The sequence below is a fragment of the Danio rerio genome, chromosome 3 (genome assembly GCF_049306965.1).
Source record: "Danio rerio strain Tuebingen ecotype United States chromosome 3, GRCz12tu, whole genome shotgun sequence".
NCBI classification, from domain to species: Eukaryota; Metazoa; Chordata; class Actinopteri; order Cypriniformes; family Danionidae; genus Danio; species Danio rerio.
In genome coordinates this window covers 34,126,973-34,271,151 of record NC_133178.1, presented here as the reverse complement: position 1 = coordinate 34,271,151, position 144,179 = coordinate 34,126,973, and the positions used below count along the sequence as shown (strand labels likewise).

Below are 144,179 nucleotides of genomic sequence, written 5' to 3'. Positions count from 1 at the left end.
ATAAATATGAGTTAATTAGTTTTGAAAAAACAATAAGTATAGCTTCATAGTCATTAGGCTAATTACTTGTGACCAAGAAAGGAATTGATCAAAAAACCCTAAGGAAAGTGAACAGACTGGGCCTTAAAAAAGATTTGAAGGAATTAAACATTGAAGTTTTATTGCAAAGCCTTGCAGGTAAATCAAATAGAAAAGCAATTGAATCAGATATAAAAAGTAACTATAATACAACAGGCCATATAGAATATGAAATGTGCATTTAAAACTTCACTGGAATGAGATACTTTTTTCAAACTGTCCTACATAAAAGTTCCCCTTTGAAGGTCACTGCTTTTATAGGCAGTTTCAGTCTCAACATCACATATGTACATTGAAAAACTACAAGTTTGATCAAAGCAATAATAAACATAAAATAGTACAGCATAATAGAAGCTGTCACAGGAAAACTCAGAAGCTGTTTTGCATACAATCGGAAAAAACACATCAAAAATGTAAAACAGGTACAAACAGTGACATGATTCAAATATGAAAGATTTGTCTGGCATTAAAGTACAAAAAAAGTTTAAACAAATTCACATTTAAGCTCAATCGGTAATCAGAATGACAATGTCTGAAAGTTCATTAAATATGTTGCAAACTGTAAATATGTTGTACTCAAGTATCACTCATATTAAAAAGACAACCTCATGAATAATAATAAAAAAAAACAGTTTGAACCAAAATACGTCCTTTATCATACACTGGACTAAAATTTTACAAAAACTAATTTCACAAATTTTAAAATAACAAACCTGCCACGATTTTAATTAGCTCAAATAGATTCATATTAGATATAGGGAGAGGGGGTGTTCTCTCATCAAATATTATTTTATCTTATCTCTGTGGTAAAATGTTGTGTCAATGTCTAGTCAAATGTAAAAAGTTTTTAGTGTAAGCATAAAAATGTCTGTATCAGCCTTAACTACAGCGATGATTAGCACTTTCAAAAGGAAAATTAAATAAATGGGTTATATGCACAGACTTTTCATTTCAGCAAGCCAGCCAGCCCCAGCGCTTCTGGTGAACTATTCTTCCACTATAAAATTGCCACATTTAAGTTCTGATTTCTTCTTCTTAAAAAAAATCTGTGATCTTTACTGCCTGATAAATACAATATAAAGTAGGTCCTCAGACTAGACAAGAAACACTGCATTAAGTTCTATATTCCCCCACCATGTCTTTAAAATATGAGTTTACCCCAGTATTTTCAACTAGTTTCTGCGCCGTCTGCTGATCCTGACGGCGCTAGTGGCTACACAATATTTTATCTCGTTTTATGCTTGAACAACTAAATGAATGCTTAAGTCTGTTTAACTGAATGTATTGTAATTATATTACAACAGCGATGCTGTAAAAGGAACCTTGCGGTGAGTTCAGACTGCACAATTTTCAAAATAGTTGTGTCATAGATGTTTTCACACTACATGACTATCTGGGATAATGTTTCATCACTGCTGTTTACACTGTAGGATGGATAGGTGACAAAGGGTTTCACACTGCATGACTTTAGAATAGGGGAAATTAAATAAAATAAGCAGACATCAGTGTCAGTCCACTCAACCAAACACATGCGAGAAGTGACATGGAAACAACAGTCACGTAGTATATCTTTTGTTATTAACTACATAATGAGAAAGAAGTCTTTAGCGGGTTAGACAATATACTTATTTTGCTCACCTGGCTTTTGAAAGGAATTAGCAATTACTCCTCAACTTTTTTTTTTTTTCCCGAGCGAGTTGTGATATTGCTCAGATGAAACGTCAAACAGACACAAACAGCTGCAAAATATTCACTAGTTTTTTCTTCAATTCTTGAGTCCATATAGACTGAAAAGAAGCACTTAACTTCTCCCTCAACCTCTCGCTCGGCTTGGACGGTATTACGGTATGCCGCGGGATCTAAAAATAGCAACGTGTGTCAATTTCAATACCGTTATACCGTCATAAAATATTAAATATCCTTTATTTAATGCCTACAAAAACGTATGCGTGATTGTCATCACAGGACAGTGAGGAAGAGATAGAGAGGGAGGGGGAGAGGTGAGGTGACGAGTCGCGCTCCAAAGTGACGTGCAGTTTGGCAGTATCTCCGGATGAGAAAGGAGACGTGGTGAATATGAACTAGAGGTCTGCATCAGAGCTGAAGATTTTTGCCCGAACCTGACGGGACCCGAAAAAATCTAAATGCCTGCATTAAAATCCATCCTTGCAAAGGTGAAACAAATGATGAAGTTAAAAAAAGCTAATTTTGACGGCAGTCAAGCCAGTCACTAGCTCGGAAGGAACGGTAATTCTAGCCACCAAGGTATTTCGGCGGTCGCTCATACACTGTGTATTACGGTAGAGCACAAACCACAAGCTAATAGGTAAAAAGATGGGGTGACTCGCTTCATTGAAACTCCTGTCATGGAAAATTAAATGGATGTTCCTGGCTGGTAGAAGATGAGCAAACAATCCTACCAAAAACTTGCAAAATTAGCCAGATCAGAACTCTGCATCTCGGCCTGTAGCAGCAGGAAAGGTGTTCGGTGCTGCAAGGACGCACCATCGGTCCTGAGAGCAGGACTGCGCTATAGCCAGTGGATTTAATAATGTTCCTCCACAAAAACACGTAGCCTAATCTTGGTGAGTAAAGGGTTTTTCAATTATAAATTAATATTAATTAAAAAATATAATCATAATGTAGACAGAGTATACAGGCTAATGCTGGCATTATTCTTTTAATATTCAGCTTCACCGTCGCCTTAATGCCAGATTGTGAAGAGAAGTGGCGAAACAAATCTTGCAGAGTCTTCATCTAAATTTCTTATTGCCAAAATACCTGTCATCATTTAGATTTCATTTTAATTTGATTTGTTAAGCAAGACTTCTTTTCATTGGTGTGTTAGCTAATTTAAAGGCGAAGTGCATGTACCTAGACCTATTTAGAGTGCTGAGATGTTACAGAGGACTTATTTTATTTCTTTTTTCCAACTTCCAAGTGGCATATAGTTTATGCTTGTTACGAATAAATTATGTTAAAACATATAAATGACTCATTCTTGAAAAAATGCAAAAGAGCTGTGCGCATGAGCACATTTGTATAATATCGGGCTGTAAACAGGTTCGGGCTTTAAAAAGCAGTCTATCAAAATGTACCTGTCGGTCTCGGGCCCCATCGGGTATAAATATTATGGCCTGATTACAGCTCTCTGCATTCCCGCTGCTATACCGCAGGAGCCGACCAGATTTCTTACGGTGTGGGAGTAAATTTCAGAATAAATCGCGGGAGCGATATGTGTGTGCGTAAGAGAGAGAGAGGTGCTGTACGTCGTTAGGCGCAATTTCCCTCTCTGTGTGTGTGTCTGCCTGTGTGCGAATGAGAGGAGTGTCCCGCACAGAAAAACACACACAAGACAAACAGATGACCGCGAGCCTAAGTATTATGTAGGTAATCGGCAATGTTTTTTTCAAATCAAAACTCATTTCACACGGCATGGTTTAAATTGCCAACAGCTCCAGATACTTATGCCAAATATCTGACTGATGTCTGAGACTCAACTGCTTTTCTCTTGGATAACATTTTCAATACTGTTTGATTACTGTGTGATAAAGGAGCACTGACTTGCCTGTGATTTCAGGCATTTGTCTGCGATTTCTTAAAACCTGTCTGCGAGTTCAAATCAGGGCTAAAATCAAACAGTCTGAACTCTGCATTATGAAGTTGAAAATGGTCACATTTAGTTTTCACTGAAAGTCTATTATTGGCTGAAAAACACTAGCTGTGCATATAGCTCATTAAAATGTAAAACCTAGTTAAGGTTAATGAAAACCTAATGAATTTCTAAGTATGAAAATACCGTGAAGGTTAATGGCTACCACCAACTGGTAACAACATTAATCGAAATATCTATAAACTCATATGGATTTGGAATAACTAGAAGGTGAGTAAATTGACATTGTTAATTTTGAATGATTTATCCCTTTAACTAAGCAGTCAACTTCAGGTATTACTAGAGTAACGAATGAAAATTAAGTTGTAGTAAAAGTAATTTGTTTACTGGACAGCTTTCCGTAGACTATTCTTAATGCCAAAAGCCAGTTTCCTTAATGCAAACTAGGCTAGGTCAAGCACATCTTAGGTTAAAAAACAAAAACAAAATTGACATACAGTTAGTCCAAAGCTAGGCTCATTGTTTTAGGAAATACGCTTTTACAAAAAATAAATGTTAAAAAAATCCTCTCTTCCTCTCACACACACATACACCCAACTAAATATGTTGTGCCTTATAACAGCAATAGAGCAAACATGAGTAGTAAGACACTGAAGCTGTATGATACAAGGTGAAATTAATAAATAACAATGCAGTTTTTTATTAAAAAACAAAACAGACAACTGTTTACAGATGTGTCACTTTAAGGACAAACAAACTGAACATTGGCCATGTTCAAAAATTAGGTGGATCAATATGATCTTACACTAAACTGTACAACAGAATTCATATTTGTAGAGGACTTATTCAATGTGAAAACAGTGTATTAGCATGCGCAGAGACTTCTGTACACACTGGATATTGTGGAAAAACATTAATATCAAATGCAACAAATTTTGCAAATCACAAAATATAAACATTCAGCTCAACACACTTTGTTATCTTCAAACAGGTTTCAAAGACAACATTGAGGAGCATGAGAAACGTTCCCTAAATGATTTCAAGACAAAGCCGCTGCTGAGGAGTTTGAAAATGTGTGTAATGAGACAAGGAAATGAGTTGGTTTTACATACTGCTTTTGAAGATCCACTTGGTTCAGAACGATCGCTGCAAAACAAAACAAGGAAAGAGGTTAACCTCTAATAACGACTTCATTTACTGCAAGACATTTTAACAGCTCAAGTAAAAATGCATTTCAGTATTACACTTAATCACTTTTAAGAAGTTTTAATAAAAACTGGATGTTTTTAACCTGTCAGCCTAAAAAAAAAATTTACATGCCAATTGGGCTACTATTCCTCATTTATATGGAGACATTTATTTTAAATTTACAATCATAATACACCATTGGGGAAGGTGAGACTAAATATGACATTTTACCCTTCATGCCTCACATCAAATCACAACATATTAATGTTGAACATGCAGAACTGTAAATGAGATACAGCAGTTTCCACATTACAATGTTCCTAGCTAATATCTACTGAAACATCTAACACTTTTAGATGTTTTTGTCGTACAAATATTTATAAAAGACAACTGCAGGTTAAAAGTAGTAATGTACTTACATGACATATGTTTTGCTTGTCGACTTAAGCCCTCCAATAGGGATTCGTCTAATGATGACAGACGAGTTTTTAGGAATGAGGGCTTCATCGTCAGTGTATTCTGTAATCAAAAATAAGAATGGCAAAACCATTAATTAACACCTCTCACATTCCTTTGTCTATGTAATGAGCACACATAAACGCTGGCACACAAAATGGAGTCTTCACTACACAAATGTACAGTTAAAAACAATACTTTAAATTAATTAATCGCAATAAAACAAATCATTTACAAGCTTATAATTAAAAGACATAAAATCCCATTTAAAAGTTATATAATAACGAAGCTGGTGACAGGTTAGCAAACATTAGCTATAAGCTAACAGTTAACCAAGGCAATAATTCAAACCCCTTTTCCAACAAACCTTACGCGTTTACTTATGTTAACATTGGTTAGTATCAATTACTCGAACAAACTTTGAACAAACAAACACATTTTGTCCAGCTTACCTTCTTTAGTCTGAGCGTTGGTGATTTGCAGGTCGCAGTCCGCGGCCTTCAGCTTCTCTCGCCCCATGATCTGGCGTTTCAAATCACTGAGCGTGATGTGAAGGCCATCGAAGGTGACCGTGTCGTAGTTAAGTTTAGAAGAAAACTTGTAATGGACACAAGACATGTTTAAACACTCCTTGTGGTCAGACACCACCACCACACACAACCAAACTCAACTACAACTCGCCCGATCGCGTGGGCTCTCCCAGCGATCAACCTTACTCAATATCAGTTTATCAGCTTAACAGTTTAAGAATAATAGCCATATTTGCTCATCATCTCAACACTCTTTTGTTAAATCAAAAGGTCTCCACTAAGGAGGTCGTGTGGATTCTGCCTCACGTGAATAGCAACTGCGATTTGAAAATAGCAAGTGTTCAGAAAGACCGTGATCAAATGCAACACGCAATCTTTATGACGCAAGTGATTTAAGTCCACGGAATTTCCCAGCAAGAAGCCAGAAACTCTCCTGCCGGGTTTCAATGTCCAAGACCATATGGCGGTTAGCCGTGAGCTGTCCGTAAGGTCCAACTCTGATCAAGAAATATACAGTTCAAACGGTGTCCGTATGGGTGAACGTGTAGAGTCCAGTCAATAACGTCGCCTCGGTGTCCGAAATGAGTTCCTCCGAAATGTTTGTTCGGCGCAGTCCAAATTTCAACAACAACAAAAAACACAAACCGACGTAGTTTGAAGCAAGGCCTGAACAATGTGGCTATGAGCTAGTGTGACCAACCTAAAATGGCGTCCATCACACATACAAAAACACAACAGACTACAGCAAAACGGATACAAAACACTAAAAACAAAAAAAAAAAACGTTCCTCCTTTTATCAAAATACTGTCGCGGTAACCCAGTCTCCCCGTCGTCAACCTCGATGGCCACAGTGATGTTGTTTAAATCACAGTTTTGTCGTACTGACTCACGTCCGTGATCGAAAACAACCCGTTGACTTTACGCACACTAGGGGTTTCCGCAGAAAACGCAGGGGCAAAGAATAAAGCTGTTACTAGGAGGGGCCAAGAGTGCGCATGCGCAAAGCGCTACAAGTTGCGGGAGTTTATTAACAGCACACCCTTTTGTTTTAGTCGCTTTATTAATCGGGTTCACTTCAGCGGAATGAACCACCAACTTAACTAGCATATGCTTTACGCAGCGAATGCCCTTCCAGCCGCAACCCATCACTGGAAAACACCCATACACTCTCGCATTCACACACAAAGGCTACACACTATACAAAAAGCAAATCTGACAGCACATCTTTATTCATAAATGCAAACAGTCAAGGAAAATTATAATTTTACTCATTTAAAATATAAATTAGTCATACTAGTGTACATAGCAAAAAAAATAAAAAATCTATAAACTACTAAACTCTTTTGCATGCATAAAATGAATAATGTTGATGTTTTTATTCATGTTTATTTCTATTTTATTTTTTCTCAATGTTACTGATACTACTCTATGTTCTGACTTGCAACTTAATTTAATGTTCATTAATATAATGTAAAACAGTCTGAGTTTTTTTTACATCGCATACGATTCTAAATAAAATAAAACGTATGCCCATAATTAACATTATCTTCTGTGTGACTTTAGCTAAAATATTTTGTGCAAGAAAATGCACAATCTGACACAAGAGAATCTTTTGCAACTTGTATTTAAATAGCGAAAACATTTTAAAAGTGACTTTTATTCTAAATCGTAGACACTGTTCTTGAAACACAAAAACTACCAATAAAAAGGTGTGAGGCACCAAAAGCAACCCATATTAAAATTAATTTGAATACTATTTTGGCCATTGTTGTTATACATTAATTTTCAAATGTACTTTCTTATACAAGAGAGGCTAGATAATTTGTTTGTTTGAATTGCTCTACACTATGTTATTATTATTAATAATATTTTTTAAATATATTTTTTATTCAAATTGCTAGATTCTGACTGTGGAAAGAATATGCTGGGCAGGTAGTTCTTTGCAAAATAAACAACAATAGACAGGTATTGATGTAAAACATCATTGATGTTTCTTTTTTCTAATGATAAATGATGTAATAAATTTGAATTTTAGAAATAAGTATTAATTTTGACATTTCTTTATTCTAAATATTTAGGAAACATTTTTGGTGCATCATAAAGTGTGGTTATGATGACCGTCCAACAAGCTAATACAGCTAATGCTGCTTAAAATGTCACTAAAATGCACTATTTAGATCTCATAATTCAACAGAAAAATAAGGCAAATAACTGCAAAAAGGTCCACTTTTTGAGAAAAAAAAGAACAACCCCTTTCACCAGACTGGCTAATGTAAAAATAAATTCTCCCTTTAGTGTGGGCTTATGACTTTTGAGCACTAGATGGCAGTCTTTAATTGTTTACAAATTCTATTGCTTGTCATTGTGGAGATGTGCTCCTAGCAGCATTAAACGTACAGATATGCTAGACATGCTAAAATGTGTTTTACCCAAATCTGTCCCAAAATTCCCAATATGTTCAGCCTGAAAGTAACAGATGAAAACTAATTATGTAGTTCTTTTACAAATTGATTTGAACTGAATTGAATTTGTGAAGCTGTTTGATAGGCTAAATTAACATGATCAAAATGCTAATCTAAAAACTGTTGCGTTTAAAGAAACTCGGCTATATAATTCAAATGATTGTTTAGCTGAGAGTATTTTTACTTTCACATTGAATCACTGATATGTTTAAAACATATAATAGTCAACCAGTGCCAGCAATTGTTCATTTTCAGAAGATTCTGTGCTTATTTTATTCATCTGCATGTTTCACAGGATGGATATTTGCTCAGGCTTAAGCTTATGCCCACGTTAAATATAGAAGTAGTTGTATTTGCCTTTTGTTTGTCATGATCTAATAAATGGCAAATGTGTGCGACTAACACTTGAGTAATTCAGTCCAAATTAAAGCTACTTATGCAGCAAGTGATTATGTGTGTGCGTAAATCCATTCAAGCATTTGGAAAACACATTTAAAGTACCATTATTAGTAAGTTTCCATTGGATGCTCCCAATTTAGTGTCCTAAATTAGTAGTCCAATTTAGTTAGCTATAACACAAGCACATGGGGAAAATTTTGCTTGACTTTTGCAGCCAAAACAGCTCTGTCCACATTAAAAATTATCATCATTTAGACAATTTCTTTCATTAAATCTTTCATTAACTTGATAGAAGATGAAAATTCTTATATTTTCTTTCCATTCCCCTCTTACTTGAAAGGTCGATATTATATGCCTGGGGCAGTCTTGACCGCCAGTATAACTCATGAATTCATAATCTACCTGATTCAACTGCATAATGGCAGGAATTCTCCACCCACTCTCTGGGTTCAGTCATTGGGCAAACTCCAAACGCTTTTTGAGAGACACCCTTAGGTGCCCTTTGTAGGGATATTTCAAACAAGAGTAAACATCTCAATCTCTTCTTAAAGGGTTCTTTTAAAAGTCAAAAGGTAACATTCAGTGTTCTTGCTCTATACACCTCTTAAAGAACTGACTTGAAGGTTTCTGCCATTCGTATGAGTATTGTTAAAGACCATGCAGAGACAGTCCATTATTACTATAACAGAGCAATCCACAATATGGCTGCCCAGGTGAAGGAAGTCCTTCCTTCAAGTCAAAATAGCCAAAAATCTATCTTTGCAGATTGGTGGTCTTTGAGGAAGACACTTTACAACAATTCCTGTCATTTGGTGACTATTGTGTGGCTGCTCTACTTTTGACAGGAAAATACCAGACTGCATTCGACATCACCTTCCATTACATATTGTGTTTTTTTTAGTGTCATCCTACAGTTTTTGCTCTGGGTTCTATCTCTGTTTTTGTAACCACATCCTATCCCATTCATTTAGGTAAGAAAGATGTTGTAAAGCTCATTGAAAGGGACTTAAATAGGGCATAAGGATATTCAATCTTGTTTGGAATTCACTCATGATGGTCACACTAGACTAGAGACACCAGTGAAGTAAGTTTTTTATTTATGCATATAACTATATTAAACATGCTTTCTTATTGATGCATCCTTTGTTTGGATATGATAATCTATAATCAAATAAAAAAAATGAAATCCTGGTTCCAAATTAAGCTCTTAGCAATGCAAATTACTAATAAAAATCGACCCTGGCATTTTGGGCCAGAGCGGCCCTCTACATACAGTCAAAATGCTACCCATCTGTGCATGCCCTTGAATATGTTTACCAACTCCTATTTTATAAAAGCACAAAAGCTATATAAGTAAATAAACACAGTCATTAATCTTAATTTCTGTATACTGTCCATAAAGTATTTTGTTAGGTTCTAAAAAATACATTATTTATTCATTCATTTTCTTTCTTGTTAGTCAATTTATTTATCAGGGGTCGCCACAGCAGAATGAACCGCTAACTATTCCAGCAAATGTTTTATGCAACACATGCCCTTCCAGCCGCAACCCAGTAATGGGAAACACCCATATACATTCATTCACACACTCACACACCAATTTAAGCAAATGTAGTTTATTCAATACACTATTTACTCAGCCTATATTAACTAATAAAGATAACAAAAACTGCCTACTGACTGACGCACGTGTAAATCTTCAAAGAGAACAGTATAGGCTACTTTATAACTTCATTCACTTCACCCTGCAGGTTGTTTCACTATCTTAACAAAAAAATATAACATTATATGAGGACATGCTTATTTACATTTTGATCTTATAAAACAGACACTATAAATGTAAAGGCCTCACTGCATCCATATTTCTAACAGAACAGATAACATAACATATAACATAACATAACATAACATAACATAACATAACATAACATAACATAACATAACATAACATAACATAACATAACATAACAGCCTCTATTCAATTTCATTGAAAAATACAAATCATACCCTGTCTCTTTTGCTGAATATATGTTTAAATAATCAATAATGGCCATTATAAAGGTGTAGTGATGTTTACTTCTCCATGGAACATAATCTTTACTTAATATTCAAATGATATTTGGCATTAAAGAAAAATGAATAATTTTTACATGTTGCCGATTTATTTTTTTACTTTTGCCAAATTTAATAGCTTAGGCCTATTAAACATATATTTTTACAGTTTTATTTTACATAATATCTTGCAAACCTAAATGTTCAAGTTTCAGTGGTAAAAAGTAAATGCTACTGTTAGAATATCTAATCAATTCCATGCGTGTTCAATAAAAAAGGTCAGGAGAGGTTTTTCTTCAATGTAAAAAATCTTTGTAATTTATTGTATACGAATGAATTCGAATCACAGATTTCCGTTATTCTTAATGCAATGCAAAAGTTACAAAAAATGTTCATTTTCTGATTCGTGCTTTTATATGCAGCTTATATTAACAGGAATATTAAATATTAACTTTGTCACTTGTCAATCATTCTCCAGTCCTCCATTGGCCGCACCCATACATACATCCTCTTTTTCTACTAATTCTCTGCACAACGTCAAAAGCACAAGACTTCTGAACAGCAAATTCTGCATTCATTTTCAACCCTTCTTAGCTGCAGAGCTCAAGTTAATTTGAGACAATATTGGCCTTTGCATTTCAATCAGCTTCATCTACTTCTTGCAAAAAATTAGTATACAAAACATATCACACTCGAGAAGTTTAGTTAATAAATCACCTTTAAGCAATACAAATATGATTGTTTAATGAAAAGAAAAAGAGACAAAAATAATAAAAAAATATATTACTTTTCCCCAACACTACAAAAACAAAACAAAACTATTAGGCTGAGAGCATATATAAATGTGTACTCTCTTAAAATTAAGATCCAAGAAACAGAAATGTGCGCACATCTAGGATTCTTAAAGGCAGGTGTTCGATCAAAAGCAAACACATTGGTAAAAGATCAAAAGAAAGTGGGCACATTGCCACTTTAGCTCTCAAAAAAAATTTTATGTAACAAAGCATTTTAATGTTTTTAATGTTACATACATTTTTTGAGAGCTAAAGTAGCAGTGTGATATTTTGATATTGCAGAGTGGCTTTTGATATTATCAGTATACCTCTAAATTCACTTGTAATATTTGTGTACAAATTGAATGAATCGTTGCATTGACAGAAATAAACTGTATTTAAAATATGTTTTAAATAGAATAAATTTTTATTATTATTATCATGAATATTATTATTATTATTATTATTATTATTATAAATACAGCTGTGGTTAGACTTTTTGAATCAAAAACACACAAAATTACTGACCACATAAATTTAAATGACCATGAACATAAAACATTATCATTAAAACAAAAATAATTTTGCTTTTGTGTTGAGTCCCTTTCTTACTCACAAACATCTTATGCAACACTTCAGCTAATCCACGTCATCCCACCATTGCAAGATTTCCTTCAATTTGCGTGTGTTCATACAGTATGTGCAGTGCTTGTCGAGGGGAAGGGTCTGGATTGCAACCCCCTCACAGTCTTTTGTGATGGGCAACCATGTCTTACAATGATCCAAGCAGGACCTCATCATGCTTGCTAATTTGAGCAGGTGTTTACACAGAAAGAGAAGATGAGTTTTGTCTTACATAACACACTGGCAGATAACTGTAATTATCCTTATAAGCACATAAATACCTTTGCAGTTTTGGTTTCACCGGAACTCTTCTTGCATTCAGACTTCAGGGACATTAAGTATTGCTTAAAGGAGATGACCAAACACATCTGTCTGAAAAGAAAGAGAGAGCGAAAGCAGTGCAGGTGTTTCCAGAGATAAATCCAAAAGATCCTCCCCGCTGTGCATCAGGCAGCCACAACCTCGGCAGTCATGAGAGGTAATTAAAATCAGCGCTATCATTGCATGTTTGGAGAGGTGCACTTTGGGGAGGAAGGATGCTCTGGCACTTCAGCGGAGGAGGGAACAGAGCAAAATCATCAGCCATTGTGTACAGAGGCTGCCTCCCACTCAACTGCCTCACAAACACTCTGCTTTACTCCCATGTCGACCAGAATGCCAATGCAAACACAAACGCATGGAAATGAACGCACACAACGTGGACATCTGACATTGTCCTGGAGCGTAATTTACATGTCCAGAATTGGAAAGGAGAGACGAGGAGACGAGAGGAGGGGGGTTGCGCTCAAGGAGAGGGAGTTTTTGGGTCACTGGCTCTCTCTTGGTTCCCCACTTGGTAGTGACAGCTGGCAGCTGGGAGCCAGCTTTGCCCCTTGGTGAACACCTGGGTAAAATCCCCCTCGGCCTGCCATACAATCCCAGAAGTTGCTTCCTTCTCACCTCCTGAGGGAGGACAATTTTCTCTCCCTTGCTTTTTGCCTGTGGGTTTTATCTTGAGTGGAGGTTTCAACTTGTAGTTTAAAAGAGATGATTTCTAGAATGCAATCTTGGGAGTAGTGGCATTAATAAAGTAAAAATTCTGCTAAAATTAAGGTCTGTTTGAAATCTAGTGTTATTATTTAGGCCAACAATTATGTGGAAGTTAATCCACTGAAAAAAACCTTTTGGTAATCTTAAATCTTTGGGTCCATCTCTGTTGATGTCAGTTTTGAATGCTTCAGCCACAATATTCTTAACCACACATCCTTACCTTTAGTTTGCTACTAGTGTGGATAAAGAAAGCCCCGCCACCTACTCAGTTGCATTTTAGATAGAAGTACATGAACGTACTAAAATAATAGTCTCAGAAACTTTAGCCTTTAGCTGATTATTATTTTCATTTAGATAAATGTGAATAAAATAATATTTTGTTTAAATAAACTTCAATTGTTTATATTTTAAATTATTAATACCCTGTTTGTGAAAGTTACAAGCTATTTTTATGTGCAATCTTTCTTTCAGTTTAAAATTTAAATAAATTTTTTTTTACAACATTAGAATATTAATTCTGCAAAAATGGAAATTTATTTTAAGTTTTAGTAAATCAACAGAACAAAAGAAACTCATAAAGGATTAAAACCACACAAGGGAGAGTAAGTGACAATTTTCATTTTTGAGTGAACTCTTTAAGAAAATGTTAATTACATCTGCTTTCTATCTCAGATGCTAGTTCATTTTTTTTATGACTGCTAGTTTTAATTACTGTAATGCTCTGTTTGCTGGTTGCCCAGCATCCTCTATTAATAAACTTCAGTTACTTCAAAATGCAGCTGTGAGAGTTCTTACCAGGTCAAGAAAATAAAATGAAATCACCCCAATTTTATCTTCCTTACACCAGCTGCCTGTTAAGTTCTGTATTGATTACAGAATATAGCACCTCACCTATACAGGTTTAAATAGTTTAGCTCCTGTTTATCTGACCAACTTCTGACCTGCTTAAAACTTAGAGCTTCTACCCTGAATAGCAAAGTACACTAAAGGTGGTCTAGCGTTTTCATATATGGCTTCTAAACTCTGGAATAAACTTCTAGATAATATCCGAGGCTCAGACCCACTCTCTCACTTCAAAAAAAGATTAAAGACTTATCTTTTTAGTAAGGAATACACACAATGCATCACATAACTCTAGAATTCTTGAGTGTGCTCCGTGCAGGTGAGTAGACTTGACAAACCACCTGTAGGACACACTCTTTCTGTCTTAAGGTACCAGGCACTTTGTTAGAAATACTTTGCAAATAATTTCTAACAATTTGATTGCAAAACAAATAATGTTTTATGTGTTTGTTTATATCACCTAGTTTCATTTATGGCTCTTAATTTTCACATTGACTAATATTTCTCGTTCAAATACATTATGAACAGCAGCCATGCTAATTATTTTCTTTGCTCAATAGTTCCATGTTGGGATGCCCATCCTGAGGTCTCTAGAGAGTGCAGCACCACTTGATCAGATCCAAGACCTGTAAAGAGATGATGCTAATCATCTGAGAACTTTAAGGACAACACATAAACTTAATACACATTATATTTCATTGAACATCTACACACAGACATCACCTATATACTTTATATAACTGCAGCTTAATTAGGCTTATACAGTTGAAGCCCCTCACTTTTTATTTTCCCCCCCAATTTCTGTTTAATGGAGAGAAGATTTTTTTTCCAACACATTTCTAAACATAATAGTGTTAATAACTAATTTCTAATAATTTCTTTATTTTATCTTTGTCACGATGAGAGAAAATATATATATATTTCAGGACGCTTCTATACAGCTTAAAGTGACATTTAAAGGCTTAACTTGGTTAATTAGGTTAACTAGATAGGTTAGTGTAATTAGGCAAGTTAATGTATAACGATGGTTTGATCTGTAGACTATCGAGAAAAAAATAGCTTAAAAGGGCTAATAATTTTGACCTTAAAATGGTTTATAAAAAATAAAAAACTTCCTTCATTTGAGCTGAAATAAAGAAAATAAGACATTTTCTAGAAGAAAAATATTATCAGACATATTATGAAAAATTTCTTGCTCTGTTAAACATAATTTGGGAAATATTTAAAAAAGAAAAAAAAAATCAAAGGGGGCTAATAATTCTGACTTCAACTGTATATGTCAAATTTAACTGATAAAGTTATTATTAATTAGATATTAATTATTGTTATTAGTAGCTGATAAAGTAACTAATAACCTTAACTTATCTCATTTTGAACTTGATAGTAATGCTCCAATGTACATCTTTTGTAAAGCTGCTTTGAATAGTTATTGTGAAAAGCACTATACAAATAAACTTGAATTTAATTGAAAAACTGTGACATGGCTGTCATCATTTAACATCAGACAGGCAGAAATAAATAGCTGAATCAATAATATTCCTGAAAACTTGAACATTTTATCACCCAGATTCACATAGTCAGAAATATGCAGGTGCAGGAAAACTCCCAGACATGATGCACAAATCCTCCACTTTATCACACCTTGATAAATATATCTTTGACAAACTTGACAAGAGGAGCCATGAGGGGTCTCATATATATTCATACGCAGCCCAGCGAGAGTGGAGATGCCTTCAAGCTCTTCATAGCTGAGTGGGATGAAATATAGCTCTGATTCATGGCGGTGCGCGATGTGTGTTGGCAGCTGACATTAACCCATACAGTGAATCATGTGTGTCAGTGTCACACTCCTAAGGGCTTGCGGAGGCCCACAAAAGAGGGGCAGATTAGTGATGGAGGGGTCTGGCTCTCTGTGTCCCGCACAGTGTCAAAAGGCCACAGTGTTTTCAACACACATTAGAAGTGACAGGGCGACACTTTGCCATGACCTGATTTATTGTGACCTTTAGTCCACATATGCTACCTTTTGCTCTGTATAGGTGACTTCGTTTGTGGTGAATAAATCCAGTGCATTTTGAAGTAAATCTGCTGTTGGTGTTTGTTGTGAAAGTAAATTATTTTTTGGCTCATGTTCATTGACATATTTGGAGTCCAGCTCTTGTCATCTTGCTCTTGAGATTTTGCTAATAGCTTTGGATGAGGCTAGCGTCTCATAAGTCTGATGAATTTTAACTGTAATTATAATAATTTTACTGTCTGACTAGCCAGGACATTGGGTGTTAATTTGATTTAGTTCGCATGCAAATGATGACTGTTTGACTGTTTATCTTCATTAATAATCAAGGGCACTTTTTCTATATTATCATGTTCCACGAGCAACTCAGGCTCATTCTGAAAACGTAGCTCTATATACGTTTCTTGAGATCTGCAGAATTATGTAGCCAGAGCTACATATGTGGCTGCATTTTATTTGTAAAACAAACGCTACAGGGCGGTATGATGCAATTCCTTTTTGCGCTTACCAGCTGACCGCTTACTTCCGTATGGATGGCTTTCCTGCTGCTACAAGTTTGTCCAGTTGGCTCGCCATGTATGTCTGTGGACTTGAGATGCAGAGAGGAGTTGACCTCAACAACAGGATTTGAGTCCAGTGAAAAACAATTCCAGAAAGTGGTTAAGACAAAAACAGAATCCAAAAAAAATAAAATAAACATGTAAACAACAGGGTGAGAATGTGGTAAAATGTGAAAACGTAGTAAAAAATCAGGCGTGGACTTTTCTTTTTCTGGCTTTTTAAAACTATCGGTTGGGTTTAGGGAAGTGGGTGGGTGGTTCTATTTGTGTGTGGCGCGAGCAGGGTTTAAGAAAGAAAGCAAAGAGAGCACACACAGGATCAAAGTGCGTTTCTATAAAGAATTGTAGTGACTACGTCCCCCCAACTTAATGGCGAACACGTCCAAACAAGGACAGGTTCGTTCCCTTTAAAATGAGTGCAGGCAGAAATGTGGAAAACAATTAATAAAAATACAAAATGTATTAAAGTTCAAGCAATAGTGTACATTCTCATAAAATCAACAATTAAAAGCACATTTCCTCACTATGAGCAACAGTAATCAAATAATAATAATAATAATAATAATAATAATAATAATAATAATAATAATAATAATAATAAAACCACCACATTTAACCCATGAGCTGGACTCTCACCAGGAGAAGTAAACTGCAAAGAATAAATCCACAGCACTCTATAGACACACCACCACTGATTCAACAAATCAACATTACATCACACAAAGAAGTGTCCCACACCAGTTTATACCGAAGGGCCCCTCCACCTGTGATGTCCAGACTCCTGAAAAACAAAAAAGGTGCAAAAAATACAAACAAAAACTATACTAAAATTAACACTAAATCAAATAGAAAAGTTAATGTTGCTCACAGAAAAATGACACGTCAGGCTCTCAATTTGACAATACTTAAAATACATTAAACTAAAATCACAATTGAGAAATCACACAATTAGACAATACAACCAAAATTAAATACTAAAACAACAACAAAATGTGGGGTGTTACTATAACTTACAGTAGTAGCACTAGCAACACCACAAAATCAATATCCAAAACACATAAATAAAAGAAACTTTAATTAAAAGCAAAACGAAAGTGAAATAAATAAAACTTAACTAAACCCAACCCCTCTACTAGAGGCGATATCCACAACTGGTCGTTTGCTGTAATGGCAGAGCTCCTGATTGCCGCTGGAATGGTGTGGATACTACTTCAACAGATGCCCAGTGCAGGAAGCAGGAAGAAAGACTTCAGATCTGAAAAAGCATACACAGTGACCTCTGGTGGAAAAAACTGCAAAAAAAAAAAAGAAAAGAACGTAGCTTCTGGGACGTGTTTGGCACTCTCTAGAAATGTATATAGAGGTACATTTCGGAATGAGCATGGGTTGTCCACGAGGCGGTTTAATTAGAATCCTTCACACTGAGATTTTTCAATAGTTAAACATGTCTTTAGTGACATTTCATGCATGACACAGTGTTCTGAAAAACACACCGCTTAAGTTGAAACAGGCCTAAGTTCAACTTTTAGAAAATAGAATTTCAAGATCTTGCACTTGTTTCTCATTCATCTCAAGCTTTTTAAATCTCTGGGCTCATGGTGTCTCGTCACCAATATTTTAATGGTTCATAAAATATTAATCACTGTCTGGCCAGCTGAGATTTTGAAATGGAGATAAATGCTAGGATAATGAATTTTTTTCCTTCAGTTTTCAGCACACAGTGGGTGTACATCAGACTTTCAATCCCTTTTTGCTGTTACTTTTGGGATCTCAAAATGATTGCATAATACTCACTTTTTCCCATGGCCATTTATTTAGAAGTTGATATTTAGCCGCACCATGTTGGTGTTTCATAAAATCTCATTTTAACAAGGTGGGTTTTTAGCCCAATAATCAACCCCCGATCTGAAGGACCAGGACATACACACATACACTACAGACAATTTTAGCTTACCCAGTTCACCTAGAGCGCATGTCTTTGGACTTGTGGGGGAAACTGGAGCACGTGGAGGAAACACAGGGAGAACATGCAAACTCCACACAGAAATGCCAACTGACCGAGCGAGTGACCTTCTTGCTGTGAATCGACAGCACTACCCACTGCGCCACCATGCTGCCCAAAATGTTTGCATAATGCTAGACTTAAATACCCACACTTGCTGTCTTTGCACTAGATTGGTTTCCGATTTGTGCAAAATTTTGAATTGTTCATGAGCAGCAAAACTGAGTATGGAATGTTAGATTCACTTTGGGATTGCTTAATAAACAATGTTTGTAATACGCAAGGCAATAGTGACATGGTAAATGCAGTGCTAGTCAAATATATTAGCACTTCATCACCTTTGAGATTCAGTCCATGGAAGAAACTCAGAAATAAATACATCTTTTAACTGCGAAAACCCTCTTTTTGAACTCTCTCTTTTTAAAGTGCAGAAGGTCATGTGATTCTCAAAAGAATCTCTATTATTTTGTTGCATGAGTAATCTTGAGTTCGCATCTCACTCATGTAGACTCACCTCAATGCATGATTTGGGCAGTGAAATAGAAATAGGTGTTGATCTTCTGTAAAGCTGGTCTTTCATCACACCTGATGTTTAACACACATACACAAAATATGAAACAAGTTGTTTTTGGCAGCATGGTTTGAAGTTGTGTTTGGACTAATAAGGACAATTAGAGTTTCTATAAGGTGGGCGTACGCGGTGCAAATTCTGATGGTCAGAAGATTGTATGTCCACACATGTAATGAGTGAGTTTATCTGAGAATTGTTCACACACTGTGATGTACGACACAATTTTATGATCTGGTGAATTCCGAAGAAATTGCATGAAATTACGTGCCAAAAAACAGACAGAAGAAGACATGCTTCATTGATTTCAGACCCTCTCTTTCTCTCTCCCATAAGAGCTTAACAATGATGTGAGCTGAAAATGTTCGCAACTCATACATGTTCATTTTCAGCCTCAACAAACCAGGATGAAATATAATTTCGGATCTTGCACAATACATATTGTCCAGCGAAGTTGTGCACCTGATTGGTATGTTTGACAGCAAATCACATTGTACATGCCTGCTTTTAGCCTCAAATACATTTCTGAAGCACCATTGGAGATGGTGTGCACATTGATGTCTAGTACATCAATTTTTATGTCATGTGCACATGGTTTCAAATGGCCTAGTCAAAAGGTTCACAAACTTTTTAAAATAACAATGCCAGTTAGTTAGTCGCAACCCCTATTATCTTCGGAGGTGGTTATAAACATACAAACGTGAAACACTACGATGCAAACACACCAATAGGCCTATATGAACATAAGCATATTGACAAAAAGTGCAACAGTCTAACAACCAAACAATTATTTTTGTCAGATATTCATTCATTCATTTTCCTTCGGCTTGGTCCATTATTTATCAGGGGTCACCACAGCGGAATGAACCACCAACTAATTCCATCACATGTTTTGTGCAGTGGATGCCCCTCCTGCCATAATCCAGAACTGGGAAACACCCATATACTCTCGCATTCACAGACATACACTATGGCCACCAATGCGGCGCCTGTCATTAATTCATTTGATTAATTTATTATTAACCTCACCTAAATAGACTGGTGGGCACACTATTCTTGGTTTAATTTTGGAGACCACAACTGGGAGATCATTCTCCATGTTCAGTTGTAAATGATTAAAAACAAACAAACAAACAAAAAACATTTATGTGCAACGTACATGAGTCCATAATGGTGTCAAAGTTTACCATGGTGCTGTAAAAATCAATTTGCTGCAACTGACGCTATGCTGTGTCTTTAATATAACGTAATTACCCCAGGGGTTGTAATTTAATGAAAAAAATTGATTTGCATGTTATTGTTTTTTAATCCATTCATTTTCTTTTCGGCTTAGTCCCTTTATTAATCAGGGGTTGCCACAGCGGACTGAACCACCAACTCATCCAGCAAATGTTTTACGCAGCGGATGCCCTACAGCTGCATCCCAGCACTGGGAAACACCCATACAGTCCTGCATTGACACACATATGCAACAGCCAATTTAGCTTATTTAATTCACCTATTGCGCATGTCTTTGGACTATGGGGGAAACCGGCACGGCAGCCCAGTGGCTAGCACTGTTGCCTCACAGCAAAAGCGGCACTGGTTCAAGTCCTTAATGGGCCAGTCGATGTTTCTGTGTGTTTACATGTTCTCCCCATGCTCAGGTGGGTTTCCCCCAGGTTCTCAGGTTTCCTCCCACAGTCCAAAAAACATGCGCCACAAGTTAAATGACCAATCCAAATAGACACTATAGTCAACCAACAGCATATCTCTATATACAGCAATCCTTAATTTATCATTAGCCCTATAAAAAGGATGAGTTCTTGAGACCTACCTGAGCTCAAACTCCCCTCTCGCCACCTGCAAACAGGAGGGAGCCCCGGGCTCGAGGCTCTTGAGCTCAGGGCTCTCTCTCGGGACAGCATGCCAAACACACTTTATAATCAATCATCGGCTAAGTGGGAACTCTTGATTTACTATTTTTATCTTCTGTAGGTTGTGGATAATGGGTAATTCTAATAGTTTTTAAAAAATGTATTTGATTTTTGGAAATCATCAAGCGACCCTCCTACGTTTTCCTGCGACCCCCGAGAGGGTCCCGACTCCCACTTTGGGAACCACTGGCCTAGACAACAAATGTAGGCAAGCAAGCACAACCCATTTAGAAGGCACTGTGTTCATTTAAAGTTGCTTTCTTTGCAAGGCATTGCAAGCTTTTATTCACACATTCTATGTGCGTTAGTTTCCTCAGATTTGCTCTCAGTCTTCAGGGATCTGGGTCTTCAGGGTACCATCCCTGCGGTTTTGGTCAATTTTAAAATTTTTTTTTGTATGGACACTTATTAGTTGTTTGCAACAGTTTCTCTGACGTTTGTTAAATATTCAGTTTGCAAGTGAGCAGTTTGACAGCATTTCACTCGGTTCACAGAACTTAAAAAGGGCTTGAAAAGATGCTAATTGGGATATCAAAGTGAATGGGTTGTCCCCTGGCGTTCGGGAAAGAGCCAGCCAGATGTTAGTCTAGTCTCTTTTTTTCAGTGAGAGAGACCTTCGCTTGTTTATGCAGCCCAATAAACCTTGTTAAATGGGTTCACTGATTGCAGTGGGAACATGATGAGTGAGTGTGTGTGTGTTTTTCTAGACTGGAAGAATCAGAAACCCTCAGTGTACCTATGGATTCATGTCCTCACACATCTAGACAGTACTTCTCAACATAGCAATCCACTCTCATACTGTGTTTAACCTCGGAGGTATATGAGTCTTGCACACGCAGCAGGGATTCGGGCCCAGGTGTCTCAGTCATCTGTCACGGTTTGGTGACAGCTTGCTTGAGACTGCTGGGTGGAGGCAGATGCAAACCCCACCTTGTTTTCCCTCATCCAGCTGCTCTGTCAACCTCTCTAATTCTCATTGACTTGGAAATACTATGAAGTTTTGGGGTCATGGGGTTTGTGTACCTGAGTGATCTGCTTATCTAATTAGAATTTTAGATGACATCTGTGGAATTAATTATTCGCTGTAGCAGTTTCAAAGGTTTCAGTCAATTTACACTCAACAGACGTGATGGGAGTAATTTAAAAGTTTGCAATTTTTTCCGTAAAAGATGTTTACATGTAGTTCACAAGACAAAAAAAGCTACAGTTATGAAAATACCCCCCTGCAAATGTTTGTGAACCCTCAGTTTTAATAATACATATGGTTTTCTGGATTATCTATTTTTTTTTATTTTGCTTTGTGATGATTGTTCATAAGTTATATACACACACCAGGACTGACTCTGTACAATAATGCAAGTAAAACCTGATTTTGTTTTATTCTGTAAACTATGAATGACATTTATATCAAACTTAAAATTATTGTTGCAATTCAGAGAGTTTGTTTTGCATTAAATTTGCATTTTATTTTAAATTCTGAACAAATGTATGCATGTATATGTATGTTAGTCATTACTTATTTATATATTGCTCAGAAATATAAATGTTTTGATGCCTGAAAACTCCTTTTCATCTTTGACCTGCATGCATAAACTATTGCAGAATTTTGCATTTTAATTTGGCCTATATATAACGTTCTGTAACATTACATGTAAGCACATACCATCTGAATTGTATGCACAAAGGCTAAGGCAGAAATGCTTTGGTCATTTTTACACAATATGTAATTTTTCACAGCAATGACCAAGGCATTTATTGCCAAAAAAGGTTAAAGAGCCTGATGTACAGTTGCAATCAGAATTATTAAACCCCTTTTTTTTTTCAATATTTCCAAAATTTTCCAAAATAAGTTTTATCAGAGCAAGAAAATTTTCATAGTATGTCTGATGATATTTTTTTTCTTCAAGAGAAATAAGAAAGTCTTATTTGTTTTGTTTCGACTAGAATGACCTTTTCTAGGTCAAAATTATTATCCCCTTTAAGCTATTTTTTCCCATAGTCTACAGAACAAACCATCGTTATACAATAACTTGCCTAATTACCCCATCCTACCTAGTCAACCTTATTAACCTAGTTAAGCCTTTAAATGTCACTTTAAGCTGTGAAATATCTAGTAAAATATTATGTCCTGTAATCATGGCAAAGATAAAATAAATCAGTTATTAGAAATGAGTTAATAAAACTATTATGTTTAGAAATGTGTTGAGAAAATCTTCTCTCCGTTAAACAGAAATTGGGGTAAGCATAAAGAGAGGGGCTAATAATTCAGGAGGTTTAATAACTCTGATTGCAACTGTACATTGATGCATTTTTAAGAGGCACTTTAGTTCATTTTAAGTACAAAACAAAAAGTAAAAGGGCAGTTTTTGGGTAAATAATTCCCCCTTTCACACAGGGGGGCTTTCCAGCTACCACACGAAACACAGCAGATGCACTGCACAAACAAAATCAGCCAGTTTGTCTCTCCTGGTAAGTCACTCCTATCGTTTTTATTCTGGCTTTAACCATGAACACATGCTTAAGGAGGTCTTTACGCTCAATCACTTTTATCTCTAGCAGGGACCATTACGAGGAAGAACAATTTCACCCTGATTAAACACTTACACTCTAAATTAACTGCAGCTAACCATCGAGCACTTACGCTAGGAGTGAAAGCGTTTGTAGAAAACAGTTCTGAGAGAAACATCTAGATGCTTTTAAAGATCAAAAATCCCCCGAATTCTGCTGTTCTACACGATCCTTTCAACCGTTTTACATTTCCAATGAGGCAATTAAGAAATCAAGATCTGATTGTACAATTAGCATGCCCACAAACCGGTGTAAATAATTAGATCTAAACCTTATAGTGCGCACTAGTGAGAAAGAATGGAATTAGTTCTAAACTAATTGGACGAATTAGTCATTCGCAAGGAGAATCATGCATTTCAAATTGACCACCCAGCGAGATGTTCTGTAATTTGGTGTTTTGTTGCTACGTCATCTTTTATAAATATGTATGCGCCTTTTCCCGACGCTTTGCCCAGCTCTCAGCAATTAGTTTTGTTTTCCTTCAATGCATGCGATTGTGTGTCTTACATGTGTGTCTTTGTTCCTCGCCGACTGTTTGCGAAAGCAGACACTTTGCCATTAGTCTTCAAACACGAGTGAGTTCTTGTCTCTGCGCGAGAAATTTGACAACGGCAACACGTGGGTGATTAATCTGAGTGCCACATCTCGTCTGTTATTTTTTTATTATCCCTGTAAGAGTGCTGTCAGTGCATGCGCTACATCGCTCCTACGTCTATACGGTAAGCGGCTCTCGAGCCAGTGGCTCAGTCATTATCTGTTTACACCAATTGACTCTGCCATTTCCTCAGCCCCTTATCTCCCTCCGTAGCAATTCAAGCCGAGTGTGAATAAAATTATTCTGGTAGTTATGAATAGCTGCTCTGAATGTTGCCTTCGTACCAGAGGAAGCCTATTTAAATGAAGTCGTGTTCAGCTGCTCCCCGCATTGCTGTCGCTGTAGAAAATGAATAAATAAATAAAAGTCTAGAAATGAGGAAATAACCGCAGTGTTACTCAACAAAAAGGAGAAGAGAGAGAAGGATGTTCAGCGCAGCCACTGAAAGCCTGAATGAAGAGTCACGGTAAAGTCAACAAAGAGTCAAAGATTCAGCCTTCGGCCATGATGAGATCAATCTGAAATAATGGGTTTCTACCACCAAAAAATCATTCCTACGCCGTTTCCCATTTTCAGTTAAGACAGCGCCACGGAGGGCTGCTTTTATTCATAGACTGACTGCTGTTACAATGGGGGAGTTCACTGGCCTCCGTCTGCTTGGTCTTACAGGAGGAAGTTGAAGATGTGATTGAGAAGGTCACGCTAAATCTGTTGGGTCTCGATGAAATAGTCTTGGGGGATTTGAGCCCGAGACAAGGCTCAATCCCTGCACGTTAATATATTTGGGCAGGGTGGAGAGATAAGGTGTGTTTTATTGCTAGAAGAGGGTAATTTAAAAATGTTGACACAGCAGCTCAGATTAGAATCTCGCCAGGCTGGATGAGGCCTGCATTGTCTCTGCTTTGCGATAAAAGCTGCTCTAATTTGTAGTATGATAAAGACCTCAAAAATACTTGAATTATGGGCAGCTCTTCAAATGTTGGAATTGCTTAAGGTGGGACATTTTTCAGATTTTGAGAGAGATGCATTTACTAAAGAAGTTCCAATGTATAGGCTAGTAATCAATAGTTTCCACACGATCAGCCAACACACAATTGTTTAAAAAAGCAACCCAGTACACCGATATACTGTACATTTCTGGAGATTGCAAAACACATCCCAGGAGTTACGTTTTTTTGCAAATTTTTTTTTTTTTCGCAAATTCACCAGAGGCCCCTGTGTATGCTTTGTTCGCACCTGCTGTTCTCACATAAATCCACCAGCGGCTGCTGTCGACTGACTGACTGACTGACCAATCCTCTCACCAACCCACTTTCCTATCCCAAACCAATAGTGTTTTCAAAAGCACTGAATGACCTGATCACCCCCGTCCCTAAACCCAACCGACAGTGTTTTCAAAAGTAATCCAAAAAAATAAAAAGCCCTCTCCTGGTTTTTACCACATTTTCAGATCTTACCATATTCTCTCCTTGTTATTTACTTATTTGTTTTATTTTTTTTACCTTCTGTTTTTGTTTTACTTGCTTTCTAAAAAACCTTTCTTCACCAGACTCAATCCCACTGTTGTGGTCAACTCCTCTCTGCATAAGTCTGTCAATGTACATGGTGAGCTACTGGGAAAACTGGTAACAGCTAAAAAGCCATCCACATGGTGGTGGTCAGCTGGTAGTGTGAAAACAAGCAGAAGCCGAAGGTGGTGTCATACCACCCCATATCATTTCTTGTAAAGATGAAATGCAGCCATACGTAGCTCAGGACACAAAATGTGCGCTCTCCAGAAATGTACAGTATACGGGGGTACGTTTTTACAATAAGGTCGTGTTGAAAAAAAAAAGCCAATAATCTCGGAGCCAACAGCCTGGTGGTTAGTGCATCGACATGTAGCATTGAAGTGCTCACGGTGACCCAAGTTTGATTCCCAGTTCTTATGTCAATCCTAACCCGCTCTCTACTCCCCATGCATTCCTGTCTCCACTACCTTATGAAATAAGGGTTAAACCACACACACAAAGATGTATATAACCAGCCGGGGCTCATGTTGCTGACCGATTCAAAGACATCAAGTAAACCATGACACATCACCTCCATCTTTCACTGACTTTTTCACACACTTTGGGTTTTGTCTAATCCAGTAGGGTTGGGTCGGTAGACGATACCATCGTTCAATGATTCCCACTGGACCAAAATACTTTATCTAACTCAATCTAAACTGAACTTTGGACAATTTCTGTCACACAACAGGCTCCTCATCAAAGGTTAGTCTAGCCTTTTGATTCTTTCTGCTAATGAGAGGTTTGGTTGTTGCAGAGTGAGCTTTGGTTTTCATCCTAACAAGCTGCTATCAGAGAGGCTGGGTATACAGTACACTGCATTTCAGCAAGGTACCAACTCACGCTGTACATGAAGATCACGTCATGTAAAGCCAAAGCTCACAATTCACGTGCACACACAAAACAATTGATCTGTAGCTATTCATGTGAAATCAACACATCACATCCCCTACTTCTTCTTTTTCATTAATGGAGGTTGACAACATTCATTCAATCATTTTCTTTTCGGCGTAGTCTCTTTATTAATCCGGGGTCCCTACAGCAGAATGAACCATCAACTTATACAGCACATTTTTACGCAGCGGATGCCCTTCCAGCCGCAACCCATCTCTGGGAAACATCCACATACACTCTCATCCACACGCATACATTACGGACAATTTTGCCTACCCAATTCACCTGTGGGGGAAACCGGAGCACCCGGAGGAAACAAACGCGAACGCAGGGAGAACATGCAAACTCCACACAGAAACGCCAACTGACCCAGTCGAGGCTCTAACCAGCGACCTTCTTGCTGTGAGGCGACAGCACTACCTACTGCGCTACTGCGTCGGGATAGTAACATGGATATGGTTTATCTACGCCACCTAATGGGAAGGAGTGTGGAAAAGAAGAAATTAAAACCGCTACAATTTCTCACTGATAAAAGAATATCATACACTTAATTGATTCTGTATGTTCTGTGCTTTAATATTGCACTGTTTGCTTGTGTTCGTACCTCTAATTCAACTTTGTGATTCCCTGATGAAGGCAGACCAAAATTTCTAATTGTATATGATTAAATTCTCTTTAAATATTACATGCATATATACAGTACTTGTCAGATTTTCCTGATTCGCAAATTGGTTACTCTTCTAAAGTAGCAGGTTATCTGTGCACTGCCTCTAATGCTTCATATATAGACAACTTTAGAGTTGAGCAGAAGCAGAGTTAGTAAGAGTTCAGATGGAGAGAGTGGAATTGACAGGCAGAGATTAAAACATTGTTATGGTGAGGATGGCTGACTATCTCCAGACTCAGGCATAGAGGAGCCAATCTGCAGCCTGCACTTGCTCCTGTAGATAACTCACCCAGTGAATCATCAAAGCCTGTTTAGAAAGCACACATCCAAAATTCCCTTCATCCTTTTCAGCACAGAAATGAGGTTTTCATAAATCCTCTTGTTTTAATTTTCATCCATCAGTCTTGCCGCTGCTTAACAGACATGCTCAGGGAGCAAAACAGTCGCTTTTTCAGACAACACAAAATTATGCTGTTTCCAAGTTGCCAAGCAGTCATTTTCTGTCAACCTAGGGTTACTGAAAAAATGTGCCTCTTTCTTCCTTTTTGCAAAACTCCAACTACAGTTGCAAACTGCTGTTTCCAATTGAAATGTCTGCTTTTGGCAGTAATACAATACAGTAGTAATACAATACAATAGTAATACATCTTGTGTTACTGTTTTTTTAAAACTGTGATTATAATAATAGCATATTATTAGTTAATAAATACTTGATTCTATACACAGTACTAATAATCTTAAATATATATTTTCAATAATATTTAAATAAACAAATCGTCACCTTATAATTATAAGGTTCTATCTGACATTTTTGAAAAAAAATTGTTATTTACATATTCTTATTAAATGACAACCTATTTACATTATGGGATGTTGTTTAAATTTCAAGACTTTTTATTTAAAAAAAAAAAATGTTACACACATACTGTTTGCTATATGGAATGCAAAAACTTTGAAGGTCAATATCTCAAAATCATTCAGAACGCAGATAGAAGCTTATAATTCCAAGGTGACGAAATATTGACATTTACATTTGTGTTGGTGAATACAGTTGGCAAAAAAAGCTAAGTATAATTTAAATAATTAACATCTAAAAACTCATTTATATTCTCTTTGCCATAATGACATACTAGATGACAGTAATATTTCTTCAGGTTGTTTTTACAAGATACTAGTATTCAGCTTAAAGTGCATTTAAAGGCTTAACTAGGTTATGAGGTTGTGGTGGGGAAGGCATGATCGAACGCCCAAAACGAGGGGAAAGCAGGTGGAGACATCTGTATTTTCTAGTGATTGGGCTGAAGAGACACCCTATAAGGGGAGAAGGAGCAACTGAGAGTAGAAAGGAGAGCCTGGCAACACAGACTCTACACGCACGCACACATGCACACACACAGTGAGCAGCACATACCTGAAAGAATAAACAGTTGTGCCTACCTGATATCGCCAACCCTGTCTTCTTCACTTCACAACACGAACAAACTTCACTTCTAAACAAGGGATGTTAGGTTAATAAGAAAAAGCATTGTATAAAGGAGGATTATTCTTTGGCCAATCAAAACAAATGTTTATAATAGAGCTAATTCTTTTGATTTTTTTTTTTTAAATGCTTCATTCTTGCCAAAAGAAGAAAAAATATAATATGAATTACTGTGAAAATTCGCTTGCTTCATTAAACATCACTTGAGAAATGTAAATGTAACCAGTTTTTTGGATCATGTTGGAAAAGCTTCACGCCAGTTAAAATAAAGAGAACATAATGGTTCCAGAAGATAAGACCCAAATGATACAGTAACAGCAGACTTTCTGGCTTTAAACTATGTTTCCTCTTTACGACTGAGTGGTATTGAAACCAATGTTCCACAGGGAAATTGTAACATACGTTTATTTTTACAGAGATGTGAGTTGTTCTAGATTATCACCCTTCAAAATATTTCATAAATTGGTATGAATGTCAAAGCACTAATGCCACATGACGTTGATAAATTTAGGTCCAATCCCAATTCTAGACCTTAGACCTTTCCCTTACCCCTTGTTTTGCGCGTTCACGTGAAGGTATAGGGTTGTCCCAATTCTCTTTAGCTTGAAGGTGTAGGTCAAAGGGAAAGGCTAGATCACAGCTTTTTCAGGAGCACACTTGAAACCAAAGGGTACAAAAATTTCTATACACCATCTACAACAACAGCATGGCTGCACACAGAAGTAAGGGGATGCACAAATGAATATTGTTTGTCATTATTTTGAATTTTTACAACAAACAAGCATGCATGTTTTAATACATTCATAACAACGTTCGTGTTTTATGAAGTATTTGAAGCAATTCCTATTCACACTCTGTGTCAAGAGCCAAGGGAAAGGGGTAGTGGGAAGTATTTAGAGGTAAAAAAAAATATATATATAATTTGAATTGGAATGGTCCTTAATCTGCCGTTGGTTGATATTCCACCACTTTTTCTTTTGTTTCTCTTTTCTAAAAGGTCATATACATATTAGGTTTATAAAAGGTCAAATAAATGATTAATGACATCATTGATTTGATTGGTAAGGGTTGGTCTATGTTTTACATAGATTGGATGAGTTTTTTATTTTATTTTATTTGATCGAGTTATTCTTTGCATAGGCCTGATGAAAACCGTGTGACCAAAATATTGCTTTAAAATATTTCTTTGCAGGTGATAGCATTGTGTAGGATTTTTTAGTTCTCAGAGTTGCATTCAGTGGAATGTGAGCAAGTGTAGAATGATTTTGCTGAAATGTCTCCACACACACATTATTCCAGTGAGGTGGAGGGCTGAATGAGAATGTAGACAGTGTCAGGTTAAAGGGCTCAAAAGGGCCAAACAGGTGAAGAGGGAGGGAAAAGGAAAGCGCTGTCTGAAAAACATGACCTTTGTGTGATAGTTATCTGGCTATACTGCTGGGTGGGAGTGAGCTGGTGGGCGTCCAGGAGGAATAGCAATGCTTTTGTTGGTAATCTTTGCACGATCAACCTGTCCTGTTCTATGTCTATGACTCAGATCTCCCTGATCTCCAAAAGACACTCACTCAATGCTGCCTGCATGGATGCCCTCACTCAACCCCAATGGTGGACCAAGTACACAAATAAGGCATTTGAGAAAAAGTCATTGTACTCCAGTAGAAGTACAGAGTCCTTCTTGTCAATATTACTTGAGTCAAAGTACAAAAACACTTGAATTTCTATTGACTAAAGTAATAAAAGTAAAAGTATGCACAGATGAATGCTAATTTTGATTGAAAGATGAATTACAAAAAGGTTTCATATAATAACCACACTGATTATTCATGATCATTCAAGTAAAACCACATTCACACGCTGAACCCTTATTCTAATCACTTTGCGAAATGGTTAAGCCGAAGAGACTCACTCTGAATGGATCATTTAAATTAGTGAGTTGTTTTCTTGAGACTCACTCTGAACAGATCATTTGATTAAGTTGTTTGCTGTAGAAACACTCGTAACAGATAGTTTGAATCAGTGAGTTGTTTACTGGTGCCTCATTCTGAATGGATCTTTTGAATCAGCGAGTTGTTGAAGACTCACTCTGAACAGATCATTTCAACTAGTATGCTGTTTAGAGGAGACTCACTCTGAACAGATCTTTTGAATCAGTGAGCTGTCTACTGAAGAGACACTCTGAACAGATCATCTCAACCAGTACATTGTTTGTGTCGTTACAAACATAATTTGTTGTTTTGGCATTTGCAGCTGCAACTCTAAAGCTGCAGTTAGAAACATAGTTTCTGTCTGTTTTCTATTCCCAGTTATCCACCCTATGCCAAATTCTCTTATAGCATTCTAACATTTAAACTAAAAAAAAAAAAAACATTAAAGTCTCTTCTCTTGGGTGTATTTTGCTTTCAAAGTATTTTTACAGTTCACATTTAGCTATCTTCATGTTTACAATTGCGCTCCCTTCGCAGTGCACTTTGGTGTCACATTGGTGTCATTTTGAACACAGCCGTAGCTCATGACGAAATCTATAGGTGACCTATTATTTAAAAGCGGTATTTATTTTATGTCTATGTTTATTAAGTATCAAATGACTTAAGATTAAGTCATTTGGTGGCAGGGCTTTTAGTTGTACAGCACTAAAGTTATGGAATTTCCATTGTCCTTTGCACATTGACCAGATGGACTCTATTTCCAATTTTAAGTCACAGTCTTTTTTGTTTAGGATAGCTTTTGATGATTTTGCTGGTTTAAAATTAAGTTAAGTTAAGTTTAAAATTAAGTTAATTGTTCATTTTACTGCTTGTACTTTTTATGATTTTTAAGGTGTTCTTTGGTGCTTTGAAAGGCGCTTAAAAATAAAAGGTATTATTATTATTATTATATTATTATTATTATTATTATCATTATTACTGTATATGATTTGGGCCTTTTGGTTAGCATATTTCTGCAGTGGTTTACATGTGTCAAATAGTAAAAGTAAACTTTTCAAAAAACAAACAAACAAAAAAAAAAACACAATATCCTACTTAAATAATAATAATAATAATCATCATCATCATCATCAATATTTTTTTTTCCATTTCTAATAAATTCTAAATATTAAATTTAATTTCTTAACAAATAGCCTCATTATTTATTTATATGATTTATATATGATATTAGAATATGTATTAGCTTTTGTAGGTAATTTTATGTTTTATGATAGAATATGAAATGTTCTCAATAATATTTGTTAAAAAAAGAAACACAGGTCATACATTTGTCTTTTACATATATTTCAATTAATATGGAAAACGAGTGCATGTTTTTACCAAAACTAATATTGGATTTTTTTTAAATAAATGTGTGTGTAAAACAATATACTGTAATTTGCACACAGAAATGATGGGGTTCTTCTCTAAAGAAGTTGTTACCACCCCGTTTAGAGTATCATTATGGGCGTTTTACGTTATAACTAATGTGGTTCAAACGATGGATCTGTGACAAAGACGAAGGTTTTGGGAAACACTCGTCACTACATCGTTTTTTTCCCAAACGATGCACCGTATTATGATAGTTCAGCCACAAGTTACGTCGTTGTGTGGGAAACGTACCCCTGAACAGATCATTTGAATCAGTGAGTTGTTTACTGGAAATTCATTCTAAATGGATCTAACATTACAGATGTAGTCCAATTCACAAATTTAATAGTTTAGTTTTTAAACTGAATAATCAAATCAACTGATGAAATTCAGCTTGTTCATGAAATAAACACTGCTGTCTTAACCCTAAGCATGTGATGAGTTCTCCTCTTCAAAATAACTTTACTCAGGTTCATTGAACCTGAAAGTAAAAAGTACAATACAACAAAGTCAAAAGTAAAAAGTACAATATTTTGTATCGGAACGTAGTGAAGTAAAAGTTTCCTAAAACAATTATTCTCCTATAAAGTACAGATACTTAAGTCCTATAGAGAAGTAAAACATTACTGCACAACCGCTTAACCCTATGAAGAACCAACCCCGGGGCAGCAGACTCTCATTCTTCCTTAAAACAACCTCTTAAAGAGACTCGCCTCAGGTAATGTCACTGACCAAAAATCCCACCTGCATATTCGTATTCACAGTCACGCGGCTGAGCTTTTTTTCCCCACATCCAGATGATGATTTTCGTCACAGACGTGCAGCTTTCTAGCAGTCTGAAGGTCCTATGTGCTTCACAGTCTGTGAGTCTTCAGCCTGATGTCTGAGCTCTGTCTCACTCTGGCCCAAATCAAGCACCGCTGCCCTATTGAAGATGAAGAGGTGCAGCCTGAAGCTCATACGCCACAGACAGGGCTCCTATTGATTTTATAGCACAAGCTGCTGGTAAGCTGTGCTCTCTCTGGCATACTAAATTCCCTGGCCTTCTGGGGGGGCTTGATGAACTGCCCAGATAGCTCTCACTCATTCCTCTTGTCAGAAGCACTTGAGTTAGATGAATGTCTTACCTGTGCCTTGTGTGCATGCGAGTCACTTAAACGTTTCCTGCCGAACTCTTGAAGCTTTTTTACCGTTGTCTCTGATGATAAATGACATTTATTGAGAAAGGGCTTTAAATGTTTTTCCTGGTTCCTCCTGAAGATTTATCTTCTCATGTGTGTGGCAAGGGCATTTTTAGTTGGCACACATAAACTACCTGACAAAAGTTTTGTTGTCGATCCCTGTTATAAGAGAAACAAATAATAGCTTGACTTCTAGTTGATCATTTGGAAAAGTGGCAGAAGGTAGATTTTCTGATGAATCATCTGTTGAACTGCATCCCAAACATCACTAATACTCCAGAAGACCTATTTGAACCTGCATGGACCCAAGATTCTCACTGTCAAATTTGGTGAAGGAAAAATCCTGGTTCGGGGTTACATTCAGTATGGGCGTGGATGGCCACATCAACAGCCTGTGATATCAAGACATTTGTGCTTCCCATTACATTACAAACCACAGAGAGAGCAAATTCTTCAGCAGGATCGCGCTCCTTCGCATACTTCAGCCTCCACATCAAAGTTCCTGAAAGCAAAGAAGGTCAAGATGCTCCAGGATTGGCCAGCCCAGACACCAGAAATAAACATTATTGAGCTAAAGGAGGAGGAATTGAAGATGAATCCAAAGAATCTTGATGAACTCTGGGAATCCTGCAAGAACTCTTTCTTTGCCATTCCAGATGACTTTATTATTAAGTTATAAGTCATTGCCGAGTTGTATGGATGCAGTCCTTCAAGCTCATGGGAGTCATACATGAAATTAATTCTTTTTCCATAGCACCATGACTTTATATTCTATACTGGACATTATTTCTGTTACATGACAAGACTTTTGTCTAAGCAAAGTCAGACCTTACTGTCCTAATTCAATAATTAAAAATGAAGACATGATCATATTTTATTTTGGTTAAATAAGCGTAATCCAGAGGCCTTTGCCTTTCATATAAGCCACTTCTACTACCAAATGATTAACTAGAAGTCAAGTTATTATCTGTTGTTCCTAAAACTTGGATAGGAGACACGACTTTTGTCAGGTAGTGTACTATGGTGATAGTTACACATCATGACATTGCTGTTTTGCAGATATACTTAGAGCTGTCGGTTACTGTTAACATGAAATTGCATCAACAATCTATTTTACATGATAGGTACGTTCACACCAGAGGAACTAGAAGTATCCACTTTTCCAAATGCAGTGCAGGTAGGGTACTGTAATGTTTTTAATTTTGAGAATGCCATTTGGGGGAACTAAATTAGCTCCTACTTCAGAGTAAAGTAGTAAGAGACATTCTTTCCCTCTCCGTATGCACCAGCCACTTTCTTATAAACACTTTATGATTCTGAAAAACATTGTGTAATTCATGTAGTGTGTGTAGTAGACACACTCATTATAGGGGACACTTGCTGTAATAGGAATTACAGTGATGTAAGTTTATGCTGATTGCTGATTGAATGAAAAGCATATGTCAATATGTCAAAGTTCATATACCTGGACAAGAGTTGGCACTGACCACAATGCATTTTTTGGCAGCTAGCCCACCACATCTTTTTTTTCAGTGTATTTGTATCTAGCCATTTTCTCCATTTGGTTTAAACATAATCTACTGCACAACAGTAAAAAAAAAAAAATGATACTACACAAAATATCTATCATGCTTACAACTTTTTTTGGGCAACAATTTTCACCCCTAGTTTAATATCAGTTGAATGCTCAACACTTAGCAGAGATTATACCCGTTTATATCAGCTGTCAAATGGCTAATTATATTCCTTCCTGCAATATTGATCAGGGGTATCAGATTATTACAGTGACTACATTTACATGGACATCAGAAATCGAATTATTTGCATTTAACTGAAAAAGGCAATAACATAATTATGGTGTTTACATGAGTTGCATTTTGAATGTTTCTTTCATGATCCCGCTTTACATGTTATAGAGCACATCATTCGATTAAGGTCAATGCATGGCCACGCTAACCACATTTCCTCTGGAATTTGATGTAGTTTTGGGTGTTTCATTTTTATTTTGTCAACTTTAACTGCAGTTTGGCACTTTCAATTTCACTCAGGAAAAGTTCATGCATGCCCTCTGTGACAAGTGAGATACTGGATGCGAGTATGAACGGCTGAAAGAGTGTTCTTTTAATGGAATTTGATATTGCACGCCGTATGGGGAAAAAAAACTTTGGATTTCAAGAAGCAGGTTTCAGTAGTCCTTCACATGGTTGGTGCAGAAAATAGTATCAAAAAGCTGTGTGTGTGTATAGACGATCCTTTCGCAAATTGTGGCAAAAATCCTACATGACTGTATTAGTTTGATTGCATGTTTACATGTCTGTATTCCATTTTAATAATGCGACTAAAATCGGCATACTCCACATGTCGTAATTCGATTTCTGTTCAGTTCGATTATGACCTTAATTACTGTATAATTGCTGTTTACATGGTAGACTTTAATCCGCTTTTTCACTGCACACGACAAACGACAAGCAACAGACCGGAAGTCATTTCGGAAGTCTTCCTATGGAGAGTAGTCGGGGAGCTGCGTGGAGTTCCGATCATCTCTGTATGTGGAAAATTCCTATTTGAGCTGCGGATACGTTACCATTTTTGACCTCATGCGACTATACTGCATGTGACACTATTCCAGTGTTGTCCAAGCAGGTCCGTGTGCGCCAGATGAGAATTAGTAGTTTTTTCTTTTGTTATTTTTTTAATCAGAAAAAAAAATGTTTAAAACCTCATTTCTATTCATAAAAGAGTAATAAAAACATTTATATATTAATATATAATTTTTTTTATCAATAAAAATAATATATAATTCTTTAATGTTGTCTCCACATTCCCTCAAAAACTTTTAGTTTCTAGTAATCGTTCATTCATTTAACCATGGAGAACGCACAGAGAATAAAGGCTCCTTTATTTTGGACAGCACGAAAATCATCTTCTCTCTCATGGTGCATGACAAAACTGAAAATTCTGTGTGACTGCCACACGGGGGCATATTCCGACAGTCATGTCCAAATGTCGTGTGCATTGGAAAGGTGATTTTAATCAGAGTATTGTCCTAATCGTATTGAGATTATTGGATTATTAGTGTCCACTTAAACATAGTGTTTCTCAACCACGTTCCTGGAGGACCACCAACAATTCATGTTTTGGATGTCTCCTTTGTCTGTCACACCCAATACAGGTCTTTCAGTCTCTGCTAAACAGCCAATGATCTGAGTCAGGTGTGTTTGGTTAAGGAGACCTGGAGAAAGTGCAGAGCTGGCGGTCCTCCAAGAATGTGGTTGAGAAACGTGATTTATTCATTCATTCATTTTCTTTTTGGATGAGTCCCTTTAATTATCAGGGGTTGCCACTGCAGAATGAACTGCCCACTGGTTTATTACACTATGAAAATGTTGGAAACAGCATTGGTCACTGGTAGCTGGGTAAAATTGTAATGTCATTTGATTAGTTTTGTGTCCTGTTGTTGACATTAGCTGAAAGGAAAAGAAATCTGCCACAGACATAACCTTTTGATGGATTAGACATTTCTTTTGAATAACGTGCACCCATATGACCTGAAAATGTGGGTTTATCAAGTAAATTGTGATCATTTTGATTTCATGTGGACTTTAATATCCTTCCATTCCTGACTTCGAACCAAAACACTGCAGTTGTGATCAATCATTTCCTTTATTACTGCTTTATTTCAAATCTGCCGATCGGCTTGCACAATCATTTTGTGAAGAAGACAAAGAGTGCATCGTTGGCATTCTTAAAACGGACTTTATTTGTCTAAATCTTTAAATACTCTCCGACTATTATCTTTATTGATGTAAACTACTGTATTTAAAAGGTGTGCTTTTTTTCTACAGCATGTATCAAGCTGAGACTGCTGTTTTCATTGAGAGGTCACGTACACAATGTTGCAGGCCTAAGTGGTGAGTGACGGGGCCTAAAACTCAATGGATGTGATCTGCTGAGCAATAACAGTCCTGGTAAAGAGGAGCTGATGCGAGGCAGTGATGGAGATGAAGGAGCAAAAGCGAGCGAAAGTGAGAGACCCGGCGACGGGCGCTCGGAGTAGGCAGAAGAGACAGGCACTAGGTGCTCTGAGAGAGACTTGAAGGGTTGAACTGTTCAGCTGTGCCAAAAGCACTCCGGCGGACGCCTTCAAATATGAAACACTTAAGTTTTGGACCCAGAACAGCACAATTTCACAACAAAAAGTGGATCCAAACAAAAGGCAACATTTACAGTAATATTCCCAGTGAGGCTAGCATGACTTCGATAAGCAGAATGAAATAAAACTGGAGATGAGCATCTGGCTTGCATGAATCTGGAGGCTAAAGTACATGCACGTCAGCTCTTGGGGGATTCTGAAATGAGGTGAAACCTACATTATTATAGATGTTCCAGGATCTACTTCCGTTTCTAGCTAACCGACACAGGGATTAATAATCGTGACAATGCAAAGGAAAACTTGTATACATTATATCATCACGTTTGAATATGTTTTGCATAAATTAATATCGTAAGGTAAAGAAATGCTTTTCGGTTCAGCTATTTTAAGGGCAAATTAGTTGTTTTCTCGGTTGGCTGAAATTCTTTAAAGCCCTTGTATGCTTTTTATCTGAAAACCAAAAGCCCTTGGAGTTTATATTCATATTAACTAAGCAACTAAAGTACAGTATACGTTTATATTTTGTAGTCCAGTATAGCGTGGATGTAGCATTAATGTAGATAGTAGATGAGTAGTATATATTTTGAAAGAGATGCTGCATGTTCGTAAGCATTCGTAGCGTTTGTTGTTGTGTTGTTTGTGTGTTTGGACTGGAACCTGAATATCAGTCCATTTCAAGGCTTGTCTTTTCATGATATGCGAATGGTTCAAATACACTGGGCAGTTCCTTTTGTTTTCATAATGTTCAAACATTTTTTTTAATATATATATATATATATCTATAAACTCTTGATGGTAAATGTATGAACAATATTTTCTCTAAAAATACTTCAACTATACACAATTAAGAAATTTACATTTGGCAGCCAACTGCTTTTCTTTTGATAACAGATGAACAAAAATATGAACACAATATCCATATTAATATGCGTAAGGGCCTCCGATAAACCTAATATTAAGGTGTTTTAATATATATTAATAGTATCTCATTGTAAATCACAAAAAAACCCTCTCAGTACATTTAAAACGAAACAAATGTAATACCAAAAACCTTTGGTGGGCTAAAAGATCATTTTAATAACAAGCATTTTAACCCTGTTATAAAACTTAATGCAGGGGAATCTGGGGCTGTTTGCAATGGAAACAATGGGAGTAAACAAAAAAATAAATAAATAAAGGATCTGTGTGAATGGCATGCAAGGCCCGGCCAAGTGGGCAGCGTGTAGGTGGGATGAGTGGGGTGATCAGCATGAGAAGGTGGCACAAGTTTCCAACCCGGGGAGAAAAACCAACAATGTATACAATCTTGTGAGCGTGAGGCGCCACTCACCAGCTATGGGCTACTGAGCTGTGCATAAGGCGAGTATTGGGACAGCCTTTCGGTTCGTCTGTCAGATGCGTTACAATCCTCCCCCTCAGAGGGCTTCATCACAGTTTCGCTGGGCTACCTTGAGGATCTCCATTGGACACTGAGGAGAGGACTAGCATTCTACTCCAGTAGCCCTTAGGGGGAGGGATCTGTGTGTGTGTGTGAGTCAAGTGGAACGACAGAAAAAACAGTGACTGAAAAATGAGGATTAAAAGGAAGCACCAATGATCTAACAATTACCATCTATATTTATATATACTGTTATAGAAAGAGGGTTATAGCCCTGCAGGCCTCGAGTGAATTCTTCTTCCAGCTCAAGTCTGTGGTCTTGGCACTTTCTCTGTGCTTATACTCTCTTTCAGACTGGAGTGGTCCTCCTGTTGGCCGCATCTTTGAAGTCCTTAGCGTTGGAGTTGTGCGCCTGCAAAAACTCCCTCTCGGAGTTAAGCAAGGCACCCATTGCCGCCTTGGAGGGATCCCTGGATAGGGTGTACATGGAGATGTCTGCTGCGGCAGGGCCTGTGTAGCCACTTTTCCCCATGGGCGAAGCGTCACGAGAGGCAGGTTCACTGGAGCGGCAGCTGGAGCGCCGGCGGAATCGGTAGCGGTAGCTGGGGATGCGACTGAACGCCGACTTCTTGATCAGCTCGGTGCGAGACTTGGCGCGCAGCTTTCGGTGTTTTTCGATGAACATGTGCACGGCGAGCACACCCACCATCTCGGCCATTATGAATGACAGGGCGCCGAAGTAGAAAGACCATCCGTATGAGTAGCTCTTCTTGGAGTCACTCTGCCCGGGGTCGCCCGAATTGGCGGATATATACACGATAATACCGATGATGTTACTTAGGCCTGCGTGAAGAGAAGAGGGCGAGAGAGAAAGAGAGAAAGTTATGGCTCAGCACGCAGCTGTGGCTCATCATTCCGTATCATTACACAAGAATGCATCGCTTATCAGCCATGCGGAAAACAAAGAACAATTGAAACATTTTAATTAGCTTTTTTATCATCGCCATCATATTGAAGGGTAAATAATTACCCGTTTGCCATCGAACATTTAGATCATAACCAATAGGAAGAGGCGGTTGTTGTGTACAAAAGCGACGCTCAGTCATCAGCGGTGCCTGCGCAGCAATCATGAGGATTGATTCATCATGATTCATTTGCAACAGAGGGAGTCGGGCTCATTTGTGTGCTCGTGATGGCCTAATGGGCTCTTCTCTAAATATTTGACCAATGCCGTTCTGTTTGAGGATCCCCCGTCTGTTTCCCTTTTTCCAGGCCAGAGCTACAGCAGTGGGTCAATATGCTGGCCTGCTGTTTGTTTACACAGTTCTTGCCGGCCCATTCATTTCCTTTGTCAATAATCAGAGTTAATCTGGGAAGTCAACACAAATCTGCAGGGTCTACAGGGAGGACGACACCCTAAACTGTCTGTGAAACAATCCATTCTCATGCTGTAACCCGATCAGGGGCAGACTTATTAATTTGGGGGCCCTAAGCAATACCATGTATGGGGCCCTATACTGTAGCATTAAAACTCTTTTTCTCTATAGATATTTCTTTTCTCTGTAGGTTTATTTATTTATTTATTTATTTATTGTAAATAAACTGCATGTTATAAATATAAATTTTAAGTAGAACCTTTATCTTCTTAAGGCAAAATTAAATACAATTAAATTAATTAAATACATCTCACTAAGGAAACAATTAAAAAAACTTCTCAAACTAACTATATGTAGTTAATCAGCCATATTTGTGATCAGATTTTAATATTTGCATGTGCAGTATGAAAGAAACGTTCACTATTCATGGGGGCGCCAGGTTTTAAAAAGAAGTAATACCATTAAAATATTATGGTTATAGACAGATTTTACCATATATGATGGAAAATTAATCAGACCCCCTTTTTTGCAATTACGCGATCACAGATTACAACGCAAAATCAACAAAAAAGTCCCAAATGTTTGTGCGATCTTGCAAAATTCTTAATTAAACACAAGATAATCGCAAAAAAACATGTAAATAATTTCATGAAACATCCAATTCCAAACCATACAATCAGGCCTGGATTAATAATTCAGAGGCCCCTGTGCACATTGTCTTGTAGAGCTCCTTACCTGGCCGCAACCTAATAGTTAAATTAAAAATATGAATAATATAATATAAATAATTATATAGTGCATATATAATTATAGATCTTATTTGTCTTTAAAGCATCTAAAGCACACTTTGATAAAAAATACTAATAAAACTATAAGGAAAATTAATATTTTTAGTATACTTGTTTAAGTTCACTGAAGCAGTACTAAAATATATAAAATAAAGGGTATTCATTGTAAATACAATTTAGTTATATTAAGAGGTCGCTAACATTTAACACCAGGTGGAAAATAACTAGAGATTTTAAATAGAATATTAAAAAAAAAACTATTTAGATGCTATTTATACACATGGAATTATTAAATACCCACAAGCCACTCGTGATATTATTTTACAATTTAATTTTTAAACAAAAATATTTCCTTTCTATTAAAAATAAACGTATTTCTAATCTGTATGTATATACAGATCTAATCTGTATGTATATACAGAATCTGTATGTATATACGATATGTAATGGGGAAAAAAAAAGGATTCGAACCAGGTTGATGATCAATCGCATCAAAACATGAAGCCATGCGCTTTATGAGCTACACCACTCATGCTGCCGTCAGGTGCCCTCTACAGTTATGTTGTCTCCGTTGATCAAACGTGATAGACTGAAATTGCTCAAATAGCTTATTCCAACGAAGTGCGCTTTTTGCACTTATTAGCCAAAATAGTCCCTCCAAAATCGGCATTTCCCCTTCTCGCACCTGAGGTGATCATTGGCATAGTTCTGTTGTTCACCTGAGAAATAGAAGCCGTTTCTAATATATCAATTTGAGGTGTTGGTTGGCACAAAAACTTTTATATGTGGAAAATTGTCCTTCTATCAGGTGCAAGATGACTTAAATCACTCGCTCCTGCCCTCAATCTGGCAACCTGGGTGTCAAACTTATATACTGCACCTTAAAAAAGGGGGAATTAATCAGTTAAAGGTGATGAATTTCTGTTTCTTTCCGATGAATCATCCAGCCCTACTCTTTCCTACAACTGAACAATTGACTGTGGTTCAGAAACAGCCACAAACATAAACAAACGGAGCTTGCTAGCAGTGATGCAGTGGTTTTAATCTCTTACCAGCAGAGACAAAGAAGATTCCGGCACTGAGGATGACATTGTGTCTGCTCCTGTAAAATTCGCTAGCAGCCACACACAAACCTCCCATGAACAGGAGCCCGACGCTCATGATGGGGAAGATGCTGGACGCTCTCACTGCTCCTGAGGGACATACAAGCAAACCCAAACACATTAGTAACACTGCAAACAGCACTGAGAAAACTAGCTGTACACGGGGTCAGAAAACAGTTTTATGTGAATTACATCTTACATAAGGGTTCATTTATGTTTAAATAGATAAAAATAAATAAAAAAAACCCTGTGCAATGGTGTGTCAGGAACTATATTTTACCCACGTCATACTCTTCCTGAACTCTCTCCACTCACTCACTGTTCTGGCCAGAATCAAATTTTCTTTTGTAAGTCACTTAGGATAAAACAATAAATATTTCATGTCTAGCAGAATGGTGCCACTCAAAGAATTGGCTTGAAATTAAATTAACATTTGTTCCTTTACCATATTTATTATCAGTGCTGGGTACATGCAATCTGGTTTACATAAACTAAAATTGTCCATGTAATTAGGCTACATTTTAAAATCAGATTGCAGTTATAGATTGCAAATTGTATGCAATGAAAGCAGATTATTTATTGATTCCTTTTTGACTTTCCTTTCTAAACAATTTTAACATGCGTCATTACATTTAGCTCTGAAAGTTTATAATAGAATAGGCATTTAAAGGTTTTGAGTGCAAATTTCTAAAAAGAGCTATCTTTGAAGCTATATGAAATTTATTTCTGATTTAATTTAGTTTTGCTACGGTTAAACCATCTGTCCACACTACGCCGGAGTTTACGAGCGTCCAAAATGGAGCGTCCATTTTGTCGTGCTCCGTCTCAGTGTGGATGGTTTAAAACGGAGACATCTAAAAATGGAGGCGGTGCTGCAGACATTCGCCTCTCTGATTGGGGTTTTTCCTCAATATTAGCCTACACACAGTTCAGTCCTGCATCCTCTCCTTGTAATTTCAGACTTTGCAAGTTTGATATGGAAAGTCTGATATGGAAAACAAACTCCCGAGGATACGTCTGGTAAATTTTCAAAGGAAACAGTGTATTTTATAACCTCATTCGCATCACCCTGGCTACATTGTTTCACTATCTTAACAATAAAATGAAAACATGATATGAGGGACTGCTATTTTCATTTTGATATTAACAACTTAACAGACAGCAGAAATGTTGAGGCATCATGCTGCATATTTATTTAAGCTTCATCTTTACTGTATCATATTTATAACAAAATGGAGCCTATAACACTACCTTCTTTCATCTTCATTGAAAATACGAAGAAAAAAAAACATACCCTCTCTTTTGCTGAATATCAGTTTTGATAATCAATAATGGCCATTATAAAAGTATAACGTACAATAAATGTATACATTATAGGAAACAAAGGCAAGCAATCAGTCAATATACGGAATGTACATGGTTATATTAATTATTAACTTATCTTTGCGCTCAGCCAAAACACGTTACCTTAGAACAAGTAATAGATTCAAAAGACTAAATTCGGGGAATATGTCGTTAGATATAGACAGCAAGATGAATTAAATATCTCGTTTAGCAAATATAGTGAGATTGGATCCAGGGGTAGATCCTTGATGAACACTCAGACGAGCACAGCTCTCATCTGGCTGGATAGGCTGCAGCGCATGCCAGTGTCTGTGTGTGGTCATGTGATGTGCGATTTCAGTGGTTTGGTGTGGACGGAGGGCCGTGCAGGTTGAAACGCTAGTGTAGACGCGGATTGTTTTCATTATAAAACACCGTTTTAAACGTAGTGTAAACGGGGCCTCAATGTCAGAGTCAGATTACATTACAGACTAAATTTTAATTATGGCACTTGTAATCAGTAATAGAATACTACTTTTAATAAACCATGGTTTAGATGGTGAGAGAGTCCCTGATACTATTGTTGCTTTTATGAATTCTAACCACAAGAAAACTATAAACAGTATCATTCAAATTTGAAATAACTTTTTTTGAATAATGGCAAAACTGCATTTTCAGCATCATTTTAATTCATTCATTAATTTCCCTTTAGCTTAGTCCCTTTATTCATCAGGGGTCTACACAGCACAATGAACTTCCAACTTATCCAGCATTTGCTTTACTCAGTGGATGCTCTTCCAGCTGCAACCCAGTACTGGAAACATTCATATGCACTCATTCACACACATACCCTTTGGCCAAGTTAGTCTATTCAATTCACCTATAGCGCATGTTTTTGGACTGTAGGGGAAACTGGAGCACCCGGAGGAAACCCACACAAACATGAAGAGAACATGCAGCCTCCACACAGAAATGCCAACAGTGTTAACCACTGACCAACCGTGTCGCCCTTCAGCATCATTTTAGTGTAACATAATGATTCAGGTATGTTTATAATATTCTGGTTTGCTGCTCAAGACATATTATAATAAAATTAAGAGATAGTTCACCCCAAAATTTAAATGTACTCACTATTTAATCCCCCTGAACCGGTTATAAACTTTCATGACAAGTTTCATTCTGCTGTAGAACCCAAAACAAGATCATTCGAAGACCATTGACATCCATAGTAGGAAAAACAAACACTATACAGGAGTCAATGGTTATAGGTTTATTTCTTTCAAATATTTCTCTTGTGTTCAACAGAAGAAAAATATACAAATATGATTGGAGCAAGTAAGGGGAGAGTAAATTATGACACAATTGCTTGCTTTCATGTGACACTTTCAACAAAAATACACTAACAAATATATGCACAGCTAGCAAATGATAAACTTCCAGTGAAAGCTTAATGTGACTATTTTCAAATTTATAAAGTTTCTTTTACAGCATCGATGTTGTAATGTAATGACAATAGATTCAGTTATATGGACGCATCCATTTAATTGTTCAAGCATAAAAAGAGATGAAAGACTGTGTAACCGATAGTGCTGTCAGGATCAGCTGGCGGTGGCAAAAACGTCAATAAAAATACTGGGGTAAAATAAACTGTTCTATTTTAAAGACATTGTGGGGTAAATGGAATTTAATGCAGGGCTTCTTGTCTGTACTAAGGATCCACTTTATTTCATATATCTATCAGACAGTGAATATCACTGATTTGTAAAGAAATCAGATCTTAAACTCAACTCTATAATGGAAAGAGTTCACTGGAAGCGCTGAAGCTGGCTGGCTAAAATTGAAAGTCTGTGTGCAATTACCCCATTAGACTAATTCATACAAAAAGAGTGCAAACATCATCAGTTCAGCAACTCACCACAACAAGATCTTCAACTTCAACCATAAAACAACCATTTTAATTTTTTTAAATAAAATCTTTGGGTGAACTTTGTCCTTAATGTTGAAGTATTTCCATTTAAAACAGTCTCTCATATTGTATTTCTCAAATAAACAATGAAAGAAAATAAATGTGTGAAATTGAACTCAAAAGTTGAATATGTATATCTGAATATATTTCCTCTGCTTAATTACTGCACTTGCGTTATTTTCCAAAAATAGATATAGTACCTTTCCCTAATTACATGAAAACATGAAAAAAAGAGGCTGTGATCTGAAAGATGTGCCGGTGAATCGATATAATGACAAACTTAGTGAAGCCTCCTAAGATTTACTAACATAATAACTTTTTATGGTACACACAGGTTGGTATTTTTTTGGATTTATGGCATAATCAGACTCTTTCTCATCCACTTTTGTCCTCTCTTGGATATCAAAAGAATGAAAAACGAAAGAGAGGAATTTGGTTTAATAACCCGGCATTTGAAGGCTCCATCCCAAGTGAGTCATCTGATGGCGCTCTGCAGAACGAATGTCTCCTCGAGGCGCTGTGTTTAGTTAAGTCTTCACAGATTTGAGCACTGCAACAGACAGCATCTGTCCAAAATGCCTCGTACTTCCTTCCAATTATTTGCGGACAGTTCTGGATCAGAAAATGCAGCACACACGGGGCTTCACAGACCGGCTGAACTCCTCGCTCGTTCGCTCTGCCTCAGATCAAGCTTGATCAGCCTCTTCAGAAACAGGATAAAAGCTAAAGGAGGGGCGTCTGAGAGTGTCAGGATCAATGTCAATAGCCTAGTTGACTGCCCTTATCAGTACGCTATTGCTATGCATACCGCAGCGCTGCAGCATTTGCCCTTCCTGACGCTTCTCCTCTAAGAAATAAATATTTTGGGACAAGAGGGGCAATAAGAAATAACCAGTGAATGTGAATATATCAGCCTTTTACATTCTGCTCTGATAGTGGTATACAATACATCACTAACAGATATCTAAATCAAATCTTAATTAAAACAATGCGAATCACTAAAGCACTCATGCAAAAACATCATGTCACGTATTGGCGGCCTCGGGTCTCAGGTAATTTAAAATAAATGAGCTTTTTCTAAACAGACCTGATAAGACCAGGAAAGTTATAGAACATAATGAGGTTACACTGATCTTCTCTAAATGATGAGTGATTGACATTTTAACATATTAGCATGTGTGTATGTGTGTGTAAAAGGGATATTCATTCATTCATTAACTTTCTTGTCGGCTCATTCCCTTTATTAATCTAGGGTCACCACAGCAGAATGAACCGCCAACTTATGCAGCACGTTTTTACACAGCGGATGCCCTTTCAGCCGCAACCCATCTCTGGGAAACATCCATACACACTTATTCACACTCATACACTACAGACTATTTTAGCATACCCAATTCACCTTTACCAGATGTCTTGGGACTGTGGGGGAAACCGGAGCACCTGGAGGAAACCCACGCGAACGCAGAGAGAACATGCAAACTCCAAACAGAAACGCCAACTGACCCAGCCAAGGCTCGAACCAGCGACCTTCTGGCTGTGAGGCGATAGCATTACCTACAGTGCTATTGCGTCGCTGTGTTAAAAATCCAACATTCCTGACCAATCAGGATCAGCTTTCTTTGTCGTTTCGCCGGACTACTCCATTGACAGCGGGAAAAACCAGAAAGAAACACAAAAACAGAGTCAACTAAATAATGCAGCGCCACACAAAAAAGTAAAAAAAAAAAAAATCTCAAACTGAAAAGATGTGTGCAAATGTGATGATTTAGAAGCATTTTTGACATTGATATGAAATGCTAAATTTGGCATTGTTAAAAAATAAACAGCTATTTAAAAAATGTAATATAATAAATGTGAAATATTTTTATTTGTGTATTCATAGTCAGTGAAACATTTTTCAGTTTTGATTAAACTCATTTGCTCATTGATTTCTTTGAAAGTTTTTAAATTTGATATTAAGCTTTGAGGGGCAAATAATTATTTCAATTAATTGTGCATAAACCAATAAATATAATTCAATAGTTCATATAAAGCATACAATTCATTAAAAGTTACCATATTAAATACATAAAATGAACATCTGCACTAGACAAAATATTTAGCCTTGTATGCTTAATTTATACCAAAAAAAAAAAAACATGAAATAAATGTTATAAAAAGCTAAATTTTAACTTTCTCAAGCATCAACATATTGTTACAACACCAATTTATATTTTTGTGATTGTATTTCTTAAAAAATAATGCTTCACCTTAATGATGTCAAATAAAACCTTATAATTTCAAGTGGAAAATTACTTTTAGAATTAAAAGGTTCAATCTGCATTTGCCCTGTTTTTTAAATTTTTTATATTATTTTTTTTTCTGTAGTATGCAGATAGAACCTTAAAATCCCAAGGCAATGTTATGCAGTGCTCAGCAAATATAACCCCTCACAAATCCATTTTTTTTAAATTGATATTTTTAATAGGAAGCTTCAAAACATTATATTTGTGCATAAATGATTAGTCAGTACTAAAGCCAAATCTGGAGCTTATCTAACAAAATAATCTACAATAAAGGTTCAAAAACTAGGACACCCACATTTATTAATTATTAATTTATAAATTTATTTTGCAATATTTTGCTTGAATTTAATTGTATTATCTTTCAATTTCTAAATGTCTTATATTATGTGACTATTATTTTATTATAATTTAATAATATATCTGTTTAATGAATCTGTTTTGTTTAAATGCACCAAAATACATTGTCTATATTCACTGAGAAATGGATACAAATATTCATTTTCAAAATGGGGTGTACTCAATTATGCTGAGCATTGTACATATAAAATTCATCAGGAAAAATTGTATTATGCAACTTAAGCTGAGCATTTGTTTTGTATGCAAAAGCACTTTGTAAAAGATGAGGTAAATATAGTACAGCACTAGTGAATCCATAATTATTAGGCTATTGTTTTTATTTTTATCAAGCTATCATGTTTATTTTTTTCAATCTGGTCTCAATTGAAAGCAGAGCTCAAAAACAGCTTGTACCCATCAGGCAGGCAATAATAACATCAAGTAACAGTTCATAAAAAATGAAAGGAATAGAACTGTGGCCAAATCAGTCAGCAGGACTTTTCCTCGTGGACGGTGGGGCTTCAGGCTGTGCACACGTCAATGCTGTTTACATTGGGGTCTAGTTGGGTTCGAAAATAAATGCTGTTGGCTTAGGTCTGCCATGGGGCTTATTTTATCAGGTTTTTCTCAGGTCAGTTTTTTGCTTTTAAATATGTTATAAAGATCAGTCGTGGGTATGAAGTGATTACGGTTGATTTAGATACAGATGTTAAAGGGTTAGTTCACCCAAAAACGAACATTCTGTCCTCATTTAGTCACCCTAAACTTGTTTCTTTGTTCCATTAAACACAAAATAAGTAATTTAGAACAATGTTGGAAACCTGTAACCACTGATTTCCACAGAATTTGTTTTGGTCACACTTTATTTTGATGATCCATTTGTTGAATTTAAGTTACATACCAACTATTTCTCATTAGATATAAGTAGATTGTTAGGTTGGGGTTAGGGTTAGTGTAAGTTAACAAGTACTTGCAACGTTTCTTATAGTCAGTTAAATGTCTGTTGAAGGAGCAGTATCAACAAGTATTAAGCAGACAATCTACTAAAACGAACCATCAAAATAAAGTGTTACCTTTATTTTTTCTACTATGGAAGTCAACAGGTTTTCATCTTTCAAAAAAAGTCTTATTTTTAACCTCATAAAGGTTTGGAACCTATTGAGGGTACATATACAGAGAGTAAATTTGTTGGTTAGAACTTAGTGATGTTACGCAGTTGGTGGAGTGATAACTTCTGCTAATTAAACAATGCAAGATAAAAATAGTTGTAGATCATTGCAGTAAATTGTGGCATGAAGTACTGCTTTGCTATTTTTGTTCACTGTTATTTTTCTGATTACCATAAGTCATGTGAAAACACATGAACACTTCAGAAAATGTGTTTTAATATTCCTAGCGAACTGAATGATTTTTTTTTTTAATGTGTGAGATGAAAGCTGTAGATTGTATTGCATGTAAGCTTGTTGTTTTGCTCTTGTGCATGTTCTATTTAAGTGCATTAGTCATTCTAAGCAGAAATTATGCTTCTAATTTCAAGTCAAGGGCTATAATTAAAAGTTTGCAATAGTTTGTTGGAATTATAGATTCAGGAAACAGCACTTGCAAGCGTATAGTTGCAATATACACTCATCGGCCACTTTATTAAGCATATAGTACCAGGTTGGACCCCTTTTTGCCTTGACAACTGTTTTAATCCTTTGTGGCATAAATTCAACAAGATACTGGAAATATTCCTCAGAGATTTTTGGTCCATAATGACATGATAGCATCACACAGTTGCTGCAGATTTGTCAGGTGCACATCCATAGTGTGAATCTCCCATTCCACCACATCCCAAAGGTGCTCTATTGGATTGAGATCTGGTGACTGTGGAGGTCATTTGAGTACAATGAACTCATTATCATGCTCAGGTAACCAGTCTGAGAAGATTCAAGCTTAATGACATGGCGTGTTATCCCGCTGGAAGTAGCCATGAGAAGATGGGTCCACTGTGATCATAAAGAATGGTCAGCCACAATATTTCGGTAGGTTGTGGCATTGATGACACTCAATTGGTACTAATGAGCCCAAAGTATTCCAAGAAAATATTCCCGACACCATTACACCACCAGCCTGAACTATTGATACAAGGCAGGATGGATCCATGCTTTCATGGTGTTGATGCCAACAATTCTGATTCTGTCATCCGAATTTCGCAGCAGAAAGTGAGACTCATCGAACCATGCAACGTTTTTCCAATCTTCTATTGTCCAATTTTGGTGAGCCTGTGCAAATTGTAGCCTCAGTTTTCTGTTCTTAGTTGACAGGAGTGACACCTGCTGAGGTCTTCTGCTGCTGAAGCCCATCCGCCTCAAGGTTGGATGTGTTGTGCGTTCAGAGATGCTCTTCTGCATACCTTGGTTGTCTCAAGTGGTTATTTAAGTTACTGTTGCCCTTCTATCAGCTCAAACCAATCTGGCCATTCTCCTCTGACCACTGGCATCAACATGGCATTTGCACCAACAGAAATGGATATTTTCTTTTTTCGTACCATTCTCTGTAAACCCTAGAGATGGTTGTGCATGAAAATTCCAGAAGATCAGCGGCTTCTGAAATACTTAGACCAGCAAGTCTGGCACCAACAACCATGTCACGTTCAAAACCACTTAAATCACCTTTCTTCCCCATTCTGATGTTTGGTTCGAACAACAGCAGACCGTCTTGTCCAACCAATTAAACTAGCAACACAAATTATATATATAAATAAAGAGTTCAGATGCCATCTGTAAACTTCCTGTAAAAAGATCAACCTCTTGTGTCAAAGAATAATTTTTTTTTCATTGCCTTTAAAGTGAAATAACTAATCATAATCTTAAGAGTCTGAGAAAATTAAAACTCTATAGAAGACGTTTGGCCAGAGGAGAAATGACTGTGCCTAACAGAGCCTGGTTTCTCCCTCTTCTAAAAATGCTATAAAATTAAACATGAATTGAACTGAAGAAAATTTCAGGTTGCACTCCTCATATATACACAGTTGAAGACAAATTATGTTTTAATAATTGTTATGATTATTATTATGATTATTATGCATTAATTAAGCAACATGATTAGCCCTAATGTGAGTTTCTAATTCCTTTTTCCCAAATAATGTTTACAGAAGCAAGGGCATTTTCACAGTATTTCCAAATATATTTGTTTTCTGGTGAAAGCCTTAATTATTTTAATTTGGCTGGAATAAACAATCAACAATTACAAAATGATCATTAGAAAGGTCAGTACTATTAGCACAAACAACTGTTTCCTAATGACTAAATTAATATGTTTTGCCTGCTTAACCCAAATAAGCCTTTCAATTGCACTTTAAGCTGAATAATGTTTTGTAAAATAACTAGTAAAATACTAGTCATCAAGGCAAATAGAAGAAAGAAATGAGTTATTAAAATTATTATGTTTAAAATGTGTTGAAAATTCTTCGGATTTTACTTTCTGATCTGTCTGGCTTTACTCTGTGAAAACATCTGGCTAGATGTACATTATCCCTTACTTGTATATTATATTCAAATATATGACAGTTTAAAACAAGAGTGCCCAATCGTGCTCTTGGAAAGCCATCATCTTCACACGATTTTAGCTCCATCCAGCTCCTCAACACATTTGCCTGGAAGTTTCTGGTGAGTTTGTTATGTCTTGAGGCAACTGTAATACAGCTTCATTGTCTTTTCAAAACAAATGCCACTCTCCTTCCCTCTCCTTCATTTCTCTCTCTCTCAGTGGATCAGCAGTCTCCCTTGGCACACCTCATTAATATATTGGTGCCCAAGGGAAGACAAAATACTCCTCCATCATCCAATTTTCCTGCCATCCTTGAAAAATGGATCAGTGGACGAGCCGTGTTTAATTACAGCTGGAAACGAGAGATATTTATTGAGGAGGATTGTGCAAAGCATTAGCATTCAACAAAGAGGACGACATGTGCGTCCTTGATGGGTCCATCGTCTCGCTGACAGGTAAGATCTACTTAGGGTAAGACCTCAATGGGACGACTGAAACATTTATTTAGGTTTGGCTCAGACTTGCAGCTTAAAACTTGAATAAATGGGCCTTTCTAAATAAATTTTGGATATATATATGGTGTAAAGTAACACATTACAAATATTAAAATTACGAATCAAACAGCAGGACAAAAACCAGGCAAAAATCCACTGAAAGAGTTGAGTGGAAGAACCATATATGTGATGTTATCGCACAGAGGAGAGCTAAACAGCCCAAAAACAGATAACACATCAAAATAAAGCACTAACCACATATAATAAAGCTGTATCAATGCATATTTCCCTGTGTAAATTATATGGCAAGCAGATTTTATCTGTTTATATATTTATTTATATCGTGAGATAGTGGAGCGCAAGAGCAGTTGAAAGTAGTATATATACAGGTGTGCTGTGCCAGCTTTTCTAAATAAACCTCAAGGTGCACTATATTAGCTATCTAAACATGCAGGAAATGTTTAAAAGTTTAGAGACTATGCCTATCATGATGCCCAAGATAAATTTTTTTATTTAATGTTTATATTAATAATGGATTGTTATTGCCAGGGCGGCGTGGTGATGCAGTAGGTAGTTCTGTCGCCTCACAGCAAGAAGGCTGGGGGTTCGAGCCTAGGCTGGGTCAGTTGGCATTTTTGTGTAGAGTTTGCATGTTCTCCCCACTTTCATGTGGGTTTCCCCCGGGTGCTTTGATTTCCCCCATAAGTCCAAAGACATGTGGTATAGGTGAATAGGGTAAGCAAAATTGTCCATAGTGTATGTATGTGAATGAGAGTGTGTGGGTGGTTCTCAGTGATGGGTTGCAGCTGAATGGGCATCCTCTGCGTAAAACATATGCTGGATAGGTTGGTGGTGATGGAGACTAAGCCGAAGAGAAAATGAATGAATGAATGTATTAGTTAAATTTTCTATATTTAGTTTTTGTATTATTAATGCTTTGTTTGGTGGTTATTGCCAAGTTTGGTGGTTATTAACATGCCATTGCAGGAGAAAAAAAAATTCATTAAAGAATATGACACGCATTTATTTGAATTAGAATTTATTTATTGAATGGGATAGCCCCTTGAGACGAATCATCTCATTTTCGAGGGGGTCCCTAAAATGTTCATAAATCAAACAGAATACAACACATCATAATGTACATACACCTAACAAGACATACAAACAAACAAACAAGCAGCACACTCCACCTGAAACACTTCCCACAATCTAAAACCTAAATAGACAAAAACATATAATCAAAAGTACAAACATTTTGATATACAAATAAATAATTACCATTTAATTTATCATTTATATTACAAGTGCAATAGGAAGTTGTCTTCAGAATTTTTTTTTATTATGCTGGATGAACGTCTCTACATGCTGATAGTAAAGTAAGAGGTTCAAATGTATCCATATGCATTTTAATATTCTTTGGAAGGTGTAAGACCAAGAAAAGTTTATCTAATCAAAACATTTGGTCCGAACATTATGACAGGCTGTCCTATCTACTTTTCAGAATATGTAATCGCATACCCCTTCGCACACTGTTTACTCGACTAATGGCAGGCGGCAAACATCAACAACCTACCTTCTTTTTAAAGTTTGGTATTGTAATTAGTAACTGTAGTATAAAGTTTTGTGAATGTTATGTGATGTATTGTAGCACTGTTGTCTAGTGTACATATTTCAGGCGTTCAGCACTATCAGGATAACGTTAGCATTTTACAATATCATCTATTGCAATATTAAATGCTACAATATTCATTGTCAATTGTGATTTCATGCTGACTTCAACAAGTCAAGGTCATCAGCTCCACAATTCCCCTGAAGTCTGTGTGGTGGGCATTTTGTACACAAAGATGAGCAGGGCAGAATGTGAAATGCCCGTCTGAACGCGCATGCAGAGCATGTAAGGCCAGAGGACACAGCCCTCTGCTTCAAACCAATAACAGAGAAATTAGAACAACGCTCATAGGGAGAGACAGCCATCTCAAGGGTAACTAAAGTACGCTGTGAGAGAGACAGATAAAGATCGGGAGAATCAGAGGCAGAGAAACAGAGCAGTAGAAGCCATTCTGACTGCATTTCAGCTCCATTTTCTCCTCACAAATGTATATTTGTAGTGCTCATGAATGCATTTCATAGCATTGTGTTATTGTGAATGACGTTCCAATAGCTGTGTAAACAGAGCAGTGAAAGGAGCTGTGAGGCAGAGCTTTAAACTGTCTCTGGTTTTCTATATTCTCTCTTTCTTGCCGTTGATGTCTAGGTAGGATGTCTGTATTTTTGGCTCGCACAAACATTCAGTATGCCGACAGCAATCACGTTAGACTCGTTTCCTGGTCTTAGACGTTTAGTGTAAATAGTTATTGGCAGAATCCTTGCTTGCTGTGGTTTGTTGTTTACATGCAGTAAGATCTCACATCGCATTAGTCTCTGTTAAAGCTCCAGTGTGGAAATCTGCAAGTGGACTCTTTGTTAAAGGGGAAATTCACACAACAAAAAGGACATTTCAGTCATTATTTAAATGACTCGTCGATCTATTGTCTGGCGCAAAGTGCGCCTGGCTTACACACTACAAACAAGATGCAGAGCAATACGCAAATATCTTTACATATGAAAAATATATAATATCTTAAGGATATAATAAGGATATATACAGGATATAAATATAAATGATAAAAATATTACAAAACATTAATTTCTAGCCTACATGAAGATTTAAAAACCTCTGCCTTACTTTCTTCATCTCAGGAGGCTTTTTCAGTTCATTCAATTTGCTTTTGTATAATGTTATTATTATTAGCAGTATTATTTATTATATCCATATTTATATTTGTTTTATTAAAAACAAGCTTAGGTTTTTCCACCTGTCAAATTTTAGACCATATGGGGCATGGCAGGTGTATTTGGAAATAACTCAGTATTTTGACCACACTTGGTTATTGTTAATTTATTCGTTTGCTAGAAATTAGAACTGAATTTAGAAATAGTTTTGAAAAAAATATTTGCGCTTAACAAACGAAATTAATTATTTATAGGCTAATTGATGTCTGTGCGTAAAGGTTTCCCTATCCACGAGAGCAAAAGCGAAAGTGAACTTACTTTACGTCAAAATGCGCTTATGGCGCGACGCAGCTGGCTCTTAAAGGGAATGGGAGATGAGGGTCTAATTGGTTTATTCTCAAAACACACCTATAACTCATTAATAAAAAAAAACTCAACCCTTTTAGACCATGCGCCACGGCGCAAAGCGGATTTTCCCGTCTTTAAATTAGCAAAAATGCGTTCTGACACGCTAAAAGCGTTTGCGCCCTGCGTTTTGCGCTCTGCGCATGAACCATTAAAATAGAGCCCTGTGTGTCCCTCAAAAAACTGTGTAAAACATCTATTGTCAGATTTCATCAAACTAATGAAATGAATAAAGTATCATCATGGAAATCAGTTCAAATGTTGCATGAATAACACAAAATTATCATGAGTATTTTTTTTTCCTGAAATCTACAGTGGCCGAGAGAACAATTTAAGAAAACACATGCAATTACAAAAACACCAGCAAATTAAGAAACAATCTTCATCAGTAAGACAGAACACGTGTGGCGAATTCTAACACCACAAACAACTGAAGAAACGCACTGCATTTGGTCAAAACATTTGCAAACATCCATGTTACACAACAACGATGTTTCAAAGGGACTCAAAAGCATGATGAACTCTGCTGAGATATGCAAGTGTTAATATGTTGTTGGTGGTCATTTAAAGTTGATTTTTTTTTGGTTTATTTTAATATTCCGATTACACGACTCCATTGTCTTTTGTAAATTATTAGCCTAAATAAACTAATGATTAAATGTGAAACGTTGTTTTAATAGTGTGCAGCGCATTTATTAAATGCAGTGTGTTTCTTCAGTTGTTTGTGTTGTGAGAATTTGCAGCATGTTTCTTCAGTTGTTTGTGGTGTGACCAAATGCAGTGCGTTTCTTCAGTTGTTTGTGCTGTGACCAAATGCAGTGCGTTTCTTCAGTTGTTTGTGTTGTGAGAATTTGCAACGTGTGCTGTCAAACTGATGAAAATCATTTCCTAATGTGCTGGTGTTCTTGTAATTGCATTTGTTTTCTTAAATGGCAACACATTAAGCTCTCTCGGCCATCTCGGAAATCTAGAATAAGTCAACACATATGTGAGATGTTGATCTGTTGCAATTTCAGTCACGCTCACACTATAAATCTATATTTCATAATTCTGAAAACTTGACATTGCAGACCAATCATTCAAAATGAAAAATAAAATTCAAAGATGTCCTAACTGCAGAGTGCTGCTTAACAGAATATCACGGGATGCCACTTTTCACACCTGTAAATGTATGCTTCATAGCAATCTGAAAGTGAAAGCCAACCATTCAAAATGACTGGCAGCCTTCTGAATTGCTGTCAAAGATAAGATAAAATTTACCACCAATTTTTGATCAGCAGAAATGCGTTACATCAGGTGCTGGCTCTAGATCTGGCTTATAAGCCCTGATTGTAAGTAAACAATACTTACTCACTCACTCACTCACTCACTCACTCACTCACTCACTCACTCACTCACTCCGAATTAGTCCAAGACATTTCAGCGATCACCACTGCAGAATGAACCGCCAATTACTCTGGCATATGTTTTATGCAGCGGATGCCCTTCCAGTCACATCCTAAACACCCATACACTCTCTCATTTACACACTAACACACTCATACACTACAGACAATTTTGTTTACCCTATTAACCTATAGTGCGTGTTCCTGTCATTATGTGAAATGTGCTGTCACTCCCATTTCAAATAACTTGTTATAATATGACTCATCTGGGTTTTAAATGTAATTTAACAATGTAATTTTGATATGTCTGACTTGTATTTTTGTGAAATGTGCTATGCAAACAGTCCACTTGATCTCAGACCTCTTTTAAAAGACCCCTCGGGAGGTCTTTCCGATTGAGGGCCCTTTTAAGTCCACAGTTAACACCCACAGAGCTGAGGTCTCTTACAGCTGGTTCCCATTCTGGTTAACTTTTTACTGAGATGGGTTTTTTTAATTTTAAAGTGCACTTAGTGTATACAAAACACTCCTGTTTGGCCTAAATACTGCCACCATCCATAATAGACTCACGATTACTCACATTTTGAGTAAATAATAATAATGTTCAGTTTATTTGCATTGATAACTTTTCACTTGATAAGTCCTTGGTGTATCATCAGGTGCAATTATTTTTAAAATCTTATTTTATAAATCTTTATTTGTTTTTTGGCCCCAAAAGTGCCAGTAGACTTTGTCTCGGATTTTATAAATCACCAAAACTAGTAACTCCCAAAATCTTCTTTATCTACTATTTTCCTACCTACAGAAACTCACCTACATCTTGATGACCTGAGGGTGAATTAATCCACTGCATTGCTTTCATTTTTGTTTGAACTAGCACTTAAAGGGAAAGTTTACCCAAAAATAAAGAATCTGTCATCATGTACTCATCTCTACTTGTTCTAAACTGGTTTGTGTTTCTTTCTTCTGTTGAACAAAAGGAAAAATTACAGAAGAATGTTGGGGAAAAAACAGCCTTTGACTTCAATAGTATATTTTTGTTTCTACCCATGTATGTCAATAGCAGCTTTTTAAAAAATTCTTCAGAATATGTTGTGCTCAAAAGGAAAAAGGCATTCATAAAAGTTTAGAACCACTTTAGCGTCATACCGGTCACCATTGGGATGTGAAAATAGGGATATGCTCAACATAATTCCCCATAACAGCAAACAGTTTACCCAATCAACATTATTAGCTATTTTTTTATGAAGAAATAGAATCAAGTAATCAAATCTCAAAAATCAAAAGCTTTCCTAACTTTTTATGCTCATTTAGGAATAAACTAGTTGTGTTTGAAAATAAAACCCCACCAAGACCAACATGTTTAGATGCTATTATTATTAATTATGTGTATATGTCTGTTCAAATATGCACCCAAAATCCAGTCTTTCTCTCTGCTTCAAATGGCTAGTTCAGAATCCGTTTGGAAAACATGGTCTATTTATCACTATGAGCAAGTCAGCTGTCAGTTTTGAGGATTGCTTAGGAGGGGCAATGGCACTTGTAATGAAAAGGAAAGAAATCGCGCCGTTTTTCATATTTATTTTAAAGTGCTTTCATGCCTAAATAAAACGAAAGCACAAAACAGACTTACTTTTAAGAGTAAAGGGTGTCCCCTGGTGGTATGGGTTGCGTTTAAGGAGGATAATCTCTTTAATGGCCTGTTTCCACTGAGTGGTACAGTACGGTACGGTTCGGTACGCTTTTATGGCTGTTTCCACTGTCAATAAGCGTACCGAACCAAACCGCACCGTAAAACTTTTTCGGCACCCTTTCGAAAGGGTACCAAAAACGAGAAAGGGTACCAAAAGGTAAAACTACACATGCAGCCAAACGCTGATTGGTTACAGAGATATGTCACGACTCAAGAGCTCATGGAGCTACACAGAATGTAAACAAAGAATCCGCCATGTTCTAATACACAGCCGAGAGATTACATGGATATACTATATGCATATAATAACGAGCTATGGATGACCCGAGCTCAAACAAACCTTATCGTCGTCTTGATTAATAGACTTTACGAGCCCGTATAAAGGTGTGAGCGGTATTCGCTTTCTTCCGGGAGCTTGCGATCGCGTCTATATTTGATATAATGAAGTTCTTGAGCTGATGATAATAACGTGTGCGAGATTAAGGAAGTGTCTCTGTCATCTGATCCATTCAGAAAGAAAAGGACAAGCGCGAGAGTGAAGCGTGGAAAAAATAGAAGCCCGGCAAAATACAGGAGCAAAAGTGTTTTAGCTACCTGAATCATGAACAAACTGCCATGTTTATCTTCGCCTTTTGGACTATTATGAACTGGGAATGACAAAATTACACTTTAACAGAGCTTACATGAGCTGGTGAAGATTACAGACACAGATGAGAGGTTTGCACTGTGGGCTATATTGCGTGTGTTTTAGAACTCAAGTAAGTACTAAATCTATGTTGTGTGTAGTTTTTCTGTAATTAATAATATATCGGAGACTGTAAGGGGCTGTATGTGTTCATATATGTTGCAATTATATACTTATTTTATATAATTACAGACGTTTCAGTAGCCTATTTTGCATTATTGATTTGCAGTTATAATCAAATCATGTTCATAGAAAGGTTAGTAATAAACATTTATAATCAAGTATCTGTTTTGTGAGAAGTGCTTCTCATATGATGTGTAAACGACCCGTACAGCTTTAATGTAGACATTTATTCGAGCGAGCATGACTTCGACTTAAACTTTATGTCGCACACCACGCCCACCAAAAGGGTACCCTTCGTGGTGGAAACGCAAGCCTGATAAAGGTGAACCATACCGACCCGAGCCGTACTGTACCAGTCAGTGGAAACGAGCCATAATGAAAAATACAGGAAATTATCTTAAGGGGATGATAGCAGGATAGAACTGTAAAATACGTGAGAATCCTGGGAAAAATGGCAGGGTTGACAGTTATGTTGAGTGTGAGTAAACGGTAAGGAAATTTAATTTTTGAGTTAGCAGATGTAAATAACCAGCCCTGTTGAATGCATAACCCTTAGTAATTGCAAGGATGTCATCATTTGCCCATACTTGACATTTAATTTAACACTTGACAGCATGTTTATCAAAATTCCATATCATTCTAAAAACATTATTAAATTATTATATGCAAATGACATTATAATTTATAATTGCACCTCCTAAATGCCTGCTAATGTAAAAGGTCTAATTACTTATGTCCAGGGTATAGTTATGGGTCATTAGCAGCATTGTGAGAATTTCCTGTCCCAACACTTTTCTGTAAATTAGACCTGATTAATTTGCCTGAATTTGATGATTTTTTTCACTGAGAAAGCCACTGCTGTGCTTTATTTCTACTTGCACAATTTTAATGGATGAAAACAAGGAAAATAAAATGGATAAATGGATGGATGGATGGATGGATGGATGGATGGATGGATGGATGGATGGATGGATGGATGGATGGATGGATGGATGGATAAATAAATAAATAAATAAATAAATAAATGTGGATGGTGGGAATGAATGATAATGTTACAATAAACGTGGATGAATTCTCGGAATGCAGGAAAATGGTAAAACAAGAAACAAATAAAACAAACTGACTGATTTAGCACAATAAAAAAGTTATTTGTTTCATAGATGTCCATTCATGCATAATTTTTCAAATCATTCCACTATTTTGCACCAAACAAATAGCAGCATTCAAGTTTGAAACGATATGAGAATGAGCAAATAATGACAGATATATTTTTGGCGGGTGAACAATCCCTTGAATGTGTAACTATTTGCAGCAGAGGTTCATAATCAGAATAATCTGGTGGGGGCCTCGTCATAAATTATGCAATTGACATGTGCAATAACAAACACAAAAATGACAGAACAACCAAATTCCGAGAATTTACACAGGGGAGCCGGTTAAAGAAGATGTCACTTAAATAGTACAACCAAATGGCCATGACAGTGTAAAGGCTTGTGGGTAAGCATGATTTATCACTAAGCATAAACCATGACATGCTTGAATGCTTGCATCTACTTTGTTCGGCTTCAGTCACCAAGCAATTTCAAGACACGCTGCACCTAATCTATAAGATGGTAAAAAGTGTGGAGGTCATTGTGAAAACTGAAGAAAGCCAGCAGGGCTAAACGAGAAAAAAAATCCATCGCACCAGTATGACCCTTCTCTATGCATATCATGAATTGGGGGATTGTGAGATGGTTAAGATGTGCAGCGCAGAGCGAAGCAGTCGAAGACTTTTCAAATTCCCTTTTTTGGGTTTGAATTTTTAGCCAAGAATAGAAAGGATAGGGAACAGCGATTTGTTTAACACCATCAACATGCCACCAATACTGTAATACAGTTGTATGCTTAATGCATGCTGGATGCATGTCAGTTTTCTCGCCACTGCCTATTTTATTTATTACTTAGAAGGAAAGACAAAATGTACACTCAGCGGCCACTTTATTAGGTACACCTGTCCAACTGCTCGTTTTTTTCTAATTAGCCAATCACATGGCAGCAACTTACCGCATTTAGGCATGTAGACATAGTCAAGATGATCTGCTGCAGATCAAACCGTGCATCAGAATGGGGAGGAAAGGTGATTTAAGTGACTTTGAATGTGGCATGGTTGTTGGTGCCAGATGGGCTGGTCTGAGTATTTCAGAAACTGCTGATCTACTGGAATTTTCACACACAACCATGTTTAGGGTTTACAGAGAATGGTCTGAAAAAAAGAAAATATCCAGTGAATGGCAGTTCTGTGGGTGCAAATGCCCTGTTGATGTTAGAGGTCAGAAGAGAATGACTAGACTGGTTTGAGCTGATGGATAGGCAACAGTAACTCAAATAACCACTCGCTACAACTGAGGTATGCAAAAGAGCATCTCTGAACGCACAACATGTCCAACCTTGAGGCGGATGGGCTACAGCAGCAGAAGACCACACCTGGTGCCAATCCAGTCAGCTAAGAACATGAAACTGAGGCTATAATTCCCAAAAGCTCACCAAAATTGGACAATAGAAGATTGGAAAACGTTGCCTGCTCTGATGAGTCTCAATTTCTGCTGCAACAAGACAATGAGTTCACTGTACTCAAATGGCCTCCACAGTCACCAGAACTCAATCCAACAGAGCACATCTGGGATGTGGTGGAATAAGAGATTTGCATCATGGATTTGCAGCGGACAAATCTGCAGCAACTGCGTGGAGCAACATGTCAATATGGACCAAAATTGCTGAGTAATTTCCAGCACCTTGTTGAATCTATGCCACGATGGTATGTTTTAAATGTGAACATTAACAATATGTTGTTGGGTGCAGTTCCCTCAATGGCCACTAGTGTTGCTAATAGCAAACTCTTTTGAGCGCTACTTAAACCCTTTTTACACTGGCCAAAAACAACAAACTGAGAAAACATCAACACGTGCATACAAATTCTCACAACATGTGCAAATACAGATACACTCTGCAAGTAGCGAAAACCACAATGAAAAAGTGTTGGGGGACCCCGAAAAGTGACAAAATTGGCTGCTTCCTATTTAGATTCAGCTGTGTTATTGGAGATGTAAGAGGTGAGTTTTTACTTTATTTTAAACTATTTATGAACACAATCACACTGGTGTGATCAGTGTAGGCTGGTCCCCAGTGCATACAATCATTAAGAACATTCAGACAATCAATGTCTTCCCAGAGACAGAGGTGTGCCAAGCTTGTCATAAATCATAATTTATCAGTGTTTTCAAACAAATAATGTCTATTTTAGGTTTCAGACATTCAGGGTGTACTCACACTGGCTATCCAAACCATTGGAACAGGTGGGCCAGAACTTGGTTTGATTAGGCTTGGGTGAACTTAGCCATAAGGGGAGCGGTAAGGGGGTTAATCACACCTGAACTCGGTTGAAGGAAACCATGGCTAGTGTGATTTCACCCTTAAATACACATAAGTTCTAGCAAAACAAAACATTTATGTTTTGTAATATACAGTTGAAGTCAGAATTATTAGTCCAGCTGAATTATTGGCCCCTTTTTTTCCCCCAATTGCCAAAAAGAGATGATTTTTTCAGCACATTTCTAAACATAACAGTTTTAATAGCTCATTTCTGATAGCAAATTTATTTTATCTTTGTCATGATGACAGTAAATAATATTTTAATATATATTTTTCAAGACACTTATATATAGCTTAAAGTGACATTTTAACATTTAAAACTGAACTGACACTGTTTTAATTTACTTTAATCTTCTATGTGAAGCTGCATTGACACAATCTACATTGTAAAAGCGCTATATAAACAAAGGTGAATTGAACTGAATTAAAGGCTTAACTAGGTTAATTAGGTTAACTAGGCAGGTTAGGGTAATTAGGCAAGGTAATGTATAACGATGGTTTGTTCTGTAGAGTATCGAAAACAATATAGCTTAACGAGGCTAATAATTTTGACCTTTAATAAGTTCTAAAAATTTAAAAACAGCTTTTTTTCTAGCCAAAATAAAACAAATGAGACTTTCTGCAGAAGAAAAAATATTACCAGACATACTGTGAAAATGTCCTTGCTCTGTTAAACATCATTTGGAGAAAAAAAAAAAAAAAGAATTATCAAAAGGGGCTAATAATTCTGACTTATACATAACTGTATTTGCTAATGTCTATGGTGATTGAAGTAATAATCATTTTACACATAATCTAAAAAATGTGCTTTACAGTGTATAAGTAACTAGAAGGTTTTTTCTATTCTCTCAATTAAACAAACTTTCATGTAATTTGGGAAAAGTACAATTAACTCTAATTAATGTGTTGTAAATACAGCAGTTCTCTGCTACCTCCACTCAACATAAAGATTATAGATGAAATAATACATTCATAGATCATATATTAAGCTGTTTAAATGAAGAAGTACTTGTTCTGAGAAGGCGATGAAGAAATGATACCAAACAGGGCGAAGCAGTGGCACAGTAGGTAGTGCTGTCGCCTCGCAGCAAGAAGGTAGCTGGGTCGAGCCTCAGCTCAGTTGGCTTTTCTGTGTGGAGTTTGCATGTTCTCCCTGTGTTCGCGTGGGTTTCCTCCGGGTGCTCCGGTTTCCCCCACAGTCCAAAGACATGTGGTACAGGTCAATTGGGTAGGCTAAATTGTCAGTAGTCTATGAGTGTGTGTGTGAATGTGTGTGTGGATGTTTCCCAGAGATGGGTTGCGGCTGGAAGGGCATCCGCTGTGTAAAAACTTGCTGGATAAGTTGGCGGTTCATTCCGCTGTGGCGACCCCGGATCAATAAAGGGACTAAGCCGACAAGAAAATGAATGAATGAATGAATGTTCTGAAAATTGGAATATCAGATTCCTCACAATATAATTAAAAAGTCTGTCAATATTTGCAGAAAAGAGAAAAAGAAAGGGGGGCTGTGGGATTATTTAAAACTTATGCATGAAATATGCATGTTCCTTGTTGTTTGTATATTTTTTCGACCTAATAATTTGATGAATTGTACAATTAACATTAAATGAACTGATGACTCCAAGGAGCAGCTCCCCTGACATATTTCTGTTATGGTCTGTGTTACTCGCAAAGCTTTCGTTATTTGCATGTGTTGTGAGAATTTGCATGCACGTTTGTCAACCTGTCAAAGATATATTCTTAAATTTTGTTCTATTTGCATGTTTTCTCAACTTGAAGTGTATTTAAGCACTCTTAGCCACTGTACCATTCAGACAATTTGTGGATCACAATTTGCATGCGACTGACAGTGTCATTCACAAATCACAGTAACATGGAGACACCCTCAAATGACTTTCTGCCCATAATTTTTACATCACACTTAAGGACCTCAGTGAGAACCAGAAGCCAAAACAGATGCTGCCTCGCTTTTTATAAATATTTGCTCTGCTTTCTCATCCAATTTATTTTGATAAGGTGCCTTGCCTCGCCCCTGATGTGTGCTGTTTTGACAGACTTACGTAGTAAATACTCGGCTGCATCCTGCTCATAATCTGCATCCTCCGGAAAGTGGTCAATCTTCTTACAGACGCCTCGAAACGTTCCTGCAGCCATGAAGAGAACAGAGAGAGAGACAGATTCAAATACCAATCTATTTCTTTTTGCGTGCATGTGCTGGCACGCATACAAATACACACACTACAGGAGTCCATTTTATCTTTAAATACCAAAGTAAATGTGTCTTGGTGTGTTTATTTTGATGCGTTCTCTTAAGCATTTATCAGGTCAATGAGCACAGTTCTAGTAAGCTGCATGCCTTATATTCGTGTATGTGTGTGTGTGTGTGCACGTATGCATGCCGTCTTGTGCATTCGCTGACAGCCCCTGTTCACTCGGCTGTGTGCTCAAGATGACAAATGAACAAAAATAACGCTTCTGCCCTCGGGCATAACATGTGACCAGCTAATGAAGAGGTTTATCGTACCAAATACATGTGCCCTATGTAGGGGGAAACCATGCTGACATATACTGTCACATTCTCCGCTGCATTAAAGCGTGCACTGCTCAAACGCTTGCTTTGTACCGGAATTGCTTTTCATTTTGAGGAACACTGATGCATCGAGTTCTCTCAAGCTAAGATTAATGGATATTACTGTGAAAACCGCAGCTGTTAAAATGGAGGAATTCATAGTAGATACAATACTAAATGCACTGATTTTAATAATTATTCATTTGAATGATTATTTTGGTGGTTATACGTAACATGCAATCAACCATTTATTTCATTACAGATTAAAGTGAATGTGACATATATCATTAAAACATTAACCTTTCATTTTACCATAAAATTACCATTTATTTCACAAACTATGACTGGTTTTAAAGTATTTTACACATGATGGAAAGATGTAATATAGTAAAGTAAAATAATCAGCTGTCAGAGTGCACTGTAAAAACAATCTGTAAAAAAAAAAACAATCAAAAGACTTGTGGCAGGGCTTCCAGAGATATTCCGTTAAATTACAGAAAATAACCATTTCACAAAATTTCATTCAAAAACTATAAAAATACAGAACATGCTTTACAGTCAAAATACACTAAATTGCAGTTTATTACTGTTGATAATAAAAATGGAAAACAAACTGTCAGAATAAAAAAAATGTAGATAAAACTGTAAATAAACAGTTTAAAATTTATTATTGTCATTTTACAGATTATAATTGTAATCAGGGTTTAACATTAACACCCGCCAACCAATGTGGGTAGATTTCAGCTTCGGCGGGTTAGACAGTCACCCCCACTAGCCACTTTGGCTGGTTGAAAATTATTTTAAAATTGTAGTTTTCTTAAAAGCAGGGTTCGTCTATAAGGACGACCCAATATGAGTGCAAATGTGATCTTAGAATTGAGAAACAGCACAGCTAACAAAAATAATTGCTTTCGTGCGAGCAGTAGAAAGCAGGTGAATGAAGAATGAGAGGATGATCAGTCAGCTGATGTGATGCGCGCGACTGTTTCCTTGCTTGAAACAACCGTGCCTGGAATGCAACTGTGATCAGTTCTCTTTCATATAGAACAGACAAAAAGTTATGCTAATGCACCCACAGTCTTGCTGCTTTCAAGAGCTCCAAATGTGTCTTTTTGCTCAGTTAGATAGGCCAATTGATACTTCTGTTGAACATTTTGACTTGGGTTTAAAACCCATTGATGACATGTAAATTATAATTATTTTTTAACATTAATTTTGGTTTTATACTGTTCTGCCACACAAATATTAAAATCAACAGTGTTTACAATGACACTGACAGCAAGCAATAAGAATATTTATCTGAAATGTTTTGTTGCTGTGAAAAAGTGATCAGTCTGCCAATCTGCAAATGCAAATTGTTCACATCTGGAAAGGGTCACCAGTTAACACTGACACCAGTTAAACCGTAACAACGGCTTCGTTCAGTTTACTTTAAAGAGTCTTCAAGCAGAGGTTTACACTGTGTAGACTTGACATCATGTCCACGATTACAGCGTACGAGTGTTTTGTGTGGTACGTGTTTCTGTCTGGTCCGTGTCCTTTAGTAACTCCAAATACCAACCACACGTAATAAAAAAAACGCGTTAAGCTGCTCATGTGTTTGCAACAAAACGGACTAAACAACCCTTGATCGCAGTCCATGTTCGGTCACCATATAGTATATTTACGCAATGTTCTCCACAACACAAATGTACCGTGCTCACAATCTACGACAACAACACTTTTCAACGTGCCACTTCCTGTATGTGGTACGTTCCCTTTCCGTAAAGAATCTGTAATTGTAAATTTGTTTCAGGTAAAAGTAATTTGCGTTTTATTAATTCTTTTCAAAAAATTGTTTTCCCTATAAAATTGTGTCTTATGATAAGTAAAAATTTTTTCCAAAATGTAAATTTGTCTCGAGCTTCGTGAAAGTGTTTCACACTTTGTAATGTTGTTTTGCACTTCCCGGTCACCGTAAGTCTAAAGGGTAAAGGCGGCAAACACAGTAACAAATCAAAGGGTCAAAACAAAAATAAATTATAAACAAAAATATCTATCTCTTTTTAGAGTGGGTATAACAGTTATTTAGAGCCTTTTTACACTATGCATTACAAAAAATTTAAGTAAAATAAAACCTTAAAACAAGGGTGTCTGCGCAGTTTAAGTCCAACCCTTTGTGGGGAAAATATAATAAAAAATTTGTAAACACTTTTATAACATATATATTATATAACGTATATATATATATATATATATATATATATATATATATATATATATATATATATATATATATATATATATATATATATGTAAAATATTTTATAGTTTACAGTGCATGCAATATATGAAGATTACAAACAAAAGGCTATTATTTGACATTATTAACCTCACTTTAATCTTCATATGATTACTATCTTTAATAGTACTAAAAACGATTTGCCTTAATTTTTGTTTCCCTAATTTCACATAAATAATCTGTAAATATTGACGTAAAGTTACATGTTACTCTCCGAAAATACAGACATTTAAAAAATAAAAATAAATAAAAAAATGACAAAATACCAACATACAAGCAATAAATGGAAATTTAATGTTAGAATTTTTGTTACAGAAAATATCTGCAAAATAACAGCTATGTCACTGTATAATGAAAAAACTGGAAAATTCTGTAAAAATACAGACAATTATCTGTAAAACAACACTTCTAGTTTACAGTGTGTGTTTGTACTCATGTCGACATCAGTCATGAGATATCATTCATAAAGAATGTTTATATCCAAATACATTAGCAGATAATATAGTTAAAAATGTAATATATTTTATAAATCTATATAAATGAATGTTCAAAATGTAAAAAGGGTATTAATTGCAAAACATTTTAACTTAAAAATGCATTAATACTGGCAAAATAGCTGAGGATTTAATAGATTAATATGTCAAATAAAAAAATAATTTAAAATATGAATAAAATACACACATTGCAATTAATATACATAAAAACATATTTAACTCAATCTGGAATTACATTATCATCCAAAATACATTAATTAAAGAACAAGAAGTACTGACAGGACCAATACAAATCTTAAACATATTTTCCAACTGTAAAAATGGCGTTGCCATCTCAAAGCCCAAGCTGAGCATTAAGGTTAAGAATCACTCATTGAAAAGCCCATGTCGATCAAACCATTTAAATAACAACACATAGTTACACTTGAAATAAACTTGAAACACACAGCACCTTCAGTAACCACATAGACCGTCATCATGCTTTTCTTGTAAATGTTTGTGTGAGTGTGTGTGCAATGCTTTTAGCCATTTTGTTTGAGAAAGAGCCAGAGCAGGTCTCTGAGGTGCACAGCGAGCGCTTTGAATGATTCAAAGTGAATCAGGGCACTCGGGCTCCTTCAGAAACCCCCTCTGGCTCTGCCCGCAGCCCAACATCACCACCGTCTACAGGTGACCCAACAGACGGCCAATTCAGAGCTGTTCAGATCCACACACACACACATGGAGGTAATCAGAAAGAGATGAGACAGAGACGGTTATTGTTGTGGTGCTTGAGACTGCTGTGACGTATTTATTTGAGTGGGAAGGGCTTTAATATGAAATGAATCCTCTGATAGGAAGTAATTATACACCACTGACTGTGGGAGGAACATTTTGCTGATTGCAAATAATATATCATGACACTTAAGTATCTCCCCAATGGTAAGAAAGAAACAATTTCTATGAATGAATGACTGAGGGATGTACAATATACCTTTTCAGCATCAATAATAGTAACATTGCAGGACTATAGTTGACCAGGAGCCACTGTTCAGAACACATGAGATTTGTGGAGTCTGCAGTTGAATCATAGCAGAGCAATAGAGTGAAAGTTTATTATTTGATTGTGTGTGTGACTGTGTGAGCAATTTGAATCACTTTAAAGCATTCCAGAACAAGCAGTTGTGCTATCTGTAATGTTAATAAAGATTCATTTTGTTGAATTGTTTTTAAACGAAGACTGTACAATGTTATTTTACATTTAATAAATCAATTTCTGTATCTGAATACTGTTTAACTCCCCATTAATCACTGTTTATTTTTACTTTTATCTTTGCTCTATTGAATTTATTTACGCTTGTAATATGTTTAGTAGATTCCCCATCATACGGAAAAATCCCAATCAATTTACATGAATGAATTCTTTGCAAATAGAGCCATTCAAGACATCTGGCGAAATTGTATTCATATCGCAAAATATATTGAAAAAAAAACATATCAAAATGTCAGGTTTTTACAATATCGTATGAATGAATAATATTGTAAAACCTGACATTTTGATACGTTGTTTATTAATTAATTTTAATAAACAAATTTCATTTATAACTTTTCCTTAGGACATTTTTTGGATTTACCAGTAAAATAATATGATTAATATAAACAAATAATATTTTCAAACAAAAAAAACCTGTTATATTAGTATATATTTAGATATTTTTTGGAATAATTTTTGACAATAAAGCACTACCTTAAATCTCTGTATGCAAGCAACAATGGACCAATGAATAAAGTAATTGAGGAATAAATCAATGAAGTTATTTATTCAGTAAGCAATGATTATTTGGGAGGAAAATGTTGTTAATTGTCAATAAAAATAGCCTTAAAATAACCTGTCACACACACACACACACACACACACACACACACACACACACACACACACACACACACACACACACACACACACACACACACACACACACACACACACACACACACACACATTGTAAACTTGATTCAGCTACATTGTACACTGAAAACAAATTCAAAGATGATTCCTTGGATTTACTAAAAAAAATTTTTAAGTTAATTTAAACAACAAATTAAGTTAAACTCTACTAAATATATATATTTTTTTGAAATTCAACACATAAATTGTTATAAATTGAAACTGTTAGGTTGATTTAACTGAATTTTTCAACTCAGGCTCATTCTGAAAACGTAGTCCCGCGGAAGTTTTTGGAGGCCGCGAAATACGTATTGGGAAGTACACTGCATTTCATTTTTTTTTTAAGCGAACGCTAAGGGCCTTCCTGCCACAACCAGTTTGTCCAGTCAGCTCATTGTGTACATCGGCAGACTTCAGATGCAGAGAGGAGGAGTTGACTACTGCGACCGGGTTCGAGTCCGGGGAAGAACGGTTCCAGAAATTAGGTAAGACAAAAACAGAATCCAAAAAATAACGTGAACGAGTTCATAACAGGGTGAGAACGTGTAGAAATCCAAAAAACGTGGTAAAAAAAACAGACAAGGGCTTTTTTTTTTGTAGATGGCTTTTCTAAATTGTTGCTCGTGTTTTGTGGAAGGAGGAGGGTGGGTCAGCTGATTGGCCGGTCGCACAGTCAATCATTCAGTCAGTCAGACAGCGGCCTCTGGTGGGTTGACGCGAAAACAGCACGGACGCGAACGGCACTCGCGAGAGACATTTGAGATACGAAAAAGCGCACACAGCAGCCTCTCGCGGATTCGCGAAAACAAAAACTGCAAAAATACGTACCTCCCAGGACGTATTTGGCGGTCTCCAGAAACGTCCACGGGACTACGTTTTCAGAATGAGCCTGGGTTGGAATTTTTATAATTACGCACATAATTCATTTACTTATTTATTTTAGGGCAACATGTTTACTTACTTTTAAAGGTAAAGTCAATGAATCACTTTTTACAGCACATATAAACACAAAACCATAATGAATTTACACTATGCTAATATTTTTTTCTATTCCCAAAACATAATATTCAAAGATAATATACTTTTCATATAAAAGTTGTTGTCTTTGGAGTGACAAACTGGAAACCCACAGGGGAAAACCACAAACAAACTCCACACAGAAATGCCTCCTGGCCCAGCCAGGACTTAAACCAGCAACCTTCTTGCTGTGAGGTGACAGTGCTAAACACTGAGCCAGCATGCCGTCTTATATGCCCCTACATTGTAAACAAAAAGCTTTGGAGACATTTACATTTGGTGATCACAATATACTATAGGTTTATCAAAAGTCCGCATACGTTTAATGATACCTTAAAAAAACACATCCAATATTAAATATCAACCTAACATAGCTCACACTCCATCCTGAAGAAGAAAACAAAAAACAGTCTTTATTCACCAAATAAAAATAAAATTAACATTTACATTTAAGGAATTGAAAGAAAGGAGAGGATTTGGCTTAAATGATTCTCTGAAACATGATTAAGCAGATACAATGAAGAGTCACTCACACACATACAGGGTTTCTAGCACTTCTGAAATGTCAAATGAAAGACAGTCATCTTATATCATATTTCAATAAATCATCTGTCCAGTGCCCGTGTCCACACTTATCTGTCTGTCGTAGTGTGAAGTAAAAGCAGGCCTCTGCCTTCTCCAATGAGCTGCGATGGATTATAGCAGCGCTAAAAGCATCATAAGAAGCAGTCGCCTCTTTTACCTACAATCACTCAGATTTAGAGCCCAGCTCTTTGTCTCCATTTACATAACACAAACCTGCAGAATGACTGTGTGTTTGTCACGACTTCAGTCGCAGACCTGTCAGAGAGCTTTACCGGAGGCCGGCTGAAATGCATTAGCGAGGAAGTATTTCATTAGCTTTTATCTCCGTGTTTACTATCATTACAAACAGCCTGTGAATAAATAAAAAGAACACTGATGCTATTAGCTCAAAGGGTCGCCTGGAATAACGCCTGCGAGGAATACTTTGTTTCGGAATTAAACGTCTTAATTTAGTTTTTGATGCTGACGATGCAATGATTTACAATAATCTGATTGGAAAATGTAAACATTGCTTCTGTGAATCCACACACACACACACACACACACACACACACACACACACACACACACACACACACACACACACACACACACACACACACACACACACACACACACACACACACACACACACACACACACACACACACACACACACACACACACACACACACACACACACACACACACACACACACACACAAGGTGTGTTACAAAGGTAAATGGGCAACACTTTAAAATAACCACACACTATGAACCATTAATTAAGCATTAGCAAATAGTGAATTCATTGTCCTTTAAGCAGTAACTCTACATTTATAACTGCAGATAAAAATGCTCTATTATTGACTTGTGAGCACGTGTGTTTTCATAATTTGTTAATAATTCATATTTCATAACTAAACTATTGCATTATTAACACAGAAGTTATTTAAGAACAGTTGCTTTTTTAAAGATTATTCAGAATGAGTTAGTAAATGCATAATAAACTATTTAAATTACAAATTATAGTTCTTATTCAATCATTATTATTTTCTTTTCGGCTTAATACTTTTATTAATCTGAGGTCGCCACAGCGCAATGAACTGCCAACTTATCCAGCATTTGTTTTATGCAGCGGATGCCCCTCCAGCTGCAACGCATCACAGGAAAAACATCCAATCCATACACATTCATTCACACACATACACTACGGACAATTTAGCCAATTTAGGGGGAAACCAGACACACACAAACACCAACTGACCCAGCCAAGGCTCAAACCAGCACCCTTCTTGCTGTGAGGCGAATGTGCTATCCACTGCAGCCTATAATTCTTATTATTCATTCATATATTAATAGTTAATTTGTATGTTAATAAATGCTTTATTAACTTAATTTCATTCAGTTTTGTGACCTAATCTGAAGTGAGGACTATTTAGGCTTTATAAATCCCTTATAAATGACAATTAAGAGCTCAGTTATATTCTAAACAGGAAAAAATAAACAACTTTATTAATTTCTATTCATTTTAAGATACACAAATCAAACGAATGTGTGTCAAATGAAAAATAAATCTTTGGAACCTTATGTAAAATCAAATGACTGTGCAGTTTAAACATCGCTAAATAACATTGAAATGTTGCATCATAATACATTGATAAATTATTATATTATTGTTTTATCCAGTTTTATGATATATTGTAGACACTCCTGTTATTCTGCAATTTTTAAAGTTGACAGTAATTTTGTTTTCTAGATAGGATTGCAAAGAATATTGTTCACTTGATACCGAGCCTTAAATTGTGATTTATAAGGGATTTATAAAACATAAATAGACCTATAAATAGGTCACAAAACTGGACGAAGTTGCGGTAATAAAGCATTTATTAACATACAAATTAACCATTACTATATGCCTGAAAAATAAGATATATGAACATTGATTTCAATAGTTCATTACTCATTTACTAAATCATTCTGAATGATCTTAAAAACATCAACTACTCTTAAATAACTGGTTTGTTAATAATGTAATACTTAATTTAATAATGAAAAAACCAACCAGTCTCAATTTACGAAAGTACAATTATTAAGCACATCACACATGTGCTTATATATCAGGAATAGAGCATTTGTATCTGCAGTTATAAACTGCTTACTAACATCTATCATGGCCCATTTGCACTGAGTGGTACGGTATGGTACAGTACAGTTCGGTACACTTTTTTATGGTACCTAAAAGCGAAATGTACCGTACAACTTTTTGGGTACTCTTTGCAAAGGGTACCTAGCACACCAAAATGTTACCAAAAGGCGGAGCTAGATGCGCAGAAATACATCACGCGCACGTACAACAAGCCAGAATGAAAACAAAGGAACTGCCATGTTTTAAATACACAGCCGAGACATACACTATACACATACTATATACATATGCCACAGCCATATCACTCTGCAGCCCAAGACTGGTTACTCACTGAAGCTAAGCAGGGCTGAGCCTGGTCAGTACCTAGATGGGAGACCACATGAAAAAAACTAGGTTGCTGTTGGAAGTGGTGTTAGAGAGGCCAGTAGGAGGCGCTCAACCTGTGGTCTGTGTGAACCCTAATGCCCCGGTAAAAGTGAAAGGGACACTATACTGTCAGTGGGTGCTGTCTTTCAGGATGAGGTCCTGACTCTCTGTGGTCATTAAAAATCCCATGGCACTTCTTGTAAAGTAGGGGTGTAAACCTGGTGTCCTGGCCAAAGCCCCTAATCGGCCCTTACGAACATGGCCCTTATCATCCCCATCCACTGAATTGGCTCTATCACTGTCTCTTCACTCCATCAATAGCTGGTGTGTGGTGAGTTCACTGGCGCCGTTGTCCTGTGGCTGCCATCGCATCATCCAGGTGGATGCTGCATACTGGTGGTGGTGTGGAGAGACCCCCCTCATGATTGTTTCTTTGGGTGTATGGCCATACACAATAAATGCGCTATATAAATACACATTACATTACATATAATAACGAGTTATGATCGACCTGAACTGAAACAAACCTTGTTGTTGTCTCGATGAACTGCCAAAGCTAAGAAGAAGAAGAGCAGAATCTACCCTGTGCTCTGTAGATTTTTACAAGACCCCCTAAAGTGCGAGCAGTTTCGCTTTCCCGCTTGAGCTCACCGCACGTCTATATTTAAAATAACAAACTTCTTGAGCTGATAATGATAACATGCTCGTGATTATTGAAGGGCTTCTGACGCACAAAAAACAAAGGAGAAGACAGAAAAAACAACGGAGCAATTGATTCTTTCAGCAACCTAAAACATGAACAAACTGCCATGTTTTTATTATTATTTTTTTTATTGGAAGAATATGTACAATTACAGAATGTTTGCAAATATATAAAAAAGATCCTCCACATTTTACTTATGCAAAAAATAAAATAAAAGAAATTAAAAGAAATTAAAACAAAATATTTCCTTCTATAATTATTAGGTACAAGTGATTATATTACAACTACATGTCTATATGTATATATACATACACATACACACATACACATATATACACACAGACATACACACGTACATACAATTTTTCCCTTGGCCTATTAACACAATTTACAGAGTCTTCTTATGAATATGTAAACCATTATCTGAATTGACAGAGAAAAAAAACAAACAAAAAACAAACAAACTTGGTTATCATTACAGAAGGAAAAAAAGAACAAAATATATACGAACTCAAACATAATAGATCACAGTATGCAAACGAAAATAATACCCTATAATACCCCCCCACCCGTCAGTTTCCGTCTGTAGTGCACACCCGTAGGAAAGATTACTGAAAATGGGAGCTGCCATATGATTTGACAATATCCCCATCAAACAACTGTTCCATTTCTCCCTTCCAAGTACCTTATGAAAGGTTCCCATATTTAAAAAAATTTAGGCTTTTTATTCTGTAAATGGTACCGTATTCTTTCTAAATGGAGTGTGTTTGTGAGTTCACTGAGCCATAATTTGAAAGAAGGAGGAAGTTTACTTTTCCAGAATGTCAGAATAAGTTTTTTGGCTGTTAAAAGGCCATAAGAAATTATTTGTTGCTGAGACTTGGACAATCCAAGCTCGGGCTTTGAAAAAACTGCCATGTTTAACTATTACTACTATTCACAAGTATTTATGTGTATAAAGCATCTATTTTGTGAGAATGGCTTCTCAGACGATACGTGAATGACCCGTACAGCTTTAATGTAGACATTTCTTCGAGCGAGAATGATGTCGACTGAAACTTTCTGTTGTACACCACGCCCACTAAAAGAGTACTATTGATACACTTTTAGCAGTGCAAACGAAAGCCTGATAAAGGTGAACCATACCGATCATACCGTACAGTACTGTACCACTCAGTGGAAACAGGCCATTAATGTAGAGTAAGTGCTTAACAGATAATGAGTTCCCTTTTTTGGTTAATGCTTAATAGATAATTCATAGTGTGTAGTTATTATAAAGTTACCGGTAAAGGTTTTCTTTTTCTTTTCTTTTTAGGAGGAAAGATTTGTCTTCATCACCACTCCGAGCTCTCATTGACCCTTTTGTCTCAGATTCCTCTTAAAACAATTAGTCACATCTGAGTCTGTGTTTCGCACTTTAAGCTAATAATGATATCAATAGAGACATCGAGAGAGAGAGAGAGGGAAAGCAAGTAGTTTACAGTCAATGTTAAAGTAAAATCACAAGAGACATGTTTTCAATTAAAGGCTACCTTTGTGTGGATTAGAAAACAACTCATTCGGTTGTGTTGCTCCGAGCCTCTGGGTCTCGGCATCGGAGAGGAGGTGAACAGAGAGTGGCGAGTCCCACACCGACACACCTCCGCTTTGAATAATTCAACAGAGATCTCCTCAAAGGTGACAGCTTTGTTGGAGGAGACCTGAAAGATTCCGAAGTGATGGAGACATTTTCCACCAGGCCCTCCTCTTGGATTGTGTAGCCAGTGCAGTCTATTCAGCATGGCGCTAACAGATAAAGCGACACTTTTATAAAGGGAAAAGGAGAAAAGGGGGATGAAAAGGGGCTTTTGTGCGGTTCTGCATGTCCGTGGTCCTGTGTGGCCAGCGGTGGGTGGCTGTGGGCGCAGTGAAGAGCTCTGATAGCACTCGTCCTGCCTGCCTGCCTCGCTCTGATTGACACACGGTTAGTCACACTTCAGAGAAATACATGCTCAGCTTAATTTGCCTATGCATTCACCCTCAGCTTAAAGGGAACTTACAGTCAAAGTGTAAAGACTTCATTTGTGCTGAACGGAGCGAGCGAGCAGAAGTCAGCATTTCCATAAAATTTCCTGTCAAGCAAGATTTCACCCTGTTTCTGGAATATGACGGGCAAATCCACTGGCAATGGAGGAGGCAATCTCAAAGGCTGCTTTACATGGGAAGAATATCATAATTTCCTTTAGCTGTGTCTGAAAATATAGTGAGCTAACAACCTAGAAAGCATTTCAAGGCATCATTGCATAGTGTGCTTCCTTTCCTACTGTTTTTCCTAGGTAAACATATTAGATAAATGCGTTGAATCACTCTACATTCAAAAAAGAAAAAAGGAAATTCAATCCAAATTTGGGTTAAATGTAGAAAAGCCCAACAATTGAGTTAAAATATATGCTAAAATCATAAAAAAATTGCTATATGTTAAAGTTGAAACCAATGGCAGTTCCAGGATTTTTTAGTTAGTGATGCTAATGGCTTAAAGGTCTCATGAAATTAAAATGTATCTAGTACACAATGAATCCATACACAAGTTTTTAGATGTTATTATCAGTATTGTTAGTTTTTAAGATATCTATAAGCTAGTGTGCTCCAAAACAATGACAAAATTCGCATTAAGAAGATATAAAACTGTTATAAACATGTAAAGCTTGTAGTTTGTCACTCCCCCTTAAATAGATAACGTTTTTATTCAGGTCAGCTCAGTTTGTCATTAAATAATTACCAATCAAATGCTCTCTAGTATCCGATATGCCATGCCCCTTTCAAGACGCTTCTCATTGGCTTTTCATTTAATGCACCTGAGCTCAACCATTCTCACTGGCAGAGCTGTGATAAAACTAAACGCTATTGGCTATTTTTCAAAAAAGGAGAGGGACTACACTATGTCCCATTCTCTTTTTTTGTTTTGGTTGAGATTACATCAAACATTGATTAAAACTGCACATTTCGAAGCACTTCATGAGACTTTTAAAGGTAACATTAGGTTAAATTTTTACTTTTGTAAATTGTTTAGTTCTTAGTTAGGTTTCTGCTGTGTCTACAAGCTCGGACAAGTCGAATAGAAAACATGCAACTTGTTTTTTGTTTTTTACTGACTGTATTTATGTGCCATAATGCACAGCTTTAGCTCCTCAAGAACGAATCGGTAAGCTAAAACACAGCCGCAATCCTGCAGCTTCAGAAACTGGCGAGCGGAGCAGCAGCTCATTAGCATTTAAAGAAATATGAAGTGAAATAGCTCACTGTGGACTGAGGTGTTTTGACAGGGCAAAAAGGGTGTTTATTTACACTATTAGAAATTTCACCAAAGTAAGTTATAGGCTTTTCATTAAGACCCCAAAGAATCATATCAGCTTGTGTAAAATGGGCTATCCAATGTCACCTGATACTTGATAAAAAATAATAATAATAATAGTACTAATAATTCCTTACATTTATATAGTGCTTTTCTAGACACTCCACCTGGATGACATGACCAGACCGGGCACCACACACCAGCTGACTGGCGAAGAGACATACTGCTAAAATCAATTCTGCTATGGGGATATTTGGGAAGCCATGATGGACAGAGGTCAGTGGGCAAATTTGGCCAGGATTAAACCCCTACTCTTTTTTGAAGGACATCCTGGGATCTTTAACGACCACAATGAGTCAGGACCTCGGTTTAACGTGATAGTGATATAACTTTTAATGTTAACTCCCAAATAAGATATTTACCAATTAATGCAATTTATGTATTATCATTTTATATAAATATATATTTTATTTTTAGAACTAAAGTCAGGCAAGTTCCAACAATTCATCAAATTAATTTATTAATAATAATAAATTAATTATTAAATATTAGTTAAGATACAAACAAGTTGACTGATATCTTAAAGGTCATTCTAGTGCTTTTGTATGCGCTTTTAAAGAAAAAGTGACTCCCGTTGTTCATTGAACCCTAAGGTTTGACAACCACCTGCCCGCTCAGAGTTCAGTTTTTAAAAAAACGACATAACTTGTGGCTGAGCTATCATAGTATGATGCATCGTTTAGGAAAAGAACAATGTAGTGACGAGTGCTTTGTTGCAGAGCCATCATTTGAACCACGTTAGTTATAATGTACAACGTTCATAAGTATGCTCTAAATGGGGTGGAGTAACAACTTCTTGTGCAAATTATATTGTTATACATGCACACGCATTAAAAAAAAAAAAAAATTAGTTTTGGTAAAAACATGCACTCGTTTTGCCCATATGATAGAAATATATGGAAAAGGGCACATATAGGGCCCGTCTTTCCTTTATAATAATTGAGAATATTCTATTTTTTATTCTTAAACATACAACCACTTATCATATAAATCAATGGTTGTGATTTTCAGTAGGATATTTACTTAGATAGGAAAAAATCCTAATAACAATTGTAAAAAATACTGTAAAACTGTAAAAAAAAATACATTGAGACTTTTGTGTTATTACTGAGAGACTTTGCAGTGTCTGATATCTGCAATCTTTAACTTAATGTTAAGTAGCTTTCATCATGATAGCTGACAAAAATGAACACTTATTTGTACATTATACGTGTGCCTAACTGGTCACTCCCCATGTCGATTGCTTATCATGCACTTTGGTTAGGATTGTGTTTATTTATCAATGAAGAAGAGTGGGAGGACAATGGGAAAATCACTTGTAAATGTGCTGAGTTTGAGCACATTTCTGATGGGCTATATAACCCCATCAAGTTCAAACAGTCAAGTTTAACTTCGCTTCAGTGAATGATTGCCAAGTCTAACAAAACAGACACGTCATATTTAATTAATGTTTAGCAATTAACATTCACAAGTGGTTTGTAAAAGTTGTTTTCATGCTTGTTTTTGGTTATTTATTCAATAGCTTGTATTTATTTGCGCAATGTTTTGACAAGCAGTGTTTCGAATGCTTCAAAACAGTGAACCATTTTGTGAACAGACTTCTTCAAAGCTTCAGAAAGCATTTTGTGTAAAAGGAATTTATTTGCAGCAACTGTTGTACATGTGTTACTTATGCAGCTTTATATGGATCATTGGCCATCCAGTTCTCCAATATTACCCTCCAAAAATACATCAACCCCACCGAACAGGCACAAACAAATCTAAATCGTTTACCACTGTGCTGGAGATTCAGCAGCAGAAACAGCGATGTTTAAAAAAAGCAATTGTGAGATTTATTTGGTAGATCATATCACCCAGCCTAATGAGTAGTGCTATTTGTGTTGAATGTTCCAATTCAGTTGCTTCTAATTTTGTAGTAGGGCTGCACAATATATTGTTTCAGCATTGATATCGCAATGTGTACCTCCCCATGTCTGAATGGGGAAACATCAAATTCTCCAAAACGGTTTGCCAAGCTTACGATTACATTACATATTTGAAATCAGCAATCCAATTAAGCAACAACTGTCACATAAGCTTCATTTCTAAACAGTCAAATCAAATGAAATCAGCATTTTTTCATGTGCCCAAGCTAATGCGCATGCACGCTCGAAAAGAAAGAGATCACAACATCAACCTCATTTATGGCAGCGTTACACATTATCATCCTCTGGATAATGCTTTGTTAAATCGCACTGGTCTTCTAAAGTAATTCACAACTTGGTTGTGAATCTCTAGAAATGACAGCGACTCTTTGTTAGAGTGTTAGAGTGTTGTTAGAGTGAGTTAGAGTGTAGAGTCAGTGGAGTGTTTGAGTAGTTGCTGTCATGTGATGTGTTTGACAGGACGGACTGTACCTCGTGTACCAGTGAGGCGATTGTGCTACAAACTGCGCCACCATTACACCCTATGTATATACAGTATACCACATTAATAATTGCATAAAAACTAAACATCACAATGTCTGATTTTTACAATACCGTGCAGTCCTATGCAGTCCTATTTTGTAGGACATTATCTTAATAGGAAGCTATCTATATAGGGTGTAAAAAAGCAACACAACTCATAAGGTGTTGGAACAGGCAGAATGAAAGCGTGCCAGTCAGACAATAACTGTAATCATTGCTCCAGCGACAGCACAGCTCCTTTTTCTGCTGCTTTTAATGACCTGTGCGCATTTAATTTTGCAGGTAGGGTCTGAAAATTAAGGTCCAGCTTGCGGAGAGACTGATTGGCCTAATGGTTTAGACACGGTGAGTCATCCACATTTATTAGGCATGGTTTTAATGATCCTCCACAGGGCACGATATCTTCGCACAATAATATTCCTACCAACACGAGAGGCTCACTTACCAGCCGGCTAATTCAACTAAACATAACAAGGCAAAAGGAGCTTTATTTGAGCTCTGCGATAAGCTGAGACATGGAGCGTCCATGTTAAATCATGTTTCTGGAGAATGGGGTAATAAATGTGCAATGCGGCCTGTCAAAGACAACTGGGACGAGGCTGAAAGATATTAAATTGTACAAGACGCAATCTTTCTTCCACTTGTGGCACTCCTCGTCTTAGCTGCTTATTGCTGTTGTCTCAGCAGGGTCCAAAAACTGTTGTTTGTTTAAGTCCGCTTCTTCGGCTTTGCTCTTTTTCCATTAAATGGAGTCGTTATGATCGACGGCACACTTCAGAGGACAGGCGGAGGGGTTGTGGAGCAGCTGATACCGGCATAACCACAGGGGCTCTTCGATGCCTCTCTGGGGCTGAATAGTCTGAGCAATCCTGAGGGGTTCAGCTTTACATCACTCCAGGACCAAATCTCTTGCTTTCCTTACAGAAGCGTCATGACCATTCAAATTGAGTGTTCCCTCTGAAGTGGATTACCAAACGCAACTTCCAAGGAAAAAGAGGTATTTGTTTCATTTTATATGTTATTGTGTTAGATCAATTAAATTTAATCAGGATAATTAATCACGTCACTTTTTCATGCCTGAAGTCCCCAAGAAATCAAAACTAACCAGGTGATATGGCTTGCATTGCTAGGTTTGTGAACAATTATTTGTGCATGTCATTAAGAAAAAAAAATAGTTTGCTCTTCTAATTCCTAAAAGTAATCTGAAAATTCAATTCATGTGTTATTTTTTCAGTATTTTTACCACGCCCCTCCAACTGTCAGTTTTGACAACGAAGAGAAATGGTGAGAAGGAGGTGTCTGTTAGTTTGTAATAACTCCCCCCAAGCCCTTTTCCCGATCTTTCTGAATGAAATTCCTGCCCTACTACATCCAATCAGCTCACTGTAGTTACAATATGAAAAAAATAACAGTCCCAGCTTCCGGTTCATGTGGACTTTAATATACTGTTTAAAATATTAGGGATTTATTTTTTAAGCATTAATTGAATTAAAATTTTGTAAAAAATAATAATAATAATAATAATAATAAATAAATAAATAATAATAATAAAAAAAGTAATATTGTGAAATCTAATCGATATTTTTGAAAGAAGTATTCATTTTGAAATGCACTCAGTTTAAACCGAAATGTATGTATTTTAATATCTGTTTGTGATTTAAGAATATATTTTTAAGTTATTCATGTGATGTCATGAATTTCCTTAAGCCATATATCCAATCTTACAGCAACACATGATTCTACTGTGTGATTGATCATTAAAATGAATCAAGATAATTAATTACGTCACTTATTCACTTCTAATATATTGTTGAAAATGTTAGAGATTTAAGACTTTTTAAAACTCACCAAGGCGGCATTAATATGATCACATAGTAAAACATAATACAAAAATAATATTGTGAAAAATTTCAAAAAATTTAAATAAATATTTTTAATTTACTAAATTTTAAATTAAATATAATTATTTCAACAGCATTACATTAACTACATAACATCAATTGATGAATATTCATTTTCTTTTTAGCTTAGTCCCTTTATTAATCTGGGGTTGCCACAGCGGAATGAACTGCCAACTTATCCAGCATTTGTTTTACGCAGCAGATGTCCTTCCAGCTGCAACCTATCACTGAAAAACATCCATTCACACACATACACTACAGACAATTTAGCCTACCCATTTCACCTGTACCGCATGCCTTTGGAATGTGGGGGAAACCCGAGCACCCGGAGGAATCCCACACGAATGCAGGGAGAACATGCAAACTCCACACAGAATCGCCAACTGACTCAGCCAAGGCTCAAACCAGCGACCTTCTTGCTGTGAGGCGACAGCCCTACCTACTGTGCCACCACGTCGCCCAATTGGAATATATGTTTACAAATTATTATGAGTTATTATGCATCTTCTTAGTCCATTTCTAATGTCTACATTGTCACACAATCCTGCTAAAAATCAATTTAATATGCAGATTTGATGCTCAAGAAATATGTGATACTAATATCCACTTTAAATACTTCATGTTAAAAGCTGTGCTGCTTAATATTTTGTGGAAACCATTATTTCCCAGAAATCACCAGTTTTAATAAATGCATATATTCTTACTAAATAAGACCAGTAAATTCTTTAAAAATCTTGAAAACAAATTTTGCACATATCAGTAAACTTCATTCGAATAAAGAGAATGAAAGTAAGGATGACACAAATCTTATTTTTGGGTGAACTATTTAAGATAAAATATTCTAGAAGCAATCCTAAAAATTGGAACCTGGCACAAACACAAGTTCCACATTCAAAAACTGACCCAAATGTGGTCTGAAATCCACCAGTTTGTTTGGTAGCGAACAGCTAACTCACCCCATCAAGGCCAAAGTGCTCTGACAGAGGAATGACAGTATTCATCTAAACTGGGCTTCACTCCACATTTGTAATTCAATGAGACCATCTTGTCTTTTGGTTGCCAAAGAACAAGCTCATGAATATTTGGGCCTACAAAGCAGCGCATGACAGCGCAACCATGAAAGTGAACACATTTTGTGTGGGGGGCTAATCCTAAACGCCCGTATGTTCATCCGATAAACATTTGCCCAACACCATTAGCCTGATCTGAGAGACGAGGAGTGTTTTGCTGAAGTTTACTGTATGTATGAGAGGGACTCAAAGCCAGCTGGTTTGTACATGTGTGTCTGACAGAAGCCAATGCTGACGCCGTCATTGCTGTGAAAGCACTTTTTTTCCTGACACACATGGCCTTCATCTCATGGCTATTCTTCAGAGCCAACATGCTTGATTTAGTTTTTCATGAAAAGGAGGAAGCTGCATGTGCATGCCAGCCAAAGGTTCCTGCCAGCCCATTCTCCATAGAGAGGTCTGCCCAGGCGCGGGCCAACATCGGGTTTAATGGACTTATTTGGCTTGTTAACACTCCATATTCACGCAGAGATGAAGTCGAAACATATACACATCAATATTCAGTTCTATCCCTACTTGATCCCTTCGCTTTCCAGCTATCCTTAATGGACCCTTTTAACACCATTATGCGTATCAAGCTTTGTAAATCCTCAAATGTATTTAATATTGTGATTTAAAAACATAGCATGTACATTTATAAAGCTAGACTATGCATTATATCATTTTTGAATCAAATGCAAAAGGCTAGTTAATGCTAGTGCAAGGGTGTCTTCAATGCAGCATTTACTATAGGACAGTAAATTTTAGATTGTTCTCTCTTCTGACTGCCATTATCAGTCACTCTAAAATGTATTTATTTTTTTACTTTTTTAAAGTCATGAAACCACTACCCTGGAGTTTTTATTTGAGTATTTGAACAAATCGTCATCGTCATCATAGGTGGTGGTGATTAAATTATTTATGAATAATTAACAAATTCAAAACTAATAAATTATTTATAGCCTCCCTGACTCTCATGGTCTTTGTATTACCTATAACCAAATCATAATTAAATAAAGATAAGTTACACACAAATGACCACCTGTCAATCAATTTTTCCGCAAAACTCTGGCATGAATAGCCAGAGTGATCTGTGTCGTTATAATGGCATAGACAAACTTGGCTAGTAAAAAAGGTGCGCAACCAACAGTAACCATCCAACAGTATCTGAGCTTTTCACTAAAATAACAAGTGTGAAAGCGAAAGATTGAAGCAGCACACTGACTTTTTAATTAGACAAGATTAATTTAATATCACGTTGAACAACTATAGTGAGACGCGATCCAGCGGTACATCCTTGATAAACAGACTTGTACTGTTCAATGGGGTTTTGTACTTAAAGCACCCACTGACTGCCTGGAGCTCAGACGTGGGCATTTGCTGCAGCGCACTCCAGAGGGTGTGTGTGTGGTCATGTGATGTGCGCTTTCAGCAGTATAGTGTGGACGAAGATCTTATCAGAAATGCTATGAAAGGAGAATCGCAATGCTGGCTCAGCATATATATATATATATATATATATATATATATATATATATATATATATATATATATATATATATATACACACACAGTTGAATTCAGAATTACTAGCCCCCCTGAATTATTAGCCCCCCTGTTTATTTTTTCTCCAATTTCTGTTTAGATGAGAGCTTTTTTTTTCAGCTCATTTCTAAACATAATAGTTTTAATAGCTCATTTCTAATAACTGATTTATTTGATCTTTGTCATGATGACAGTAAATAATATTTGACTAGAAATTTTTCAGGACACTTCTATACAGCTTAAAGTGGAATTTAAGGGCTTATCTAGGTTAATTAGGTTAAGTAGGTTAGTGTAATTAGGCAAGTTATTGTATAACAATGGTTTGTTCTGTAGACTATCGTAAAAAATTAGCTTAAAGGGGCTAATCATTTTGACCTTAAAAAGGCTTTGAAAAAAAAAAAAATTAAAAGATTGCTTTTATTTTAGCCGAAAAAAACAAACAAATAAAACTTTCTCCAAAAGAAAAAATATTTTAAGACATACTGTGAAAATTTCCTTGATCTGTTAAACATCATTTGGGAGATATTTATGCATCTGCATACACTGGAAGCTTCTGTAGCCAAAGAAAATTCCTTGTGTGTGTGAAGCACAGTTGGAAATAAAACTGATTCTGATTCCTATTAAAAACATCAACTTAAAAGATAGATTTGTGAGTGGAGTACTTATATATGCTGAGCACTGTATCTCCATGTTAGTTAGTGTAGTTTAGGTTAGGTTAGGTAACTTTGTTTATACCCGGAGGTAGATTTGGTTTTGGCTGCTGGTATGAAACAATTTTTGTATCGTTCAGTTTTATAGCTGGATATGATATTTAAGAGAATCAGATTTCTATACGAGATGCATTGCTCTAAGTCTTGAGTGGCTAAAAAAAAAACCCAAAAATGTGAAAAAGATCTCTAAAATACACAACATGCATTACAAGAGTTTGAGAATAGTGCTGGACATCTATATGAAATGTGCCCAAAAGCGTTCCACAAGAGTGGATGCGAGTAAACAAGTGGGGTGGCTTTAGGAAGATAACTGCATTTAACACAGGGGAGGAATCCGGCTTTTTCAGCAGGCTTCCTAATCACAATACTCCAGGAGATCGCAGAAACACAAGACGGATAGCTCATAAAAACAGGGACACAGCCATAACTATTGTTCGGCGGTGAGCTTATGAACCCCCGCAGGTGGACATGCTGCAGATATTGAAGACACTTGCTCATTGCCAAAGCCACAATAATTCTTGCGGTGACTTGTGCAGACGGGCCGGTGTGGGTGCTACTTTGAAGAGCTCGAGCGAGACTATTGAGCTCTAAGTACATTAAGAGAAACCCCCCAGAGGCCAACGCAATCAATGTTTGCCCAAGGAGTGTGAAAGTCTGTGTTTGACACCGCAGAGGACCTTGGGACTGCTGGACCTACTGTTGTTAGTGTCAGATAAAGCTTGGTATTTAGATATAGCAATTGTGTGGGCAAGCGTGCACGCTCGCATATGAGCGTTTCTTCGACTATAGGCAATGTTATGTCCCAGGGGTTGATTTTATTCATGCTCAAGCTTCAGAGCTTCAAGCTTCTTTGTAGGTCACGTATATCAAAAAAATATTTTGATATAAAAGTCTTTTGTGCAGAATGTGAATCCACAAAAATTACCACAAATGCAGTGTTAAGCATCCCAGACCAGTAGTTAGCAATGTCACTTTGCAAAGAAATGCATCTGCATACATAAAGTATGGGTCTGTCTAATGTTTTGGTTGGAGAAACCAAACCTCCACCAAGTTGCAAATTACAGAGGGGTCCCTAAAAGGTCTCTAAACTGAATGTTTGAAGGGGCAACCCATTAATTAGAGAGAAATAATTTGCTCTGATTTGTATCTTGTAGAAAGATATTAATAATTAAAAGGTCCCACTTTATATTAAGTGTCCTTAACTACTATGTACTTATATAAATACAATGTACTTACTGTGTTTATAATGTATTTGAGAACACTTGTGGTGCTTTTGAGTTGGGATAGAGGTTGGGTTATGGACAGGTTTGGTGGCATGGGTAGGTTTAAGGGTGGGTTGAGGTGTAAGGGATGGTCAACAGTGTATTTACAAATGTAATTACAAAAGTTAATTACAGATGTAATTACATACATGTTTTTAATCAAGCATAAGTACACAGTACATACATGTATTTACACAATAAGTACATTGTAACAAACTATTAACTCCTGTGTAAGTACATGTTAGTTAAGGCCACTTAATATAAAGTGGGACCAATTAAAATAGCAGATAATATAAATACACATTTGACCACCACTTTAACGGTTCATACCATTTCCTGCAGTCTATGCAGAAAAATATACTGTCAGTGATCTGAAACTGGCAGATCCAAAACACAGATATGCCATAAGTGTTATTAGGTAAAAATAAATGCATATTATAAGACAATGAAAATGTTTTTTGGCCTTGCATGCATTTCATTCTGTTGTTGGAGACCCCAAAACCAAAATAAGACATTTACTATGCATAATATGTGCTCTTTAAAGTTACAATCAAATCCAAGTATTAATATTTAAACATAGATAACTATGCTCACACATGATAGTTAATAATATTAGGTGCAGTAAAATAATAAGTGCAATCTTTCATGGAAGTCCATTTATTGATGCTGGAATGCAAACTTTATAGAATATGTTTTATATAAAAATTGGTCTTTGAGAATCACACCTGCTGAAATAGTGGTTACTGTTGGTCAGCATACACACAAAAAAATTGAATAAGTTTGATTAATAAATTATATGATTTTGAGGGAAATATATTACTTTGAATAAATAAAGTACAGATAACTATTACACAAGCTACACCAAAAATTAATAATAACATTTGACTCCACCGATAATCAATGTATAATTCACACACTTATTTACTAATTGACAGAATTGGAGAACAAACCTGAAACCAAAACTGCAGAATAAAAGACGCCTGAGACCTTATAGCAAGTCATAAGCCAAAACAAAAGTTTTCTATTTTTAATTTAAAGCGGTTATATGCAAAAGCCCACTTATAGTCATGATGAACCAGAAGCGATATCAGCTCTACAGTTTCTTTGTCATGCTTCCAGATTATGGAGCCTGACATTATAATGAAATATAAAGCAGAGGCTTGGTTCTATCCATCAGTTGTTTACTGGATGGAATAAAAACTGAATGCGAGCTTGTAATCAATTGTAAGTAAGGGGCAGGGTTTAAGTGGAATAAATGATTGGAAATGTCTACTTAATTACACCTGAGAAAAGGCTTGTCACTACGCTCACGCTATACTAACAATATTCATGTCAACGATATAATTACTCACATGAATTTAGAAATTAAACTTTTACTTCATATTGAATTTGAAAAACAAGATAGACATTTCAAAACATAACTTACATTAGCTCATATCCATTAATTATTATATGTATATTTTTTATAAATGTATCTTTAAATGCCAATTAGTAAATTAACATTAAAATGATTAAATACGTAAGAAGTATTTTTCATTATTGTCAAGGTACTGTAGTCAAATATCATTAAGAAATTAAAGTGTTACCAATTAACTGAATAACTAATTGAGTGTAAGATCCTGGCTGAAGTAATCAAAATGTAAATATAATACATAAATCATGCATCAGTGTACTTTGCAAAATATTTTTATACTCAGGAACACAGTGTAAATACAATAATGTTCCTTTGTTGAATCTTTCTGGTCTGATGTTCATTCATTTATTCATTTTCTTCTCGGCCTGGTCCCTTTATTAATCTGGGGTCACCACAGTGGAATGAACCGCCAACTTATCTAGCAGGTTTTTTTTTTTTACAGCGGATGCCCTTCTAGCCGCAACCCATCACTGGGAAACAGATACAAGAAACAGATACAAGTCTGCCCCTATCTGTATTACTATATACTACACTTCTTTGTATTTCTATCTGTTGTAATTGCCTATTGTTATTGCAATAATAAAAATAATGTAACTACAATATGAGATGTGATGTGAGAGAAAAATTAATACAAATTTCTTGTAAACAGCATATTTGCTGTCATTCGTGCCTATGAATAGACAACTTGGTCTAACCTATTACGCAAATTATATGGAAAAATACCTATTATAATGTATTTAAACACCTTACCTTTTTGAGAGTTTCCTTAGTGAGTGACAACAAAGTGACAATACTAGTAGCAGAGCACATGGGCCACACAAACACACACACAGAACGATGGATTGCCAGCAACACATTCTCAGAAGCCCTGTTATCACCTAAATCAACACTCATTCAAAAGTGTTTGCACAAACAGATTTTTCAAGCCTGCTTTCTCTTGGCACCCTGTCCCTCTCGTCAATATTATACAGTCTCTTACTTTATTCCGTGCTCCCCTTTTTCAGTAACCAATATGAAATCCATCCTAGCTCTGGCATTTCCATCTCAAGCTAATGCGAGCCACTTAGTATCTCTGGCAGGTCTGTGTGAATATGTGTGCGTGTTTACCGTCCTGTATACAGCGGGCACGCATCCAAAAGAGAGTGTTTCGGGTTAGAAGAGGACCCGACGACATCCATAAAACTAAATCACCGTCCTTAGTGAATGTCTTTCAAATAGCAGCTCATATATAAATATAATCCCTCCTCCTTGTTCTAAAGCCAGTTACGTGTCACCGGTCTTTGATCAGTGAGACTAAAGGCCCTTTGAGGCTAAAGGCTGTGTTCACACCAAGAATGATAACTATAAAGTTAACTATAAAGCCTAAAGTTCACTATAAAGTCTAATATACAGTGGGTTGTGTGTGTGTGTGTGTGTGTGTGTGTGTGTGTGTGTGTGTGTGTGTGTGTGTGAAACAAGAATTTCACCATCAGTATAGTGTTTGTTTACTGAACACTGAAAAAAATCAGAATAAATATGTAACAACATTAGGTATTACAGATTTAACATAATTTTAAGGTAAAGCCACAAAAGCAATGATATAATGTACCATTCCTTAAAACGAAGTACTGATCTATGTTTTGTAGACTGACAAAAACACAGACTCATTGTAAAAACATACTTAAACATATATAAGACTGCAGTTCCTATGTAAAATAAACCCTACAGGACAGTATGATGAACACCTTTTGCTCTTTTTCATAATAATATTTACAGGAACAAATAATCAATGAATGAAGAATTATTTTTAGTGCAGTTCTTTGCACAACACTTGGTAGCTTACATTGTACAGTGTTCAGGTTAGGGTTGGGCATCTAAGCTATAATGCCGATCCGATATGCATCTCGATACAAAGAATACGATCCGATATATTAGCGATACATTTGTGACATATTGCGATGCAACACGATACGATTCACACCCATATCACGATACAATGCGATAGTTCAGCACTAACTAATTAGATCAAGTTTATGAGATGATGTGAAAGAGGATGCTGTGCCATTGAATGAGTTTGATTATTTATTAACCAAGCAAACCATGACTTTTTTTACAAACTGGCTTTTCTCTCAGAGCCAGAGTGTCAGTTTACAGTAGAGGGCCATTTTAGAACATATAGCACATATTATTTAAGTATTTTCAAGATAAACAGAATGTATAAGTGCAATATATATTAAAAATATATATATTTGCACTCTTTCAACATAAAGGTTTACCATTGCACAACAAGAATTGTGATTTAACTTTTTAACTATGAAAACAAGTTTTACAAAGATATTTTGCCACTGAATATTCAAAACTTAAGGTTGTGAACTAGCAGTGTTATGCTGCGTTGAAACATCACTGTCACTGTAAACAACAGGCTAATAAAAATATAACAAACCAGCAATCTTCTTGCTGTGAGGTGGTCATACTACCCACTGTGCCACCGTGACACCCATTATTTTTATCATTATTGTTATTAATATTATTATTATAATTAAATAAAAATTAACAGGAGGAGGTGTTTAAAACCTTCGTTCTCCGTGACACTAGGCTGAATATCTTTGCAGATGAACAATGCAGTAACACCCGTTATTGGCATAGAGCGCACAAAACTGTTGCGCATGTAAAAAAAAACTTGCAATGCTGTTCTAACCACTTTTGGAGCTGGTAGCTACAGTTGAAGCAGAGCAGGAAGCAGGGGATGCAGGAACACTGGAAGATGCTTTCACAACAACACCGTGGCGCCGCTTCAAGTGAGATTTCAGATTAGTCGTACTGCCCGTGTATTTACAGATGCGCGGCACATTTTGCAAATTGCATCTGTCCTGTCAAGTCCTCCATCCTTAAATCCATAATGTTGCCATACTTTAGATTTAAAACTCAGTGGGGAATAAAATGTTTGTTTTGCTTCTCGCGCTTTCTGAGGGCGCACCACTAGCTTCATCCGCACACCTGATACAATGAGTTGTAGTGTAGTGCTTTTGAAAACACTAGGTTTGGTTTAGAGAAGGGTTTAGGTGAGTGGTTTGCTTAGTGATCAGTATGACAAACCCCGCCTTCTCATGGCCTGTATAAGAAGGATCTATATTGTATATGAAATTTTCAACAAAATTTAGTGAGTCAGTGTTTTCCAACCCTGTTCCTGAAGGCACACCACAGTACACAGTTTGAATACACCTCTTCTTGTTAAACATACTTAAATCAACTCATCAGGACATTAGAGGAGACTTCTCAACCTCAAATAAATGGGTGAGATATGGTGTGCCTCCAAGAACAGGGTTGGGAAACGCTGCCCTAAGTAACATATTTCAGATTTACAAAAATGTAGACAGTGGCCTCTTTTGGATTTGTTATCTGAAATGTGCAACACAATGTAAAAAGTAGCAATGTATTGTAGATTTCACAAAAATTCCAAAATTTCAAATAAGCCTGGGTTGCAAAAACAAATGGTGACAAGAAAGAATTATGATGAATTAAAAAGCATCTAGAAAAATCACGATATTGGAATTCAGTACCAATCGATACTGAAATTTTAAAAGCGTTCATTTTCTGCTAACTTTTGAGTGTTGTCGAGTGCATTCTTAACCAGCTCTGAATTGCCATTGTTTTCACATGCTCAACAGAAAGGACTGTGATTGGCCATGAAAGTCATCAGTTCACTGAACTCTTCTCTGTTAACTAAGTGTAAACGCAGAGACAGGGACACTGGGACGTTTTAAAGCTGTGATTCATCAGTGGATCACTCGTATAATTAGCTTATAGACAAACTAGCTGATCGACGTGACTTTAAAATTCAACCCTTATCCCATCACAAACAGCTTTTCGGTGGCTTTTTAAGTCAGAAAGAAAATGGAAGAGATAGCATGATCAACAACAAACTACGAAAGATGGAAGATTAAAAACAACAAGCCCTACCATTAGCGAGTACAAGAATTAAAAGAGATCCAGCACTCTATTTTAAGTATTAATACATTTTACTTGCATACAACTTATCGTTTTAGTGGACACTCTATATAACTCTATAGGTTTTTGTCACTTTCCTAAAAATACAATCAATTGGAGTGTTTACTAAATTATTGCCCCTAGCAAGGATCACTATTGACATCCATACTGTGGAGCACCAGAGTATAATTTGAAAGGCTGTTCATTTGATTGTACAGTACAATTTTGTCCTTAAATATAACAACCAATCAATAATAATGTTATATGTATTTTATACACTAACTGCAAATTCACTTGCCAGTAGGTGCCAAATCTCTGCTTTGAAGGAAATGTTCACTTAAAAAAAATGAAATCTGTTATTAGTTACCAGCCCTTCACTTTTTAAAACCTATTTAAAACCTATTTTAGTCTCTTTCCGCTGTTTACATTTACATTACTCATATATATATATCAGATGATTTTAATTAAAGAGACTTACAATTGAGGATAAAAGAAGCACTTTAAATTGTAAGAGGCTAAATTATCATATGCATTTGTTTATATGACAAAACATGCACTTTTGATTCAAGAAGGTCCATACTGACTACTAAGGCAGATACTGATAAGATCAGGGCCTGTTGTGTGGACTTTGGGGGTTTTATGGTGTGGTCACATGTTGATTGGTCAGTTTGAAAGTCTTGAATGGCTTTAGTCACATGGTCAAGAAATATACAAAATAGTTGGTAAACTCGAGCTCTGTCTCTTTTCCTGCCCTCTCTTTTCCTGGCCTGCTTCTCTCCTGCTCCTCTTCTCTCCTCCTCTGGAGTCTATCTTCTCTGACTCTACTGCTATCAGGCTTTTGGGCCTGCTCTCTTTGTCTATCTCTCCCTCCCTTTTTGTCTCTCCTTGTACCTCTGGTAACTTTAATTTTACATTTAAGCTGGGTACAATTTATACCATATGTTTTATCATTTCATATTTTATCATTTTATAGAGTATTTTGTAATTAATTCAGTTGTAACCATAGAGAATTATTGTCATTAAATCATCTTATTTTCAAGTATTTGTGAATTACTTTTGATTTAACGTTAACATTTAATTGTTCCATATTGCAATACAATACTGTCACGATATGGGGGTGATGAAGAGGAGGCGAGGACCCAAATGCAGGAAATGAAGGTTTTATTAAGAAATGAAACAAAAACAAAACTCAAATCTCCCCATGTGGGGAAAAACACAACATTATCATACACTTAACTAGACAAGATCTGGAACTTGGCAAGACACACTAGGTTAGACCAGAAATCAGCAGACCTCATAGAACAGGGAAGGGAAAATCAACAACGGACCAGCACAGAACAAAGCACACTAGGAGAATAAATAGGAAAGACAAACCAATAAACAGACGGGCGGACAGGTGAAAATAATAATTACAAACAAGATAACAAGGTGGGTGGGACAAGACAATAGACGGGAGAGCGCATGACAGAGACGAGACAAGCCATGCGCTCACATACACAGGACAAGAACATGCAGCCAATGAGAGAACTCATTAACCGCATGTTCATGACAACACAAACACAACACTGAAGCACACCACAAAAGCACGTGACCACAATGTAAACACCGAGCCACGTGCTTTGACAAAAGACGCAAGACACAAGCACACGATGAATGAAAACACTCACCGTGCGCTCACACATGCAGCATGCATGCTTCATCCCAGCGCCGACCAAAACCGAAACCAACAAGACTGAGACGCTGGGAATGAAACACCACGCTGCTGACAGACGAAAACACAAACACGAGTACAAGAGCGCACGCGTCTGAGGGACGCAGAGCGCGCGCGGCCGCGTCAAGCAGGAGCGCGCACACTCTGCGTACACCCACGACGGCGCGCGCTCACACAGAGACAGAAACAGGACCAGACACGGGTAGTGTCCTGCCACCAAAACAAGAATTTACAAGACCAGAGAGGCAGAACCCTGACACAATACAATCACATAATATCAATGCTCTCCCACATTTAAAGCTATTAATACTGCCCTTATTTCCATTTTTGGTATGAGATTGCAGAAGAATGGTTTGACTAGAAATGTACAGTTTTTTACCATCATGCTGATTACTTTTTAGTCGCTCGGCAGAACTACAGTTCGAACCGCTGTGGTTTAAAAACCGTTCTTACAAAATCATTTGAAAAAAATCAGTTTCTAAATGTACAAATCTTTTTTTCTTCTTCTATTGAACACAAAAGAAGTTGTTTTGAAAAAGGTTGCTGGATGGTGGCCATTGACTTCCATATTATTATGATTATTTTAACAATAACAGAAATTATTATTACTGACAACAGGTTGAAATTTGATAAAAAAAAATAAAAAAAAACAAGAACTAAAAATGTCACTGAATTCAAATATTTAGGTGTCACGTTGGACTCAAACCTAAATTTTAAAACTCATATTAAAAAACTTGCTACCACACTAAGATTCAATCTAAGAAAGTTATATATATTAGAGATTCTTTGACTTATGAGGCCTCTGATTTGTATTTAAATGCTATGATTGTTCCACATTTGTTGTACTGTATAACGGGCTTGTCTCAGGCATGTCAATCTTCTTTAACACCATTGAAATCATTATACAAAAGAGCACCTAAAATTCATGACAAAAAAAATAATTATTCTTAATGAATAATTTTCATATTTGGGTGAACTATCCCTTTAATTAATCTATTATCTATTACCTATTAAGTCACAATTGTTTAAAACAATTGGTTCTAAAGTGTGATTCATTTAAAAGGGAAGGAAACAAGTCTTCATGAATGAATCATTGACTCAAATGATTCAGTCAAAAGCATTCATTCACAAATGGAACACTGTAGTGTTGGGCTGCACATCTTTTGCTCCAGCAGATAAAAAGGTAATACTGTATGTAACTCTCCTATTGTTAATATTGTATTTTTGAACTGTTGTATAAAATCAATATTGCAATTACTTATTGTGTGATTACTTAATTATATCATATTGTGACAAAGTAGGGAGGTTCAGTTTTCCCACAAAGAGATTAGTGCGTTGTGCCGGAGGAGCAGTTGCACAGGAGACGAGAGCTGCGTTTCCCCAGGGTTTAATAAAATGACAGCCACACTCATCAAAATACATGGGGATGGGGAGGAACAACACATAAATTAACTTCCAACTTGAGTCACAAATAGAAAAAATAAACAATAGGAGAAATAGAAGTCTCTTTGTCCATGAAGGCATTTATCTCAATGTTGCTTGTTATTTTTCCCCTCATGCGTCACTGCACCATGTGCATTCCTGGATTAGATTTTGCCACAAAACACAATAATCAGTGTAAGTGACCATTACTATATCTTACAAATATATATATATAAAAAAAACCAGACAAATGGATAGTTTTGCTTTCATTTGTTGAATTATAGACTCATTCCAATTGTATTCTAGAATATATTGGACTCTTTTTTTCCAGCACAGTAAGTGACACTATATAATGTCATTTTTTCACATTGTTAAAACAACACATAATTAGGGCCAGACAGAATCTGTGGCCATTTTTTGATTTTTCTGCTGGGAATTTTGTAAAAAATGAATCTGCCGATTTATGCGGAATTATTTTAGGAGTTTAGGAAAAAAAAATACATTTTTAACTTTTAACAAATTTTCACAATGCAAATCCAATTGGATCCACTTATTTGCTCATCAAATAAGTCTCTCATATAATATATATATTCATTAAATGTTGTAATACTAAATGTAATATAGTGAAATGAATTTAAAAACTGAATAAATATAAATTTGCACACATTTACATAAGTTAATATAGACTCAATGATGGGCTAAAAATCTACGGAAATCTGCAGATTTCTGCGCGCGCAGATTTTGTGTGGGCCCATTTATGATTAACACTTGTTATGACCAGTGTTGTGTGTAACTTATGATTAACACTTATGACTAGTGTTGTTAAATTAATAATTAAACTGAAATTGAGTTGAAAAATTAAATGATTATTTACACTGAAAAGTAAGTGATTTGTGATTACAGTTACTTTTTATACACTTGCCCTAAATATCTTAAATAAATATATCAGTTTTATATAAAACAATTTAGAGCGGTAGAGTAATTTATATTTTGAAGAATAATTCTATTGTTCAACAAAAGAACATTTATCATTTATTAAGACAATTGAATATACTTTTATTGTTTTGAGAAATACACAAAAATTGTTTTGAGAAATACACAAAAATTGTTTTGAGAAATACACAAAAATTGTTTTGAGAAATGCACAAAAATTGTTTTGAGAAATGCACAAAAATTGTTTTGAGAAATACACAAAAATTGTTTTGAGAAATGCACAAAAATTGTTTTGAGAAATGCACAAAAATTGTTTTGAGAAATACACAAAAATTGTTTTGAGAAATACACAAAAATAAGTTCACAAAAATATACAGTATAAATTCATAGAATCAGAAGTATTTAGTTGTTGTTTTTCAACTTTTTCAAAAAATAAGAAACAATGAAATGTACATTTTTGCCAATATATGACATGTATGAAATATGTTTTCATTATTTTGAAACATTTACTGTTTTGATACATTTGACATGTTAATTTTTTAAAACAAAATGAAAAGGTCCTGTTTGATTCAAATTAAATTATTTACGTGTTTATTTTCTATTGTCTATGCCAGGGATGTCAAAATTCGGTCCTGGAGGGCCAATGTCCTGCATATTTTAGTTCCAACCCTAATGAAACACACCTGAACTGGCTAATCAAGCTTTTCAGACAGCTGTGTTGAAGACACCCCTGGTCTATGCATTGAGATTAGATCACTTGTTGAGTAATTAAAGGGATAATTCTCCCCAAAATGAAAATGTACTTATTATTTACTTTAACTAGTTCAGAACCTGTGATTTTGTTGAACTCAAAACAGGATATTTTGAAGAAAGCCGAAAACCTGTATCCACTAAATTCCATGAAAAGCAAATACTATGGAAGTCGGTGGATACAGATCTTCAACTTTCTTCAAAAGATACTTTTATATTCAAAAGAAAAAAGAAACTTAAACAATTCTAAACAGTGAGTGAAAAAGGGGGGAGTTTTAGGTGAACAATCCCTTTAAATTACTTTTCAGAGATATTTAAAAACATCAAAAGTAATTAAAAACATTCATTTAAATACAGGCTAAAAAAATTATTTTGCTGCTTGTTCCGACTAAGTAAAATAAACTTAAACAACACAATTTTTGAAATTGTTTAGGACAACATAATTGTTTTATGTTCAGTCCACATAGGACAACCTGAATGAATAGCTAAGAACCCGGCATGAAAATCATTCATTCATTCATTCATTTTCTTTTAGTCTTAGTCCCTTTATTAATCAGGGGTTGCCACAGTGGAATGAACCGCCAACTTATCCAGCATATGCCCTTCCAACCGCAACCCAGCACCCTGCCACTTTAAAATGATGTAACTAGTCATCAGCAATGAATTTCTTTTTATTTGAAATAACTCAGCCAACATTTCTTATGCCAACATTGTTCCTACGTGCCATTCAAATTGTTCAGTAAACTCTGCTCCTTTTAAATTCAGACAATTTATAAAAACGACATGTTAATCATCAGCGTAACAGCTATCATCCTCAGTGTGAATGGGCCTTGCATGCTTGATTGTGCAGGGCAGCTCTGAAAGGGTCATTCGAGCAAGTTATTAAAGTTAACCCAAAGCACATTCTCACAAGATCTGACGGAGCCCCATATGAATGCAGATCAGAGGGCCGGGTTCACCGCGCAACCTCGCTTTCTCCAGCTCAGACCCATAGGAGTCGGGGCCGGCTGTGTTATCTCTTGTCGCGAGCCTCTGAGATGGGGAGGAGACGCAGGGAGCTATTTTTGCAAGCTTAACCAATGCTGTTAGAGGATCTATCAAGAGTAATTTGCCTCACAAAGGTCATCGCAGCCAGGGGCAGAGGCAGCATCACAGGCAGGAGCAGTGACTCACTACGGTCCACATTCTCCTGCCGGCTTCACAGGACGCCATGTTCCCACCACAGCAAATCAACACACTGTCACGGAGGGATAAACTGGCATCAATACTCTATTGATTTTGCATGGCATTAGATATTAATACATCGGTTCGCTAAATGTTGCACGCTTTCTGAAGCCCGGCCTATGGAAAGTGGAAATAATTGTGCTCTTAAATGGAATAGTCACAGCGCACAGTGGTTATGCTGCACGTTTGGGAAATCACTGAATGCTGTACACTCCAAAAAAAAAAAAATAGAGAGGAACGTGGGATAAAAAGGTCCTTGAGTTTTCATCTGCCGTCTCATATGCGCACCAGCAGCGCTAACTCGGAATATGACAAACAAATGATTCATCAGTAACTTCCAGACTATAATTCATTATTAATTCATGAAACTATTGAAAGAATATGTGTGCACAAAGATAAAAACATAGATGTTTTTATCTTAAATATTTTTATATTATTATAGTTTTGCATTTTCAAAAAATTTACTCTATTTTGATACTATTTTTTTTCATTTGATGTACACTTCAATTGAGTTTTAGTTAGTTTCATTTATGTTTTCATTAGACTTAGTGTAGTATTTATTTTGTGAACATATTTCTAGTTAGTTTTGGTATTTGCTGGAATATTCATTAATTGAATATTGATTTTTCTTCAATGTCAAAAATCATAACAATTTATTGGATACAAATGAATAATTTGATTCACAGAATTCTGTTATCCTCAGTGCAATGCAAAAGTTACATTAGGGGGGGGCGGAACAACTTTCTTTTCCTGACTCCAACTTATATAGGCAGCTAATATTAACAGGTGGAGTTTAGTGAAATTTGTCACTTGTCAATCTTTGTCCAGTCCTCCACTGGCCGCACCCCAAGTGCTCTTTATCTATGGATTCTCTGCACAACAATAAAAGCAAAAGACTTTCTGTGCTCTGTGTTCAGTTTTAACACCTTTCTATAGACAGGAAGTTTCTGCAGAGCTGAATTTAATGTTGGACCAGCATGTATCTACTTCTGCAAAAATGCTAATTAGTATGCACAGCATCTCACACACAACAATAAATTCAGTTAATATATGACCCTTAAATGACCAATTCAAATAATTGTTTGATGAAAAGAAAGAGACAAAAATAATAAAAAACATTCCTTTTTCTCAAAATATTAGTGATTCTAGTTTAGCAGAGTTAACTGATTACATACAGTGTCGACCAAAGCAAAGTTTAGTGTTTGCACAACTTACATTTATTTTTGTGCACACATCTTAGTAATAAAAAATAAAGTGATTATTTAAACAGACATTGAATCCAAAACCATAACAAACACAATAAATAAAAGTAAAAATTATTAAGAATTCTTCAGACAGTCTTCAGACAGTCTTCTTCATATTAAAGATCAGATTGTGTATTTTGAATTGCCACTGTGTATGAAATGTGCTATATAAATAAATTTGCCTTGCCTTGCCTAGTTATATATAACTATATATTTATAATATATTTATATATTTAGTTAACCCTTGTGTGCTGTTGGGGGTGTTTCATCCACTCAGGGATGATTTTTTTATCTTAATTTGGCCACAACTTTCTTTGTGTTTGATTTTTGGTGACAAATCTTATTTTGACACATAATTTGGGAAATGCTTTGAAATGTTTCAAAAATTCAATTCAATGTGTGTGAATTGAATAGAATCTTATTTGACAGATTTCAGACACACTGTACAAAAATACAAGTATCCCAAACATTTTCAAATAAAACCGTTAAGGGTAAAAACACAATAAAGCCATGGGTTTGTTTCCATTGTGGTCCTCGCTGTTAAAAAAACAAAGTTTGGCTGCAAAATACCGTTAACGCATACAATAAACAGAACCTCCACATTTTAAAACAGAAACAAAACTATTTACAATACATTAATTCATTCATTTATTTTATTTTCAGCTTAGTCACTTAAGCTTCCAGCCACAACCCAACAATGGGAAACACCCATACACTCTTGCACCCAGAGGAAACCCACACGAACACAGGGAGATCATGCAAACTCCTCACAGAAATGCCAACTGACCCAGCCAAAATTCTTGCTGTGAGATTATCTGTGACGACCTTAATTACAATACGATAACATATTAAAAAAACATCATCATCCACTATGCAAACTAACTATCCTCATCAAACAACCGTTCATTTGAACGCTTTTTTTTAAAGAGAATGAGATGAGAGAGAAACCTTTGTGCACTTATCTTGATATGTCTGAGAAAATCAAAACAAGCAGCTCAGCACTTAGAACATATTAAGTGTACTGTTTGTACAGTATGCACACACACTACAATCTGCTGGGGTAAATTCTATATATTGTAAAATGTTTTACCCCGTAAAACTCCATATAAAAGCCAGAAACTTTTTTTTGCACAGGCCTATGTAACAGGGTTATTGCTGCCAACTGATGATCAACAGTAAAAGATTACACATTTTACCTCAACAAGGAAAACCACCAACATTAAAAAATGCCTGATTATATCCTGTCATTGTTTTGCAATCAATAAAATGTCATTATAATCAAAGTCAAGGGGGCAAAAACAGCCACAAACATTATGAAAGAGTAGTACATTTGTACTAATACATGAGGGTTACACAGGCATAGTTTACGTTTTTGGCAAATGTTGAAGTTAGAAAACATTTTATGATTATATAAAAATATGTTTTCATAATCTTGCAGTGCACTGATGTGTTGGCTGTAAAAGCGTCATCTATAGGTACTTATATAAACAGCACAAGCACATATTTTCCACCACATCTTATTAATTCAGCTTAATAATTCAGAAATTAATTCTGAATTATTCTGTCAATTATTATTTTATTCTAGTTAATTTTTATGTGACTAACAGTATTTTTTCAACGACAGTTCGTTTAGTAGTTGTCAACAGTTTCATTTTTATTTATTGTGAATTCTTCATTTTATTTCAGTTAACCAAACTATTTTGAACCAGCAATTTCAGTCTCAGTTTAAGTTTTCATTTATAAAATAACCTTGATTTGCAAAGTAAAGAAGCCAGAAATAGTATGTTTAGTGTAGCTTGAGCTGCAGATCCGCAGCTATGCAGAAACATGCATGTACAACTGACTACTAATGAGAGCTTTGCAATCTGGGTCTGTTTATTATGTTTGAATTAGTTTTAAGGACAGACGATGTTGACCGAGGATCTTGCTTGAGGCGTGTGTCTTTAGAGAGAGTCAAGAAAGGAAAGGTTGTTTGGAAAGCTCTTATATGGAGATGGATTGGGCGTTTTTTTTATGCAAATTACTAACTTTAGAAAAGAAGTTACTCATTCAGGGTACTCCGAATTCAGTGACATTAGTATAAAGTTAAGGACAAATACAGCTAATTAAATGTTAATTAACATATTTTTCTCATGTTTTGAATTGGCTAAGTTCATAAATGCATTAAGCTATACTAGCTGGTTTATTGTTGCATTATCAAATGAAGTTTTATAAAATAATTTAAAGATCAGCATGTGATATGATTGATCTCAGCTGGTCTTGCATCAATAATCATTGCTAGACCAATCAGAAGAATTCTAGTATCCAATAAATAAGCCCATTCATCCTACCTTGGTTATCTTCGTTTTGAAGAAACCACCCTCCACCCCATCTCCCTATTTTCTTCTTTACCAGGGGGAGCATTCGAGACCTATCTGATCTTAAACCCCCTGCCATACTACATTAGCTAAACATTAGCTAAGTGTGAACTCTTGAAATGATTTACAGTGAACATGGGCTGTTAATTTAACACACAACAAAATGATTGTTGTTGTAATCTACATTTTGGACAGATTTTATTATATTTTGACAAACATTATTTGCTTTACATTTATATTATGGAATAGACAAAATAGTTCCAGTGGTGGAAAGATTACTGAAAAATCATACTCATGTAAAAGTACCTTTACTTGCCTAAAAATGTAGTGCAAGTAGAGTACTGGGTATCTGTTATAAATATTACTCAAAGTACAGTATGAGTAAAAACTAGACCTTTCAAAAGTACTCTAGAATAGTGAATGGTTAGTATTATACTGAGTAATTAGTAAATGTGTGTAAACGTAACATTCTGTAGTGCATTTACTTATTGCCTAGCAGGTACACAACGTCATAGGACGTTAATATTAGGTTAGATTTAGGTCGTAATATCGGGTGACTAAAATTCAACGTCTAGCCAGCGTCTAAGGACTATTGGTTGATTTCAGGTTGTGTTGGAAAGTGACCAAAATCCGACATCGAGTCAACATCTTTAACCAACATCAGATTAACGTCAAATACTGACATTTATTCGTCAAGTATGGCAACCAAAATATAACATCTGATAGACGTCATAGTGGTAACATCCACACAACGTCAAGCTGTAACATCATTAGACGTTGATATTTGGTTGATTTTAGGTTGGACGCTGGACATTGACGTCGGCCTGACGTTGAGGTCTGACATCAACCTGATTTTCATTTCCAAACAAAAATGTAACATCCCCATGATGCTGGGGGACAACGTCAATCTGATGCCATGCTAATGTTTTGTGCCTGCTGTGTTTAAGGCCATTTCGGCCATAGCACAGTAATCATCCGTCATCTTCTCATCAGTGACATGCATCTAAACAGTCTCTGGGTCAATGTGTGTAAAGATTTTACACATCTTCTTGGACACTTTTAATGCTTCTAAACAGTTTGCTGCACTTTTAAATCGCCTATGTCTTGAGGTAATTCAGTATGATGTGATCTACCTTCTATGTGCGTCTATTTGATTGGACAGTAATCACAGGACTGATTTTTCTAGTCCCTATAGACAAGAAAAAAAATGAAGTAATGACTGCAGGTTGAAGGAAAGTAGTGGAGTAAAAGTACCAATACTGCAGTAAAAATGTACTCAAGGGAAAGTAAAAGTACACGTTTTTAAAACTACTTAATTATAGTAATTTGAGTATTTGCAATTTGTTACTTTACACCACAGTCTGTCTGTCTACCTATCTATCTATCTATCTCCTTTGCCGACAATATAGCTATATTAAAGATATCATATATAATCGTTGCCTCAAAAAAAAAAAATTAATAATAAAAAAACCCTGACTCAGTCTGTACTACATTATTGCTTACACACTTTCACCAGAAAGAACAGGCCACTTTCTTGTTGTCATTTCAAATCACCAATTCTCCTCACATCCCCCCATAAGTCCTTACACAAAGACGTGAAGGAGTTCATGTCAGCGGCACTAAATGAAAATACTGAAAGCATATAACAGTTATACTGACTGGGCTTTAACACAAAGAAACATTCATTATTAATTTCTTCTGCTCATTTAAATTGCCACCAGAAAAAGGAAAAAAAAAACGAAATCTGCTAGCGTATAGATAAAAAGCGGATTTCGACAATGTACTGCAAAGTGCTGACAAGTTTCTTCCATTACCAGTGCCATAATAAATGAAGTCCACCGTAGCCGTGCGTATTAGCCCAACCTTTTGTTCCCAGTCTAACAGCCCTCACTCGCACCTTCAGTGCACATTAAAAAGCAAAAGCGCAGGCCCGCAGTGTCCCGAGTGGCAGTGTAAGTGGTTACAGGGTTGCATGTTCACATCCCAATGAGTTGATCTCATTTGAGGATACGCATGCACATCTCTTAATGCATGTTTGACACATGTTTGAGATGCTGCTTGCTGATGGCCGGACAGCATCTCACACTTTTGGTATTTCAGCTTCTCCAAAGCCTTCATGAACGAGGGGAGGAGGAGGAGGAGGATGAGGAGGAGGAGGACGGAAAGCAGGGTTGAGGATGGGGGAAGGTATGGAGATAGAGCAGTGCGGAGCGGCTAGTTTCCAAGGAGATGTGTGTGCGTGATGAGAGTGTATGAGACAGGCTTTGCTTGGTTGCACACTTGGAAGGGAAGAGTCCCTCTTCATCACTCCCTGCTTTGCCTCTTTCTCTCTCTCTCTCTTTCCCCCTCCCTCGCCACCTTAGTTCCCAGGTCATCATTTATCCTGAGCACGGCCAAACCGTTCCCCTGAGATCCACCTGCACTTGAGGACGCACTGCATTAATCTTACACCTCCATTCAGCATATGAACCTGTGTTAAATTCTACCAGAGCGCTCCCTTATTATTACATACATAACCGCTAATGCGTCTTCCTATGATGACATGCCATGCAACACGCCGTATATTTAACCTTCATATTCTGTTTGGGAGGCCTCCGGGCTGTTTTAATTACTACTTTAAAAATATGCTTAATTTTCCAAGCATCTGGTTTAGACTCCTTGACTTTTACTGATCTTATGAGAATTGATTATAAACAATTTTTTTAATTTTTCTAAAAACATATTACATCACTTTTGTTTGGGTCTTACAACGTCTTGATATAAAACATGATTAGCAAAACTACTAATTATTTCAATACATACACATTCATTCCTAGGTTATATTTAAATAATACAAATAGTAATTGTGTGCCTTCACAATATCAGTGATATTGGAATGATGCATCTCTTTACCAGAAAGTGAGTAGAAAGACTGAAATATTAGTATATACTTGTAATACTTAAATGTCCACAATGCTCACTAAAGCGTCACATCTATTTATGTCATAGGGAAAAATAACAACAAAAAAAAAGGGAAGGAAAAAAATTTAATTGATTTAATATCGAAAAGGTGCTGCATACCATTAACATTTTTCAAATCTATCTATCTATCTATCTATCTATCTATCTATCTATCTATCTATCTATCTATCCATCCATCCATCCATCCATCCATCCATCCATCCATCCATCCATCCATCCATCCATCCATCCATCTATCTATCTATCTATCTATCTATCTATCTATCTATCTATCTATCTATCTATCTATCTATCTATCTATCTATCTATCTATCTATCTATCCATCCATCTATCGCAGGGGTGCCCAAACTTTTTCCTGTGAAGGGCCAAAAACCACACTTAATTGCGGCTAGTGGGCCGAAGGTGAATAGTTGTCATGAGTAATTTTCTAATTTATTTATTAAATGCTTAACAATGACTAGAAAACATTGCCTTAAGTATTTTTATTACATTTTAGAATGAAGTTATTACAGTAAGACAATCTTAGTGATATGGGAATGATTCATCTCTTATTGTGCTTGTCTTGGTTGAAGGCTAAAGTAAAAAAATTAATATTTACACATTTACTGGAAAGTGAGTGGAAAGAGTGAAATATAAGTATTTATTTACTTGTAATATATTTAATTATTTTATTAATTTTTAACTATGACTAGATAACATTGCCTTTAGTGTTTGTTAACATTTTATAATGAACTTAGTACAGTAAAAACAAAACAATCTTATTTAAAACAGATTTATAACAGATACATAGTTTTTGCCTTTATTTGCTCACCGATTTCTTCTACAGTCCTCTCTGTCGAGTGACAGTATTTACATTTTAAAACCATATAAGATCCATTTACAACATTTAATTGAAACATTTCATTTCAGTTTGCTCTAAATAAAGTAAATAAAAAGCAATAAAACAAGCAAAAAAGATTACGTCAAATTACAAATGGCGATCTCTGTGTTAAATTTGACTCAACCCACTCCATCATTCTCATTCTCCCCGCAGATGGGACAGTGGACCAAATCAAGTTACAATGGGCCAACGTTTTTTCTTTCTTTCTTTCTTTCTTTCTTTTTCTCTTTCTTTCTTTCTTTCTTTCTTTCTTTCTTTCTCTTTCTTTCTTTCTTTCTTTCCTTCCTTCCTTCCTTCCTTCCTTCCTTCCTTTCTATCTATAGTATCCATCCGTCTAGCTAAATCTTTAATTTTTTATATCACTTTTGTTTGGGTTTTACAACGTCTTGATATAAAACATTATTAACAAAGCTACAAACTATTTTAATACATACTTTACACATTCATTCCCAGGTTATAGTCAAATAATACTATCTAAAATAATAATCTTGTGCCTTCACAGAATCAGTGAAAGTAATATACTTTGTAATATACTTTTGCATTTTAATATCTTTTAAAATGCAATTTATTTATAGGATTGCAATGCTGAATTTTCAGCTTGTGAGCTTTTAGCTTTCTTCTGTCACATGATCATTTAGAAATCAATAGTATGCTAATATGCTTATTTGATGCTCAAGAAAAAGGATTTCATCATTACCATCAATGATTAAAACAGCTGTGCCGCTCAATATTTCTGGGAAAGCCATTATATTATAATGTTCTTTCGTGAATATAAAGTTCAAAAAATGACAAAGCTTTTAAAACATTATGAATGTCTTTGCTGTCATTTATGATAAATGGATCTCTGCTAATGTTCCAAAAAATAAACAAATAAATGTATTTGTACCAAAAAGCAGCGTATATCATAAGGGTCTCTGTAAACCAATACATGAAAGAACAATAAATTAAAAGAACACAAAAGCAATAACTTTTAATAAATATGTGCTTTATGGAAATCAGTGGATCAGCATGCAGTGAATCACATCTTCACACTGATTCATATTTTTCCTATGAATTCTAATGGACCAATATGGTGTTTGCATTAAACATATGACTGTATCAGCCTTTGGCATTTGTAATTATGTGGTTGGAATCATGATCTAAAGCAAATATTATGGCCCATAAAATTCAAGTCGCACTTCAGTTCACAGCTTTTCAAGGAAGTCTTGATCAGTGAAGCTGTTCAGGCCCCCTGCAGAGACACAGTCATTTCCATATTGGCAGACAGAGCTGTACTTGATGAACTCAACCTGGAGCATTTAAGACACCTGGCTGCTGAACAGGTAAAGGAGCTGAAGAGAAAGCTAGCAGGACCTGACACAAACTTTTAGTATAATTACTCAACACTAATAGCTTATTCAAAGATACAGTGCTCAGCATGTAGTACACCACCCACAAGTCTCTCATTTACATTAATATTTTCTATAGGATGCTTTACAATATTTGTGCATGTACAATAGTTTAGTCAGTACTGAAGCCTAATCTGGAGCTTATCTAACAAAATAACTTACAATGATGATTCAAAAATTTGTCGCCCACATTTGTGTGAGGAGAAAAATATTAAATATATACTTTCTAAACTAGAAAACATAAAAAAAGAGAGAGAAACAAAAATATAAACAATTTTGTTAATGTTGTAGTTTGTAATTTTCTATTGCAATATTTTGCAAGAATTTAATTGTATTATCTTTCAATTTCTAAAGAGGTCCTGTGACTAATTTATTATTTTAATAAATATATCTGTTTAATAAATCGGTTTTGTTCACTGAGAAATGGATAAAAATAAATTATATATATATATATATATATATATATATATATATATATATATATATATATATTTTTTTTTTTTTTTTTTTTTTTTTTAATGGGGTGTACTCATTTAGGCTGTGCACTTCATGCAACAATAGGCACTTTTAAATCAACACCAATATTCTGTTGTCTTTTTCAGAGTGTAAGCATCTCTCTTTTAAGGTTCTAGTTGAAAATTATAAGCACCCGAAATATCATAATCAAATGAATAGCTCACCCAAAAATGACCCAAAAGTGTTGACATCATTTACATATTTAATTTCATTCCAAAACACTGTGGCTTTCATTGTGGAACATAGGAAAGATGCGTTTGTTTGTATATTTATTCATATATTCATTCATTCATTCATTCGTTTTTCAAAAGTCAGAAGGGTCCAAAGTTGCTTTAGATCCCACCAGTTGCATTGGACAAAACTGAAATCTTCAAATCATTTACCAATTTTTTTTAAATAAGCGGAGTTTAGGAATTATAAAAGTTCAGTAGCAGGGCCACACCTAAACCAATCAGCTTCCCTCGTCTACTATTTAGGGAAAGTGGACCCTCCCTAAGCCGTTTGACGCAGATTCTCGCTCCCTCCCACCCATTTCCCTCTAAACGCATTCGTTCTACACAACCCCCCCATCCCAATCCCTATCCCTCTCCTCTTCCACAGGCTGCATCGGGGGGTCTTCTAAACATTCCACCTTCACCTATTAGACGAAGCGCTAGTCTCCCTGGGTCATGACTACCTGAGTCTCCCTGGACATGACTACCTGATCAGCCGGTTTAATAATCTTCCCATACTTCTCTTCTCAAACTTCATAACTATTACCTACTTCTCTCAAACAACTTGTAATAAAGTTTCACAAACACCGGTTGTGGCAAGGTCCTAGATGGTGAACACTTATTTCATATTTATTTCTGAAATATGAAATAAGGGGAGTAAATAATGAGAGAAATAAAATTTTTAGATGAACTATCCAGCTAAGTAAAAGTACAATTAAGTATATGAAGATTCCAGGTCAACACATTAAATAAATTAACATGTCAATATAAACAAATATAAAAAATAAAATATTTAAAAGTTACATATTTTATATTTTTATTTTATTTTATATTTTAAATATTTAAATTGGCTTTTTACTTTCATAGTTTAACTGTACAAGTGAGAAGGAATATTTAATGAGAAATTTATTAAAAACTAAGAATGTATATATATATATATATATATATATATATATATATATATATATATATATATATATATATATATATATATATATATATATGAATTAAGACTTGTATTGTGAAAAGTGGCCATTATAAGAGAATGCTTTTATAAAGGCAGTTCAGTATTAAATAATGCTGACAACAGTCCCATGGTGCAGAGCATTCAGTAGGGGTTTTGTTACCCTTGAAAACATGCTGGAAGGCAGTAAGAGGTTTTGCACCTCAGTGCTGAGAGAAATCATACAAATTAAAGTATGAATGCATTTTATGAATGCATCTCTGAAGGTAAATTAGTCTCTTGTGAAAATTTTTAAAATGATGTCTAAAAAGGCCATACACATATTGTGTCTAAATTGTTGAAATTCATGACCATTTAAGTCAGTACACAATTCACACTTAAATATAATCAGATAAAATCAAACATTGTGCATATTAAATAGGGGAATAAGTAGCATTTACTAGAGTAAAATACAGTTGGCTAATATATAATCATATATTTAAATCAACCTTATGTCATCTAATGAAAATATAAAATAAAAATGTGCTGGTTTTCCCTGTACAGTACGATAAGGATCCGCTGTTCATCCACTGTGGCTGAGCTTTCACTTTTGTTAGAGAAAGTGAAAGTTTTTGCTTCTCAGCTGAATGAAAAGTTCACATTCTGAAAAGTTGAGCTGTTTTCATCTTCCAGTGGTGCAGACATGCATGAGTGTCACAACACCAGTGCTCTCTGTGAGCTTGCTTGTAATGTAAGATATTTTTTTATAATTAAACTGCCTCTGTCTACTGTGGTTATTGAGGGGAAAAAGCTCTGTTTATGCTGTTCCATCTACTGTAAGAAAGTGAATTTCCATTTTTATTCAGCCTCTCTGTTGTTTTTGCCTCTCATAATGCAAATGTCAGACTGAAAATGTATGCATAGTAGTAAATGTAAAACATCTATAGTCATTTAGCATTTTGGCTTATTTAGAAAACTTATAGTCTGAAATTTGAGACTTTTTATAGAACTTTGTCTAAACCTTTTGTTTAAAAATGCATACCGTAGTGTGTTAATGGATAACATGTTACATTGCAAGTGTATTTAGGAAGCATTAAAGCAGGGGTGTCCAAACTTAGTCCTAAAGGGCCAGTGTCCTGTTGAGTTTAGTTCAAACTTCTTTTAACACACCTGCCAGAAAGTTTCTAGAATCTGTAGCAAGAGTTTGATTAGCTGGTTCAGGTGTGTTTGATTAGGGTTGGAGCTAAACTCTCCAGGACACCGGCCCTCCAGGACAGAGTTTGGACACCCAAGCATTAAAGGGTCTAGAAACATCAAAACACATTTTTTGAGCGGCTGACAGTCATATACATGTCCCACACTGCTAAAAACACTATTAGGACATATATATTTAGCTAACAAGTGAAAACTGATTGGAGACATGGGTCGTCAGTGTTGTGTTTTTAAATGTGCTGCAAAGGAAGTTTTGTTTCTATTTCCCCGATATGAGAGCCCAGCTCCACTCACATGTGTGGATTACAGTGCTCTAACACGGGACTAAAATATGTTTGTAAGAAACATTTTTTTTACCAAAGAGCTTTTCAAATGTGGAAATGGTGAAATCGATGAACTCGTCTTGGTTGCAGTTCATGTTGATCGACCGGTCTCTACAGGTTTGACAAGTGTGGGTTCAATGTTCTTTGTGTTTATTCAGATGGCGAAGTTAGTTAGTATTATCAGCAGTACACTTTCAGTTTTTAAAGACAGACCTCAGTCAAAATGATTTAGTTACTAAGCTTACAGTAATATCACTACCAGAGCTGGGTGTAATACGCTCAACAGCAAAGCGTTACTGTATTCTAGTTACATTTTTGGGGAGCGCAGTAATGTAACGAATTACTAAAGTCAATGTAATTGCATTACTTATATTACAAATATAGTTTTTACAAAAAAAAAAAAAAGCTTAATGGTTACAGGTATCCAGTTTTATTTGTTTCTTCTTTTGTGTAAAAAAAAAGAAAAAAAAAAGTTTGGAACAAGTGGATGAGACAATTTTAAGTATTTTAAGGACAAACTCTTTAAGTCTTTTGAATATGTCAAGCTGCGGTGATCAACCCATTGTAATGTTTTTAATGAATAATAAATTACTGAAAAAGCAGCAGTATATTTTGTATTTTTATAGATATATTTTATGTTTTAAAAGTAACTTAAAAGTAAAGTTATAAGTAATCTAATTGCTTTTTACATCAAGTAATTAGCAATGTAATCAGGTTACAATTTTCCAGTAGTCAGTAATTTGCAATCTATTACTTTTTTTAAGTAACCTATACCCAACACTGATCACTACAATATTATGGACTGAAAGTCTTCCACTTTCACACAGCTTTCAGATCTGCTGAAAATGCTACTCTCCGAGTTTCTATCTCCCTTGAGTCTGTGTTTGTGTTGCTGGTGTCAAAATCAGCTGTTGTGCATGTGCTGAAACTCCCCTTTTCATGCAAACCCTTTCCTCTTTTGCCACTCCCACCGAAACAAACTGGAATCACAAACTTTCCTGACTTTTTTTTTCAAACTAGAGATGTGAAAACACACTGCTGAGATGGTGTGTGTGTGTGTGTGTGGGGGGGGGGGTGTCTAGGCCGTTTAAGGATTGTTAAAATCTTGAAATAAGGTTACAAAGGTCTAAATGATGTCAGCATAATAGAAAATTTGTTTCCACACAGTAAATACAGATATTTTGATTGAAGAATGTAAAGTCAATTTTTTTTTGACAAAATAACATGTACTGATGAATCATTCACAATAAACCAGAAATGTGCATTAAGAAAGTAAAAGGGGTCAAAGATGATTCCTTGTTGACTTTGAACAACATCAACAAGAAAGCAAAGCTGTCAGGCATGGAGGAACAGACTGAGGGGCTGTAAAGCAGCACACACTTGAAGGTTAAATTCAGAGAGGCTGGTCAGACTTGTCCAGCAGAAAGCCTCATTATTACCTTCCTCAAAGATTTATGTGCGGACATGCATAGACTATGACTCGGAGAGTGATAGGTTTCTACTTAAACAGATCAATCCCTCGTTGATATTAAGCAAATAAATCATGCGAATCTTTTTGAAGTTTAAAGTGGATCAAAAATGGCTGTGGGTATATGTGCACTGGCTGACAGTGACATACACTTCAATTAAATTAATACTGAAAAGTCAATCACTGGATTTGTGTAATCTGCCATGGCCACATCTATTGGATTGCGCCCATCCCTTTCAATTAAAGATGAGGATCTTCCCATCACACTGCAGTCATGTCACCTCTCTGCGTTCCCTGGGGCAGGAGATTAATCAAAGTTTGAAAAGACATTATGAAGTACATTATTTCGCTCCCAGTCAAGCAATGTCAGGGCTGCCAAAACCTAAACTGCACAGAATTAGAATGAATCCATCCAGAGGACAAAGGCAAGGAAAGAGAGGGAAGATAAGGAGGAAAACAGAGGAAAAGGATGAGCAAAACGAACAAGACTTTATCATGTTTTAGGGGTATATGCTGCGCATTTGAATTAAAGGGTATGTTTAAAACTCCACAGGGTGTTTGGTTCAGCTCACTGAACTTATGTAAGGCTGTAGGCTTGTAGTTTGAATTGACTTTGATTTCTCCTTAAAAAGCTTCTCTGTGTGTGAGGTGGGAACCAAGCCCGTTTAGAGAACCATGATTGACAGAATGCTGATTACTGTTTCACGACTACATACAATGCAACCAAATATAAATATATTCTTATCATTTTTAGGGCTTAATGTGGGGTACAATATGGGCAAACCCATATTAAATTGTTTAATACTAAATTATTAACTCAAATTTAACAAATAAATTGGGTGTGTCCATATTTTACCCACATATAGGTTGAAGCAAACCCAGCATTCTTAAAGTATAGTAGAATATATGCAAGTAGCAGATTTATTGCCATCTTTATTGGTAAAATTGTTGCACTGACGTGAACAGTGATGGCGAAGTATTCTGTTGCTCATCATCAGCTTGCAATACCGAGCGATTTATACTTTTGTAGAATAGTGCTTTTATTGAACTGCAATATAAGGTAATCGATATGATAGTTCGTCTTATTTTGAATAGACAAGTGCATGAGTAATTAGACAATTTGCCCCTGATCTATTAGTTATAAGATGACTGCAATCATCATACTGCTTATTAAAATGACTTGATTTGTGACTTCAACAAAGCTTCAATTATCTTAAACCCTTCAGAATGATCTAAATATCGGAGCATTCAAATAAATTCTGGTGATAGATTGAGGTTAGTAGTGCTTCCAATGTGTCACATTAAATAATCCTCAATTAGAATGAACGCTAGTGTATCCTAGAAAAGAGACAGATAGATAGATAGATAGATAGATAGATAGATAGATAGATAGATAGATAGATAGATAGATAGATAGATAGATAGATAGATAGATAGATAGATAGATAGATAGATAGATAGATAGATAGATAGATAGATAGATAGATAGATAGATAGATAGATAGATAGATAGATAGATAGATAGATAGATAGATAGATAGATAGATAGATAGATAGATAGATAGATAGATAGATAGATAGATAGATAGATAGATAGATAGGAGTACTTTCACTTTCAGAAGCACATGAGACGCCTTACCTTCTAGACAGCAGGTTCTCCAAAGCCCTGAATGGGTCATGACTTCCTCGTTCTTCCTGCTCGTCTCGTTCTCGTTATTACTTTTGACCCGGCACACTCCTCGAGAGTACAGCCAGTAGTCCGTTCCCACAGCGATAGTCATCAGGCTGAACGCGGCGAAAGCGCCCACTGTGGTGATGAGCATTTGGACTCCTCTGTCACACATCAACATTTTGCCTCATTTCAGGATGGGGGGTTAAAACAGGGTTCTTAGCGCGTCTCGCAAAAAATTGAAAAACCTCCTAGCCTGCCTGGTGCGCGGACTCCATGCTCCAATCGACTTCAGAAGCCCATACCATTATCATGTGTTGATTTCTGGGGTGTCGAGACTGTTGCAGTCGCTGTTGCTGCTTCTCAAGTTCAGCAAGAAGCCTCACAGTGTTTCCATCGCTTACGCGGAGAGCTGTTTGTTTCTCATTGTGGGCTGTGGAAAAACTGTCACAGACGAGCAGTCTCTCATCAGCACCACAGCATTTTTGCAATTGAGGTACTAGGCTGAGAGAACGACACGATGTGACTTCACAAAAACATCTTTGTTTCCCGAAAAAAAAAAACGGCAACAAATCAGCGCTCGCGCACGGTGAATAAGTATGAAAAACAGTGTCCCTCGTTAATCCAACGGAAAACACCTTCGTTCAGTTGATGCATCCGGAATTTTACTGTGAAACACGAGAGAAGAGTAAAATATCCCACTTCATGATCAGCTCGTGTCTCTCCCCCTTCAGATCTGGCGAATATGAACAAGATACATTTGATCATGTGTGGAGCAGCATGTTATGAAGGCACCTATCAAGAAGTGATCGTTTAAACAAACAGAAATCCCAGCACTTGTAATTGCTGTCAACGGTGATGCTGGTCCCCGCAAATGTGTCTTACAGCAATGACAGCTCCCACGTTCCTCCCGAATCCGCTTGTTTGAAACACCGCCCACAGAGGGAGCGGAGCCGAGCGGAGGGAGCGCTGGCTGCTGTCCGCTGCTGCCGCTGCTGCTGAATGGACGGAGACGCGCGTCTAATCTCCGAGTTTCTCCCCGCACAGCGCCCCTGGCTCAACCAATGTGCTACTTAAGGCCTTCATATGCAAAGATATGGGCAAGAAGCGATGCATGAAAAATCGGACCCTGGAGAACAGGAAGGTCCTTAAAGAGCCACAGACAATTCTGATGATTTCCTCCATGGAGACCTTTATATGGGCAATTCTGAAGAGTTTTATAGATCACTGGTTTCACTGGGTTGATGGCAGTACAATTAAAAATTGCACGATTTGCATTGACCTAATTTTCAATACAGTTGGGAACCTCCCTCCCAAAATGCTTCTTGTTCGGATTCTCTTTTCCTTGAGAAAATACTGAATGTGAAATGAACAGTGATAATGGTACATCTTTTAGTGACTCACTAAACATACAGTTTAACCAATAAGGTCTGATTATTTAAGAAACTACTCTATTGAAATTATTTCAGTGATATACAAACAAAAACGGTTAAGAAAGAGAAATTAGAAGGAATCACAGTTGTCGTTGGATTTGATCCATTCAGCATAGACTGCTGCAGCTGTGGCATCAAAAAACAGAAGATTAAAGGGCTGCTTCTAAAAATGGAAAACTTTTGACCATTTCTGGCAACATTTAGGCTTTTCATTTAAATAGCCATATTTTGGATGCCTGAAATGGTTTAAAGATGGATTTCCGTTTCTGGGATTCCGAAAAAGTTTTCTTACTGTTAACAATATTGTTATTGTCTCTGCACATTTGTGGATGTGGATCTACAGTATGTGGATTGCATGTTTATATAGAGGCATATTCATTGACAACTAAAACAACACTGGTGGACTATACAGGGCCATATGTACACACATACTTAATAACCCTTCAACTAACCTGGCATGACCATAAAACAACTTTTTACGCAATTTGTTATGGATATGTGTGGGGAGTTATTGTTTTCAAATTTTGATATTTGTATGCAACTTTGTTCAAAACCAGAAAATAATATATTGCTGTCATGCAAAAAAAAGTTATTATGTTGTTATCATGCAAACTCATTCAAATTCACCACTGGTTCCCTCAAGATTTTCCTTTAGGCTTATAAAATGGGGTTTTTCATTAGTGGCTGAAGTCAGTCTTAGCCTACTGTATATTTTTCGACTGCAACTCAATCAAAATGCAGCTGTGCGCAAGTATGAGCACATCACCCGGGTTTTATCTTCTCTTCACTGGCTGCCTGTACATTTCAGGATTTTAAGTGTCTGAATGGTGTTGCACCTCTTTACCTCTCGGAGCTTTTCTCTCTCTTACACTTACTTTTCGTTCGCTCAGGTCAGCCCACCAGCTTCTCCTGGGTGTACCCTGGACCAATTTAAAGCTCAGAGGGGATTGGGCTTTTGCTATGGCCGCGCCTTAATTTTGGAATGGACTGCCATTGTATATTAGGCAAGCCTCTTCCTTTACTGTTTTTAAATCTCTTCCTAAAACCCACTTGATCAAATTGGCTTTTACAGCATGTTGGAATTTTATGTTTATTTTATGTTTATTTATTTATTATTATTTATTTGTGCTATGCTTAGAATTAAGCCCTATTGTCAGCACTGTGGTCAACTGTGTTGTTTTAAAGTGCATTATAAATAAAATTGAAATTGAAAATTGAATTAGATCTGTAATAAAAATCTAAATGCTCAATAATGCTTGGATATTTACACTCAAAAATATGTTGTTTTAACACAAATATCGATAAAATATAGACAAATGCAACATTTAGATAACATTTTTCATTTAGAAATGTAACCCGATCAGGGATTGAAATTAACTTTTTGGATCACCAGTCACCGTGGCTAGTTTTCAACATTACTTGCCACTCGCCATATTCACTAGCCACAATTTTGTTGTTGGGAAAATATTTTTTATATACATAAATTTGACTTTGGCATGCTTGACTTGATTTATATTTTGTTTTATTTCCACATATGCCTCCTCATTCATTTAACGTTTTTGTATGACCTATAGCTCAATAAGCATGAGCAAATGGGCTGTGGTTATTACTGTCATCTCTCATTGGGCAATCCTTATTGCTTAACATTGCTTTTTAAGAAAACTTCAAATTAAAAATGATTTTTAACCAGCCAAAGTGGCTAGTGGGAGTGACTGTCTAACCCGCCACAACTGAAATCTACCCGCATTTGGCGGGTTGACGGTGTAAATGTCAAGCCCTCAACCCAATGGTTGCATTTTACTCTAATTTGTGCCGAAAAAAAAAAAAAATCAAAGTGGCTCTACACATTTTAATGATTGGTTTATCTTTTGGAATGAAGCATCCAAGTATTATCAATTTATGTTTACCACAACTCAAAAGGACTTCAATGTATTTTTACCTTGCTTTACTCAGAATGTGAAAAACCCAACTATACAAATCCAGAAAAATATTCAAGAGCGCCAGTAGTGAATTATCCTCTCAGGTTTGGATGATGTGGCTCCAGCATGAGTTTTCGGTTGGGTTGTAATGCAAATTATTATTATTCAATCATTCTAACGGTTGATAACCTCACCATCACATCACAATAACAAATCACCATCATAACATAAAATCACCCTGACTTAAGCCTGTTTAATATAATCAATAGCAGCTTAGATTATAAGCATTGCAAACATTTATACATTAACAGTCACATTGAATCAAACCTAAACTAAGGAAGTATTTTACTAAAAGTTCTAATATCTGCAATATTTCAAAAAGAATTGAAAACATCTGTGTGTTTTTTGCTGAGGAAAGAATTCAGAGCGATGCTGAATTCTGTGTTGGCCTACAAAATACGTCATCACTGCGTCACTCTATTAGCCTTCAAGGTTGGCCTACTCCGACAAATTAATGTCATGACTAAACAGCTTTATTGCTCACAAATTTGACTTGCCATTTTTATTTATATATTTAGTGACAAAAAAATGCAAGGCTGTACTTAAGTGCACTAGGTCAGGGCACATTTTTGCACATTATTTCAAGTTGTGAAATAAATGAGCAGATGAAAAACGCATGTGTCGCACCTAATCTGACACATCACCTCCTTCACTGTGTGAAGATCAGATCAAAGTCTGCCTCCCACTACAACTCACAGTGGTATATGCTTCCTCCCTTCACTTAGCATGACATATCCATCTTCACTACCCCTAAATATACCGCCTGGAAATGACAATCCTGCTTAACTTCATTCATGATGTTCACTTAGGCTTTTCACGTTACACATGGTTTTAAGATGCGTTTCTGTCAATTAAATCACAAAGTAGATGATGCTAAATATACAGAAGGTGCATAAACTCAGTTTGAGCATGTCCATTTTTGACCACTTCAGATTATCTGATCATTTGGCCCGTTTACACTGAGTGGTATGGTATGGTACGGTTCTGTACGCTTTTATGGCTGTTTCCACTGTCAAAAGGTATTAAAAAGTGTTCTGTACCATACCAGCAAGACATGCAATCTTCTGTTAATTGAAAAAAAAATCATGATTTGTGGGTTTCCATGAGAGCGCCCTCTGGCTTTTGGAGAAGATTTACTACAGACTTCCCTACACTCAAAAAAATCAACTAGGCATGTATTGGATTTACAAAATAAAAATTTGTCAGATTGAAAAGAACAAATCAAGTTTACGTATGTTAAATGATTAATTCATGTTATTTGAAACTGAATCAAGAAATAATCAAATGAATTTGATCAGAACATGTTGATTCAATGAGACTGAGACGCTTCAAATCGACAACTCTCACTCTGGAGAGTCACTTCGCGCATATCAGTAGGTGGCGGTAGTGCGTTTGGATGTCACCATACGAAAACAACAAGAAGAAGTATCACCGCGTGTTTTCGGCACAGTTTGGGAATTGGTTTTCCCAAGAGCTTGAATATTATGCATGTTATGTTGTTGGCTATATGTTTCCTATACATTTTATACTTTTACATTTTGAATAGGAGTACCAAAGTTTAAACTCAATTGGTAAAAAAAAAAATGATGTTAATGTCCTACAGGTATTGCTTGGGGATCAGTTTTTTTAAGAGCCAAGGTAATTTTGTTGGCTAAATGTTTCTTATACATTTTATATTACATATTACAATTTTGGATATTATATAACATTTTTTTTTATCAAAATATTAAAGAAGAAATTTGTTTAAATGTGATTGGTGCCTGCTAAAGGCTATAATAAAAGAAATATATATTGTCCGTAGTGTATGAGTGTGTGTGTGAATGTTTTCCAGATGGGTTGCGGCTGGAAGGGCATCTGCTGCGTAAAAAAAACTTGCTGGATAAGTTGGCAGTTCATTCCGCTGTGGCGACACCAGAATAATAAAGGGACTAAGCCGACAAGAAAATGAATGAATGAATTTAAACAACAATATTGAACAAGAAATTTACTAGCTGATTTAACAAGACATCATTTTGTTAAAGTGAAGCTTTAGTGTTACATTGAGTAAATTAGAATCATTTTAATTAGAATAACACAATACAAACATTTTGAGTCAATTAGTTGCTAAGAAGTTAGACTGACATATTGAAACCATGTTTTATCTACAAATGTGCTTTGTGTTCATACAACATGTTCAAAGCAGTTCAGGTTTACTTGATTGCATTAGATGCATAAAGGGTGCCACGATTAAATAATGTTTATTCAACAGTTTTTTTTTTTTTTTGAGTGTAATAAGATGTGCATAACACCTGTACTGTTACTCAGTCTCAGTTTATCCAGAAGCATGCAGCTCTACTGAATACCAATAATTATTCCATTAATACCAAATGGAAACTGTATTGCTTCTCAGCTGCACACTTGTGATTAGATTACTAACAGCAAGTTAAAACTAGAAACTTTGTCTCTGCATAACATTTAAAACACACAAGTGTGTTTCTTGCTTATTCACCAATGCGATAAACAAGCAGGAAGCACCTTTATCCCCCAACTCCATTATTCCTGCTTTCCTCCGACAGAGCCAGAGTAAGCTTTGAGGATGAAGTTATTTCATGAATAATGCTTTATAATTCAAAAGCTGAGCTACAAATCTCTAGAAGGATAATGACAGATGGTACAAATCGAAGAAGTGTCATCTAAATCGTTGCTGTGATGCAAGAGTCTTTCAACTGACACGGCTTCGCACTGAGACCTACAAATTGCTTTATATCATATTCTAACCAATAATACAATTCCGCAATCAATGTAAATGACATTCCAGTATAAAAAAAAAACAAAAAAAAAACAAGGCAATAGGTTTTACAGCTGTCCAAATAAATGGAACCTAACCCGTCCTAGAAGAACACTGCAATAACAAGACATCAAGCTTTTTGAGATGAATCCACTTATTCAGCATGTACCATTTGCTGTGGAGTGATTACGATAACCCCTCTGTTCACATCCCTCTTTAACCTCTCATTCACAGTGGTTCCCCACAGAGGCACTGGGCTTGATTGATCTGGCACTGTATGAATGGCCGTGAATGAGCTCCAGATTGTCTTTAAATGGGGATGTGGGGTTTTATGTTAGAGGAACCAGAGCCATGAAGGTCAGTTCACATAGCTGTGTCATTTGCTGATGGAGCTGGAATGGAGTGAGATCGCTCAGCTTTAAGGGTGACAAGAATTCTGTTCCTTCAGCAATAAAGCTAATGGCTGAAATAAAGTTTTTTAGAAGAAACTGACAGCAGAGAAATGCTGTGTATTATGAGCAGATGTGTATTTCTCCACTTTGACTTTTGGCAAGATTGTTTCGCAGCACATTTTACAAGAATATATTCATTTTTTTCCATGTTTAATGAACTGTTATTCACAGTTTCTTCATAATTATTTGTGAAAAGTAAGATTTTCTAGTGTTTTTAGGAGAAAACTGCTTCGGAGTAACGAATGCAGAGATGATTTTTTTCCCCCAGTGTCATTTTCACGTGGTATTATTTGTTTTCTGGTTCTTTGTATACATCAAGTTTAATTTGTAATGTTGGTAACTCCCAATATGAAATGATGATGGTTTCACATGAGCAGATATAATAATGAAGTATATATAGTCAATAATGATAGTAAATTATTGATTTGCATTTTAATTATTCATTTTGAGGATTAAAATATACACAAACGCTGCTACAAAACAAAATAAAGAGACCACAAGTAAAACTACAAGATGGTAAACAATACAATTACTCTATATGAGTAATGCCAGTGACATCTTCTTTAGTTAAAAATGGATCTAAAATAAGTTATAAATAGTAAATTACAAAGATATGCAGGCATTAAGTTGAAGCAACTTAAGCATATATATATATATATATATATATATATATATATATATATATATATATATATATATATATATATATATTTATTTATATACACACACACACACACACACACAACTTAAGCATATATATATATATATATATATATGCTTAAGTTGTGTGTGTGTGTGTGTGTGTGTGTATACACACACATATATATATATATATATATATATATATATATATATATATATATATATATATATATATATACATACACATACATACATGCATGCATGCATGCATACATACATACATACATACATACATACATACATACATACATACATACATACATACATACATACATACATACATACATACATACATATATACACACACACACACACACACACACACACACACACACACACACACACACACACACACACACACACACACACACATATACACATACACACACACCTTACAAATTAGCTTTCACTAACTAAATTTAATTTATGATTGAACTGTTTTATTCGAAGTTGTTATATGTTAAAAAGTCTTAAACAAATTACTCTGTTAAAGACCCGTTATCCAGCACTCATTTGTTGGGGATTTACTCGTACCTAACTTTAAATAGTAACAGTTCTTGACCCGAGTGGGCTACAAACAAAAATTCTTGTATCATTGGAACGAAGGCAGTTTGAGCTTTACAATGGTCCATCTGGGAATTTTCATGCTCAAAAATATTAAAATGAAAGAAAGTATAAAAAACTGATAAATAACTTGTATTGTGTTCAATATTTGTTATTCCATAAACAAACAAAGGAAAACATTAATGCAATGTCCTAGAAAAAAAAAAAACATGCCGTCAAAGACAAATATCTCATGAGTTTATATTTCAAATTTGCTGAAGATATTAGTTCACCCAAAAACATAATTTGGTTAAATTTTAGTTTTCTGGCTAGTTCTCAGTGCTAACTAGCCTAGTTGCTTAGCATGCAAACAGTACTAGGACACTGTCTATTTATTAGTATAAAACACACATTAATGCCTTATTTTACATAGATCCCTTATGCTGCAGTCCCACCAGAGTCGTGCAATACCGTGAAAAGGGGTTGGAATTAAACAAGTAAATTCGACATTTAAAAAAAGCAAGTGATTGGTCAATACTTTCAATTTCTGTACAGAGAGGTCAAGTTTTGATACTCTAAGCATCTCACGCAATCACGTGATTGCGATTTCCCCGATCAGAGTTCACAAAGCTTTAACTTTGCAATGCAGCAAACTGCAAACTTGCTGCATGGGCTTGAGTTTCTGGTCTGTTGCATTCGCATGCATATGAAGTCCATGGGGCAAAAAGTGCAGCGTCACCATGGCTTTAGTCCTACATCATGCCTAAACAACTACCATACTATTAATAATCAGCAGATTAAATGAAGTTAAATTAATAAAAAGTTGCATTTATTAGTTACTTAATTAATATGGTCCCCTAAATAAAATTTCAAGAGTTCACACTTAGCTGATGATTGATTATAAAGTGAGTTTGGCATGCTGTGCCCTGAGCTCATAAGATCTTCGAGCCCGGGGCTCTCTCCTGTTTGCAGGGCCAGAGGGGGGTTTGAGCTCAGGTAGGTCTTGAGACACCCCCCCCCCCCTTATTTAGAGCTGATGACAGATTATAAATTGCTATATAGAGATTTACTTGATAGGTTTAGAGCTTGACTATAATGCTAATTTAGATTAATCAATTCACTTATGACATGTTTTTAGACTGTGGGAGGAAACCGGAGAAGCTTGGGGGAAAACAATGGGAGCACGAGGAAAACATGTAGACTCCGCACAGAAACGACAACTGCCCTGTTAAGGATTTGAACCAGTGACGTTCTTGCCGTGAGGCAACAGTGCTAACCACTGGGCCACCGTGCCGTCCTATAAAGGGAAAGGTGGAAGAGTAGAGGTCGAAGGGGGGATTCTTCTAACTCAAGTAAGAAACTCTGGTTATTTATAGTGAGTTAGGAATCATCTGATTGGTGAATTATGCATTAGTTAATGCAGGACCCTCTATGATCAATCATAAGCATGTGCTCCTCTCGAAATTAGTTTGTAAATAAACTTCACGTAATCAATTATTTTTTAGTGTGCGGTTTCAGAATTACATAAAGTCTGTTTTTTTGGCTTGCGCACCTTGTTATTTATAGGTGACCAATTAATCTGTTAGTCGCTTAACCATTCATTAATCAATCTACTTAATAAAAATAGTTTTGGTAAACTACAGTCAGTTTGGTAATCTTCTGACCACCTCCACTTTTGGAGTGTCGGTCCTTCCCAGTTGGAGTCATCTTTAAAATATATTCCAAACCACGCCACTATATTCATTAGTTTGCTGCAAGAAAATGATGTGCAAAAGTAAAAGCCCCACCCCTACTAACTATTCTATTTTACTTGAAACTACATCAACATACTGAAATAAGTCTCAGCAACTTCCTGTTCACACTGACTTTAATTGTTCTTTTTCATAGTACATCTGAGGCTAACAGTACAAGTTATTATATAAAGCCAATCTCTATGTAAAATGCCAACCAACAATGAAAATCTACTTTGACTGTGTTCCTCACAGCAGTGACACTGTGTTGTGTTTTTAATGCTCCTGTCTCCCTTGTTCTAGAGTATATGCAATCATAATTCTGTCTTCGTCTGAGGAATTGCAGCCCTCTTTGCAGATATTTGTCACATTCCCCATTATATCAGCATTTCATTATCGTTCATTAAAATTCTCCTTTCAACCCTTACTTATGGGATTGTGAACTAAACGCATTTTAATTTGCTATGTCATACCCAAATGCCTTTGAATGTCAAAGACTTCGGCTTCTGCATGCATACTAACTCGCATCTAATAGTAATCACAGTCAGCCAACACAACGGTGAGTCCCAGTGCTGGACCGCCACAGTGGGCAAAACCCCCAATCTGGACGGCAAGGACAACAAGAGTTTCCTTGCTGTCAGAACAGGTGGTAACAACACCTGCTTCCAAACTTTTTAGTAATTTGTCACATTTAGCGGCTGCGTAGAAATAAGTTCTGATGGCACAAAGGCAGGTTGTACTGTATAATAAAGAACGAACAAGAGCCAAGCACATACAGCAGTCTGTGTTGTATAGGCAAATGTAGAAGAAAAGATAGACTGCAACGACTTCTCCATTAGACCTTGCCTATGATCTTGGGCATTGTTCCACAGCGTCTAATGCCATTAGACAGGAAAAGAAAACCTTACAAACAGTTAAGCTGACAGAATCTGAATGAAAGTGAATGAATAAAAGATAAATATCCGCATGAACGGATAGACACAGAGGGCAAAGCCGGCAGTCCCTCTCATCATAAAGTCTGTGTTGGAGAGGCAGCCCTCGTTGACTGTCTTATCTTATTGAGAGTCTCATTAGCATAGAAATTACTTCAGGCAGAGGCAAAGAAGCAGGACCCAGCACAGGTAACTCTCAACTCTCTCTTTCCATTAGTATGGAGAGAAACAGAAGATGTGAGGAGAGGAAAAGTTGAGTAAAAAGACAAAAATGAAGACTGGCTGTGGGCAACGAGAAGGAGCCGAGTGAAGAGAACAAGGAACAGAAAAGCGAAACACAATGTCATTTGGATAACCAAGCGATTCCTACTCTTTTGATGTTTTTTTTCTTCTTTCTTTCCAGGGCTGCATAAAAATGCCAGCATGCGACTAGTTCTATGCGAGTAGTTCTAAAGGAGAAGTTCTACAGAAAGACAAAAAGGCAGCTACAATTCTTCAGAACAAATGAGGAAGCAGCACACAATTTTAAACTGTTACAAAAAAGTATTTTATGAGCAAAACAAAGCCGAAAAAAGTCACTTACGTGTAAATCAATATACAAATAAATAAATAAATAAAATGGAAGAACACTCCTGCATGACTAGACTGAACACAGAGGGCCCTATCATACACCCGGCGCAATGATGCCCAAGGTGGGGCGCAATACTTGTTGGCTAGTTTCAGCTTGGCACAAGAGTCGTTTTGAGGCGTTGCACCACGCTCTTTAAATAGCAAATGCATTTGCGCTCATATATGCACCCATAGGCGTTCTGGTTTAAAAGGAAGGCGTTCTGAGCATTGACTGTAAAAAATATGGTCGACGCGACAGCCCCTTTTCCCATTGAACGCCTTGAGGGCAAAATGCCTGCTTGACGGACACAAACTGTTGCAAAAGACTGCTGAAATTGGAGCCTGGACATGCGCAAAAGGACTGTCTGATGGAGCCAGAGGAGGAGCTGGAATCGAGCTTCCAACCAAACGCTTTATGAAAATTCAACCACACCCCCCGAACTGCTCACTTGACTGCCGGTATCTGCACTATAACAAAAGGCTCGCTGTCGCTGATGTAAGTAGAAGCACTTACATTTAAAAACACAGAATAATATACGGTTTAAAAACAGTCTGATTTAAGCTGTTATACTTTAATAAAAGCAATACATGCTGGACTGCAGAAATAAACGATCTTTTATACACTCTAGCCTAAATATGAGCACAAATAATTTATTCTCTTATTGTTATATTTGTTGTTGGTATTTGTTATCTTCATAGGGGTAGAAATAATACTTGTAAAATATGAACAATAACATATAAACAACACGTACATTTTTAGAAAGGTTTTTTATTTTTAATTAGCAATCAACAGAACCCAAAATAGCCTACACACCATGATTTACCAGGCGGGAACAATCGTGCGTTTAGAAGAAAAATACAGCAAGATTACTAAATATCAACAGGGTATTTACACATCCCAACCCTGCAATTTGTCAATTTGTGCAAAAAAAAACTTTGCACTATTAATACAATGTCTGGCACTGTGAGTTTTTAATTTCAGTTGCTCAATGTTGATGCTCAATAAATAATCATAGATAGTAGATAGTGTGTGTTTCCTTCAATTAATTTAAAATCAAGTAATGCACTCTTTATTCAAACATCTCTCACTTGCAATATGTGAGCATATTTACTGTACAAAACTTGTCAGTGAACTAAGAGTAATAAATAAAATAAATGATTAAAATAATCATTCATCAATCAGTTTTAAAATTTAGATTTTAGGCCAAATCAACCAGCCCTAACCATCTCTATTTTACAGATCAGTTTTTAGTGCTTTTGCGCCGATGGAATGCAACTGGCTTTTAGTTTTCTGTTTGCAAACTGCATTTTATCAAGAAATAATATAACACAATTATTGAGCCAATGAAATTAATAATATTACACTGGGAATCCCAAATATCTGAGGCTGATTTTAGGTGTAAAGACCTAAGATCGAAGTATACTTTAATTTGTAGTGTGTCTCAAGTGTTAATTTTTTTTTATATCACTGTTTGTTTACATGTACTGTACTGCTGAAATAATATGGACAAACTAATAATTGCATTATTACCTAACCAAATAACAAAACTTCAGAAATATACACCCACCGGCCACTTTATTAGGTACACCCGTCTGTCAACTGCTCGTTAACGCAAATTTCTAATCAGCCAATCACAGGGAAGCAACTCAATACATTTAGGCATGTGGACATAGTCAAGATGAACATCAGAATGGGGAAGAAAGATGATTTAAGTGACTTTGAAAGTGGCATGGCAGAAAAACGCACCATGTCATAAAGAACAAATCGCCTCAGACTGGTTTCTTGAATATAACAATGACTTCACTGTACTCAAATGGCCTCCTCAGTCACCAGAACTCAATCCAATAGAGCACTTATGGGATGTGATGAAAAATTTGCATCTCGGATGTGGAGCCAACAAATCTGCAACAACTACATGATGCCATCATGTCAATGGACCAAAATCTCTGAGGAATATTTCCACTACCTTGTTGAATCTATGCCACAAAGGATTAAAGCAGTTCTGAAGGCAAAATGGGGCCCAACCCAGTACTAGTTAAGTTGTACCTAATAAAGTGAGTGTACATTTATTGTTTTTAAGACATACATACTGCACAGTTGTTCATACACATCATTTCATACACAGTATTTAATTTAATAGCTTGTGCAAACACAGCTATTGACATATGGCCACTAGAAAGATTTATTCTTATCCCGTGTTTCAGCCTTTTCTCTCCACAAGTTATGACTGAAGAGAATGTCTGCACTGGTTTAGAATCCTGTTTATCAAAGGTAAAATGTTTTAAATCCCTTCACAGATGCACTTAGTCATATATTGCCAACTTCAACAATGATTCTACATTGCTTCTTTTCTGTCTTTGAGACAATGGTACTGAACACTGTTCACAACAGTGTATAAACATATGAGAGGGAAAACTATTAGAAAAAATCTGCCTACATTTGAGTACTTGAGTGTTGTGCTGGTGACAAAATGCACATATCACTGTACACATATGTTTAGTTAGTATACTTTGGGCTTGAGCCTAATGTTTTTGGAGACTCTAAACTCAGCAGGTAAGCCCATAGCCAGTGGGACAATACAATGAGTCAAACAAAGCTTAGTTAAATGCACAAGCTCCACATGTAGACACTTTGAAGATCCGAAGTACCCATGCCAATCACAGCCCCAAAATGGACTCTGTAATGAACATAAACAAACCAGTTTAAAAAAGTGCTGTTAGCCTTAATATTTGCAGTAACATCATTATTAATAAGGAAAGACAAAAACTGCTTTGTATTTATCTTGGTAATTATTTTTAGAACCCTGGGGGAAGGTGCCTGTGTCAGAATCCTTCATTAATTCCGCGCTGTGGCTTGTAAAGTAGTTTTAGTCACTGCAGAGTGAACATGATAAATAAAGCCACAGGTAGCAGTGAGGTAAAGCCCTGCGGATGAGCCTGCACTTGCTGAAAGCGCCGGAATGCAGCCTCTGCTCACCCACACAATCAAAGACCTTCAGAAATGTTTCAGTCTGCGAGCCAACATGTCGAGCAGCAAGAACAAGCGGGACCGGAGAGAAATTTGGTCACACCATGTAAACACTTTTATGTAAGATGTTAAACGGAGCTTCAGTTCGGAATGACTGTAACCTTCATTAGGGTCAAACTTCTACAAAAGAAAGCTAGGTTCACATTTACATCAAGAAATGCTGCAGTGTTACCACGGGCAGGTTTGGGTGGGCCCAGCTGAGGCACTGAGATCGCTGCAGCCATGGAGATCAACAGTGGAGTCTGTCATCATTTGTGAAGTGCGTTGACCCTGAACTAAACACACATGCTCCAGTATTGCTCAAATTCATCCTTGTCAACTGCAATGGATGATGTTTCTGAACAGCCTCTAGTGCAGTGGAGCAGCACAGGCCAGGCCACTGGAGGACTGCACCACTGCTCATTATAACTGCGAAAGAAGGGTGGGGGGTGGGGGGGGGGAAAGAAAAGGCATTGTGTTAAGAAAGACAATACAGGGGACTAACATGAAGTATTGTACTTATTGCATCTAGCATACATAACAGAGGGTAGTGTATACTATTTCATATTTACACAGACAACTGGTCCCAACCCCAACCACTATAGCTACAATATACCTACTCTTTCTCAGAGGGCTGTTTTATATCAAAGTTGATATTTAGCCACACCATGTTGGTGTTTTGTAACATCAAATTTTTACATGTGGGTCGTTAGCCCAACGCTCAACCCCCAACCAGGACATACAGACATACACTACGGACACTTTAGCTATAGTCATTTTGCATGCATGTCTTTAGATAACTGTAGGAAACCCAAGCGAAAAAAGGGAGAACATGCAAACTCCACGTAGAAATGCCAACAAACACAACTGGTGCTCGAACCAGCGACCTTCTTGCTGTAAAGTGAGAGTGCTACCCACTGCGCCAGCGTGCCACCCATAACTAATATGTGGTTAAAATTTTTATCTAAAAAAAACATCTAAACCACATTCCTTAATGCCCTGAATGCATCATTTTTGAAGATGTAATTTGCTTAGTGGTGAAAATTGTTAAATTAAAAACATTGCTTTTTCTTAAATGTTTGAAGCAAGTTACTGCCAATAAAATTAATATTTTATTTTATTTGCACTTCAATTAGGTCACATTTTAATTTGATGGTCCGATTGTTGAATTTAAGTTACATTGCATCTACATGCCAACTAATTCTCAATAGATTATAAGACTGTTAAGTTGGGGGTATGGTTGGGGTTGGAGTTAGGTTTAGTGTAAGTTGACATGTACTAGTAAAAGTTTATTATAGTCATTTAAATGTCTGTTGAAGGAACAGTTTGAACAGATATTAGGCAGACAGTCTACTAATACTCAAATGGACCATCAAAATAAAGTGTTTCCCTTCATTATTCCAACTTTTATTAGTGACTTAGCATGCTCAAATACGAGGTTTGACAAATAAGAGAACTTGGAATAGTCTGTGATTTACTGAATGACATCTGTTGTGGGAAAAGCATCAAGATGAATACTGCGGTCTTTTGTTTTTATAAACTTGTGCATATTGTATAGAGAACATGAAGTCTTCTTCCTAAGATCTACAGTAGTCAACATTTAAAGTGAATCAAAAAAAGATTTTAAAAATTGTCCAAGACAAGACAAGAAAAGAACAGGTGTTGTTTAATAGTTTTAGGACAACTTTGGTTTTGATCCAATTTCTGTATACCCAACCCAAACTGTCCTAATTCGCTTCTTACTCAAACCTGACTTGTTTAATTTTTTTAAGAGAACCCTGACGTGAAACAGACTTGATAAAACGGAATCGATTCAATCATAAATGCCAGTGATGTGTGTACTTGTCCTGCTGACTAATTTAACTGCTCCATTACTTTTCTCTAGTTTATTTACGCATTTATTATTACTTTATTTTTATTCCCTGTTTAATGGATATGATACATTTTTTGAAGTTGGTTTTTAGTTGACAAGTGGAGTGGAAAAAAAAAATCTCTACTGATTTGTTAGTTGTTAGTATGATTTACCTCTTATCCAGTGAAGAGCTTCTGAACAAACGAAATGCCTTGCATTAAATACAAGATAATGAAGCGAGTAAATTTTTCCTGAAGTGCTGACGTCCTATAACTTTTCACGTCGTATTGAATCCTAATTTTGTCTTGAATCGTATTGAATTTCTAAGAAAGACTTAACTTCACAGACCTAATCTTCCTGCTATCGAGTTACATGTAATATAAAAGGTAGTATTTTAAATTTGGAAACAATCTCTACTTAACTGTTTCCAAATTGTACAAACTTGAGGCTTTGCCAAAGGTTACTCGATGCATTACATTTATACCCCCCCCCCCCCCCCCCCCCAAAAAAAAGGAAAAAATTAAAGATATACTGTGCATATGGATTTCGCCTTAATGTGCATTTTCAGTGATCCGATCACAAATGATTATCCAAGACAAATTAACATTTCTACCTGATGTTAACATGTTCAAATGTGTCTCTTGTGACCACTTGTGTTTGGATTTCATCGAGTCCCTTCCCTTTTGCTTTGATACGCTCTACATCACTTTCACTTAGTGCCCACGCACAAGTCCTACTGAATGAACAAACCCATGTTACATGGCTCACGAGAGAGTGGGTTTGTAAGTGAATTAAAAGGATGTGAATGGCAACTACAATTGTGATCATAATCTGTGTGTTTGCTTCAACACATTTGACATTTGAAGGCATTGTTTTGGTGAAACACATCCCTACAGTGGCCGAGAGAGCTTAACATGCTGCAATTTAAGAAAACACATGCAATTACAAAAAAACGCCAGCAATTTGTGAAAAGACCTTCACCCGTTTGACAGCACTGCATATCCTCACAACACATACAGTACACATAAAAAAAAATAAAAAAAACGCACAGCATTTTCTCACAATGCAAACAAATTATGAAAACGTGCTACATTTTCTCACAAAACTCACGAAAATGTTTCAAGGGGACCCTAAAATGTGATGGACACCGCTATGCCGTGACTATTGCTCAGTGAAGTAGTATGTGATCTTTAAAGGGTGAGATTTTGTTTGTTTATTTTAACATCCTGATTCCCTTGTCTTTAGTATTTCTTAGCCTAAATAACAATAACCTAAATAGACGGGTCTATCAGGTTTTAGGGTCCTCTTTAAACATTTCTGTTGTGTTCCATGCTATTTGAAAGTGTTGTGAGAGATTGCAGATGTTTATGTAATTTGCTTGCATTGTCAGAAAATGCAGCCCATTTTTAAAATTTGTTTGCATTTTGAGAAAATGCAGCGTGATTTTTTAAATGTGTTTGCATTGAGACTTTGCAACACGTGTGCTGTCAAACAGATGAAGATCTTTTCTCAATTTGCTGACGTTTTTTGTAATTGCATGCATTTCCTAAATTGTAGCACGTTAAGCTCGCTCAGCCACCGTACATCGCCCATGAAGAGATTTTTGTTAATAAACCAAATCGATCTTTAAGACCCAGAAATCTAAGTCTTCTGAAAGTTCATACATCAAGGCTGTGTGGCAAAAGTGATCGAGCCTTTGTTGTTGCTGGTCCCTCTCTCTGAAACAAACTGTCAACCTCGATAAGAACTCCCTCCTCATTACCCGTTTTAAAATCTTTAATTAAAAATCACTTACTACCTCAGCGGGCACCTTGTAGTCAAAACTACATCAAAAAACATGTCTAAAACGCAAATCGCTTTGATGTCAAAACCTTGCTGTCCCTTTTACATCCACACATTGGTGCCTTTTTGACCACCAACGTAAAGAAACAAAAAGTTCTATAATATAAAAAGTTCAACACGATCTTACAGCAATTTGTAACTTTTTGATTTAGTGGCTAATTCGTATTCATTTTTATGATCTCATTCATACAGTCCAGTAAGATTTGCTTATCCCTCAATGACGGTTGGGTTTAGGGGTGGCGTTGGGTGCAACTACATTTTCCTATGACTGAACTCATACGAATTTGTACAAGTTAGCCACTAAACTGACAAAATGTAAAATTAGTTACAATTACTTGTGAAATCAGCCTGGAAAAAAAAGTTTTATTCATCTGAAAGGTTTAGTTATAAATTTGCACAGCTAGTGTTTGTTCCTAGAACGACAAACTTCCGGTGAACGATTATTGTGTCTTTCTTATATTTATACTGTTCTTTTAACAGCATCGATGTTGTAATGTAATTAAAATCCGCTAAATAGACTTTAGCGTTCATTTAGTTGTTCATGCGTAAAACATGATAAAAGACCGTTTACACGCATGCATTATCAGGATCAGCAGGTAAGCGCAGAAACACCATCGAAAATACTGGGGTAAAATAAACTTTCATATTTTAAAGACATGGCGCGGAAACAAGTAAGGTAATGCAGTGCTTCTTGTCCATTCTGAGATGCACTTTATATCAGATATCAATCAGACAGTGAAGATCGCTGATTTTCAAAGAAAACAGAGCTTAAATGCACAGATTTTGTAACGGCATACAGTTCACCACAAGCGCTTGACCCAGGTTACTGAAAATTATGTCCTTCTGCATACTTCTGCATATACCCTATTCAAGCTAATTAAACAACACCAGTTTGCTTCTAACATTGTTGTCAAAAATATATTGAAAACCAATTACGGGACAGTCCTTTAATCAATATTTGATTATTTCCTGAAACAGTACTTTGGATCAATTGGTAGTTGTGTGAAAGTATTTAGAATTGAAGAATGTAAGAAAGAAAGGGGACCACCTATATTTTACATCAATTAGAATTACAAAATATTAGATTATAACTAGAATATGTTCAAATATATTAAGTTGTTGATTATTTGACATTTTATGTGAAATCCATGTATAAACATGACATAAGACATACAAAATATTATATAATGTCATCAAAGATAAAAGAAATCGGTTATTAGAGATTAGTTATTGAAACTATAATGTTTAGAAATGTGTTAAAAAATATTTTCATTAAACAGAAATTGGAGAAAAAAAAACTATAAAGGGGGGGCTAATAATTCAGGAGGGTTAATAATGCAGACTTCAACTGTAATTTCCATGTAGGTTCAGATGCATTCATATGTCAGTCATATCACCCTGCAGCCCAAGATTGGTTTCTCATTGAAGCTAAGCAGGGCTGAGCCTGGTCAGTACCTGGATGGGTGACCACTTGGAAGACTTGGAAGTGGTATTAGTGAGGACAGCTGGATGCGCTCAACCCGTGGTCTGTGTGAGTCCTAATGCCCCAGAATAGTGAAGGGGACCCCATACTGTCAGTGAGTACCGTCTTTCATATGAGAGGGTAAACAGAGGTCCTGACTTTTTTGTGATCATTAAAAATCCCATGGCAATTGTTGTAAAAAAAAGAAGGGTGTCCTGGCCAAATTCCCTCTATTGGCCCTTACCCACCATGTCCTCCCAATCATCTCCATCCACCAAACTAGCTCTGTCACTGTCTCTCCACTAACCAGATAGTTAGTGCGTGGGGATCGCACTGGCGCCATTGTCCTGTGGCTGCCGTCGCATCATCCAAGTGGATGCACACTGGTGGTGGTGTGGAGAGACAAACACCCCTTATGACAGTGAAGCTCTTTGGGTCAATAGCCATACATGAAAACATTTATTCACATCAGCATCTACACTATGAAAGCAATCTGGTTTTAAGAAGCGCAAAACGATTTTAGACCCTTTTACACTTGTAATTACAATCAACCACTAGTGAACAGATTGACAAAAACTCATCTCCACACCAGGTGTAAATGAAGCATGGGACTGACACACCAGAGCACCTGATACGAGAGCTGTCAGACTACATTCCCTACCTGCTCCAAAGTAGAGGAATTTCTGTACATTTGCAGCTTACGTTTAATTGCGAGCGGCACAGTTATAGAGTATGACTTTTCACTATGCAGTGACTAATGGCTATAATGATACGATGATAATGAAGTGATTTTCACTCTGCGCAGGGTTATGATGAAAGGGATCACAGAGATAAAAGAGCCTGCGCTGAAAGGATACAGGTAAAAAATGTTTCCAAACATCCCCTGGGAACACAACTTAAAGACACCAAAGTCTAAGCGTGTCAGGATGAGCAGGGAAAAAGCCCTCACGCCGGTGTGACAAAGTAATATGGGATGTAGGAGGGGGGGGGCAGAGGGGGACGTGGACAGAAAAGGGCGGTCTAGAGTGGGATGGCAGCAGATAGAAATGGTGATGGTGAGTGACAGGCTCAGACAGAAGGAGGAGAGTTCACACAGGGATGAAAGGACACTTACATAATCAGAGGCTGGATCATGATCAGGCAGCGCTCGCTCTACCTCACTGCCTCTTCAGCACGAGCTGCTGTCGGAGAACAACTACATAAACATGAAGAATGCCAATTAAATGTGCCGGAAAGTTTATGACTCCTCAGAGAGAGAGGGAGAGAAAGAGAGAAAAAAGAGACACAAAGCCAGGCTTCTGCTGGTGTATTCCTTCTGAATAACTTATCTATTCGTTCTGTTCTCTGGGAAATATTTATAGAATAAAAAAAGTTTCCTATGAAGTTTTCTATATTTGATGAGTGTTTTTATAATTCAAAAGCTCCGAGCTATACCGCACTCTCTAAAGATTACCGCTGATTGACAAACATGGGTGCGCGAAGGCAAGTAATTACTATTCTCACGCCGTATCGTTTTGGGAGTTATGAACTAGACCCCTGTAAAAACACTAGCAATTATCAGTTCCAGGGCTCCCAGTAATTAGCATCCCAGATGTTTCATTACTGATCACAATAGCGGAAAGGATCATTTCTCTCCATCTATACGTGGCACAATTCCCTTGTGTTTTAAGGGGAGGCACAGCACAGCGTGCTTGAATCAGATTGTGGAAGCGGTTGAAGTCAGTCTGGGTTAAATCTTCTCAGTGGGTTTGTGATGATGCCATATTATTGAGCTTTGCTGGAGGAAAGGGCAGTGGAGGGGCAAGAGCCACTGAAATGGAACAGAACGTCCACAAGCAGCATCTCTTCACAAAATACCTCTAATATGAGAGCACATCAGCAGGAAAGGAGAGCACTTTCATCCATCTGCACCTATAATGATGCTCAGAGAAGCATAGAGATAAAACCTCCTGTCGGTGTTAGGCAAGATAGCAAAGCTATTAACTACTGTATCGAAAAATTTGCTAAACTTATCTCAATGTTAACTGGGCGGAGCCACGCAGTTTGAAGCTACATGGAAGACTAGCTTGTTGTTGCTTAATATGCATGGGTGATAGGGTTGGGTTGATAGACCCACAGCTGATGGCGGATAGACATCACAAGGCTGAGCCGGCATCATGATCCTACACCCCGCCCCGCCCAGTCACAGCAGTAACCCGCTTGTGAAAAACATACTTAGGCTTTGTTTACATGAATAAGTCTTATTTTTAAAATGGCATTTTAGGATGAAAATGATCTACCTCCACACTTTTGCCTAGCATTTCTGAACAGCTCTCCATCCACACTATACTGCTGAAAATTCACATCACATGACCACACACACACACACACACACACACACGCACGCACGCACGCACGCACGCACACTTTTTTTTTTATCAGGTAACGCGTCACTGCATCAGCACACTGCTTCAATCTTTCACTTTCATGCTTGTACTTACTAATTTTAGTGCAAATCTCAGATACTGTTGGTTGGTTCCTGTTGGTTGTGCACCTTTTTTACCAACCAAGTTTGTCGACGGCATTATAATGACACAGATCACTCTGCCTATTCCTGCCAATGTCCCAGGGAAAAAGTGATTGACAGGTGGTCATTTGTGTGTAACTTATCTATATTTATTTATTATTTGGTTATGGGTTAAACAAAGATCATACATGTCAGGTAGTTGAAACGGTTGGCTACAAATAATTCATTTGTTGTGATTTAATGAATTATTCATAAATAATAAAATAATTAATGCACCGCTGTCTACAATGACGATGCCATAATCCACAGGTGTCAAACTCAGTTCCAAAAGGGCCGCAGCTCTGCACAGTTTAGTTCCAACCCTAATTAAACACACATGATCAAACTAATTGAGTCCTTTATGCTTGTTTGAAACCTACAGGTAAGTGTTGGAGCAGGGTTGGAACTAAACTGTGCAGGGCTTCAGCCCTCCAGGAATTGAGTTTGACACCCCTGCCATAATCCATTGCAATGTTTAACATTAGACATCATACGAAGCCAATTGGTCGACATCGCCCAACCCTAATGTGTGATACACGTATATTTAATATATACTGGAGAGAAAAAAATGCAGTTGAAACTAATTTTGGTGCAAATACTCCAAAAATACAGTATTTCACAAAAGATTACTAAGAACAGCTTACAAAATGAAATGTTGAAGTTGAAACACTCAAATAATATTTGCAAAAACAATTTATTCCAATTGACCAAGGTCAGATTTCAGTCACATTGCATTTAGCGCAAATTATATAGTTTGGAAATGAAAATGGCACACTTTGTAAATGTAACCCTGACTAATCTATGATTTAACTTATGAAGTTCTTTTATATTGTAGCAATGAGTAAAAGAAAATAGTCAAACTAATTCTGTTTATTGAGGAGATGCTATACCTCAACGTAAAGCAAATCATTTTTACCAGAGATACAGATGTGATATATGTGTGTGTGTATATTTTTTTATAAAAATGTCTTTATAAGAATACCAAGACTAAGGAAACTTGATCCACATGAGGACAAACAGCTTGTATTCTTATTTTGCTTTTGTTTCGTTTTTGTTTAAGGGAGATAACCACAGTTATTGCAATTATACACTTTATACATAAACATGAACTGTGTTGAGGGTTAATTAAATTGTCCTCACTAATATAATTAACTGACAAATGAACAAATTAAAGTTAGTGAGGACATGCTTCTCTTCTTTCTAAAATTCTTTACTAGTCAAAATAAAGGTCAAAACGGGTATATTTAGTGGTGGTGATATAGGTTTAGACATTTAAAATAAAATGTACCTAACAGAGAAAGTCTATGTGGAATGTAAACAGTAGTTTAACAAATGTATGTGTCATGTTGAAAGCAAAAAAAAGAGGGAAAGTTAATAGCCTACTTACCTAACCTCAACGTGTAATGAAGTAGTTTGTTGTAGTGAGTGATTGAGTCACGTGCTGCTGATTTCTGTTGATCCATTACAATACGAATTGATCACTGAAAGGAGCCAACACTAGACTCTGCTATTTGTTGCCTTATTTTTCTGCAAGTTCTGTTTCTAAACAGCGGACAAAACTTGAGTTATACAGCATGTTTGAAGAGGGGGGTCTGGCTGCTGATGCAATTTGAGTTGCATCAAATGCTTTTTAATGTGCTCACCTAACCTTACCCCTAACCCTACCTCTCACAGTGAGGTCACTATCTCCAGTGAGTGCATTGCGTATGACATTGCATAACTTAGCAATGCAATCTTAGCTTGCATCATAAAGGCTGCATCAAGATACTATTGTGTTTGAAAGGTACCTTAGGGAAAATGTCGATCACGTGATCCTGATGGTCTGCCTTGCCATTGGGTTTAAATAATCATCCAACAAGCTATGTTATACAATTGAAATGTAACTAAATGGAAATACGATGAAAATATTTAAATTCATATAATATTTGTTTTTACCCTTTGCAAAATATTTAGAACATAAGAAGACTGCTGACGATTTTTAATAAGCCCACCATTAAACATGATTTTTGATTGATCTGTTGACACAAAAAGAAAAGTGTTAGTTTTATTTAAGAAATATAATAATTAGATTTAGAGTAAAATATAATAATCTAAAGATGCTGATGCCACGCCTCATTACGTTGTTGTGCATCTGTTCAGCTCATGTAATATAAAGTGGTGCAGGAAGGATACAAAGAAGAATAATTAACTGTGTTGGAGTTTAATAAATGGAGGTTTTCAATTAATGAGCAAAATAAGGTCTTAGGTTATAACCTGATAACATTTTAATGTTAGGGTTTATACCTCAAATATCCATAGGCTTTGTAGTTATTGGAAACATCCATTATTGATGCACTGTCAAGTTAAGATTGCATCACTAAAAAGTATATAAAGTGTAAAAGTATATGAAAATCTCAAAGGAACACACAACACAATTTTCTTCCAGTTTCTGACAAACAACGTTGTTGTAGACCAGTTAATTGCTGCATGGAGAATTGGTATCTTATTAATTTTATAGTTAAGAGAGAAACTGTCAATTTTAATATATATATATATATATATAATCCTTTGCAAAGAGTGTGAATATATTTAGAATGGGTGTGGTGTGTAATAGGTTTTCAAGAAGATGCTGGTTGGCAAATCTATTAATAATGTCACTGGCATGGTAGATTTTGTTTGGTTTAATGATCAATATTACCTTTGTAAATATAAGTTGGTGCTTATTGGCTTGTGTATTAGCAGAACTTGCCTGAGACTACTACAAACATGTTGAAAATCTTCTACAGACTCAGCCAAGCCATGAAAGAAAATATTTACAATGACAACCAAAGACTGGAGTGAAAGCATCCAGTTATCATTCAACAGAATAAATCCTCTTCTCTTCATGGCAAATGACACAAAAATGCAGCAGGTATCTGTATTGATTTCAGTATAAGTAGCAGATTCCAATTCTTTCCAATTTTTATACACATATGTTGCTGAAAATTGTCAAGAAAAATATAACTTAAAACACTATCAACACATTGCTTAATATGGTTTGACTACTATGAAGCAACAGTGCATTCTACCACCTTACTACTGAGAAATGTCGATCAGCCAGCAAAATCGCTTCCCATTTACCATGTCCTATTCAGTGTGCTGCAAATATGAAGAGGAAAATGAACATGCTGTTCCCAGTTTAAATTTTTCCCCTCTGTGTACTCTATTTGTCTGTTCACAGCGAGAGAAGCCCTCCCCTTCCACGCCACGTCTGTGACTGTACACAGGCCACGCGGAAGATCCCTGGAGCCCCTGTAATAACTCTCCCGGCTTCATTAGCTCCATGCAGGCCCGCATGCTTGTTTTCATTAAAACAGGAGATTGCTTTTTAAATTGTTTTACCTCTATAAGACAGGACAGCCGGACCACTTATCACAATTAAAGAAAAGAAAAAAGGCATGACTCTCCCTCTCTCTCTTTCTCCGGCTTTCCGTAAGCGAGTGCTACCAAATCCAATAAATCCTTCCGTCATGCATTTCTCCTAAACGTTTTTTAAGATCCAATGAATGAAATAAATATCAGACGCTGGGCCTTTGTCTTTTCCCCCCCCGTCTTCTCTTCTTCAGAACGAGAGCGTTCTCTGTGGAGGAGAATATCTCTGCGCTTTGGTGTTTGCCATGTGCGAAAGAGCAAATTGTTTTGCAGTTAATTAGGGATCTTCTTTAAAAGCGAGAACAAACAGCACAAGGAGAGAACACTAATTGAGGAAGAACAAAACGAATTCAAATCAATAGCGGCTTTTCTCCGTTTGTTTGCTCTCTGCATGGGGAGTTTGCCGGGAGAATTGAGGGGCATTTAGGGGGTGGGGAAAGTGGGAGGGAAGCCACCGCTGGGATATAATGCATGCTAAAACACACACCATGCACCCAACATCGTTTTAATTACATCCCATACAAAAAGCGGGAAAAGGGGCGCGTCTGTTGGTCTGTAAATCTCACTGCAGGGGCCTGCTAGGGTGTCATTAGAGGATAGAGGGCTGTTGCACAAGGCCCGCACACCAAGCACTGTGAACGTCGTTGTCTCGATCTCTCGAGTCTAGTGGCAGTGCGAATACATTAACACAAGAGAAGCCGGGCTGAGCAGATCATTACATTAGCAACAGCAGTGAATGTGGTGAGAATGTTGCATGGATAAGGCTAACAGAGTAGATCAAATTTACAATTGGGAATCTGAACTTTTGTAAAGTTGGCATGAACCCAACATTACAGCAGTGTTTCATTGTCCATAACAGAAAAGCACTTGAGCTTCACATGTACAGTCAGATCAAATGTTAAATATATAAAACACTGATGTGTGGAATAGAAATGAAACACTGTATGTATAGTGGGTCTTGATTTTGTACATAAGGAACTCAGTGGATCAACTTATTGATTGGAAGTTAAAAGTTCATTATTTATATTTTTATTACAAAATAAAAATATAAATCTAAAATTTAACAATAGCTGATAAATCTTTGATAGCTGATAAAAAATACATCTGAGGCAGTTAATTGTATATCTGTTCAAATATTGTAAATTCATCTTATTTTTAACAGTCATTTAAGCAAAAATACTACATTGCTACACTGTAAAAAAATTCTAGTTGCCTTAAATGTTTAAACTGAATCAGATTAACCGTATAAGTCCACTGAACTTATAATAGGTTAAACTAACAGCTTATGTAACTTAAAAAATTAAGTTAGAACACGATAAACTTAGTTTAATAAGTCGCTATGAACTAAAAACATGCCGTCATGACCAATTGATTATATTTTATATAATGAAAATTGATTATATTTTTATAATGTACTATTATATACATACTATAGTTTACTGTACACCACTGCTACATTACTATACTACCCATTAAGCTGTGCACAAAGTTCTATTTACCAATCAGTGAGCTACAGCAAGTAAACCTTGCCAGATAAACTCTTTAGCTCCAACACTTTGCCAATTTTGTATTTGAGTTGGTTTCTCAAATGCTTAACTTGAATGCTTGTGTGTGTGTGTGTGTGTGTGTGTACACACACGCACGCACACACACAATGGTCCTGAAATGTTTCTATATAAAAAATAAACTAATTTATGGTTGTTAAATTGAATTAAACAGGAATTTTACTGAAATTAAACTAGACTTTAAAAAAATAAATTTAATTAAAATGCATTGACAAATAATTTATTATAATACAGTTCGAATAAAAAAAAAAGTTAACAGTGACTAAGATCTGGGGCTTCATGTATCAACGCTGCGTACGCACAAAAACTTTGCGTACGCCAGGTTTCACGCTCAGAATCGCTAACGTTTGGATTTACTAACGATGAACTGAACGTGGAAATGTGCTCACTCTCCAAAGTGTCTTTGAGCCTTGCAATGGCAGCTGTATGAGACGGGTTCATCTAGCAGGTATATAAGATTTCCATACCATGCAGTTGACCAGCCAAACATTAAAGCGCAATTTGCAGCGGTCGCCTGTTTTCCCATTGTAATGGGAGCGATCTACTGCACGCACATTGCTATGAAGACACTATCTGAAGATGAATTTGTATGCGTGAATCAGAAACATTTCCATTTAATAAATGTGCAAATAAAATGTGATGCACAGATTTATTAATGATTCCTACTTGTCTTTCTTGTGATAAATAGTAGGCAAAATCTGATATGTAGCGGGGAAAAAAAGAATGAGTTCATCAGACGCTGGATTCAAACCGAGTTCATGCTCGAACGTGTCCAAACATGTTGACATGTGTTTTAAGAGCTGCGCCACGGAGACTGTTAAAGGTGCTGCAACATTTTACGCCTATAAATCACACTATTTCTCTTTTTACTCCACAGTGCGATGTTCAGACCCAACTGTGTTAGCCACATCAGCTAAACTCTCCCCACTCTATTTTTTTCTTTTGTTGATAATTCCAGAGGACAAACTTCCAAATAACACAGTTTTCCTCCGGTCTACCTCCGAAAGCAGCGCTCAATTCACATTCTGTTCAAAGTTTCTCTTTTTGCTTGCTTTTGCCTTTGCTTTTTCGTTGGGTTTTGCCAAAGTAGAGTCATTAGCATATTCATACGGGGGAGGAGGCAGGGAGGGGTTTTGTGCTTGTGCATGTTGCGCTCAGTTTCACGTTCATTCGGATGTACAAAAGAATATGCTTGGGATTCGGTGTACGTTTCATACATCTGAATTTTTTTCTGCGTACGCACATTTAAAGCTTTGTGCGTACGCAATGTTTTAGTATGATTTCCATGCCAGTCTTTGTACATGAGGCCCCTGATCTTCTGTTTTGGGGAGGGTAAAGGAATACAGCAAAGGAATAAACACATTGTCCATGTTAATAGTAAAGCTAGGAATAATCCAAGTTTTTTCTTTCATTTCCATTTCAAATTGTGTTCATCAAAAATGCCATATCATTGAAAAGCGTCTAAACAAAAAATGTGAAACAGACATCTATATGAATGATTTTCACCAAGATTGGTAAATGTGTTTGTTTCAATAGCCAGTAAAGGTGTGTGTTCACAATTGACAGGTTAGGTTGAAAATAAATAAACCTTAGTGTGATTGCTCTATTAGTGCGGTTCATTTGACTAAATGAGAAGACTGCTATATGAACCCTGGTGTGTATGAAACAAGCGGTTCTAGACTGCTTAAAAGATGGGTCTTGTTAAAATATCAAGCAAATTTTGATACATACAATTAGAGTGAAAAAGAAAATGTAAAACAACCACAGACATTTGAACAAAAATTTAAAACAAAAACAGGACATGACAATGAAAGGAACAGAATGCTGAAACATACCTGTTTTTTGTCTGTTACATTTCTGTACAAGCATCAGAAGCAAATCCTCACAGCAGGTCTTCATTTGTATCCTGGTGCTGTTTTGAGTCCTTTACACTTTTTATAAGCACTTTACAATTTATTTTTGTAGATTGGCTAATCTAGGTGAGACTTCCTTCATTGTAGCAGCCATTTTGAACATTACCACATTCATAGTACTGTGAGTGAACTGTCTTTGTATATCTAGGGGTGCCCAAAATTGACGTGCTGCAGATTCTAACTAAAACTTGCCTAAACACCCCAACCTGGAAAGGTGTGTCAAATTGCCCAGAACAGTTTATGTTCCCCCGCTTCAAAACACGTACGTGGAGGTTTAAAACAAGCCAGAATGACTCAATTATTTTGATCAAGTGTGTTTAATTAGTGTTAAAGGAACTGTTTGCTCTGACTGGTCTTCTAGACCAGCGTTTCTCAACTACATTCCTTGAGGACTACAGGCAATTGGACGTCTCCTTTGTCTTTCTTCTTCTTCTTCTTCTCATGGGTTTTATTGGCGGTTGGCATACAACTTTCTAGGTGCATTACCGCCACCTGCTGGTTAGGAGTGTGGGCCATGATCGCACTTTCTATCCATCTCTAGACCAAGGATTGGCAAACCTGATCCTTGAGGGCCTGTGTGCTTGGAGAGTTTTGAATGATGAAATAATCGTAACCATTTCTATAATAAACAGTTATTTGCTCTTCTGCTATTGTGTGGGCTTTCTTGGCCCTTGCTACACAGTAAGCACAGTAAGATGCGCAAAGTGCTTGTACTTGTTTTGAACATGAAGATGTTAGGCACTTTTGTGATGCCCCCAGCTATTGGAGTCGTCTGTAAAAAATAGTCCACAGGTTTGTTTTTGCAACTGGGATGTTTGGTTTCTAAATGTCGTTTTAATTTAAAGGGTTTCATGCTCTCTTGAGAGCACCTCACTACACACTGAGGTTTTTTTTGCCTTTTTTGTCGTCAATATATGTAAATCCACACTTTACATGTTTGGGGTCGTTTGACATATTTGTTGCTATAATTAAATGATATTTCACATGTCAAACGGTACGATTGTCGCACACAGATTTCAAAATAAAAGTCCGATATTAGCAAAATAAGTTAAAAATTAAATTTTTGTTGTTGTTTTTTTTTTATCACACACTCTGCGACCCACTGAAAATTGTCCCAAGTGGGTCGTGACCGACCAGTTGAAAAACACTGTTCTAGACAATTGTGTATCATTCACTGATTCATCAAGTCCTCATATTATCATAATGAATCCAGTAGACGGCAAGTACGAAAGATAGCAATATATTTGAATCCTCTGTGAGCATGAATGGTAATGTATCATGTATTTTAGGCTGTTTTGTGTGAACCTAATGCAGTAAAATTGTCAATTTGGACAATGACTGTTTTCATTTGACAAAATGAAAACACACTAAATGCAATCTAAGATACCTAAAATGTTATCATAGCCTAGAAGGTTTTTCAAATGGCCCCTTATATATAAACAACCATAAATTGAATTAAAACACATATAAGTAGAAATACACCTGGTGAGCAAACTTTATTCATCTTTTTGCAAAAGTAGTAGTGGAAAATTTAAATCAGGCCTTGACATGTCCCAATTACCCATTCCCAACTCTTGAACTGGAACTTCCCAGGAGGACTTGCTCCATTAGTGACTGTTGTGGATGTAGCGTTTGATTGCACAAGTAAACGGTAAGGATGTGAGGGAATCTCTCTCAAACTGTGCGCTGATAAATGACTTGTGGGATGTAGTCATTATGAATCTTATTATTCCATAGCAAGCTTTACTCTGCTGTCTTGTCTTCATCCATATGTTCTCTTTTTTTTTAAGGCCAACTTCGGTCTTTCAGATGGCAGAGTCTTTGTCATGGGGGATGATTTTAATTGGATTTATATAAAAAAATCTCCAAAGGGGGTGAGGGAAAAAAAAGGAAACAGGAAGA

General features: G+C 36.3%; 2 protein-coding genes across 11 annotated transcripts in view; both read right to left on the bottom strand.

The window, feature by feature from the left end:
- Positions 1–6,805, bottom strand: part of rbbp6 (retinoblastoma binding protein 6) — a 15,056-nt gene extending 8,251 nt beyond the window's left edge. For 7 of the 9 annotated variants that reach the window (XM_005164019.6, XM_005164018.6, XM_021470364.3 and 4 more), the window contains exons 1-3: positions 5,788–6,805; positions 5,299–5,398; positions 4,804–4,837 (exon numbers count right to left, since the gene is read on the bottom strand). In XM_005164019.6, the coding sequence (XP_005164076.1) occupies positions 4,804–4,837; positions 5,299–5,398; positions 5,788–5,953 (300 nt within the window). In that variant the 5' untranslated portion in view covers positions 5,954–6,805. Of the gene's footprint in view, positions 1–4,367; positions 4,838–5,298; positions 5,399–5,787 lie in introns of those variants that run through there. The other 2 variants (NM_001193674.1, NM_001003873.2) reach the window with 2 other exon arrangements.
- A 30,309-nt stretch (positions 6,806–37,114) lies between these two features.
- Positions 37,115–142,667, bottom strand: cacng3b (calcium channel, voltage-dependent, gamma subunit 3b). Of its 2 annotated transcripts, none has more exons than XM_073944749.1 (4): positions 142,200–142,667; positions 64,646–64,729; positions 42,126–42,266; positions 37,115–39,752 (listed from the first exon to the last, which is right to left on the bottom strand). In XM_073944749.1, the coding sequence occupies exons 1-4, from the start codon at positions 142,261–142,263 to the stop codon at positions 39,259–39,261; spliced, it is 783 nt and encodes a 260-aa protein (XP_073800850.1). In that variant the 5' UTR covers positions 142,264–142,667; the 3' UTR covers positions 37,115–39,258. The 2 variants fall into 2 exon arrangements, with proteins under 2 accessions (XP_073800850.1, XP_693299.1); XM_688207.9 differs by lacking the exon at positions 142,200–142,667 and adding an exon at positions 113,525–114,562.
- Positions 142,668–144,179: the final 1,512 nt, after the last annotated feature.

Bases quoted from the DNA above. Each gene is read 5' to 3' on its own strand.
- cacng3b (XM_688207.9), bottom strand. From the start codon at position 113,735: ATGTTGATGTGTGACAGAGGAGTCCAAATGCTCATCACCACAGTGGGC. The intron at 64,730-113,524 runs GTAAGGCGTCTC...TCATGGCTGCAG, and splicing joins GAGAACCTGCTGTCTAGAAG to GAACGTTTCGAGGCGTCTGT. The intron at 42,267-64,645 runs GTAAGTCTGTCA...TATGTCCCTCAG, and splicing joins TGCAGCCGAGTATTTACTAC to GAGCAGTGAGAGCGTCCAGC.